This window comes from Haliotis asinina, chromosome 1, assembly GCF_037392515.1.
Source record: "Haliotis asinina isolate JCU_RB_2024 chromosome 1, JCU_Hal_asi_v2, whole genome shotgun sequence".
Lineage (NCBI taxonomy): Eukaryota > Metazoa > Mollusca > Gastropoda > Lepetellida > Haliotidae > Haliotis > Haliotis asinina.
The window spans coordinates 11,227,670-11,331,331 of record NC_090280.1 but is presented as its reverse complement, the minus strand read 5'-3'; the positions used below and the strand labels follow the sequence as shown (position 1 = coordinate 11,331,331).

The window sequence follows — 103,662 nt, the reverse complement described above, 5'->3', positions numbered from 1 at the left end:
CATATTATTCTGGCATTGAAGTCTCCCATCAATGTAACATGTTCACTCAGGCAGCAAAAATAAAGTAAGGAATTTTCAGTGTGAATAAATGTCTCATCTATGAAATATTTTGAGCTATACATACAATACCAATGCAACCATCATTTTGAACTTCAAGCAGAGATTTACATATTTTTATCCACAATATGGATTCGCAAAATTCTTCTGTAATAACTGTCACACATGTTTCGTGTCTATGTCCAAACGCAAGGCCAGTACCACCAGATTTCCTTAATGATGTCTTTCTGCTTTGGAGAAATAGCTTATAACCTGAGATATCAATGTCGTCCACGGTATCAGTTTCAGGTTCTTGAAATCCAGTGTCAATGTTTGTTATCATTTCTTGTTATTCTGTATAGTCTTCAGACCACATACATTTAAGGAGAGTGTTTCAGACTGTTATTTGAATTTTTAGTATCATTGTCATCACCATCATCTTCTGTACAATATTGATAAAATATTATCTGTACGCAGTTCGTTTCGAATATCTTATGTGTGGCATGTATAATGTGGTAATATACCCGTTTCAGAGTGTAGAGGTTAAAACGTGTCGGTCGTTCGATTCCGCATATGGGTACATAGTGTGAAACCGATGTCTAGCGTCGTGCTATTCCCGGAATACTGCTTGAAGCGGCGTAAAACTAAACTCAATCACTTGCCAATGTCATGTTCATTTATAGCAGTCATGGTGGAGGTTGTCTAGCATTTCAATGTTTTATGTAATGAGTTAAGAGAACGCGATCATTCACTGGAAATGCTGTGTTGCTATATGTGTAAATGCATTAAAACGTGTGCAGATCTTGTGCAATTTGATTGATAATACTTAAAACACTGTATTGTAAATATTTTGCCAAGTTTTATAATACTTTTCATAATACTTGAGGCGGCCCCTGCCACGTCCTTTCGTTCTTCCAAACAACACGCATGGCTGCTTCGCCACCCTTAACAATAGGGTGATGGCAAAACGAGGAGTGCGGGTTCGAATCCCAAATGGGACACCTCAATGCCATAGAATTCATACTTCACTCACCCTACATGTAGCATTTGTTTCAGCTAAGGCCACTTTCTCAAGTGATATTATATATTGATAACGGGGACTCTTGTAGTATTTCTATACTTATTACCCTTGATGGGTATATTTCAAATACATATCACGGATATTGTTTTCAATGTTTCCCATTGGATATGAAATCAACTGTTTCATTGTCTTGATTCTTTGTGACGAGGTGCACAGCGACACTGACACATCGCAATTCTTGAGTGAGTGAGTTTAGTTATACGCCGCTTTAAAGTTGGTTGGTTGTTGTTTAACGCCGCGCTCAGCAGTATTCAGGCTTTATGGCAGCGGTCTGTATAAGGTCTGTAATAACCATTCAATCCTGTGATAAACGACGCCATGGATCTACGCAGCTGGGATGTCAACCACGTCAGCGAGCTTGACCACCCGATCCTGTTAGTCGCCTTTTACGACAAGCATGGGTTGGGAAGATCGATCAGTTCTAACGGGCCTAACATTTAACAACATTTAGAGAAGTATGGGCAATTAATGTGTTCATTATTTGACTATACCGACGTAACACACGCAGGAGACAGACAGCATTTGAATCTGCTGGGCGCATTGCTTGACTGCCCGAGATTCTCCGTGCCTCAATGAAATAAAGACCAAGGTTCTAGATTGAGCTGTTTAATGAATTGTGGTTATTAATCGCGGTTGGTGTAAATGTCAGACGATGTGAGCGCTGTGTGGAGACATCTGTGATGTATTTTACTGTTCTATGTTCCAGTCAGATGTCTGGATTGTGCAACAGTCTACAGTTACCGAGTTAATTATCGCCGTCCACTGAAAGACGACTGCCAATGCCGCACCTTTTCAGATGCTGGAAGCGAGACAGTTCTGATGTGTTTAATTTCTGTCAAAGATACCCGATCAAAGCTGTGCATAAACCACTGAACACAATTATCACATGATCCCCCAAACAAGTGATTAGGTTAATGATAGGACAGGAGGTTCGAGTAGGAGTACCAAGATGATCTGAAAAATGTTCCAAACCTCTTTTGTTTAGATTTATGAAAATAGTTCGTTACTTTTAAGAGGAATTATACAACGAATATTGAACATTAGAGAAGTTAAAATATATTCAACTGTGTAAACTGGAGGCGGTAAAGTAACATGGCGTTTGACGCCAAAGAGTAACAACACGTTCAGTCTCTTAACAACTTCCGGTATGACGCGGTTGGGATCGAACCACGACTCGCTCTCTGGGGGACACTCTACTGACATAGCCTCATGGGGCAGCAGTGGGACGTAATGTTCCAAATTTCACTTTCTAATGTCATTTTTATTTCTATCCCTTGTATGAAAACTCCATGCTCCTAACAAAAATAACAACGGACATTTTGAAGAAAGTTAGGAAAACGATGTTTCTAAAAGCGGAACATCTCAAAATCGAACTTAATCCAGCAAATATATTGTGAAATGTGTAATGTTTTAGTCCTTATTAGTATGTAAGCTATAGTTTCAAATGTAAAAAAACTATTTAGGCATGATTTTCTACAAAACAATTATCATTGATCATTTAATTATTGACACTGCTAGTGTCTTAACATCTCCAGACATTTCCGTCACCGTGAGGGATGTACCTTGTTTCTTCCTGTACATATGTTGACAATTTTACCCAACCATTTCATGCGGAACGCTCCCGGCAACACATGTACATATGTACAGATGGGAAAAACAATAATCTTTTAGAGGGTTTGGATACATGCAGATCTGAAATTCACCCAAATCATATAGATCTGGCACACGACTTCAGCTGACGCCCCAGGCTGGTCGTCAGTATATATAATTTTCCTACAGCCGATTTGACCTGATATACACCACGACATCCTGTGCATTAACGGGAGGATTAAGGACAAATCACCAAACTGTCTTACAGAAGTCTCCCCATGCGTTGGTGGGTACTTGGGTCTGGTTAGGAAATGTCAGGGATTAGCGGCATATCACTTATAAATATGTATTGAGGCCTGGGCCCAGGACGGATAGAGAATCCGTGGTGACTGTGACCGCCTCGTCACATGTGCTGCATACTTTGAAATAGACAGAGATTGTAGAAATACGGACAAAGTTTTACAAATATTTAATCACGGTACCAGGAACATTTTAAGATTGGAAATTGTGAAATGTGGGCATTGACGAGGGCAAACTTGATAACTTAGACAAGACCAATATCTCTTATTGTGCTTTTCAAATCTAGACAAAAAGATTAAAGACCATAGGGTCTATTCCTTATTAACGGGTATGATCTTCACCAATTCTTGTCAAGTCCCAGTGACCATGTACAGAAAGGAAGGTACACAAATCTAGGCCGCATTCAGCTGACTAATAGGCGGATCCAGGGTTGGTGGTGGTAGGGATGGATGTGTGGGCACGGGTGCGTAGGGTCTACGAGACCTATACCCGGAGCTAATGACTACCCAGGGTCGAAAAGACATATAAACACCTAGTGGTTAAGATCACTCTTTAAGATCAGAGTGGTATTTTGTTCTGGATTTCCTCACCAGATAAAGATGCATCACAAGACATCAGCTGAGCAAGGATAATCTGCCTCAAATTGATTCCTTGCCATCCCAGGGTTTGGGGAGCCTCACGCAGCAAGTGTCACAATATCTCCCAAAGAGATCTGCGTCATATACACTTCATCATGCTCTTATGGTGGTTTGATTGGGTCAATTTCTTCATGTCAATTCACTCAAAATATACCTGACTTTTCATCAAATTCTATTATTGGCTCAGATGCCCAGAATACTATGTAATTTAGGAGACCGCAGATGGATGTCCCGCATTATACTCAGCTGGCAAAAATAATGCCTTACATATTGAAATATACGCTTTCGTTTCCTCAATTATATTTTACTCAGTCGACATTATACACGGATTGCTTCAAACATCTGAGGACACATGTACCCCACACATATCAATTTCACTTTGTAAGGGCGACTGCATCAGGCACAACCATTTGTGTGTAGGGAGTCTTTACACGGGGTACACCACTCCATACGTGTATGTAAGAGTGTGTGTACCCGGAGTACACTTCTGTTTGTAAGAGCATCTGTACCAAGGGTACACTTCCGTATGTAAAGGTGTATGTACCCAGGGTACCCCTAAGTCTGTATGAAAGAGCATATGTACCCAGGGTACCCCTTTGTCTGTATGAAAGAGCGTATGTACCTAGGGTACCCCTATGTCTGCATGAAAGAGCATATGAACCCAGGGTACACTTCCGTATGTAAAGGTGTATGTACCCAGGGTACCCATATGTCTGTATGAAAGAGCATATGTACCCAGAGTACCCCTATGTCTGTATGAAAGAGGGGTACCCTGGGTACATACGCTATGTCTGTATGAAAGAGCATATGTACCCAGGGTACCCATATGTCTGTATGAAAGAGCGTATGTACCCAGGGTACCCCTATGTCCGTATGAAAGAGCGTATATACCCAGGGTACCCCTAAGTCTGTATGAAAGAGTGTATGTACCCAGGACACACCTGGATAAAATATGTTAAGAGTTATATGAATATATGAAGTTACCATTATAACATGCAGAGTATAGTTGTCAAGCTATAGAAAACAAGTAGTGTTTGCATACATGTGGGTCTACAATGCTTCTTGAATATCTATTCAGTGATACTTAAGTGTGGTCTTGTAAAGTTTTCGATCTGGAACAACCTCTAGATCTATGACAGAGCACATCTTTGGCTGTCTGGTTATACATTCACATACATTCATAATCTGATGGTCTGTGTGTAATGGTAAGCTGAAAGATTATGATGGGAAATTCTCTCAAAACCTGATCCTTGAAAATGTACAGGAGTAAACTGTATCCAGTCAGTCAACATTCTCTCCAACTGTCAGGAAAACTGCACACACAAGGTTCTTGTAACACAATTACCAATGATTCTTATTTTCAGAGAGTAACCTGGGTTCCATCACACTTGGACCAGCATACCAGTTATATCACGGAGTGTCCACTTTGGTGGAGCTCACACAGTGCTGACACATCTAGAAACTAAATTAGTTTGAACTGCCTACTTTAAGTGGCATTTTAGAAGTTGGTATGATGAGGATGAAGACTTTATGGATGGACAACTTCTTTCTTGCAATGGATGCGACGTTTCAGTGAGGACTCCAAATCAGTCAATTCTCACCACATCCAAGCCCACCTAAACTATGCCATACTTTGGAACAACGTCAGCATCCTAGAAACCAACTGGTCAGATTACAAGACAAGGAAACTCATAGACACAATCAACATCAAATGACTTAGCCCGACAATCAACAGAGATCACGGTTATTACATCCCTATCACTTACGATCAACTAATCAAACCTAATCAAGAATAACCCACCCTTGCTCACTGGCTTTGTCATCTCTTATCACAACCAAGCCTCATGTCAACACACTACACATCAACCGCCTCTGCTGTATAAACTCACATCCCTGCCATCTACATATTTCTCCCTGTGCATATGATTTGCATCCGTTGCTTGATAATGGTCTTAGAATCTACACTGAAATGTCGCATCCACTGCACAAAGTTGTTTATCCATAAATGTCATCATCTTCATACTCCTGGTTCGAAATGGTATTCCAATTTGCAAAGCTACTTGAGGCACTTTGGAGGACTGGGCTTCTCCTCCTATTTCAAGGAGAAAAAAAGCAAAGTTTTGTTCTTCACTATAACATCTTCCTTTGTTAATCCCCAATGGACACTTACCAGAAAACCAGAAGAAACTAAGGCATAATCATTACAGAATTTTATCTAAGACCAAACTATCAATTTATTGATGTCAAACTTCAGTCAAATGAAAATAACCCAAACCACTCATCATGTAAATACTTCTTTATTTACACATTATCTGGCAGTTCAGATGAGTTCTAATGATGCAGGTGGTCAAAGAGATAGTGTTGAGTCATAGTAAACTTGTTAGTGGGAGACAGTGTACAGAAATTTACATTCTGCGATCGATTTCTCCACAGGTGAACTCCAATATCAGTTATTTAAGTGGGAGTTCAATTCGCAGGAAAGGCTCCATGAAAGTCGCTCCTCCATCCAAATGAGCATGGTGAAATCTTCTACATTGATGAGGTACAGCCCATGATTAAAATCTCTGTAATAGTTGGTGCCAATCACCTATGTACCAATACCAGTCATACTTTACATATGTGTTACATGAAAGAAAAGGTTAACATGAAGAACTATCTGTTAGACAGATGCAACAATCAAAATTCCACACAATGATAAGTTTCTAACAAACATATTTCAACAATGACACAGGGAGAGCCACTGTGGTACAACAGTGAATTTGTGGTGTCAATTAGGCCACAGACTTGTTTCACTGCAATATGAGATCCTTTTCCTATCATCCTGCATCCAACAGGTGAAGATGTGCTACTCACATGGCACAAACTTCCCAAACTAGCCATTACTTGCTTCACAAGCCTAAATTACTGTACATAAGCTGCCTATCAATAAGATCTCATTGTTCATAACATCAACACCTGAAGTCAAATGTGATGTAGCAAGTCCAGTAGTTTCCACGAATAATTTAAGAAACTGAGTTTGCATGCGATGTATATAGATGCGTATCACACCTGAAAGAAATATTTCATAGTCACATCAAATTTATATGTTAGGTTCAAGTAAAATAGACTTTGTTTTTTAAGCATCAGGACTGAAAATCCCGCGTAAGCACCACGGATCAGCAGTACCCACTACTGGAAACAAAGTGACTTACTCTCTGAAGTGGTCATATCTAACCTTCTTGTCAACATATTATTAACTGATCTAACATTAAGATAAAACATCTGTTTGTTCTTTTTATACCTAGAATAAAACCTTACTCCTGTGAAATGACTATCTCAACTACACTCAGTGTGTCTCAACACAGCCACCTGTGTAGAAGCATGGCCCTGTAATGCACAGACAAAGTCTCAAGAATGGTATTCATGACAATGTCAGTGATGTCCAATGTCTCCTTGAACAAGGACCCCATGTCATTTTCATGAAGTATGGCTAAAGTTCCACTGAATGGCACTAATGTCCTGGGGCAGCTGCTATCTCTTCCTCTTGGTATGTCCATGTCTGACTGACATGACTGTCCCTTCCCATCCATTATGTCCATTAAAAACTGCCCCACCCCTGAATAACACAAATGTCCACCCTGAATGATGTCCAGTATAACTCATCTGAGTCCTAACCTCTTCTTCTCTTTGTCCTTCTTCCTCACCACATCGATCTGTCTGTCCTTCCATGAGCTCTTCCTCAACTTGATTGGACGGTTCCCCACATACTTGCCTACAAGAACAAAAACATACACGCTACTGTCACACCGATCAAGGTTCAAGCAATTCATTGTGGGTGATAGCACTGGATTAAACTTTATCACACTTATTGCAATGTAATACACACTCATAAAGTAATACATACTCATCAAGAAAGACATATAACATTTAAATCAAAACATTGCTCACCACTTTATTGCAACACAGTTTAGTATTTTGGTGGATTGTCCACACCTATAAAGTTAGGTGGGAATTTCCCAAATGTTTGTACTACAATATAACCTAACCAAGTGATGTATCACAATAACAAAGGACTGCTGACCCACTGACAACATGAACCTGCAACAGTAACTACATATATTTCAAAACAAGTGAAACATTCTGGATATGGTGCAGTTGTAGACTAAGACATGGGAGCTGTGTTTTTCTTTCAAACATTCTAAGTACATGTATTTTACAGTAGAAATGTCCTCAGTTTTGCTGAACACTTATCAATTCATATTTCACAATTTTCAATTTATATCATACTTTTCTGCATTTACTCAAGAGTACAAAATGTCATGTATATCCTGATTTTCTTAAGTCTGTCCCCTACATTACCAGAAGTGGTTGAGTCCAACTACTGTAAATAACATGTCCTTTAAATTATTCACTAATATATCATGTTAGAAGTCAGAGAGGTATTCATCACATTTCTGGTCAATTTCCTGTACAATAGACTTAACTACTCCCACACATTACTGTGACAATCATGGGGTCAGTCACTCTCACCATCTGAATAGCTGTTGATTTTACCCATATTGCCAAAAGCAAGTTGACTGTAATACATGCAAATTGATTATAGCTGGCCAGGACTGTCATTCTTTCTGTCAAACTGCCATACGCAGAATACTAACTCTCATATACTGGTACAAGTCAATGTTGCAGCTACCTTCAATCGACAATTACACAGTTGGAGTTTGTTTCAGTAAATCTGCTTGAAAGTACTGTTTGTAACGAAAAAACGACAGACAATTGTAATCACTGTGCATGTTTCAGTCACTATAGAAACATCATCAAAAGCGAAAATAAGCCAAGGAATCAGAATAAAAAATGCAAATAAACATTAGCCTAATGAGGAATAACATATATAAATACGTTCTGAGTGACTTCATTTAGTAAGTCATGTGGAAGTTTCAAACTTCATTAAATCACTCATGCTAAATAATCCGTAATTCAACATAACTCATAAATAATTCTTGATGTTACTGAGTACACTTTCCTCTGGGCATCTGTAGCAGGGAGGAGAACCACGCCATTTTCTCATTTTTATCCAGTAATTGATAACGACACTTGTATGTTCTTAATTTCTATTTCATGTTAAAGTGAGGTAATATAACTGTGTTCTTTGAGCCTTTAACAAACACGGGCATGAGTAACTTGACACTATACTTGGACATCTGTCTTTGCATGCCCTTTTTGGAACAGGGGTGCGCCTTTTGCCATTCTGTCGGGTTGCCCTTTTTAGATTCTAGGAGAAACACTACTGAGTCACTGCATGGTAGTTCACTTGGACATGCCATTATCGTAAAACAGCAATATATAGAGCTCTTTATCACTGGGGAAATTCTACATAAGATTTTTCTCCACTTGTCATACATAATTATTCAAAAGATGAAACTACTACGTGTACAACACTCACAAAAAAAACTGTGTCACAAATTTTATTTTAACAAGTATTATCTTTTATAAAACTAAAGCCTCTGGTCCACTTCACATTTGTACAGAGCAGTCTAAGTAAACTTGGTCTCAGTGCATTTCGTTACACTCCACCACTGAGTCTAACAAAACCTAGTAGAAGGTCGCGTCAGGTAACCTTTGAGGGGCCAATCAAACGCGAGACGGTTAAACAAATTTAACCAATTAGACAACAGCTACTATTTACGGATCGGACGGACTTTCAAAATACTCAGGTCACTGACACAGATCTCTCCACAAACATATCCGCATATAACAGTTATTTGACCTGCAGTATATACGCTTTGGGGTTTCTGTTGACATGGTTACTATTAGCTAATATTTTCGCAAGATAACATCCTTGAGTATTGCCAAAAACACTATTTTCAGCGACTGTTTACTCACCGTTGTCATGGTTGTACGTATGCCGTGTGCATTACCCAGAAGCTAAATAGCATTTGGAATCGTTTGGGTACGAACCTTTTCGAAGTTCAAAAGGTATGTGCGAATGTGCACTTTCGCGATTTGGTAAGCTGTGTTCTGATTGGTCAATCTCAAAGGTTACCTGACGCAACCTCCCATAAGGTTTTGTTAGACTCAGTGGTGGAGTGTAACTAAAAGTACTGAGGATAAGTTTACTTAGACTGTTGTACAGAGATATGTTAGATACTGTTATGGAAATTTAGACTATTTCATATGCTGTGATCCATGCTTAACAGTAGTGATTGTTTAACACCTGTTTAATATTGCTGTTTTCATTATGATGTTTACAGCATCAACTGATCAGTAATTATCTCCTGGCCATGTCTGTCATTACATCAAGAAGTCGCCACTCCGTCCAACCGATGAAGATTAGAAATAGCATTGATCTTTAGCAACCCATGCTTGTCATGAGAGGCGACTAATGAGATCAGATGGTCAGGCCCACTGACTTGGTTGACACATGTCATCGCATCCCAGTTGTGTAGATAGATACTCATGGTGTTGATCACTGGATTGGCTTGTCCTGACTTGATTATCTATGAACTGTCACCATACTGGTGGAATATTGCTTAGAGTGGCGTAAAACTGAACTCACTATTCACTCACTCTTTGTCTGTCCAGTGTTGTTGCTCCATATGCCTTTGACTTAGGCCTTACATATGTCATTCACAACTTTACTAGCCCCTAACCCAAGACATAACTTGTATCCAGCTTCATGGAACTACAATAAATCCTCCCCAAGTTTGATGGTAAAGAAAACAAAATTGTAATTCACCCAAAGCAGGTCACAGTGACCTACTTCTGAAATCAAAAGAATGTTGTCATTTGATATAGACAAGTATTCAAACACTATTACCACTAGATGAATAAAACTAGAAAAATGTCTGCAGAAAAATGAAAATGGCAAACTATCTGATCCTCAGAGACTGATCTTCAATGAGATCTTGATTGAATACATAGGTCACTCATGATTCAGAAAGAGATCCTGCTGCAAGGTGACTTGTAACAAGTCAGGCAACACTGTCATCACTGTCCAATTTACCGCTCTTCAGAAATCAGCAAATTCAATGACATCAATAAAATTCATTTTATAAATCAGAATTACAAAAATTAGAAAGACTGAATAGTTCTTGTAAATATTCACACATGTGATTCAATGTTTCAGAGAGATGATCACCTCTAATGCAGCAAAACAAATGAATCACAATTGACCAAAATAGCAGCTGGTGTCCCCTTGATTCCAGACACCTACTTCAAATTACACTGCTTTTATCCTTCAATAATCCTCCCTCCACAACCCCCACTCTATCCCATCATACCCTTTGATAGTGAATTATGAACCTCACAGGTTGACTGCCATGATTGTACAATAGTTCACGGGGCTGATTGTGCGTGTGTTGTCGGCCAGTGCTGTCCATTTCCTCAGGAAGTGGTTCTCCCCGAGTGTGCATTTACTCCAACAATGGCTAGTGTAAGAGCCCTTGGCTGTTAAGTGTGGGTGGGATGTTAGCTACAATATTACTCATAACATCTCAGACCCTAAACACACATTTGGGACTTAGAATAGCTATTTGGGCTAAAACCCCCTAAATGTCAAGGTTTAATTTGCCCAAATATGCATTTGCTTCAAAAGTGTTCAAAGAATGAACAGTCCTTATGAATAAAAACTTGCTTGCTTTTACATGAAGTAAAGAATGCATACCAGAAAACACTCTTATGAAGCAAATACTATCATGACCAGGAAAGTATCTACTTTTCCCTAATTGCTTAGTCTGTCATCAGAAGAAAGCTGACTTCATTGCTGACCTCGTGCATCTTTATCCTGCATCCACATTGACAGTAATTAACAAAACGCCTTTCCTATATATTCAACTACAATCAAAATGCCCTCAACAAAGATAAACTTCGATTGACCAACTATAAGATGATTTCACCAGATGTATTTTACCCAGTTGGTATGAATTCTTAAAACTTTTAGTAGAACTTTTCCATATCTGTTCATCATGTTATTCAGTCAGTCAAGAAATTTATGAGAAAGTTCATTACATTAATTCATTGCCATATATTTTTCGATGGAGGTAATATGAAGGTTTACATCTGTGATTATCGATAAGAGACGTACTGATATTCATAAAAAATGGAACATCAAATTAAATTTAGAAATAGTGTTTTTTATTGCTGTTTGTTAAACAAAGATCTTATACAACCGTGGTTGATACCTGACTTGTAAAACACCAATGGTAACAACACACTCACATGCTTGTCTCAACAGTGAGTATCCTCAATCATCTTGATCACAGTATTAGTTGGTGCCTTTTTTGTCTGTACATTGTTAAGATGATGTGGTCAGATGATGTGAGAGGTCACCCTGTACAGGTAGAGTGATCCAGCCAACTTCCCATATCTACCATATCACACTGCAAGAATTTTCTGACTATTATGAATGTAGGTGAGATCAAAGACAGCTTACTGACTAACTAGTCTTCTACACATCTTGGTTTCATCACTATTCATATCCTTAATTGATGAAAATGTTTGTTGACATTTCTTGAGATGTTACGTATTTACAGAATCACTTTAATATTCTTTGCTCAATTAAGAACAATCATTCTTTGGTCAAAATTGACATATTAGGGTGTCATCATTGATGTGACCAAACCTGTGAAGTTTCAGATATATTGTCCCATGGAGTCTGAGGAGATTATGTGATGCAGACAGCAAATGAACAACCAGGACAGTATTCAGCTGACTAAATTATCATGAGATGCCCCTCTGGTAATTTCATCATGTATAGTATTGTAACATGTAAATTTCAGATGACTTGTCATCAGGATCCTTGTTCAGCCACAACCTGCTTATTTAACCTTTCCACAATAATCATTCTTATAACGCTAAGTCTCTGATGTAATGATATTGTTTGTGATAAGAGTGAGTGATTGAGTTTAGTGTAATGCCACTAGCGATGGTCCATCAATATCACAGCAGGAACACCAGAAATAGGCTACACACTCTGTGGGGAATCAAACCTGGATCTTCACTGTGATGAGTGAACACATTAACCACTAGGCTAGACCACCACACATATTTGTACAAAGAAATGAACACTGAACAGAACTTTTCTTTCACTGACCAGTATGAAAGGGTTTGCAGAGTTACAGAAATAGATTTCTACTTCAAGTGGGCCTAGAGGTTAAAGCATTCACTAATCACATGAAGACCGGGGTTCGATTTTCCATAAAGGTCCTCTGCTGTGATGTTATGGGAATATTGCTAAGAATGGCATAAAACCAAACTCACTCACTCAGCACTTTCAATTGTCCCACTTGGCAATTCCAAAAATGTCTAGGTGTACCCAATATTTTATCCAACATTTAACAACAGATCATTTCAACGAGGCTAGATTGCCCCTCTCCCTTTCATTGAGACAAATCATGTCATAAGATATTTTGCAAATCATACCGAGCATTAAGGGTGTTCAAACTTTCTGAATGTTCCCATTGTGAAAGACATTCAACATGTTCCTCTTCCCTTGTCACTACAGTTTTGGCATACACACCTACAGCATCCATAAATGTTTCAGAGTTGTGATCAAAGTAAAGAGGAGGATGTTCACGCTATTTTCATCATCGATTTCTGGCAGCTATACCAAATATATTGCAGCTCTGCTCATCTCAATTATTTGTAAAAGTATAATTACTTCTACTTTCATGTAGCAAAACTGTCAGAAAGGATGATGCTAACAAAATGATTTCTAAGAGTGCAAAATACATAATTATTTTCGGGTCACCATAGCACTCTTTAGCATCAGGAGCATGGTGAGCATGCCAAGATTAGATGGAGTCAGAGTTCCAGTAACACATCTTGTCAGCCAATTCAAACTTCTAAGGGGCTTTATTTTTCACCCTGTTGGTGTATGTGGTGATTGTGATTGACAAAAAACAAAGGTCAGAAACTTGCAATCTCAATTTCATTGAAATGGCTGTTAAATGTTGCCTACCAACAGGGAATGTTCTCAAGTCCATTAACCTCATTTCAAACACAGCAGCAGTAGCCAAGAAAACCAAGATGATATTTTAATGAAGCTTAAGGTCCCTGGTACTGCTCCCCCAACACAAGGATGACCGACAGAAGAAGACACATTCCCCTTGACACACATGCAAGGACAAGCCCTCCTCCAAATTGCTGCCATCTGGTCTCCACAAACCTATCTTCCAACTCCTCACGCCCTAATGTTATCATTTCTTTCAGATGCACTCTTGTTTCTAATGATACCTGTAAAAGGGATCCCCGTAAAAAGCTGGCAAGCATTCAGTCATTCCGCCTCCACTACCCCAATATAGGGGCCATCCTACATTCCCCCTGATTCCATTTTCCAGATAAAGAGCCTCCATTAACACGCACTCACTAATCATACCCCATGTACATGTGGGACTTTGGAGGTAGATTGCTTGCATAAATGTAGAAAATTAAACTTGATTATTGATCATAATAATTGTCAGCATAAATGTAGAGGTGACCTGCTCTATATATCTGGTGCCTTTACCATGACTCTAGTGAAGGCAACAGTGATCAGATTTCATTACATTTCTGTTCTGTTGTGTTTAGTGGACAATGTATTTAACTTTCAGGTATCTGTATAGTTCTTCATTGATCCACCATTTGATCCCAACAAGATTCCATTGATAATACAGATATAATTATGGAATCAAACAAAACATATATAAGAGAAGTGAATTAAATATTATACACACTATGTTCATGGGCTGGCTTTACTAAAGCTACAACACATTGATATTTTGTGTATCTTACCTAACTATGAACTCAGTCAGGGAGCAGGTTTATCTGTACTAATGTACCAGCTTAAATCCTTCAGTAACTTCAAATATTTAACAACATGATCGTGACAAGTTCACACACTGAAATGAGACTAAAATGAGTGAAAATGTAAGGATCATGAAGCCTGTGATCTAAGAGTCCTGTGGACTGACAGACATCCATGTCAGACCTTCCCGACATGCCATGCAGGCACAGAAGTTTGTTTGTCATCAGAATCTCTGATTACTTTCAAACTAACCATTCTTACAGTGAAACAAGATTGCAGTAAACAAGAGTTGTTGTCATTCATTGTTTTTTAACTGCATTATCTGGGCAAGTACAGATTTTGTTTCAAGTTAAACTATTTCCCTCTCCCTATTCAGACCCCCAACATCACTGACTGACAGAAATTGAAGGCTGCACAGACCAGTGGGTCCACTTTGAGGGCATAATGGCAATAATAACATCATTTAAAAAGATCGATCCGCATAGCTACAAAAACGCAAAGTGCAAATGATCAAGTTAGCTTTGCATGTTTGAATGGAAATTATTCAGTAAATGTGAATTTTGTTTTTTTCTTGAAAGGAACATATCTAATCAGTTAAATCTAAATTAATGAATAATGTCATCAACCCCATCTAACAAAAACAAAAAACCCACACAAACAAATAAAAAAAACCCCACAGCAATTAAAACAAACATCTTACACTAAACTGTTTGAATAAAGGCAATCTAGCTTTTACAATTCAATAAATATTGATTTTATTGGACATATACAAACACTATCCTTTCTTAACACTGAACAACAATAATTGTTATGGACAGTGAAGTAAGCAGTTCAAGACTGACAGTGTTTGTTTGTCAGTGCTCTTCAGTCAGTCCAGGGATGTTATCCCGCCTAAAGGGTATGGTGAAATGTTCATTTGGTGGCAGTAGCTCTATGTCCTGATAAGGAAACTATCAAGGTGCCACAGATACATTACAAATCATTAGCTGGACAATATCATTGGAAAAAAATGTCATTTTCAGTAATTCTTTGCATAGTGTTATAGATCATTAACTACTTAATATATTGTCTACTGAATACTGAGTGCTGAATACTGAGTTGAGGTAGGTACATGGTGAGAACTAATGTACAGGCAATGCTTAAATTTAATCACTGACAGGAGATAGTAACTTTTGTCTCCAACTCATTCAAATACCACAAATTTTATGAAAGGAATTATCAGATCAATGAAAAAGTATTTTCACATATGAATGAAACTGGAGGTATCTGAGGGGGCACTTGAATGTCTTTCTAAACTGACTAATGCTTAATTACAGGAAGAATGCTATCCATAGCAGTGACATTCTTTTCAATTTGAGAAAACAACATGAAAACATGTTTGTTTCAGAAATAGATAAGTATAACAATAATACATATATATCAGATGATCCATATTTGTGATAAGTCGACCTTCAAATCATGCAGCTTTGATGTCTTTTAAAAGACTTTTTTTTCCACAGGAACAGCCTCATAAAAATCGGAAGCTGTAAATACATGGGTTTTTTTTCAGACACATCTGAAAAGTACAAACAAGTCCAGTTTATTCTTGAGGTCATGAATTAAACACAACATTTTACTTTGAGAGTTAAATGAATAAGGAGAGAGATGTGAATCCAGGAAATACTGACAGTGTGGTCCACTGGGGGGAGTGTGGGAGGGACGCACAAGCTAATTACCTCCCACCACGCTGTTATCAAACCAGTCAAGAGGACCCACATTCACCAATCAAACTTTTAATTAGATGACCTAGCTTAATAAGCTCCCTCATGAGAAGTACAATATATAAATAGAGACAATGCTCTTTTAAGCAGTGCAAGTACTCTTGGTCACAAGTTAAACTTTGAGTATGTCATCTTGCCTCATTAACTGAAATCTACAGTATTAAGTTTCTGAAAGAACAAAACCCATGAACAGGTGGATGTGATGGGATGTAATTCTGGGTTTGCTTTTCTCAACTGCTCGTCCCTAAAAATTCTGGCAACATATCTTATCATTAATACTCAGATCTATAACACAGGACAATAAATTCCACAATGTCTCAAGCTGATTTGGGAGTTCAAAGTATCTCAATTAAGCGAAATGCTCCATTACTGTTTCCAAAAATTTGCACAACTTTAATAATGTGCCCACATCCAGACTTGCCAAACTTTCACCTCACTTCTCGCCAGTTCAACCAATCTCATTATGTTTTTTGCTTTGCAGCCAGGATGGTTTCTTACAACATAATAATGTAACATCACAAATGTAACACTGCTTCTAGTGTGTAAGATTGCCGACTGTGTTTGCTGGCGATTGTGGTTTACTCTGTGGGGCTGAGTGCAAATCCTGGATGGAAATCAACCCAAAATAGTACTCAAATATGGACTGTAAGGCATATAGTGTCTATAACCTGTGTTACATTTGACCGCCTCTAAAACGTATCGTGTATTCATGGCTTTCAGCCAAATGAATTTACACTTGTCAGATGGGTACACAAAATATGTCATCTAGGTTACTGGCTGTCATACTTCCATTTCTATAACTCAGTTTACGTGCTGGCAAATAGGCGTGTCACTCTGAGTGTCAATCAAGAATGTGTACTTTACTGAGAAAGTGCAATCCCAAATAAATTGTTGTGCTATAAATATATATATACATACCCATTGGCATCAACGTTACTTAAGTGTACTCAAGTGAATACTGAAGGAATATTGAAATAGAGAATTCATTGAAATGGTGAAGAATTTGAATTAGAAATTATCTACAATAACAATAATTCTTACAATTGTACCTAAAACACTTGATTGCCTTTTTCCTTAAATCCTGTTTCAAAATCCACAGATTTTAAACTTTCCCATTTAATCCCCTACCAATTTCAGTCATAGTTTACTGTCTGAGGTGAGGTGAGGCAGCAAGAAAACAATCTACCTCAGCCACAGTATAGACTCTTTTATCAGTAGTTTGTAGAAATCAAGATGACAATCCATAATTTAACATTAAAGTCTATAAAATCATGGTATCTCTATCAGGCTATACATGTATTTTTAGGTTCCCCCAGGGCATCAACAAGAGACCCATGGTTTTCAAGACGTCCTATCAATGACTTTGAATCTTGGTGAGGAATTCTACTTGCCACTGCAGACGTATCTTTCAAAAATGCAACTGAGTGCACGTCCATGGAATGCAGTTCTGAAACCCTTGAAGCTGTAGTAAAGGCAATAAGGAAAGTTGCATGAAAAATGTGACATGGATACTAACATATGGTAGAGAATCTGCAAAAATCATCACTTTTACTCGGTCATTGACTATTCAAGATCTGACTCCCAACCGCTTCAGTTAGTTGCACTTGAAGTCACATAAGGCAAATGACTTCATAACAGCTACAAAATTCATTGTGAAAGTCTCTAGAGGATCACTGGATAATTTTCCTAAGTGAAAGGGAAGCTGTTCCAGGCTGTACTGGAATGTCTTCTGCTGTCTGAGAAACGCTGGTCAGAGAAGCAGATGGAATGGCTGATCCACCAGCAGCAAGAGGAAATCTGGACAACAGAAGTGAGTCAGCCATGCTGATGCCACCAGATAGAGTCATCTGATCATTCCTTCCTTCCTGTGGTTAGGACTTGAAGGATTAGTGCTGTGTTGGAAATGAATATGTGACCATGCCTTCCTAAGAGCCAAGACTAGTAACATTCAAAGATGTTGAGTGTGATGTTGTCTCTGCTATGGTGTATTTCAGCAGGACCAGCCAACCTCTGAGGGGATCTGTGGACAATGTAGACTGTGACTTCTACTTCAAAAACACTAGCAGAACTATCAGGCATATATGGCCTGGAATATCAAAGTGGTGGTCCATGCATTGTCACATTGTATACCCAAGCTGTGGTGACAGTAAAGATGCTTCTTTCATGAGATTGTCGCTTCATCTATGATCATCTTGGTGTCAGCACGTACTTGGCAGTTTCTTTGTGATCTTTTTGGCTTGACAGTTTTTAACAACCAGAGCATACTTCTCAAAAGATGACAAGCCTCACAATGGGCAACAAAGAACCAGCAGTGTAAACACCTTCTGGGCTCCATGCAGATCCTGATGGGACATTAACATCCTGCAGGCTGTGCAACTTTTCTTACTCAAACAGGAGGATAAAGAGTTCTTAGCGCCCTTAGATTTACCCATGATAATGAAATAACATCTTTCTTTTTTAGGAATTTTTTCAGAAAACAAACAAAAACACATATGTGCATTATGTGTAACAGAAATAGATTAGTGGTTTCCCTCGCTTCTGTTCAGTGACATAACTATTGAGGATAAACTCGGAAGGACAATAGGAAGAATGACAACACATTATTATACACTGATATAGTCTCGTAACATATCTTACGATTTCAAAAATTTACTTTGCTGGTTGTCTCAAATATCTGATAACCCAAACTTTACTCCAAGTCCCCAGTCAACTTTATCAGAAAAGAAGTACATAATGCATTTCCCCATCAATGTTCTTGACTGTTAGAAATCCTCTTCATGGCTTGAAGCAATAAACTGTCCATAGTTCTAAGAAAAAATAAACTAAAAAAGGTTTTCACCATATCATTGGGAATTGCTTATCAAAAGTAAACCCTTCAAATTCAATTATACTTCCAAAAGATGTCAGTCATAATAATTAACATATGAGAACAGTTAAAAGCATACTTTGGACAAGACACTGAAATATTATTGACTTGTATAGGGCTAATGGGCAGTTGTAATGTTAAAACAGCACACACAACTTTGGAGACAACATTCTAGCCAATGTCAACCATTTGAGCTGCTCAATATTAATCCTGCTGAGATAAACCAGGAGTCTGATGCTGGATGCAGCCATCCCAGCAGTGGTCAGTGACTGCCCCCTTTATCCCCTCATCTCATCTAGGTCTGACTGACTACTATGACGTGCATGACCAGCCCCCACCACTAACGGCAAGCCTCATCAGGCGTGGATGTACTGTAGCTTCACGATGCCTTGTGGCCCAGTCTCCTGGCTCGCCATCAAGTGACATAATAACTTGGATTGTCTATAAATTGGTGGCTCTAACACTGGTACTCTGTTGCGAGTAGCCCAGTCGCAGCCAGTAGATTAGGACCACTTCAGTGGGGCTCTCTCATTACATACAGGGACATATCACAGGTAAGGTTTCATCTAAGTTTATAATATTCTCATGTGGGGCTTTCATGTTTATTTAACTTAAGTTTGCAATCATTTAAATGGATTGAATAAAACCAATTATCTGAATCAGATTTTAATCTGTTTTGCACATATTACCCTCAAAGTAATTAAAAGAAATATTTATGTATGTAAAGAAAAAGAAGAAATGCTAGAATCATTTTTTATATTTTAACCATAATATTTCAATCAATATTATTACAATGTCATTTAAGCATATTTGTCTTGCTGCACATTACATAATTGTCTTCAGTAAACACGGTGCAACTTTTATGTTGGCGCAAATTTCATTTTCCAAACTATACATATTACTCTCTGGTCATCCATCATATCTTAAAAAGCCTGTCTCCACTTTCAGTTTCACAATCTGAAATATACTTCCAAGAGTTCACTTTATAAATCATAAATATTTTAATTCAAGTTATAATGGAACTTGAAATTGTATTAAAAAATCTTGTCGCAATCTTTAGGGAGGCACCTTTGTGAAGGTATTTTATTGCCCATTCAAAAAGCTCACTTATCGTAAACATGATGTTCACCATGACAATACCAAGTAATCTCAAGTCAAACAAGGAGAAAACTTACTTTTCTTCATTAGTTTGATTCATTTATTAACTGAACAATCACACAGCAGGCACAAATTACCTTGCATTATTCTTTTTCATATAACGGGTTGGTCATTCACTTTATCTGCCCTAAGTGTTACACCAGTCAAAGCCTCAGACTCATAGTGCTTCATCAGCACAAGCTGACAGCAAACCTCACATCTCAACATGCAGCAGAATTTCAGCCACTTAGGAACAGGTTAAAGTCATTCTTGTTAACATTCTATTAGGAAGGTATCTTCTTATTTCTTTAAACTTTTTGATCACTTTTACTCTTTGGACTTGTGATACCATTGATTAGTATATTTATGAAGCAAGTTCATACTATAATGGAAAGACACACCTGTTATTTCATGTTCACACCATTTAACAAGTTCCTTTCTGGTCATTCTACATACAGGAGCTCTTGTTTGGGTTTTAACTACTGAACTGCACACTAAACATGTTATCCTGTGAGTTTGAAGCTCTAGTTTTCATTTTAACTACTAGGCCTCACTCTAAAATGTTCTCCTGTGAGGAGGAGCTCTAGTTTCGGTTTTAACTACTTTGCCACATACTAAACATGTTATCCAGTGAGGTGTAGATTTAGTGTTGGTTTTAACTACTGGGCCTCACTCTAAACATGTTATCCTGTGAGGTGGAGAGCTAGTTCTAGTTTTAACTGCTTTGCCACACACTAAACATGTTATCCAGTGAGGTGGACATATTGTTTTGGTAATCACTGCTACAGGGCCTCACTCTGAGGATATATTGAATATCTGTGTATGCTGAGTGTTGTGGTATACTGTCTGTATTGAACATTTGAGTATGACGTATTTGGTACTCTTTCAGAAGTTGTGAAAAGAGATATACATGCTTTTCTCACAAAGAATGTTCTAGAGCCACAAAACTTCTTTTCCTACTTTAAATGTATACTAAACTAAGCTGCTCCCTGTCTTTCAAATATTTTTGTCACTTTGTGAACACGTTTTCATCAAACACATATAGAAGGATTCACCAAAGCTTCAAGTATGCAGATGTTTCAAAGCATCCCTCAGATGATGTACAGGGTGCAGAACCTCAAGCTTGTTATTAGAAATGGGTATACAAACTGGGTGGTCAGACTTATCACTGCCCAGTTAAGTTGATCAATGTCTTGTGATGTCATTCATTGGACTGTCTTGACAAGTCTTGATTAATTGTGAACTGATGTCAAATAGCTGGAATGTCAGTGAGTGTAACAGTAACAAGAAAACAATGTAATGATTATATGGTACCATAACATCATGACACTGTAAAATAAGTCATGTCCTATTCTAAACATAGGGGAATGGCTTCCTGTCATATTGTAAACATAGGGGAATGGCTTCCTGTCCTATTCTAAACATAGGGGAATGGCTTCCTGTCATATTGTAAACATAGGGGAATGGCTTCCTGTCATATTGTAAACATTTATTGTCATACTTCACATGAATATTCATCAGAGACTCAGTGAATCAGTTCAGTCACTCATCCAGTGTTTCTGGGCAATACACTTCTTCTGCGCTCCTACATACTGCACAACACATGGCAATCCGATACTGATACCACACCATGACTCATTAACCCACATTTACCAAAGGAGATTCATCACCATTCCCTTACTATAGTCCAACAAGATAGTCAAGGTAACGCAGACAGGTCCTACACAAAGACTCTTCACCCCATAAGGAAGTCAAGGCAACACAGACAGGTCCCACACTAGGATTCTCCACCATACTTTTACACTTGTCCTACAAGTGAGGCAATGCCACACAGACAGGTCCTACACCAGTACTCTCCACCATACTTTTACACTTGTCCTACAAGGGAAGCAATGCCACATAGACAGGTCCTACACCAACACTCTCCACCATACTTTTACACTTGTCCTACAAGGGAAGCAAGGCAACACAGACAGGTCCTACACCAACACTCTCCACCATACTTTTACACTTGTCCTACAAGGGAAGCAAGGCAACACAGACAGGTCCTTCACCAACACTCTCCACCATACTTTCACTCTTGTCCTAGAAGGGAAGCAATTGTAAGGCAACACAGACAGGTCCTACATCAACGCTCCCCACCATACTTTTACTCTTTTCCTACAAGGGATGCAATGCAACACAGACAGGTCCTACACCAACACTCTCCACCCAAATTTTACTCTTGTCCTACAAAGGAGGCAAGGCAACACAGACAGGTCCCACACCAAGACTTTTCACCAAACCTTTACTCTTGTCCTAAAAGGGAGGCAAGGCAACATAGACAGGTCCTACACTAACAATCTCCACCCCGCCCTTACCCTAGACTTACAAGGATGTCAAGGTAAGACAGACAAGTCCTACACCGAGACACTCCACCCAACCTTTACTCTAGTCTGACACAGGTGTTGAGTCAACATGGACAGGTCCTACATTAGCAATCTCCATCCCACCCTTACCCTAGACTTACAAGGTGTCACGATGAGACAGACAAGTCCTACACCAAGACACGCCATCTCACCTTTACTCTAGTCTGACACAGGTGTTGAGTCAACATAGACAGGTCCTACATTAGCAATCTCCACCCCACCCTTACCCTAGACTTACAAGGTGTCACGATGAGACAGACAAGTCCTACACCGAGACACTCCACCCAACCTTTACTCTAGTCTGACACAGGTGTTGAGTCAACATGGACAGGTCCTACATTAGCAATCTCCACCCCACCCTTACCCTAGACTTACAAGGATGTCACGATGAGACAGACAAGTCCTACACCAAGACTCTCCACCTCACCTTTACTTTTGTCCCACAAAGGAAAGGAATAAACACAGAAAGGTCTTACGCTAGGACTCTTTGCCTCACCCTTGCTGTAGATCCACAAGGGACTCATGGTAACACCAACAGTCAATACAAGACTCTTTTTTGTTACTGTGATCTAATAAATGAGGTGAGAGAGTTGAGATTAGAAGGTCATTATACAGTATTTCAGTTACATTAAGCTGTGTAAGCTTGAAGTGGGATGGGATGGAGAGTACAAGTGATGATATTTACCACACAGATGACTATAATCAGCATGAATCCCAGTGTCAGGTTCTGACATGACCAAAGAGTACTGATTGGTTCCTGAGGCGCTTAAGCCATGGGTACCCCTGCTATATGGTATGCATGTTATCCAACACATGACAGTAACTAAACCAAGATAACACAAACCAGTCAATACCCAGTTTCCTCACCCCATCTTTGCTCTTGTCCCAGACTTGTCTAACTTCTAGTTTGTAAAGTCTCCAAAACTACTGCACTGATGCATTGCACAAAGACTTGGTCATGATCCCTGAAATCGATAGTCATTAGAGATGACTCACAACTGTAGATGGATGCTCACATCTCTATGAACTTTAATCGTACAGAGATCCAACAGCTCCCATATCCCCATCCCTCCATCACAACTACCACCATGAACATGATTATTCAGACACAGGGACATGCTCTCCTGTCACCATGTTGCGGATTTCTTTCATCATGGTAGGTCTACATATCTGACACCATAAATTTTACATCTCACAAAAAATAACAACAATTGTAAGCACAGTCATGTACTATTCAAAGAAAGTCCCAGATATCATTTGAATACTTAACTGAAAAAATCAATAGCCTGGCAAACTTATGCACACTCCTTGGGCCGATTGTGTTGCTGTCGGCACTTCAGTTTAATACAGTCAAGGCTAGTTTAGTAGTTAATCCAACATCAACCGTTACACAATACATTGTTGGATTAACAAGGATGTTGGACTAAACAAATGAGACTAAATAACGTTTATTCAATTTGTTAACAACAAAAGTGTCAGATAAAGCTGACTGTCAGAAAAAAGGGAGGTTAGATTAACGAGACTTGACTGAATCCGTAGAACAGTTTTGTGTTGCTGCATTTCTTATCCTGCCAGTTACCAATTATTTCATCAAGGATTCAAACCACAGATCCTTTAGTTTTGAACATCTGTAAACCAAGTGACAAAAACAATAAAGGCTCTAAGTAATGTCACCATGAGCAGACATGTTAGATATCCACATGGTTCATGAACACACCTCTAGACACAAAAACATTTATCACTCTGTAATTACAAACACAGCACTTGGTTACCATCAGATTGAATAACAACTGCAATCTCAACATTCTCATTACAAATGAACCACTGGCTTTGTTTTGTGACATTTGTAAATTACTCCATCATCCTGGGAAACGTTAAGCATGTTAAGAGATTATTACATTGGCCTATTACAAACATGTGTATTGATTGCCCGGGAAGACTGGGTTTGGCTGATGGGACTTAAATAACACTCCAGTAATATTTTAGTAATATATTTGAACCAAGACAGGAAACATTACATAATCCACTGCTTCCCTGCTGAAAGTAACATTACATAATCCACTGCTTCCCTGCTGGAAGTAACATTACATGCCAATCCTGATGAAAGCCATGTGCCTGCTGTGATCCAAATAGTTCTATACACTGCATGCAATTTGTCCTACCGAAGGGAAAAAGGGAACAATTCATTCATCTACATCAGAAAACTCACAATCAATGAAGTATATTACTCCAGTTTTTCCCTGCCCATTCACTAACAAAGATGCCACAATTATATTATTTTATTGTCTTTAATACACACAAAGAAATTGTCATGTGTGTTGACCTGTTTCTTTCCTTGATGGAATACATATTTACAGTCATACATCAAAGGAATTGTTCATGGGTTGTTCATCAATGAATTGTGAATATGCACACACCCTATCTCACCAATAAAACCATGTAACTTACTGTGATTGCGAAATATCTCTTTGATATTTTTTAAGGCTAAGATTTTGCCGTGACAAACGATATGAGAAACCCCCTGTGAACCAGCAAAACAGAACAAAGACAAGTCTAAAACATTCAAATTTTGCATTATTATTAACAAAGAGAGCAAGTTATACAAAGTCACAAGTCAATTTCACATCCCACAACAATTAACTCACAGAGATAACACTCACGGTCTACTAGGGGCATGTTCAGCCATGGACTGGTTTAAATGGGTGTAAGATCATTTGCTCTGAATTCCAACTTACAGCTTGTGGATAACGCAAGGATAAATACCAGCAAACTTTTATTTATAGTACCATGTCCTTTTAAGTGACCCTTTGGTCACTGGTATCAATTACATGTACCAGTATGTCTTCGGGGATGCTGTTCAGTGCCCATACCATATAGCGTTGAGGACCGAGGTCCTGCCTGTTTACAGGGTTTTCTAATCATTTCCTCTCCAAAATTCATCCATGTTGTAAGTGGCAATTATGGGATTGGGTAGTCGGGTTTGCTGACTAGATTGACACAAGTCATTGTATCTCAGTTGCGTGGATTGATGCTCATGCTGCTGATCTCTGGATTATTTACAGACCTTGGGCACCTGTTTGTCAAATCAAACCAGTCTACTACTCTAATATGTAAGCACCTGTACCCACTGGTAAAACTGTGGTGACCTAAGAATCGATTATACCCAAAGAAGTTAAAAGCAACAAAATTTAAAACCATAATAAGTTGCATTCCTACTTGAAGCAAGAATCTCTAAACAGCGTTTAGTTAATGAACAGGACCTTCCATGGTGTGACATCATTGTATTAGCATGACAAAATGCCCATTTAGTACTGTCATAGTTCTTCATTGAAAGAAATGGAAGCAGTCCTTATCCAGAAAGTCAATGGTCAAACACAAAGTCTGAATTGTTTCCATGGAAACCCAGAAAATGATAAATCACAAACACCTGTAAACAGCAATAGGCACCACTTTGGGGTTTGCTACACATATCTTCCAAGTTTTGCTGACAGATATTAGGAAGGTTATGCTCCGGAAACGTCAAAGGTCAAACACAAAGTCTGAAATGTTTCCATGGAAACCGAGAAAATCATAAATTACAAAAACCTGTAAATAGCAAAAGGCACCGCTTTAGGTTCAGACTGATATATCTACAAAGTTTTGCAGGAATACATTCAATGGTTTTTGAGTTCTGCTCCAGAAACGAAGCCCATCCCTTCATAACGAAACATTTCCATGGAATCCACGAACATAAGAAATCACAAAAACCTGTAAAGAGCAAAAAGGCATCACTTTAGGCTTTGACTGATATATCTACCAAGTTCTGCAAAAAATATTGAACGTTTTTTTTAATTCTGCTCCGGAAACGAAGCTCATCCACTAAGTCCTAAACGTTTCCATGGAAACCAAGAAAATTATAAATCACAAAAAACTATATCTATCAGTTTTGGTCTAAAAATATTGAACGGTTTCTGAGTAATGCTCCGGAAACAAAATGATTACAGAGGGACGGACAAGGCATCTACTATATCCCTCGCATTACATGCCGGGGGGATAAAAAGCTGTGTAAGAGTGTCAATCCTACAAAAGTACTTCCGAGAACATGAACAATGTTTATTATAACTGGAAATGAAGAACAACACAGTATGACACATAGAAGTCTAAAAGCTAATTAAGCAAAACAAATACATGATAACGAAGAGCATCATCTGATCAGCTAGACACAAGGCTGTCCCCTCATCCACCCCCACTAAACACAACACAAAGATGACGAACTGCTATAAATAAACAACTTCATTAGTTGCATGCTGGGACGCCATCAGAAACCCACTGGTTCCAATAACTGTAATTTTGTAACTGTTTAATGGTGTCAAACTAAACAAATATGATTCTTTCAAACAACCATCACTCCTTTTCTATCCTTGCTTATAACTGTAAATTACTAATAATGAACACCGCAGCATTAAAGGGAATTCGTGCTTCATCAAATAACGTAGAAAACAATGAAGAACATAATGTAGTGGTATATAGTGCACAAGGCACAACAACAAGATTAAAAAACTAAACATTAACATTTCTTGTGGCATATGGTTTGCGTCAAAAGTTGGCATTAGTGCCATTTTTAGCAATAATCAGCAATAAAACAGAGGCCACGTGAAAATGTTACACACAGCGAACCCATATGTAGAATCAAACATGGACCTTTAATATGATGAGGAAAGCTTTAACCACAAGGCTATCCTACTGCCCACAGTACAATAAACCAGGTCTTTGTTCAGTGTCTAGGTAAGTAGTATATACAATGGGGGTTTTAAAACACTTTCAAGAAAAGTCTCTACAAAGCCTTATTTAGTAAATAAGGCTTTGGTTGGGTCCTTAGCTCTTGCTACTATTACCCCTACTACTTAACGTGTGTTGGAGGTAACACTGTGCCGTACGGTACGATCAATAATTCTTCTCTTACAAACCCCCTACCCGGCCCATCCCTCAAGTAGTATAAGTTAGGTTCGTCGGCTTTCATATCCACTTTATCTATGTTGTAAGTTTTGACTGACCATATAGGATCGGTGGCCCGCTTACGGCTATCACCCTCGTGTTCCCCCGGCTGGTATAGATACCTCACTAGGACCCTATCTGGTATCTGTTTCTCCTTCCCACGCAATGGAGCGGCCGACTCTGCAACTATTGATTTTAGTTTGATAGCGTCTGCCGGTTTCTTACCGGTGAGACGGGTGACTTCATGGTTGATTGCCGACACCACCTTGGGTAACCTCGTGACCCATTCAGTCGATCGTTTTCCAGGGGTGGCCATCTCCCTAGCATACTGATGGCCGAACAAGCGCTCAGCCAAAGTCCTATTAAATCTCTCAACTATGACTTGGCTGCGATGGGCTCCGGCCGTGCCACGCCTGACCTTTGTATCGTGTTTGGCTAGCAGTTGTGACACGGCACCCATGAACTCCCGTCCGGGGTCAACTTGCAGCTCTGTTGGCCACGTCAGCGGACTGCGTTTGTATATGCGTTCGAATCCTCTGGCTACCTGGGCCGAATCTTTCGTGGTCAAGGGTTCGGCTTCCTTGTAACGACTGGCTACGTCCACTACGGTTAAGGTATACTTGTACCTCTTGTCGTGGGGTAGGAACAGTAGGTCTGCCTGGTGAACGCTATTAGGTATGTTAATACCGAACCTCCTTCTAGGCACGTAGCGTGGTGCCGGCAAATAGATCTGCCACAGGGCTTGTTTTTCAAGCCACGCTTTGGCTTCCTCCGGGGGTACTCGCGCTATTTTAGCTAGCTTATCTACTGCGCTAGCTCCTTTCCAGTACCCACGCGGGCTGTAGTAAATAGCCTCAAATTTTTTCATGTCCATACGCGTATGTGTTTATCCCATCAATAGCTATCCAACGTTTCGTGTCCATAGGCGACAGGGACGTCTTGTTTATAGTCAGTCCGTATATCTTATGTCCATCACTTCTAAGTGTGTTCATTTTATGTCTAAAGGTACGGGTCTTGAACAGGGCTTCCTTGAATCTGGCGTGTTTGATGTGTTGTTTCACCACATACTTCTTAACCCCCTTAGCCTTCCGGATCTCACTATTGTCGGCTTTCAGTATGGAGTACATCTTAGGTCTCAAACCTATGTACTCGGCTATGGGCGTGCCAGCACACTCGTCCTTCATCTTACCTAGGACCTTTTTATTTACCGTACTGTGTATGGTATGGGTCTTAGGGTAGTCGCTGGTGTCGTATAAATCGAGGTGTTTTTTCATGTCCTCGTACACGTCCTCGGTTCGAATCTCCATCAGCAGGGAATCCGTGTCAGTGTACAGCACTTCACACCTGTCACCGTGTGATGCTCATCCCCACGTAAACAGGCCGGTTGAATTTTATGTGGCTTTTCTTCATGTGTAGGGCAACCAGGTTGTCTGTGAATATCTTACTACGGTTGAATGCCGGACTGGCTATCAATCTCCTGAGCTTGTCTTCCTCACTCGACCGAACCAGCTTCACGGTCACGCGTTTCCTCAGGTTCTCCATAGTCTTACCAAACACCGAGTTGTTCATGAGCTTGTAGAGATTTTTCTCAAAATCACTGGTGGCTTTTTTTCGTAGGTCTGTGTTCATTCTGATGTAGGGCTCCATCCATGGGCTCTGGTCGAACATGAGCACCCTGTGTATTTTGGTCAGCCTCATACCCAACGACAGGTACAGCTGTAGGTTGCGATAGTGAACGATGTACTTGGTCTTATTCATTAAGTTAGGCACGAGTTTTTCAACGTCTGTCACACGCCCACCTAACAAGTTATGTTGGTACTCAGACATCCAGTCTGGGTTAACCCTCATACGTTCGGGGGCCAGGGGGTAGCTGTTGTGCGATGTGTGTAATTCCTTGGTATACTCTAAGTCAACCTCGAGGATATAACCTTTGTTCGAATCTGGTGCAACCCCCATAACATCAACGTGGGGTACCCATTCGAATCCCCCTGTAGGTAGATACTGGCTCATGGCCCAGCCGTACAGGTTGTTTGCGTCGAGGTAGAGAATGTGATTGGTTGGCTTGTTAGGATCGTAACCTTTCACGTATTGATTATTTGCTTTCGCGTATCGTTTGGATGCCATGGAAATCCCACCTCGCAAGCCTTTCTCAATGAATAGGTGCATGTCGTAATCTGTGAGCAATTCCAAATTAACTCCGGTCTTTTTAAGCAAGGCGTCCCACGACAGACCTGGGCTGGTGTAATACCATGCGGGGTCGAGTTTATACTGCTTGAAACACGTCCGCCTAAACGTCTCAAACACGTCGGCTAACAGCAGTACATCTGTCCTCAAGTACAGGTCGTGATAATCACCCAGGTTCTTACAACCCAGTTTATTCCATACGTTAGTCGCGTGCGAGTAATCATCTCGTGAGACGGACGCCTCATTCAGCTTGCTATAAAAGCAGTCAATAGGGGGTAGTCTGGTCTCGGTGAACTTGACCCAACTATCCATGTACTCATAGGGGTACACACCCTTCCTCATAAGCAGGGGTCTAGTCTCGGCGTCTGTGTATCGATCGGTGATAGGGAAGGTATTGTTGGCCTTGACCAGACTGTCGAGTGACGACAGGAGGAACTGAAACGAGTCAATGAACCTAAGTCCGTTTAAGCTGAAGGAGATGTATCTCTCCATGTTGTTGGGGATGCACGTTATATTACCATCGATTTTCGCGATGGGCTGCATGATCAAGTGTGAGTCGTACCCTCTCAAGTTGTGAAAGACAACGGGGATGTTTATTGTCTTAGGGTTGATTTTAAGCTTGAGGCTGCACGCGCTGTGAGCGGCGCCTCTATACTTACCAGTTATGTGGCAGTGATCTCTCACCGAATCACCGTTAAGTGGTGAGTCACACACGTGACAGTTAGTGCTACTAGCGTGAGCTAGCCTGTCGACTCGGGTCAAACGCATGGGAGCGATTCTATACAATGCATTCCTAATAATTTTTTCTTCCTCCTGCAAACACTTTAGAAACCTTTCAGCCGCGTCAGGCCCCCTATACACTACCGGAGCTTTCGTTTCCCCGTCACAACGGACGACAATGTATCCAAACCCACAGGCTTTATGCTCTTGTGTTTTGTGGGTGATGGGGGCCTCGCCGGCGGCACCACTGGGGGAATCCCCCACCACCAAGGCTTCGAAGTCGGCGTATATGATATAAGGCACAGACATTTGGTTCTTGTGGTTACCGAATTTTAGGATATTATCACCTTCCTTAGGCATGTCGACTCGTATGGCCGTCTGCCCCACACCTTGGCAATCCTCCCGGTGGGATTCTAATAAATCAGCTCGGGTGAAGCCATGTAGGCATCGTTCACAGAAGTGGGTCTTTTCTCTGTGTGCCGATTGGTCATACAACAGCCTGCTAAAGTGTTTTATCCATGTGTAGTGATACTTGTCACCTCGCTGGATCATGAATATATTGATAACTTGGCGATCCTTCACTTCGCTGACCCTGTGTACTATTGTTGTGTTACCTTCGTGCCCAAAGACATTTATAGCCATATTATTCTGTTTTTCTACTTTAGTGATCTGGGATATGGGGGTGGGTTCATCTATACCATCCCAGTTGAGCCCATCATCCTGAGGATAATTAGAAGGCCTGTTCGGATTAGTGTCAGCTGGAAATAAGGCTGACCTGATAGCTAACCTCAGGCAATCGTTTCCTCTATTCTTAACGTTTACTATGGCATGTTTGTTCCTATAGTAGGGGGGCAAGGCTAGGTATGACCCGCCTCTGAATGGCACGTAGTTAGCTATGTCTAGATAGACATTATCGATTTTATCTACAGCCCACCCGGACCCCAAGTGTGTGTAGCATTCTAGGTATTCTCGTATCTGCTGAAAACTGGTATCGATTGATGCGTCAATGGTCTCTGTATGTGTGACAACCTCTTGTTTACCTCGGAAGTAAGGCTGAACATACTCAGTGGCCCCTGTGGGGCCCCCAACCTGCTTATCGAGCGACATTTTCACTGTGATCTGAAACTTGATACTTCCTAGGTTATTTAGTTCCTGGTTGACCTTATCAGCTATCAGAGGCTTGATATCTGTAATGTCTATGTTTCTATCAACGTGCATGCGCCAACCTCTCAAATAGTTGCCTACAGCGCGCTCAGTGCGCACGAACTGTAGGTCAATAGCTCTATTCTGTCGTAATAATTCTAAAAGTTGTGGTTTTCTCATACGGGAATACCCGCCTAAACCCAAATCGTGTGCCTCAGCTTTCAGTTGTTTTACTGTAGGCACCACCACTGGGGTATGTGATAACAATTCGACTAACCCGGCTCTCCCCAGGTTTGAATAACCCGTGTATCCAAGCTGTTTTGCTTGAGCTTTTAATTGTTTTACTGTAGGAGGGGCTTCTAAACCTAGTAATCTCAACAATGCTGACTTCCGCATTCGAGAATACCCGATCACACCTCTCTGTTTTGCGACCCGCTTAAGCTCGCGTACATGTAGTCATAGTGTTTACACCTAACATAACCAATGTCTAATTGGGTCACAGTAAAGGGAGGTAACCCTTGATAAAAATATGTGGCTGTTCCTTGTGCATGAGTAAACATTTATTTGGTGTCTATCTTGAGCAGTCGCCTACGTTCTTTTATGTAGTCCTTTTTATTCTCGTAGATGAGTTGATGTCTGACTACGTTCGCTCCGTGAGCTTTACATAGACAGTAGTGCCCTTTAACCCCGATACCACACACAGAACACGTGTAGTTAGGACTTCCCATATGGAAACAACAGAACCCCTGATTCCTGCATTTCCTACCACAGGCCTCGGTCTTCCCCATAAGTATGTATTCGCATCGGTATGGAGCGGGTCTCATGTTTACTTATATAGGTATTTAATTTAATTGCTTCGCAACCAACGCAGTAGCTGCTATACCCAACACTATGAAGCCCAGTTCACGATTCATTTGCCCCTTGGATGGTGTGTAGTACTGAGCGAGTGTGGGTTTATTGAGCGGTTCCAATCGTTTACCAGTTAGTAGGTAGTATTCTTTCATTGCTTCATCGACATCGTTGAATGTTTGAACGGCATGGTTTTCACGCTTGAGTTGTTCGTTAATAAAATCGATCCTCTGGAGGCGTTTTTTAGCGTACTCGGCCTGTGCCTTTTGTAAGTTCTCAGTAGCGAGATCGTGCCGCTTCCTTTCTTCCTGTATTTCAGCCGCGTGATCATCTCGTAGTTTCGAGAAGAGGAAATTACTCCCGGAAAATGCCAGGGCATTCACTAACGCCCCACCGACCATCATAGCTATCGTGGCCATCCTATATTTATTTCATTATATTATCAGGTATTATCCCTTGTTTTACTAGGATGTCTTTTGTGGCCATCGCCATACCAAGGTTCATTATGAGCATACCCATATCCTGCAGGTTGAAATCTAGCTTGATAGTTGGTTGTTTAAGCACCATTTTAGTCAACCGAGCGTACCCTACTGCTAGACTGGCGACCACTGTGGCGTGGTATGCATCGTTGACGAACGTTTTCCCCTCAGACATTATGTATATATAAAAATATTTTAAATTATAACATGATATGCGGGTCGACCTCTAATTGTGTTGGGGTGGGGGGTACCACCTCACGGTGAGGGTTTCCCTCACGTGTATATAACCACGAGATAGCCAAGGCAGCAGTTACGCCTACAACCAACAACAGTCGGGTTGGGTTGGTCACTGTAATAATTTTATGTTGGTTACACCACCGTTTTTTACCGGCAGCTACTCTCTTAGGATTCTTCTGTCTGGTTACTGTTGGAGGTTCCTGTGAAGGGGTCACTTCCCTCACTGTGGGGGTTTCCTCCAGTGGAGTTTCCCTCACTGTTGGGGGTGTGGGGGGTACCCCCACTGGGGTTTCCCTCACTGTGGGGGGTATCACCTCGGGAGCAGCATCCATCTATACTATTATTATTATTTTTTCTCTCAAATTGACAATGCTTTGCCGTGATAATCGCCGCCGTCACTGGAGCCAACAACATACCATATTTGTGGTACAGCCCGCAGCTGATAGAACTCACGGCGTGTTCGATAAAAGGGTCTTTCTCGAGGTCCTCCCACAGGTAAAGTCGGCGCTCTGGTGGAATGGGAAGGAAGTATGATACAATACCGGTGTATATCTGGGTCATAGCCGATCCTATTGTCTTTGTCATTTCTGCTCCGAGCCGGGACTCGTATCTAGCGTACAGCTTATCGATTTCTTCGGCTGACATTTTGTGAATTTTATCCGGAGTGTAGTCTCCAAAGTAATGTTTGGCTTTGCCGCCAACAGTCAACGCCACCAGTTTCTCTCGCTTATCATCAGTGGGGGAACCCTCCACCAACAATTGTTCGAGCAATTCCTCACACTCCATCTTATAATATAACAAGTAAGATTTAGTTTTAACTATATAATACCCGATGCAGACAAAACACAGAGAAATGAAGGTTAAGTTGCACACGACAAACACTTCAAATATCATAGCTATACTTAGCATTTGCTTAGCTTTGCTTAGCTTTGCTTAGCTTTGCTTAGCTTTGCTTAGCTTTAGCACACCCTATATACTACTGGTTGGTCGGTCTTGAGCACGAGCTTAGCATGTTTAGTTTCAGCGAGCTGTTTCTTCACCCGTTCCCGTTCTAATTTGCTCATCACATCGTTCTCTCTCAAACACTCCTCGAACGAATCCCTGTCCTTGCAGTGAAATAAGGCCACCCATCGCGTCTGCTCCCTGAGGTCTTTCAACACCGAGTTGAACTTCTGCGTTAGCACCCAGACGCTGTGATTTGCATGCCGGCCGGAGAAGGCCAGGTACGATAGCATGTCTCTCTTTTTTGTTATCTCGCGATTAGCGCTGCAGTCGTCCAGTATGAACAGCGTCGGTTCCCCTTTAAATTTCTCGTGAAGAGCTTTCAACCAGTCCTGCAGGCGTGTTCCAGGGTCGATTTTGTGTACGTCCGGGTCCGTCATCACCCAAGGTCGCGCGTACGTTTTATTCATGCTCAGAGTAGGGCACATGATAACGATGTTATCGAACACATCCTTGTAGTAACCCTCCAACATATCCAAGACGAAAACGGTCTTCCCACAGCCAGTCTGCCCGCACACTATGGCGCAGTGTGGGTCAGTGGGGAGGTGGGGCAGTGGGGACTGTTTATTGTTGGGGGGTGTGGGGGGGTACCCCCCATCAGTAGATGGCTTGCACGAATCTCCCATTGTCTGTATTAAGTTGCGCGTCCATAATAACGTACAGATATAATTTCAACTTACCAGCGGGTTGAGCCTTCTTAGTAATCTGGATGGTTATCCCTTCGCTGCCGTTATCTATACGGCGCCCGCTACCATGCAGTTTATCATCATCCGTGGATCGCATGTCCAACCATAGGGCGTACTTGGTGGTCAGGTATTCACCGATCTGCACGGAGCCGAGGTCCAGGTCCTTTGTTATATAATGTGGGGCTCCCCCCACTGTCCCTGGTAGCTTTTTTATCTCATCCCACTGCTGGTGTGGTCTCATACCATGACTGAACAGCTGGTTGGGCACGCCCTCGATGGTCACTTCCACCTTTTCAATCTCGGGGTTGAAAAACTTCTCGCTGTCCCTCCGGAATGGCTCGTAATCCTCCACGGGGACGACCAGGATACCTTTCATCGATCGCGCCGGCACGTTCAGGTTGATATTCCACACAGTGTCGCTCTTATCTCGCACGACTGATCTATGCCTCAGTACGCGATCGTACAGGATAGCCATCTTCCCAGAGTACTGGCTTCGAACCTGCCTGGCCAGCTCCGGGCTAGTGACCATGTCGAACTCCAGAGAGATGTTGTCTGGCCTCATCACCGTTCGGCGTACGCACTACTTTGCTATAGTCGTTAAACGTGAGCTCGTATTCGAGCCTATCACCCAGCGCGGCCTGGTAAAACGGCGCGTGTCCCGTGAGCAACTCGAAGTCGAGCGGCACGCAGAATCGATTCCCGTATGCTCGAGCGATGGCCTTTTCACCGTCCGATAGCTTGTCTAGCTGGTCTGTCGTGAAGGCATACCCTATGCGCGACCGGGTTGATTTGCTGATACCCTGGTACACATCATTGACTCGTTCTCCCTCGCTTTTCCAGAGATCCCCGTAGCAGTGAAACACGTCGCTGTCGTCGATACTCAGCACCTCGTTACCGCTGATCTTGACGGTCGTTTTCTTGATGATAGCTCGACCCACGTTCCGCACTAGCTCGCGTTTGTCGTTGTCGGAGGTCAACGTGATATTGAACGCCAGTCGAACAGTGCCTGGTACAATGAGGTCATTCTCACCAAGGTTTGGAAATCTAACCAGCAGAGTTTGATTCTGGTCTATCTTGCTGGGATTGTTGGTGATGGTCAACGACTGGCGCACGGCTCTGGCGCCTAGTGGCTCTCTCAATCTTCTGAAAGGATCTAATTTACTGCCGTACATTGTTATATAAAGGAAATATATTTTTAATACTAATGGATGAAGACATACCTATGGATGATATGTGGGACGATAGTGCCCAGGCATTCAATGATGACCAGGAGACCTCATTCTCGCTAAGTGACAAAATCATTAATGACGCCGTCGACGCTTATTACAACGCAGTTGAAAATAGAGACAACATCAAGCCGTCGGGAAGGGAATATTCCAAGTTTATCATCGATAGGAAGGGCACGCTGCGTTTGAAGGCTCACCCGGAGATTGATCTCATGCATAAACACAAGAGAGAACCGCTTGCCTTATCAACATTGGTCGGTAAATATAAGAGTAACTTTGTCCGCGATGAACTAGGCTTCAAAGATTACGGTGGCGCGCGACCTAAGATTCCTCCGAAGTTAGTTCAAAGTCTGGAAGGCATCAGGGACGCCCCATCGGATCAAAACATGACTTATGATATTAAAAAGGTGTTGGCCGACTACGAGAACAAGCCCTTCCCGGGTCTCGAAATTACCTTTCGGGAACTGAAGGGGTTGGACCTGTTGATGCAAACCATTCGTGGTCAGCTCTGGAAAAGCACGGCCAAAATGAGTGAGATAGACGACCACATCGCCTATGAAAAGAAAAAACTCGGTGAAACTGAGGACGAGTCTATGAAAGCCACCATCGAGGAACGAATACGTAATTTGGAAGAGGAAAGGCAGACCTGGCTGGAGACAGCGTCCGGCTTCAAAGAAAAGCTTAGATCCCAGACCAACCGTGTGCGGGAAACCATCAATCAAGTCCTCCACCGAGACACCACGTTAGCAGACAGGATTCGGATATTATTCCGGGAGCAAGGGATCACCATCGCCAGCATTCTGACTGCATTGGGTTTCATCATATCAACCTTGGTGGTGTCACTGACAGGGGGTACCCCTGTGGGGCCTGCCGGCGGCGGAACCCCAAGTGGCGGTGGTGTTAAAGACTGGATAAAAAAACTCGGGGAACGCCTAGCTAAACTAGCTGGTAAAGCCGCCAAAGCCCTTCCCGGCATCCTGGGTAGCATCGTCTCGTGGTTGTTGGGCGCTCTGGCTAAAACTGCCACGTGGCTCAGTCAAAACCTGTGGGCAGCCATCGTCACCGTGGCGGGTCTGGTGTACGTAGCGGCTAAGAAATTTTTAACCAAATAAGTCCCAAAGCTACCCCACCAACCACCAGGGCCGTTTTATTATGAATATGATTGGAGGCTTGAATATTGGGGTGTGTGGGGGGTACCCCCACATGAACTTTAGACTCCGGGGGTGGCGCCACTATACCCGTTTCACGTGGTGGGATGTGTGGGATATAGGGGGTGTTAATATCGGGGTTGATACCCAACTTTTGATCCGCCGTGGCTATGACTATTTTGTTGTTATAACCCACCACTTTTTTTACTCTCAGTTGCATATCACTCGGAGCCATGTACAGCCCCACGCCGAACACGTAATTGACTTTCGATCTGGCGTATTCTAACACGTTTTGGTAACGGTCGATGGCCCGCGGGAGATCAACTGGAGAATTGATAGCATCCTCAACGTTGGCAACGAACTGTTTCTGAGCGTCGTAAGCAGTTCCCTTACCGAGGATGTTGGAATGCGTCATCGACTGCGCACCCAACAGCGCCCACACGTACGTTCGAATCGAGTCGTTTAAGCGTATTGTACCAGCACGAGTGAATTCTTTCGATGTTTTTGAGATCATTTTAGTCCAGGCTGTGGCTGCATCAGGATTGGTTTGCTTTATACAGCTGACATGGATCTTTTCATTCGTTGTGGGGCCTGTAAATGTATGACGGTTTGGGTTGTATGAACCATCTTTAGAACCGGCCTGATATGTTCCGGACCTGTAGAAGTACACGAGAACTATACTGAGACCATGGTTCACACCAGGAAGGCGAAAGTCTTTATTCGTTGGAATCTCAAACTCCCCACAAACACGTTCATAAGCGCGTTTATCATAGGGGTTATTCGTCATACTCCACGCTTTATCTTGGGGAAGAGGAGCACTTATTTCCTTCAATATTCGTCTCGTTTGATAATAAATATGAAACAAAATGACTGCCTTACTCAGTTCGTCTATACCGTAGTCTAGTGTCACATCCGACCCTGTCGTCGCACACCACACAGCAAAGTTGAGTTGGTTCTGCCAAAACTGCATTGGGTTTTGATTCCAGTTTACCACCGCCTGCGCGTTATTAACGGACACGATATAGTTTTCAAAGATATTAATAAAGGTTGCTTTAAACCCCGTACTACCTACCACCACGATTTTCAAGTGTGCTAAGTCCATATTATAATATATAAATTATATATTATAATATGTACATAACACTTCCAGGAATAACGAGCGGTGAGGCCGTTCAGCTGACGCACGCGATCGATAACACGTCAGGTCAACTCGAAGTCGCACTCTGTGATATCACCTACCTATCGCAATGGACTAACATCAACGCCAGCAACAATAAGCTGTTCGTCAGTGGAACGTCAGTCAGATAACTGACGGCTACTACAGCGTGTGCTCTCTAAACGACGAGGTCTTCAAACCCCTGGGAGCCGAACTCAAGATGAACGACTCAAACGGCACAGTGGTGTTAATCAACAACGGAAGAACCTCATTGAGACTCGGCCGACCATTAGCGAGGATACTCGGTATGTCTCCTGACGAGATAAAACCAACAACAACCGTCACAGGCACGAAGTTACCCGACCTAGTACCGTACCGAGAGCTGTACATTCATCTCGGTCAGGTGAGCACAACGTACAACATTCAAGGAGGTCACCCTTCCACTATACTGAGAGCAGTGCCGGTGAAAACTGAGAAATACAACGACGGTAGAACCGAGTCGTTTTCACCACGGCAGTATAAGAGATTAACCCAGGGCAACATACCTGAGCTGATAATATCGGTGTTAGATATAAATCATAATCCTGTAAATATAGGATACCTCAGCTTAACGCTTCATGTAAAATGACCAGCGCACAAGGGCCCGGAGTGAAAAAATGCGTTAATATCGGGATCTCCGACCTCGGAGACACGCGCGGTTTCGATGCTCCCGGAGTAGATGGTAAATCGTATGCCTTGCAACTGCAAAACAACATTTACAAACGCGTTGAAGTCCCCTCCGGTGGAACCCTAAGTGATATAGTAGATACCACAAGAGCAAAAATCAACACTAAGTACGCCCTTGTCAACACCGGTAATAATAATTGGATAATATACCCATCGTTCGGGGGTAAACTGTTCGACTTAGACGATGTTGAGAGCACTACCATCGCCCGAAACAAGCCATATATGCTCGTCTTCACCGAAGATGATAAGTGGGTGTTGTTACCCGATAACGACTGGTTTCTCAATATTAGGCTCGGCTCCCCCTACGTGTTCACGGATAACAAAGACAACCACCTAAACAAAGTCGTGAACAATGGAACCCTGCTCGTGGCTTACGTCCCAACTCAGAGACGTAGCGTAGTCGTCAGCCCACTCAACACTATGGCAGCCCACATGCTATCTAGTAAACCGGCCATACCAAACGTGACATTACAGTTGGTGTCTGAATTAGAAGGCGTGGTAAGTATACTAGAGAGTCTACCGGCAAACTCAACACTGATCATCAAAGTCTACCTAGGGGAACCATCGGGGAATGATATCGAGATCGTGAAGGGGATCAAACTCGGGTGGGTGAAACGACACCAGTATCAAGTTTGCAACGTTTACGTGCGGGTGAATGTCGGCTCCAACACCAGTCTGGAGGGGGTCAACGTGATCGTGGAAAACAAGATATCACTAACCAAGATCTTCCTGCCTGACAACATACACTTCATGGGTATGAAGTTCACCCCTGAACTATTATCAGAAAACCAGTTGGAAATTATATCGTAATAGTATAATAATGACCAGTCATCCCAACACTACGCTTAACGACCTAGGAGATACGGAGGGATTCGATCAGCCTGGTGAGGAAGACACCTTATATATCCTGCACTTCAAAGACAACGTGTACAGACGGGTGTCGTTATCAGATTTTAAAGAGCCCAAATGGCTGATCAACTTAACACCCACCTCACCTTATATCACAATAGGCGCAGATACGTGGTTTATCTCTAAGATTAGGAACAACGGTATCTGGGTCGGGGATTTCATTCCGGAGAATCACTTAGCATCTCCGGTAAGTTTGTATACCGAAACAAATGGGTTAAGTTCTGGATTAGAGAATAAATTAACATTTAGCAGTAATCGTGCTAGAATATCCTCCCCCTACACACTCATCATAGAAGTCGTCTTTACGTATTTTGACCAGGTAAACTCCTCGAAAGGACGCCAAATTTTACCCGGGTTGGTAATACACTGGTATACCGAACACTTAGACCAATATTGTCGTATTGTTATACAACGGGATTCCCCCACGGGTTCTATAAACCGCTTAATAAGCCTCAGTGGGGTTTTTATTACAACAGAAAAGTCTATTAGCCTCTCACCTATTATCATTGGTAATGATCTATCCCTTGTAGGCTTCAAATACATTGATAGACTTTTAACTGAAACCCAATTAAAATATCTTTCAAAATATATATTATAGGATGGGTCTGTACCCAGTCGTAGAGGAAGTAGCGAAGACTCTGGAAACCGTAGATGGGTTCCGCTTGAGGCAGTTATGTGATGTGAAACGCCAACTAGAACAAGACCGTGACACACGGAAAGCACTATGTAAAAAGTACCATAGAGCTTTCAATATCATGGACGGGGCTGACACTACCCTTATGGCAACCAGCATGGGACTAGGGGCGGCAGGTGTTGGGTTGTTAGCTACCATCGTGGCTGCACCTATAGTACTAGGTATTGAAATAACGGCAGGGGTGGTAGGGTTGGCAGGGTCGGCGCTTAAGTTAGTATCACGCAGACTGCATCGTAAGGCATTGAAACACGACGAGATCAGGGTTCTGGCTGAAGCAAAGCTCAACACAGTGAGTGAGCGTATTTCCACGGCACTCTCTGATAGTAAGATCTCAGAAGAGGAGTTTCGTTCAATCCTCTCTGAACTCACAAAATATAACGGAATGAAACAAGATATTCGGTCCAAATCTCGTAAGTCTGCTATCAGTGAGGACGAGAAAAAAAAGTACATAGAACAGGGGATACAAAAAGCCCAACAAGCCTTTATTATGAACACCAAAGAGATCATAGGCGGTTCACGTTAAACTGTTTCATCGATATAAACGTGACATAGGCACAGTGTTACCTCCAACACACGTTAAGTAGTAGGGGTAATAGTAGCAAGAGCTAAGGACCCAACCAAAGCCTTATTTACTAAATAAGGCTTTGTAGAGACTTTTCTTGAAAGTGTTTTAAAACCGCCATTGTATATACTACTAGGTATTACTGATGTGATCAGCGTTGGTGAAGATGGACTATGGATGAATTCTGTGTTTGATAATCGTGATACTTTATCAGACGATAAATATATCAAAACTTTTTTTATTGTGATACGCATCGTTGACCTTAAAATTGTTAATTTTTACTACAAACTGATAGTTTATGTGAAAATTTGCACTCCTACTTGATATAAAATATCGTATAAAAAATATGTGAATTGAATCATATTGTTCCAAGATATTGCAATGCATATCACACCTCTACTGATTTGGTTTGACATGGTGAAGATGGACCATGGATGAGGTCTGTGTTCAGTAGTGAGGTATTTCTGATGTGGTCAAGAGTTGGTGAAGATGGACCATGGGTGAGGTCTGTGTTCAGTAGTGAGGTATTTCTGATGTGGTCAGACATGGTGAAGATGGACCATGGATGAGGTCTGTGTTCAGTAGTGAGGTATTTCTGATGTGGTCAAGAGTTGGTGAAGATGGACCATGGGTGAGGTCTGTGTTCAGTGGTGAGGTATTTCTGACGTGGTCAAGAGTTGGTGAAGATGGACCATGGATGACGTCTGTGTTCAGTAGTGAGGTACAGTCGAACCCCATTGTCTCGAACTCGGTTGAGACGAATTCTCGGATGTGTCGAACTGACATCTCGGTCCCTGCCGATTTCCTTATATTTATCATTATTTTTACCCTGATGTGTCGAACTAGATGTGTCGAATTCCCGGTTGTGTCGAACTCATTTTAGGGTCCCCAAAGGCTCTAACAAGTACAAATTTACCCTTTTGTCTCGAACTGTCAAAGCTGGTTGTTGCAACTGAAAACTTCAGTCGCGCAATCGGAAGTCATCCTCATAAACGTGCTACCTAAAGATCAAAAGTAACGAGTAACGGACTCAACAATCAAGTGACATGTTTAACTACGCATCTATACACACATTGTCAGCACACTTACCAACTGAACTTTACTCAAACAATTAACGATAATTAAGTTGTTACCAGTGACACATTGATCACGGACCAACAGGATATCTCTAAACAAACAATGGCGCATGTTGTTGTCATGTGACAGTCTATGTTAGCGGTCATGTGATTTCCTTGAAAATACAAAATGAGAAGTGAGGAAAACAGAGTTGGATTATCTAAATTGATGTTTTGTTTTTGGTATAGTATTTAAGGTGTAGGATCAATTTTTTTAACCAGTACGGTTAGTAACATGGCAGAGCAATTCAGCGAAGGACCCGATCAGCCCAGGGTGATAACTGATCGCATGTTACACCTAAAAAGCGAAAATTATCTGTGAAGACAATAGAGACAAAATACGAGGCTGTCATAGCTGTGGAGTCGGTTAGAAAATCCAAAGCAGAAATTGCAACTGAATTTGGCATATACATGGATTAAAAATGCTTAATACATTAAGAAACTTTTTTGAGCAATTCTGCTGTGATGCCATGCCCGAACGCCAAACAGACTGTAATTTCGGATTTTTTTTAAGAGATAAATTCCCCACATGTACGCGTATGTACATTCCGATTCCGTTTGTATGAACTATACAACTTTTTATACTGACTGAAAATGAATTAGTGCTGTCAACTAAATGGGATCGCTTGTGAGTTTGTTAAATTATTCTTGTTCTTATCTTTTTGTATGCATATTTATTTGCCATGACGAATAAAGTGATTGAATTGATTTACATTTGTAGATGTTGCAATTTAAAGATCAATACTGCCGTAAACGTTTATTGCAAAGATATATTGTTCGTATGTGTATCCTACTGCAAAATAACGATGTGTTAAGCACCGTGGTCGTGTTGGTTCTTGGTCTTTTCAATGCTGACGGATGTGTCGAACACTCGGATAAGTCGAACTTTCCCCTTGGACCCGACGAGTTCGACACAACGGGGTTTGACTGTATTTCTGATGTGGTCAGACATGGTGAAGATGGACCATGGATGACGTCTGTGTTCAGTAGTGAGGTATTTCTGATGTGGTCAGACATGGTGAAGATGGACCATGGATGAGGTCTGTGTTCAGTAGTGAGGTATTTCTGATGTGGTCAGACTTGGTGAAGATGGACCATGGATGACGTCTGTGTTCAGTAGTGAGGTATTTCTGATGTGGTCAGACATGGTGAAGATGGACCATGGATGAGGTCTGTGTTCAGTGGTGAGGTATTTCTGATGTGGTCAAGAGTTGGTGAAGATGGACCATGGGTGAGGTCTGTGTTCAGTGGTGAGGTATTTCTGATGTGGTCAAGAGTTGGTGAAGATGGACCATGGATGAGGTCTGTGTTCAGTGGTGAGGTATTTCTGATGTGGTCAAGAGTTGGTGAAGATGGACCATGGGTGAGGTCTGTGTTCAGTGGTGAGGTATTTCTGACGTGGTCAAGGTTGATGGAGATAGACCATGGATGAGGTCTGTGTTCAGTGGTGAGGTATTTCTGATGTGGTCAGACATGAAGATATATTAGTTGACAACTGAAATCAATACATTTCCACCCTTTGTCACTTTTATTGAGCTGAAAGATGGTAATCAGAGAAAACAAATGAAATACACAGACAAATTGTTTTGCAAGAATAATTACATGAAGTATTTGCTGTTTTAACAAGTATAATAAGTCTAATATTGTGATCACCCACGCATCTCCCACTAACTCGCCAAAAGTCAATGGAGGGAAAACATTTACTGATGTGGCTAATTGAGATATGAATTGATGATTATGACACAAAGAAGTATGGGGTTTCAACACGAAATCTATTTTCAGTCTTGTTAGGTCACAATCTCAATTACCAAAACACAGATTATTGACATGTCTCCAAATATTGCTGAAAATCTGCAGAAAATATACCAAATATTAACTATGACAAATAAGGAATTGATTCTAGTATATATAAAGGTCTACATGCGCACCACACCCAACCTACCTGGCAATGAGTAAGGTAGCAAGTGCACTGATGTCCTGACTGTTGCTATCATCGTTCTGATGACAGGAAGCAGACACATTTCACCGACATGCATGATAAAGGTGCTGGACCCCGCCCATAAACCAATCTTCCAAGTACTACAGTCACAATCACCAGATAGGCAATGTGTCCATGCACCAGTCACGCAAAAGTCTACATGGCTGTTTCAGGGTGGGCCATTCAAAAGGTTCTCAAAGGCAATTCTTTGTAACCCTGTTCTGAGGCAATTGTTGATGGGATATCCTAAAATAACAGGTCCCAGTTCAGTTCATTGTATAATGTATATGTACTCAATATGTCATATCTCCATCTTTGATATTTACAGTATTGAATGCTCAGGTAGAAAAGTATTGGAATTATCAAACTTCGATGAACAATTTCTTTTTCTAATATGCATATGATCAGTATTTAATTAAAAATATTACATAAATCCCCGAGCTCGAGTGTTTTTGATAAGTCAGACATAAACAATAAATTGTGAGCACATTTGGAAAAACGTCATACTCATGCAACAGATAGTGACTGTTCAGTAAAAGACTTTTATCTGCAAGCCCATCAGTTGTGTAGGACAAAAGAGAAAACCCCAGAGTGGTCCTCTGCTTCAACACAACTGACATCAGCATATTACAACTGCAAATAATATTTTATCATCTTACCTCACATAGGAATGTCGCTTTGATTGGCTAAGCGCTATTCTATTATTTTCAATGTACCCCGCTTACAGATGATGTATTATTTTCAATGTACACCACCGGAAATTCCAAACTCTTTTGGTGCTTCATGGTAGTACTTCTTTGTCTCAAATAACACTGAATCACGCATGAAGCATGGAAATTACCGATGTTTTGCTATTGAAAATCGATGGATGGGAGATAACTCTAAATCTGTTTACCTTGTGTCATCTGCAAAATGGCAATTCGCCTCGCATTCAACAGAAGTGCTTCAGACAGTTCAAAATTAAAACTGAGGTGTTCGGTAAGAAAAATATGTTGTTCAATGGTCAATCGGGGCCCATGGGCTCATGTATCCTTGAGGTTTGTTTATGTTTGTATCTGTCTTACATGATACACATAATATACAGACTCTTTACAGAACACTCTGAAAAAGAAACAACTTGACAGACATGTAAATTGCACTGTTACTGTGTGAAATTCTCAAAGTACCAAGAGGTCCCAAGAGGTATGAGCTATCCTGAGGTTATGCTGAATGTGGGATTGCTTCTATAGAATCATGCTATCAGAAAAAGCATTATATCCTCTAATGAGTGGAAAGGTAAAGCTAGTACATGTCAATATTGCAATACTTTGAAAAGGTCACTTTGTCAATAACAGTGAATTAGAATGTGAATAGATCCATAACTTGGTCTGTGAAACTATAAACTTGAATCCAAAATTACAAATTGTGCCAACATAAAGAGCTACAACTTTGTGCAGTCTTCTGTGCTTCAATTACTTGCCACAGGAACAATGGTTGGATTGACACATTGTTTGACTGGCATGTTTTAGAAGCTGAGAACTGAGAAAATGGAAACATTTCTGTAGGTTTCTCAACTCATGAATACACAGTATTCTTTAGAGAGTGGTCAAATATAGCAGGGTTTGAACTGAACTTTTCAAAAAACTGCTTGTGACTTTTTAAGCTACAAGCCAAATGAAATTTCAAGAAGCAACACCATAAAAATAATTCCAAAATCAATAACCTTTAGTTTTCGCCAGCTTAAATAAACATTTTAAACAATGATACAAGTCTACTAACTATTAACATTTGACATATCTGTGAGTACATGTCTCACTCTTTCTCTGTACTGAAAAACTGTAACACTGTCTGACTAGTCAGTTTTCATAGGTAAAGTCACTGTGCACTGCAGGTATCATATGGTAGTAACTACAACTTGTAACTGACAATGTTTTTATCAAATTTATCAGGGTTGGTGATCAAGAGTCAAACTCAAACTCTTTCTCTACCTGGTCGAAAAACCACAAGCTCACTTCCATGCCATTGTCAACATTATATTGTAGCATGATGTCACATTATATTGAGGGCCTTTGAAACAGTGAGTGAGTGAGTGAGCTTGGTTTTACACCGCTTTTAGCATTATTCCAGCAATATCATGGCTGGGCACACCACACATGGGCTTCACACATTGTATCCATGTCGGCAATTGAACCAGTGTCTACAGCATGACAAGCGAATACTTTAACCACTAGGCTACCCCACCGCCCCTTGTTTGAAATAAAGCACTGGTTTTATATACTGACAATATCAGACTCTGTGAATTCTATCTAGATTATTAGGTTTCAATCTCATTGCTGCTTAAATGTCATGATAATCTGGCCAATACTTGCATCAATACCACCAACACAGTTTTACGTGATCCATCAGAACCCAAAAGCTGACCTGTGATGATCTTTGTTGAATTAGTCTATATTAAACCATGCTTGTTGTGAGACACGTGTGTAGAATGATACTCATGTTGTTGATCACTGGATTTTCTGGTCCATATTTGATTATTTACAGCCCACCGCCATATAAATAGAATATTGTTGAGTGTAGCGTTAAACAACCAACCAACCAACCAACCTAAAGTTCAAGAATGACTTCTATCACATGCACATTTCTACTTCTGTTTTTACAGGATGAGCGTGACCTTGAACTTGTTTGTGGTGACAGTAGCGTGCTGTGTGTTGACACTGTGCATGGGTTTTCCCCGCGCTGCCCGCCAGAGCTTCTTCCGTTGCAGCGGGTGGGGTGCGGGATGCACCAACATGGACTACAGCCAGACAGCTGATGAGGATACCAGCGACGCAAGTGACAGTAGGGAGAAAGACGAGGGCGGACAGAAGCTGAGCTACAGCATGCCCTACCTCTTTACATCAGGTGAGGTCTTATGTACACCTGTACTCTGTAGCTCTGCTCTAGTACTACACACTGCAAAACTTACTAAGGAAGAGCTCATAAGAAAGGTTACTGCAAAAATGAGACGAAGGGCATTTGCAGAAACTACTACACTGACTATGTAAGATGGATTTTGCATGGGATGCTGCAACGTTTGTCTGCATTTCACATACAACAGGCTTAACCCAGGATTTAAACCACTGTCATTTGATCAGAGGATGGAGCACTGAGCACATATCTGTCTGTCACAGATGTCTATGAATATTTTTGAAAGTTTCAATTATTTCAGTTAAAGCCATCATCAAAATACATCTCAAACTATAAATTATTTGTATTCGTTCATTGTCATATCACATCTCCCTGCAGTAATGGCTGATACACCTGACAGTGTATTACATAAACCACACCTGGATGATACAGCCATGCCAGCATTATCATGGCTCCACTTAATTAAACCACTTGTGTAGATCTGTAATATGCTGAAGTATTTGAGATGTTGGCAAGGGGATAAAAAGAACATTGTCCAATGTGAGTATTGCAGCCATGTCATCAGTGTACTGGTGTTGCAGGTCGGTCCTGGGGTGCTATAGGTAAACGATGGGGCCCAGCCAGCTGGCACTCGGACCCCTATCTGAGGCGCATACTTCTCCCGTACATGCTGTCTGCCAACAGTGAGTATAACACAGACACAAAAGGCTCTATATATGTTTTGTCAGGATGTATTGTTCTCTGTCTCTGTATGTGATGTCAGTGGAAGTCAGATTAACTGAAATAATCTGAGATTAGTCACAGTGACTAAACAACCAAGCAGTCAATCATGTTTTCTATTAATCGAACACAAACAATTTTGGAAGACATACTTTTCGCAAGGTTGGTTTTGTCTATGTCAGTATATGTACATTTCATTAGCACTATAAGCTTGTTTCAAGTTACGATTGAATTTATTTGAAAGACTCCAGGAAATTTATGTTTCTGACATACCAGTAAAGTAATCCTTTCAAGATGAGAAATTTGCAAATGCATTTTGTGCAATTTGCCAAAAAAAAACCTAAAACCTTTGCACATTAACACAAGTAACATGAAAATTCAATTAATGACACTAACCGATAATTTCCTATGAATGGTTGCAATGAAGCACTAAACACTTTAGCCCCTTTAACCAATTCCCAACACTACTGACAACACCACAATCACATACAGTCGAACCCCATCTATCTGGATGTTTTGGTTTCACTTGAAAATCGTCCGGATAGAGAGACGTCCGGTTAACTGGATCAAACTAGCATAACCTGTAAATTAAGTGAAAGAAAGAACATTCATGTATGTATATCAACAAATCAACCATCGTCTGGAAGGTGGGGTGTCCGGATATGTGGGGTCCGAGTAAACGGGTTTCGACTGTAGATGTAACAATGTGTTGTTGATGACACCAAACCAAATCATAATGATGGCATCTGCATCATATCTTATTTTGTTAGGAGTGCTAAGTCAGCAGAAACTGCAATAATCTGCTGTGGAACAGACCCCCATTTACTTATCTGGAAATAATCTTCTCAACTGTATGCCTCTAATTCAAGTATAATGTATATCTTTGTCTGCAGACAATGTGTGGGTGCGACACTACTTCCCTGACGAGTACCTTGCCTTCAAACAACAGTTTGGACGGTCTGCCAGTGTCCAAGCCAGCAAACAGAAGCGGGATGCAGGGGCACAATAGGCATAGCAACAAGTGTTGACACACACTGCTCATCGTGGAGACCAGAGACTCCCTACCGTCCTTCCACCTTGACCTATAGTATCACCATGTCTCACCATATACCCCTGGACCAAAGCCCCTGTCTGGACAATCAGTCAGCAGTCAGTAATATAACAACAGGACAAAATGATAAGTAACCTGAACATGTCGCAATCACTAATTCACAATAACTTCCTTTTGATAAAATTGGAAGAAACTTTCTCCCATTCCCCACCACCCAAAGACACTGCGAACAGTGTAGAATAAACTTTAAACAGCAGTTTGCATTCGAAAAGATTCCAGCCTGTACACCAGTGTATAATGTGATCCCTTATAATAATGTTATAATTCTGAATCAGTGTTCCATATTTCATACTGCTGAGAAGACTTGCTAATGCAAAACAGATAATGTTCTGAGTACACCTTGACAGCAGCCTGTAAGTTTATCACCATCTGACATCACTGACCGACTGACTGACTGAACCTGGTTTGGTGTAGTGGTGACTGTGTCACCCACATGTATCTCCCCTAGTGAGGCAATCACAGGTTCTACTGGTACTGTGGATAGTCACATTCCGATAGTTCATGTGTGTGTGTGCACATGCTCTGCAGCCGCTCAATGTGTCTCCTGCCTTACACAGTCACATCTCTGTACATCCAGTCCATCTGTCTGTCTGTCTGTCTACCTGCTTCTCAATGTTACACATATGACCACCGTATCTGTAAACTCACATTGGACAATAAATAATCTGTACGATCATACCGTTGCAATATTTTTTAAGGTGTCAGTCCTTCTTTTCCCAGGGACAAGTGTTATCAGGTGTTAATAAGTTGGTTTCTTCATTGTCTGATCATTACAATCAGGCAGCATGTGTACATGACACACCACCAACTATGACAGTATGAGTCATGAGCAGCACAACAACTGTTCCCTGGCAGACACAACCATCATGAACAACAATAAATCTGCTCAGGCCACCATGATGGATTCAGTGAAGAGACTCCGGTCTGAAGCAGGTATGCTGTGAATCAACTACACTGGAGTGTGAGAATCAGTTTGGCTTGGGGTTGTCAAGGTTTGCTCCTATGGTATCTAAATCTGGCAATTACCTAACTCTTTAACTAATAATCTAGGTTGCTTCGCTAAGGTGAACGAGTATAGTTTTAGGCTGTTTTACGAGTTTTAGCAATATTCCAGCAATGCCATCAACTCATGGTGGGGACACCACAAATGGGCTTCACACATTGTACCTGTGTGGAAAATCTTCAGTGGGTCTTCAGCGTGATGATCAAACTCTTCAACCGCAAGTCCAGATCACTGTCTCACTTGGCTAAAAGGCCAAAGGCACTAACAGTACTTTATCAGATTTTAAAATAAACTTTTTGCATCACGCCACACTGTGTTGACTTCATTATGCCCGTCTGGTCTGCCTCTTGTAATCAAACGTAGCCATGATAGCAGACGTCACTGTGGATGTCAGTGGTCAGTGCCATGAACAGTTTCCCACAGAACAACTAACTCCTTCGCACCCGGTTTCTGGGTTTGTAGTTGGTTCACTCAGCTAACATCACTGCTGGAAACATTACCTTTATCTTTTCTGAATGAAGAAATGTCTAAGCTCAACTCACAAGCAAACACTGCCATTGCAACATTTTGCATCTGTGGAATGTCACAGCTTTATCTGGATGTACTTATCTAATCATATGCTGACAGTAGAAATGTAATATTCATATTGCAATATACTGGTTAACGATGTTCATAGATGTAACTGAAGTAATATATAGAGGCAACATCATCAAACTGTTTCTCGTTTGTTTTCCTGGTTATGGGAGTCTTGACATATTGGGCAGACACATCAATAGAACAGCACACCAGTATCCCTGAATGAGGATTTTTTTATTAAGTCACCAATAACATTGCTTTTTGATTGTTTCCAATCAAATATTCACTAATACATAAATGACAAAAGTGCAGTTTGAATGGCTGTCTCTGAATGTTATGTAATTAGATTCAGACTCAAGCCATAACTTTGTTGATAATGGGCAGTTACAGTTGATATGCAAGAATGCTACAGTCACACAATTTCCCACTGTCACTTACCATTTGAAGGAAGTACTGACTGATATTCCATACATTATGAGTAGAGAAAAAAAATACATCATCACACTTACCATTCATCTCTCTCATTGCCCTGGCAAAATCATTGGGGTCCTTGAAACTAACAAATCCATATCCCTTGGTTTTGTTGCTGCGACGATCTCGTACAACTTTTGCCTTCACAAATGTCGGATACTTGGAAAAAGCCCGAGCTAAATGTTCGTCTGTTACTTCATTCCCAAGATCACCACAAAACATTCGGAAGTCATCTGAAATAAAGTATATATGATGCAAACTGTGAATGACCACAAGTTTTATGGGTGAAATGATTGTAGTTAGATATGAGGGGTTTACTATATGACCTGGGCAATCTTGGCGATACGTTTTGGGGATCGAAGGCATGGAGTGAGTGAGTGAGTTTAGTTTTATGCCAATCTCAGCAATATTCTTCCTATATGGCGGTAGTCTGTAAATAATCGAGTCTGGAACAGACAATCCAGTGATCAACAGCATGTGCATTAATCTGTGCATTTGGGAACTGATGACGTGTCAACCAAGTCAGCGAGCCTGATCACCCGATCCCGTTAGTCGCCTCTTTGTGGAGATAATGAGAACATAAGAGGACTGACATTTACAATTTCCTGTGAAAGCTGGATTTCTACCCAGGACTGGCTTGAAGTACAGTACTGCTCTCTCTCTCTCTCTCTCTCTTTCTGCCTGCGTGTGTGTGTGTGAGAGAAAGAAAGAAAGAGAGAGAGAGAGAAAAGCGTCACATCAATCACCACAGGAAATGTTCATTCAAGACAGTCCCCAACCAAGCCAAGGTTGACAGACATAATAAAAATGGTTACGGAAAGATAAAATTGGTATGTGACAGAGTTAGATATAACTAAAGTTTTGGATTTGTCTGAGCAGTGGTCACTACAGTCTGTAGCGGAAATGGATCACCAGAATCCATGTGTCAAGACTTGGTATTTACATGAGTGGACGTCCTGTTGAAGGGTGATCAGCAGCTTCATATATTATATAGAAGAAACTTCATGGATAACTACTTCTTTCATTTTGTGAGTGTTACGTTTAGATAAAGATTGTCCTGCTTGACAACAGAGCAAGAATTTCTATCAAAACATAACACTTTTGAAATAAAGAAGTTGTTTTCCATAAACTTTACTGAATATTGTGTGCCCCAACTTGTAAAATGCCAATCAAAGAAATTCCATATATGCTCTTTTAACATCTCAAGAGTTGAAATGGTGTGTTGCTGGCAATGGCCCCTGATGTTGAAACATTCTCCCACAGACCATCCTTGAGTCATGGCATGATGTGAAGTTACAAACAGTTTTCTTTATTTTAAAGTGTCAAAAAATTGAGCCAGGGTTGCCATCCCCGTACTGGAAGGCCGTGAGTGACATTTGGGCCACTGATCTAAGGAACCAAACTCATCCAGCCACTCTAGATATAGCTCCTGCTGAACATTCTGGGACAAAATTGGAAATAAGATTGCTGCAGGTAGACAGTAACTCACACTTTCCCATTTGGAACAGAGACTGGTGTCTGAGTAGAACCACTTGCCGAAGGCACTCTTTCAGACTCTTGTGAGCTCAATGAGGCAACATTGAATGGCCTGTGTGCGAGCTCAAGGGGGCCATATGCACCACTAAGGAGATTGTCCCTTTTTGTGTTTAGGGGTATCTCCAATTTATGAACTGTTATTAGTTTGAACTTATTGTAATTAAACATCAACATAAATTTTCAGCTGTTAAATTGTTAGTGTTTTCCATAGAATAAACGATTGGACATAATTTCAGTTATGTCCTACTATAAGCCAGATATATTCTGCGCCGTGAAAATATTGTGCCAACATAACCCCAGCCTGTTCTGTGACATATTACTTTTGCAAGAGTAGTATTTCCATCTTTTTTGTGAGATTGTTTAATGTAATTCAAGTAACATCTCAGCTCTCCTCGCCTCAAATTTCCCACTCAGACATGATGGTTAATGCTAAAATATACGCAAGAAGCATTTTTTTCAAAGGTCATAAATTAGCACGACACATGCACTTTCTTCCATAATATACCATGGGTAGTGATTTTTTTCACGCAAAACGTTCAGAAAAAGCATGATGTTACACAACACATTCACCTGAATCTAATGTTTTTTGTTTACGAGGACGGTATCCATTGTTGTAATATGACTGGCTGTCTAAGGCACATGCATGATTCTGACCAATGACAGTCTTCAGAGCAGACTAAGGCAGAAAAGCATCATTAGAAACCAATCTTTATCCAATAAAATCGCTTCATATATATGCAAAACTACTCTTGGCAAACTGATACTGTTGATGTCTATAACTTTCAAACGACACTCGCCATAAAATAATGCCTTGCATGTTATTGGTACGAAGCTTCCAGAACGGAGGTATTTTTGCCTTATGTCTCCCATTTTGTGAGCGGAAAGCCACTCATATCGGGAATAGATAACCATACATGTTATTTGAGAAATCATTTTATAATTAGTACATGCATCTGGTTGACTGGCATTGAAAGAGTTAATATTACTGCGCTGAGTATTTTTTGAGAAGAGAAGGGAAGGAAAGAGAAATGCAAAATTCATGAAATACAAACTGACACAGAACATTCCGGTTTACAGTATTTAAAAACTTGGCAAACAAACAGACTTGCAACCAAATAATATGAGACTAAATAATTGTTATAAGTAAATTAAATCCTCAACAGCCTTTGCTATTGTAACTTCTCATGTAAAACTGTTCCATCTTATGAATTCCACCCACCTTGATCCCATTCTGCAAGAGTTGGATCTTCCCATACTGTCCCTGCTGCTGTCCGAATAAACTTCTTCTTTTTCTCCTTCTTCTCCTTTTTTGAGCCCTGCACCATGTCGGCCTCCTGTTCCATCAGTTCCATGCCTTGCATGCCCATCCCTGTCCCCGCCTCCTCATACTCCATGTGGAGCCTCTCTCCCATGCTCTCCATTACCGGCATCACAGGCCCACTCTCACCTACAACAGTTGTAGTCTCTGTCACAGAAGTCTCACTTTTCTTATCAGGCTTGGGGAACTTCCTTACTGGAGGTGCCGAATACACTACTTTAGGTTTTTCTATTGTTGCCTCTGATCCAGGTGGTCTCATCATTGGATGTCCGTGACCTTGGTAACCATATGGACCATGACCCATTGGTGGACCTTGCATCGGATGTCTGATGGCGGGTCCCTTCATCATCACTGATGGGTGTCCGTAGTTGTGAGGCATTGGTGGTCTTTGTGGCAGAGGGGGTCTGTTTCCTGGAGGTGGGGCTAAGGGGCGGCTTCTCAGCTGTGGAGGGACAAATGCTGGTGAGGCATTTGGGAGAGGGGGAGGAGGTGGTGGTGGGAGAAAAAGGCCTGAATCTGATGATCCTGAGTTTCCTGTGGGTGGAGGAGGCGGAGGAGCCTGTAACACTGAAACAGAACACATCACATGATATACCAGTATTAACGGGAACTGTCAGAGAAACATGTAGCTTTACCATCTGGTTGTTTGTAAAACTTGATGCAACATCATCATACAATTAGTGCATACATCATACATTTAACGCCAAGAGCACGTTTTAGAGCATAGCAATGTAAATATGCACTATTATTATTGCTTAGTACAATCAACTAGTGAGAGAATGCCAATCTCAAAAAAAAAAAAAAACGCTCCTAAAAATTAGAAATGGAAGGCTAAAAGACACTAAAAAATAACATAAGCTTTTTCAGAGATTACTCCATTTCTTTTAGAGCTTACTTGACTAACAGAAACATTTTGAGGTGAAATCTGAAGCTTTCTTTTTCAGAGCAAATGAGCTAATCAAGGGGAGATAACTTATTATCAGTCCTGAATGTGTGCTATCTCCACCCTCCCTAGCCAATTATTTGTTATTATTTACATGTAAGCAGAGAAAAGAATACATTATATATATGTACTATTGTTCCAAATAAAAGTCAGAAAATAACATTACCCTGCTAACCATCACAGTATTACACATGATGATAAAATTTGATAAAACAATGGATTCTGATTTGATGCTAGATGTTTCTTGACAAAATAAGAAATGAATGTAAAATTACTGGTACATGGTCACAATACACGTTTGAATATGACATGTAAAAGTTGAAAGGTGACACTGCTAACTATTGGAAGAAGGAATGAATATTATTTTTATTAATAATAATATACAACTTTGATCTTTGAAATGGAGAAGGTAATGCTGTTGGTCTTTTCATATGTATTGCTTTACAAACTATGCTGCATGTGTAGTTTGAAAAAACATGCAGTCAATACTAGTTGCTCAAGGAAGATCACAACATATGCTGACCACTGAACATGCGAATATGTAAATGAATTGTCCAAGTTTCATTGTTAGTCTGGCCTAAAGTCCTTGAACCACAATATTTCCCCATCTTCCATGCCCTCTCTGCAGTGCTAAAGTCTAAATTACGCAAGTCTAGATTTCCTCCAGTTTTGAATCTCTGGTTCCCTGGGTCTCCTTTTCAATTTATATGGGTTAGTTTGTTACTTTCAAAATTATGTATATTCAGAGACTAAGCATTAGTGTAGCTTATTGGTATGCAGTAGATGTGTCTTGATGAGTAGAAATGTTGCAAAAACAAGAATAAGCAGACACATAGATTCTGAGGGGTGCTCAGTTACGTATTTATAAACAGACTGAATATTATCTGTTGAAGTGACTCTGAAAGTTTTTCAACCATCATAAACTAATTTAGGCAATGTTGTTGCAATTGCCATACAATTAATCTTGTTGCATGTATCCACATGAACAGCGACACATGTACAACAATGATATACAGAATAGTGTCTCAGTTGACAGAGGCATCATCACAAGTAACAAGAGTCATCAGAAGATGACATATTCCCCCAGCCCCCACATATTTGAAAGGACAAATCATCTGACAGTTACTTGATGTTTTTTGAGACTGAGTTTGAATTGTTTCAATGGAATTCATGAAGCATAAATGCCATATATCTGTAAACAGCAAAAGGCACCACTTCAATATCTGTCTCATATATCTGCCAAGACCTGCTGAAAGATATCGAATGCTTTTCAAGTTGTGCTCCAGAAACGAAGCCCATCCCTCCCTTTTGAGACTAAGTCTGAATTGTTTCCATGGAAACTGAGAAATAATAAATAACAAAAACCTGTAAGTAGCAAAAAGCACCAATTTAAGTTCTGACTGATATATATGTAAACCAAGTTTTGAAAATAGATATTGAACAGTTTTGAAGGTATGCTCCAGAAACAAAGCCCATCCCTCACATTTGAGACGAAGTCCTAATTGCTTCCATGGAAACCAAAAAAATGATAAATCACCAAAATCTGTAAATAGCAAAAGGCACTACTTTGCGGTCTGCCACATATATCTACCAAGTTTTGCTGACGATACTAAGAATTCTTCGAGTAGTGCTCCGGAAACGAAACATACCACTCACTTTTGAGCCCAAGTCCGAAACGTTTCCGTGGAAATTGAGAGAATAATAAATCACAAAAACCTGTAAATAGCAAAAGGCAGCACTTCAGGCTCTGATTGATATATCTACCAAGTTCTGCAGAAAAATATTGAACAGTTATTGAGTTATGCTCCAGCAACAAAGCCCACCCTCCATTTATACTAGGACCAAAACGTTTCCATGGAAACCAAGAAAAATAGAAAATGCCAAAAATCTGTAAATAGAAAAAGGCACAACCTTAGCTTAAGTTTATTATGTCTGCCTATTTTGGTGTAAAAATATTGAATGGTTCTCGAGTTATGCCCCGGAAATAAAATGATTATGGACAGACAGATGAGGCATGAACTATATCACCTCTCATGATATGCCAAGAGGATAAAAATCTACTGCTCGTTTCAGCAAATCAGAATAGAACAGAATTTTATTTCAGTAACAGGCCTCCAGCCTAGCATACATATTCTGTCAAGCCCTGTTTATCCGGACACTTTGGTTATGCTCGGGAATCGTCTGGACAGCGAGACGTCCGTTTAACTGGATCAAACTAGCAAAACAAGAAAATTATCTGAAAGCAAATAGCAAATATTTATTCATGTCTGTATATCAATGAATCAATAGTCCATAGTAACAACAGTGTTTCATCATACCATACAAGTGCACTGGTCAAACAAGGAAGGAAGAATGCATGTTGCAAGTTGTCAGGTTGTCTCAGATGTATTCATTTAGCATGAAAAGCCTCAGGTGGTAAGTGCAATAAAAGACGTAAATATATCACAAAAAGTCACTGTTTTGCCAACAGCATATTCTTTTTAGCATGTACAATTATTGAATGCAAGTTTTGTTTCACATACAAATCGTCTGTAGGGCAGGGTTTCTAGATAAGCAGGGTCCTGTCAAATGGGGTTCAACTGTACATAAATTGATGGATAATCTCTCCTCAATAAATGCCTTTGTCAACATTTCTTGTTGAGACTGTAGTTGGGCCACACTTCGCTACACAGATATTTCAGTGCCACACTTTCACATATCAACTACATAATATGTAGAGATAAATGTGAAAAAAAAACACAACTGTTTTTATCTATTTCTGACAGTGCTTTAGTCATCAGTTCCACATAAGGTGTACATGAAACCAGGACTTCTTAATTCACTTTGATATAGTACACATGTTACACTGATGCATGGAACTTCCCATTGCCCAGTATTATGGTGAGTGGCAAGAGGATTCAAACAGTAGTTCTTGACCAACCAGTAAACTTGTATGATATAGAATGGAAAGTGTGATTTGAGACATACTTGCTAGTGGTATGGAGGGGTCCCCCTCCCCTGGTCCAGAGCCTGATAACTGGGCCTGTACCTTGTTGAAGGTGTTCGAACCAATGATCATACGGGGTGGACCACCCTTGGGAGGCATGCCTGGAGTCAGGATCTCCAGTTCGAAGCTGAAACACAGTTAGGTTAAATAAGAAAAGTGAAATGTTTCTCAGGCATCAGCGCGTCACTTTCATTTGTGCATGTAACATTTTTTAATTGCCATTTGAAAAAATCATTTTGACATTGCCGCGTCCCAATCATCCGTTTGTCCACTATAAGAATCAGTGTCTATAAGAATGAGTGACAGAATTTACAACTCACTAACATGCTCTAAATTTCCCAAACTGTACTTCTGAGAGAGAAAACAAAAAATGTGTTCCTCCCTCATCACTTTTTTCCTATCAAAAATTCAAAAACAAAGTCCTGCCTGTAACATATTTGTTTCAGCCATGATCCTACATTTGCCAACAACACTTCGTAAGTATTACCCGGGACAACTTTTCTGGAACCATGCATGCTCAGTGGGTGTTACCTGTATCGAGCCATGTGGTTGCATTGCCAAAACCAGAATATACAGTTGGAGCTCAATATGACTGAGTCATTGTTATTACTCCATAAAACACAAAACACTGCCGCCCTCGTCACTTTTGAAAAAAATGAGCCCGAGAAACATTTAATTATATTTATGCAGCCATAGTAGCATTTGTCACAGCGTTAAAACGGAATTAAAATAAAATTGTACCACTGCATATTGATAAAAAAATGAAGGAATTGGTGCTCTTGAAAAGTTATACAACTAGACACAAAGACAATATGACTAGTGGAGATGAAAACCAGTTAAACTAAAGGGACACTGATACAGAGCAATTCCATGGAACTGGTTGTTGCTTTTGTAATTGTTTTCCCCTTAACTGCCCGCATGATATCCCAGAATTCTTGAATGGGCTGTGATCTCTTCAACACCACTAGGAAGATCATTTGCAGAGTACAAGTTTACATTAGATTGGCTCATTCCACACCACTCGGCATCTTGCATATTACAGAATGGGATCAGTGTACCAAATGGCATTGAGATCATTTGTCGATCACAAGACAATGGGTTTAACTACATAACTGTCAGTGGCCTATTCAGCTCTTTCTGTTTATTTCTGTAAGGTCTGAAAGTGAAAAATGACTACATATATTTACACAGATTGTAACAGTTTGGGTGTAGCTCAGTTAGCTGTCACACGAGAAGCTATGGATTCTAAAGGTGCTCCAAAAAATTATGTTTCATTTTAAACCCTTGAACAGTACTATGGATAACGTTTATTTTTACATTGCGACACTAACAAGTGGCTATCTCTTGCAGCTTCCAAAAGGGGAATGACCTCACGATGTTTGTGACTTTCTACCGATATGTGTGCATAAGGAATGCTAGTGTTGTGTTTGTGATACCTTAAATAGAGAATGGTATGCCAAATACACACTCCCTATACCTATAGCTGTTGTCATCACGAAATAAAGAGACGAGTCTATAACGAAATTAGGTGACACGGATACAACTCCTGCGTGTGAACAGCGTGTTTTCAGAGCTACGCGGTTCAAACCAACTGAGGGTGAAATGCGAGCTTATGTGAAGATTTTCAAGCGATTTTTACGTAATTACCGATTCATTTCCGCCTCCATTTCTTTTAACTTCTCTGTGGTAAGGGACGCCATCGTAACGTTTTAGATGGTTGTTACTGTAAGAAGAAATGTGACGTGTGAAAAGAACAAACGTAGTTAAACCGAATCAAGACTCGGTAAATGTGAAGAATGTCAGATTTAAAATATAAATAGGAAAGAGTTCCATATATATAATCAATATGTAATTAATCAAATGAATATGATTAATGAAATTAAGACTTAGGGCAAATATGGGACTTAATGTTTGTAAGGAGAAGAGGAGGAAGTTATGAAAAATGTTACACTGTGTTCAGACTAAAATGGCAGCATGACAAACCGGCACTTGAAGAAAACGGAACTTCGACTTGGCGAAAACGGCTACAAATCTTGTACATTATGGCGTAAACGGAAACAACAAGTTAGTAATTAGCTGATAGTTGGATTGCATGATATTTACACAACAAATGTGTCTACTGAGTGTGCGACATAATTTCCAAATATTGCCAACCAGTCGGGCAAGCTATGCCTGAAACTTACTGCCTGAAATAATTCTTTAGCCCGAAACTTGTATGTAGACACTGAGCAAAGATTTCAAAAAGGTAATTACCATACCATCAAAATCAAATAAAAAAACAAATGTCTGAATTCATGACAATTCACTAGCCCCTCGGACCAGTGACTGTGGAGATTTACTAGCCCGACTTGATGTTTACAAGCCAAGGTCTGTTTCGCACTCTCAGTCTACTCTAATAAATTCACGATTTATGGAGAATTTGGACGATTTCCCCTTAGGATGACAAAAGTCAAGAAAATGGTAAGCTGCTGGCATAAACTACAATGTAACGACTAACTAATTAAACTGTCTAAAATGATCCAGAACTATGTGAAACTAAATTATGACAGAATCCTATCTCACAACACTTGGCTAATGTTTATTATAGATATTCTAAACAACTGTGGATGAACACATGAATTAAACAACTACAATCGAAAGAATACTTGAAGGCCAATTTATACAACCCCGGCGTAGCTAAATTGAAAACAGTACAAAAACTAACTTCAAAACTTCTCCATCTTTTGATAAGTAACTGTTACTCCAAACTTCACTCTCATACCATTTATTGACATTTAGAACCTCAAACCATTACCTTCAGTAGAGACATGCATGCCCCTTTTGTAATTCATCTGTTCTTGCTGACGAATTTCATTACCTCTTCCGATGTTCAGAAAAAAAAAAACATCGCCACCTTTTATGTTTTAAGTACCTTTACTTACCTGGAATCTCCGCACCTCAACGTCAAACTGAAACTGTTTGTAACGTAGGGATGTATCCATTTGTATGTCATTCTTCACAATGTTTGTGGCAACTGTGAACTATGAACTCATTCTGTTTGTGATGTTGTGTAAGATACAGTACAGTAATTATACTACTCAAAATTTGATAAGGATCACTAGGTTATGTGTGTGTAATTTACCACTAACATAACAAAAGACATAAATGTGACTCAGAAACGTGTTTACTCAGGTTATGAATGAAAATTCATGAACGGCATGAACTTACCAATACGGAATGCTTGAAATCTGGCAACAACTCCAAAAGGCATTTTTCAATGTTAACAGCAAACCAGAGAAAGAATTACACAGTTTTGGGGGATAGTCCATCATTACACTTAGCAGATGAAGTGTCAAGACCGGGAATGGCCACCCCTTGCATCAATGACGGCTTGACAACGTCGAGCCATGCTGTCAATAACTATCCGGATGTTTCCAATGGGAAGGTTGTTCCACTCTTCCACGGGGGCGTTTCCGGGGTTGTGCTCTACGGAGTGAAAGGGCAACCTGCAGCATGTTCCAGACATGCTCAATCGGGTTCAAGTCCGGGGAGCGCGTTCGCCAGTCCATGCGGACAATTGTCTCCTGCTGAAGGTACTGCTCCACCACCCTGGCTCGATGAGGACGGACGTTTTCATCCATCAGGATGAACTCATTGTGAAGACGATTCTGTATCGTCTCAGCGTACACATTCACCCCCGAGGCGTTCAGGAGGTCGTTACGCAGACTGGTTGCTGTCCAGAAGGGATGGCGTCGTGCCTGAAGCCACAAAATGGTCTTGGCGTTTGGTTGTCGACCTCTGACGACCACCCTCATGTCAGTGTGCTGCTGTACCAAAAGATTACTGTCGGTTCCAGGCCCTGTTTACAACGCTCTGGCTGACGGTTAGTGCATTTGCAACGTCAGGCATTCCAATACATCTGCCCAGTTGTTCTGTCGTCAGGCGACGCCTTACACGTTGAGGGGGGCATTATGTTGATTAACGTAGTGTAAACACTCAAGTGAGTTTGAAATTTGAGAAAGAATGAGACACCGATGCCTGAGTGAAAATAGTGCAATGGTAGCAAAAGCATAAACTGTGATGAAAGACGCATTTCCCATGGCATGAAATGCACGTGCAAGTTTGTTGAAGACGTTTTTGATTTCACTTGAACACAATATTGCCAGTTATGCAGTTATTAATTTTTAAAAAAGAAAAATATCTAAGATCCTTATCAAATTTTGAGTAGTATATTTAAATATATAGTTGAATTGAATTTTAAACTAAGAAAGAAACTATAAATGTGTACAGGTCCTCTTTTCTACTTTCAGGTGAATGAAAACTTCAAGCATGAAGAGTTCTTTCGTTGTGACACAGGAAACAAAGGTGAGAGGCAACTCGTGTCAGCCTGGTTAACTCGTGTTTGCTACTGACGGCGACAGTTAAAACACTTAACTACGCTTAGGCTGTGGTTCATGGACGGTACTTGTAATATTGCTAAAAGCCGTCCCATCAACTGCCGACTAGTCATGCTTTTGTGTGTGCCGGAAGGAACTTTTAAATCTCATGCCTCTTTCTTTGTGATTATGCCAAGGCGAAGGACATACGAATTACGTGAATCTTAAAGATCACATATACACTAGTAGGGTACAAAAACAAATGACTTGCTGACATCGCTATAAATGAAACCCCGCCATTAAAACTACTCATTTCGACCTTTAATTAACTTAAATCGACCTTTTTGTCAACAGTGCACAATTCTCAGCCGCAAACGAAATTTCAACCAATCAGACCGGCTCGTCTCCGTGGCGTAATTGTAGGTATAGAAATGAGGGTCTGTGCAGTATTCATCTACATTTCAAGGGTTAAACTATTTCGTTTACAGGTTTGTACAAACCTGAAATCGCGAAAGCTGTTGTGAAAAATGAAAGTTATATGTTCTCACAATCTACTATCATTTAGTTTTGTCTCCTGCTTTGCCTAGTTTTCGAGTTACAACCCTTGTTTTCATAGACAATTCTGTCAACATCACTTGGTGTCGCTAGGTTGCAATCCGTGTTAGGTGGTATAAACCTACATGTTACTTGTCATTATTTACTTGATGCCCAGATAATGAATTCATAACAGGTATAATTAGTGGTCAATTTAGAAATCAGCAAAATGACGATCTTCCTACACATTTTCTATACAACTAACTGAAAATCGTTCCTTCTATGACGTCACTGTAGGGCGCTGGCGACAGAGTTACGTAACCAGTCTGCGGTTTCATTTGCGGGCGAGAGAGAAGCAGACGGCTTTTTAGCAACTTTTAAGCGCTTGGGATTAATTAACAAGACTTTTTTTTTTTTTTAAAAAAATGGTGTTCCGTTTATGACTAACCAGAAGTCTTTCATATGCAGTGATAAAAAGAGTACCCAAACATTCAGTTTAGTTATCCTTTGAAGCGAACCCCTGAGGTTATTCCAAACACACAACAACAGACTGTCATCCCTGACTTCAAGCTGGCTGCCTAAAAGTTCCTGAAGAAGACAATGCCTGACATCCGTTCCTCCTCACGATGAGACGATTTCTGAGAGAATTTCTTACACCCTTTGTCACGGCAAATTATTAACCGTAACAAGACACGGCCACATGAACAACAAGGTGGGGGAGCATCCACTGAGAATCTACCGGCTCATAAATGGGGTTAAGATCAACGTGCCTGGTCAAGATGGTTAAAGTCTGTCCTGTAGCTGGGGTTGACGTCAGCCGCCATATCACAGCACGGAACACAGATAGAAACCCTAACCAGTAAATACAGAACCCGGATTCATCAAATATGTACGTTTACTTATCATTTATATGTTGTTTATCAAAATGTGGAAGTTGTATACATGACAGATAATATGAATAGGTAATATTCTACGGAATACCTTTGGTGAATAGTCTCTGGAAGAGCATCTGGAAAGTTTTAGTATATTGTTATGCCCATGGCGTGCGATGAAAGTGAGTGACTTGGGTATTACGCCGCTTTTGGTAAAGTTTAAGCAGCTACACTTTGGAAATCACCACCCTTCACACGTTGCATTCATAAGGGAATCGAACTCGTACCTTCTGTGAAACGAGATAACACTTTGACCATTGACCTACCAGAAGGGCGATGATGCAAGAACACTCGGTAACGTCAATATTGATCATGACACGTATCCTGATATAATGTGAGTGATATATCTGCTTCATCCCAGTCCCACTCAGTCGCTTTATCTTCTATACTGGATGCTACTGTAAGAATTGAAGGTCACCCGAAGGACAACGCTAAACATGAATGAACTTTACAGCGAGTTTTTGGACATGTTGCACAGTGAGATGGGCAGTAAATTAAGTTACCACAGTTTCAAAATGACGTCAAACCCCAGTAAGTAGAGGTTCCATAAATCATATTGGAGTGACGACCTCCAGCTGATGAGGGATCAAGTGTATCAAGTGAACGTGATTTCGACGCAAAGAAATCTATTGTGCCGAGAGGTCTGCTATTGAAAGGCAGAAAACTGAAGAGACAGTATCAGCTGAAGAAATAGTACAATCGACTAGAAGAACGGGAAAATACAGATCATGATCTTTGAAGATTATCGGGAATGAAAGAAGAAGGTGATTTCAGAAGACGGCAGTGTTCGCTGAGAGATGCCACTAGTTTGGGGAAGTGGAGGTCAAACTTTGAAAATATTTATTCAAATGAGAATGAACACCAGAAGTTTGATGACAACAATTACGCACAATTTCAGTTAGATTTAGAGAGATTAGATCTTGCGGGCAGTCCAACAGACACCGTTCCTAATCTACCTATCACCGGGGAGGAGGTTGTTAAAGCTGTAGACTGAGGAGGGCAGCAGGTCTGGACAATATTCCCACCGATGCTCTCAAGAATGACAAGTGTGAACATGTTCTTTTTAAACTTTATTAAGTGTGTTTCAGAGGAATAATCCCTGAGATCTGGAAGACAAGTATCATTCACTACTATAAATACCGCGTTTAGTTTACTATCTGTACCCTGCAATATTTATTGCAGTATACTGTATAAACACTTGACATCCTGGCTTGAGTTGTCTCATTTTCTTGTGGAAGAGCAGAACAGTTTTCGAATGAATATAAGCTGTTTTGACAACTTGTTTAAGTTGTACTCAGTTGTCAAGAACAGACTGGACACCAAACAACAAACATTTGATTGATTCATGAACGTAAAAACCCCTCCAATAATGCAGATAGATCTTGCCTTTTGCTGAAACTTAATTCGAACTGAATTCTAAAACGTCTTACTTCAATCGGAATGCATTCCAGCTAATCGGGTCAATTCTTGTAACATGCCCGAATATTTTGAACATGCTCAAAACGTTCGAGGTAGAGTGGAATAATATCGGACGGCGTTTGGGGTACATTCGAACTGCGGTCTAAATATTCTTACTGCATTCTGATACACCCGAAAATAATCAGACCGTCCTAAATGCTCTTCAAATGAGGCGTCATCAGAACACCGCCGAATTACATAGGAACGTGACTACCTGTCAAAGCATTTGCCAAAGCTTGAAAAACACGTTTATTTTGACATTCTCTCTCGAATGCAGTTCGAATTTGGGAATTATTTTTTCAGGCTAATTCTAGTCGATTCCTGTCAATTCGAAATAGTGTGAACGAGCCTTAAATATTATATATTGATGTGGGGACATGTCTTATGATTCAGTCTAAGTAAACGTAGCCCCTATGTTAGTCGTTATGCTCCTACACTGTTTACTTAGACTGCTTATGACGTTTCCACCAGACTTTATGAAACTACTGTACAGCCCATTTTATTCTATGGAGCTCCAATTTATGGTCTTTACAACCACTGAGAAATATTCAAAATAGAGATTGCAGATTCTTCATGTGAGCTGCACGTTGTACATCATACTGGCCTGTTCAAGGAGAAATGGGAGGGCAACTCTGCCTCAGTACACAGAGACTGGCAGTTTCTAGATGGTTTCTGAAAATGAGCTGAACAGAAATGAGACTAACGGATTACCACGCAGAAGTTTTGAAGTTGCAAAAAGAAAAATAATCGTTTTTCGACACTGTTTGGAAAATCAGCAAGCAACTTGATGCCGTCAGCATACTTAATATGCCAGAATCCAAACGTTGGTTATGTCAAAACTAAAGAAAGAAATGAAATTCTAAGATGAATTTTTATGGTTTTAGGAGGTTTGGGACGATAAATCATATCTTACTAATAGAAACAACTCCTATGTTTTATAAACATGTTTTGATGATAGTCTCTCACAGGCCAGGATATGGCCGGATGTATAACATTATTGTAATTGCTTAATTGTTGTATGTTTAACATGTGACACTATAATAAACTAATTCTGTCTGTCACTGTTGTGTGCGATGGGATCGTCAAGCAATCATGTGGGCTTATGTTGGACTGAAAGCAATTGATTGAATAAATCCGCCTTATATAGGACAGTCACGACATCGTCGACGTCAGATGGATGTATTTGGATGATTTACAGGGGTCGTATGAGGAAAAGAAAAAAATATATATATTATTCGGGATGTTTGACTGATTAGACTGAATATAAAGATAAAACGCTTTAATGTGTGTTCAGTCCTTTCTACTAGGACATAACATGGGATAATTACATTCACTGACAAAACCGGATGTAGGATGGATGTTTTTCCTCTTTGTAAAATACCAACGTATTGTATTTCGTTTGCCAGATACTGAAATACAATACTGTAATATCTAGAAGTACAATTGTGTTTCATGAATGGAACAATAATAATAGTACGAATTTGCTTGCGTTTGGTGTAAAGGGTTGTTCGTCTGTCGTGTCCTTAAAGTTTTGAAAAAACATACTTTTAATGGAGACAAATGATTTTAAAATCGGTATGTTTGACATCTAATTGCAGGAGACATCACAAATAACTAAAATTTCGAGATAACGTTTAAGACAGTAACTGGTGACTCCTCCTGTTTAATATTGAATCTTTGGGGTGCAATAATGTCACAGCTTGAACGCGGGTCGTGTCAACGCTCGATACAGTGATTAACCACGCTGATGCAGGCTTAAAGTAAACAGAATCAATAGACTGAATTAATCCCTTGTTTGCACAGTGGACGTCTATGCATCTTCTGATGTGATGGTTGTCCGTGGTTGTGGTGGTGCATGTAGTGGCTGAGTGTGTGAGTGAGGATGCATATGTGTTGATAGGTTTGAAACATCCACAGAAGAGCTATCACACATATATCCTCCAAAACTCATAAACGCATAAGTCGTAACAATATTTTCAACAGCAAATTACCTTAATATTACATGAACTTAATGCTACGTCCCACAGTTACTCCAAGACAATGAAGACTTTATTTGCACTGGTAACATCAACACTTTATGTCCTATGTTCTTCTAGGGGTTAGTTCACGGAAGTATGTCCTTCGGAATGTCTGGCGTGTTCTGATGAGCCGATACCCATTCCAATCTGTCGTCATGACCGCATGCTCCAGACCGTTCAGGGCGGACACTCTGTAATAAGCGACTTGGGGCCTTTTGAGCTGAGCACGATTCATATACAGCTTCAGTGAACGTTGAAGCGACGCTATATACAAGTGTCCTCCGCGAACTGATGTTGAGTCTTTGAGATTGGCAGATTCCATTGAATAAACATAAGAGCCCTTGACGCATGTCCAAACCTCCCCATTATCGGCGTCACAAGGGGTGGACTGACATTTCTTTTTAAATCTAGATGTGTGAATGAAGTTTTTTTCTCTCTCTAGAGAATGTGTATGTTTCAATTTCGTTTGTAGCTTCGAGGAAAGCATCGTTTTTTGTAATATGAACTGGTAAACTGGCTGTTTTATTGGATGGAATGATATTATCTTGTGCAGGTAGTGTGATAGCAACTTTACGGCCCATGCTCCCGATGCGTCTTTGTAGTTTTGGAAAAACGTGTATTTGAGCTGGAAAAAAAGACGTGAAGTGTTACGTCCAATGTATAGAAAATACGTTCAGTGTAAACTTATGCCAGGAGTGACACTGGCAAAAGGTCACATTCAGACGATAGTTAATGCCAGGGAGTCCATACCAGTGAAAATATTTGTTGGCCACTTCACCTCAACAATATCTACAATGTTATATCAGCAGCCATGATGGGTTTACGTTCATTGATCAAAAACAACAACAACAACAACGACAACAACAAGAAATTTGACGAATAGCTAAAGAGGTCAACCTGTTTGCATCCTGTGCAGGAAAGACCAGTCACTTTGTATACGCATCTTCCTAGTTCTGTGTCCTCATGAGGTGTCGCTGGATTCTTCAGACAGTTCGAGAGATGAGGTGCCACTTGTCGGAGAATGGGCCCACTCAGTATAACACCAGGGCCTCCCAAACAATAAGGTGTCTTTCCATGCAGACCTAAATGTCCTTTTTCTTTCCTAGCTCCAATGCCCGGATGTCCTATGTACTCATGCAGAGAACTGTTTACAGACGTTAGGAATGTTTTCAGAAGGTTCGTGTTTACATAGACGTCGTCATCAAGACGCAGAAACCAGTGGAAGTCATTTCCGTGGTGTTTAGCCATGTAGCGGAGCATCTCAAAACTCTTTCGTTGTGGCGGGTAGGCCTCATCAGTGACATTAGTCAAGACTACTACAGGTAGTGATGTGTTTAAATCTTCACCAGTCCCAATGAAAAACACCAACTCACCTGGGAAATCTTTACCCCATGTTTTATAGATAGCGTCAGCACGTGTTTGCAGATGTTTACGTGAGGTCATGACACCCGCAAAGATATGCCTGTCTGAGATCTCCGGTAACTGTATCTTCCCAGGGCTTTGTCCACTGTTCTCCTTAGGAAACCTGCACAAGGATCTACGAGGCCAGGCTAAGACCTTAAAGAATGTCTGACTTGTGAAAAAGCCTATCAGCAGGCCCAGGATTAGCTGCAGAAGGACGCAATGCGCTTTCGTGCACGATGTCCCTTTACCCATTCTCTCCCTGTGGTTATAGTGCTCCTTGCGATGTCAGTGTGAAAGCTAACTAGTGAACCAGGTGTGATCCTACATATTTATATCTACATCTAACATAGGCGTGGTACTGTCCATCTGTTGCTGGCAGATTTACATTACGTCAAAATGTCAGTGTGAATCTTCCACACTGAAAGTGAAAGAACGTATACAATCAGTTATTGATAAAGACATGTACGATACACTAGACTGTAAGATATATTGAAATGACAATGGATGGTTTATACTGATAAGGGAATAATGCTTATGGAACGTATGTTCATTTACATAAGATCGAATAGTGCTCATATGATATACCTGTCACACTCCACCTGGATGCACATTCACAAACATACATTCAATGTACAGTCCCAAAAAGAATCTGGACTTACGATCTTGTGAATTTCGTGTGTAGATTAGATTTTTAAGACCTTTATGGCTTTGTAAAGATTTGATTCTTAAGACACTTACAATGTTGTACTTGAGATATTTCCAAAATTGCATTGTTTTTGTAAATATTGGCAAAAGAAGATTATTGGTATGTAATGTTACAAGTATTTTCCTGCATGGGCTAAATGAAGTTTGTTGGTATCTTGTGGTCGGACACAACTGACATACAGAGATGACGTCAGTGGACATCATGAGATCAGTGGGTGTCTTTGCCCGTGTTCATTCAAGGACAGAGACGAAACTTCGCGCTTCAGCAAGATTATGCCCGTACACATGTCACTCGCTTTGTGAGAAACTTCCAGAGACAGTACATAATTCCGGTACTCGAATGGCCTACTGTTTCTCCGGACCTGCCCACTATCGAGCTTGCTTGGGATGAAATCCCACCATCAAACCCAGCATCAGGCACTGACGTTAGCCAATGTTAAATCCAGCATCAGCCATTGACGTTAGCCAATGTTAAATCCAGCATCAGCCATTGACGTTAGCCAATGTTAAATCCAGCATCAGCCATTGACGTTAGCCAATGTTAAACCCAGCATCAGCCACTGACGTTAGCCAATGTTAAATCCAGCATCAGCCATTGACGTTAGCCAGTGCCAAGCATCAGGCATTTAGCTGAATTGTGACAAGAGTCGGTTCAGACGTGGAACAACATTCATCATTCTAACGATAAAGGTGTCTTGTACATTTTCTCGCCAGATGGAAAGTGTGTAAGTAAACATTTATGATCGAATGCATATGGCAGATTAGCAGACAAGGGTGATTGCGCAGTTGGTGAGATGTATGTTACAGTTACAATCGCTTGAAAGTGTTGAAGTTGGTTTGTGCTGATCTGTCGGTTTGACCAGCGTTTGACTGCATTATACTTTCAGCTTTGGTCAAACAAATGTTTGTCTGCATTCTTTGTATAGCTTAGATTAGACGAAACGTTAATAACATCTGATTATCATCTTTATTAAGACGAGTTTGGGTTGTAGTATGTTTTCAGATTTGATCCTGCTGTAAGCTTAAATTGGACGAGAGCTTGACTGTAGTTACAGTGAGGTACCGAGGTGCAAGTTTCATTTGTTTGGAAGGTTGTAATGTGGCTAACCATTCGATGACGTTCTATATGGCGTCACACAACTATCCGCAATGAACCCGAAACTTGAATAGTGACAATGCAGTTTACCCTATTTAGTGGTTGAAGTCATTACAACATTCACACTATGACTGGGCACTTGCACGGTGTAACTAGACAGGGAGGATATTTAACTATTACAACAAGACTTGAACCATGAAGTCATGAAATATGTTCTGTCTATCTATCGGTACAACATCTGTATCCATGGTCAGCCAAGAAGCAGCAAGTAAATCAAGTGTAGCATCTGCAGACACTTTTAGAGAACTTCTCAGTGGCGTCCGGCTACCATCTTTGTCACTGTGTCCACATGTTTGTACAGCTTCAACTCTTCAGCTTCAGTTACTGCACCAGAACACCGCACAGTTAGATACAGGTGGGGTCTTGATAGCCCACCATATTGCCAAAGTGACTTTAAATTTTAACTCACTCACTCACTCACTCACTCACAGATAGCCCACCTTGTTCCTAAGGTACATTACGAAATTTTTCATTACTTTTTCATATCAATCCAGTAGCTTTCTTTCAAATCGCCAATTCGATTTCACAGAGACCTGATATCCGTTCATGTACACTCATTTTTCGCTCTGTGAAAGCAATATTTATCCTATAAATATATCGACGGTACGGGTGAGGATGATCCACATGTTTTGTTATTGAACATGGCAAGGTTATGACATGAGCGGATGTGGTATAGTGTTGCGGTGATTGTGTAATACGTGTATGATGATGGATGATGTGTGGTGTGGTTGATTATTGTAAGGTGTTAGATTGTTTTAGTGCCAGCCACTCATGATGGAAATCGCCTGACATCTAAACAATATCATAATTTGATTTGTTGGTATCATTAATTAAAAGAAGACACTTCGTATTCAGTCATACTTGTGGATTAGATTCTGAGGTCTATCCATGGAATGTTTCAGCCGTCAATAAAAATATTCTTCTAAACAAGATCCATATACAGCCAAGCCCAATTCCCGCCAACAAACATGATCTTGCCCCTTTTAAAATAAAACCAATGGATTTTTTCTATCACTGCATTGACAAGAATCAGGAAAAGTATTATAATAATGTAGAACCGTTTTGAAATATGTACATCCCAAGTACACTGTAGAGCGTCAGTCTCCCCGTTGTTCATGGTAACCTTTATTTCGCAACTTCTGCTCTCAGATCCCCCGGGTGCTCAGTCCTCAGTGAATTTGTTTCTGACAGGTGCCACGGGTGATACAGGATACACTCACCTTTGGCACAGACCTGGTTTCATCAATATCTAATTTCATTTTTACAGTTTCATAATATAGTCAGATTATTGCACAACTGATTCAGATTTCATGAGAATGTGGAAATGGTCACTTACATTCATGATACAGAGAAAAGTGCAGGTGAGTTAAGCTTTTCGCTGTCAACACTGAATATCCTTGACTGTTTTATGTCTGTAAACATGTTCAAATACGATGCTTATTATACATACCCAGTCAATGATTACTGCAATGGCACTGACAGTTAGCAAGCATCTTGCTTACCATTAGTGACTGTAGTTGGAATCTCTGCTCCGCACCATTATTATTCTAAATTTCCCGTTCTAAGACGATAATGTTCTAGTACTGTACGACCCTATCTTTTCGGGAGAGGGCTTTTCTAAGTTGGATAACCTGTGCCCAATCATTTTCTTAAAGAATAAAATATGTTAAAATCAAATCAGTCAATCAACCCTATCTTTTTCTAGATTTTAGTTCACGAAAATAGATGTGACGAAAGTTTTGCCGGGTTCTGAAGGTCCAATAGTTATTCTTCCGATCAGTCGTGACCAGCACGTGCTCAAGACCATTTGGCGCAGACACTCTCTGATAGGCTATTTGTGAGACTCGGAGTTTCTTTTTCTTCAAAAACGGCTCTAGCGCTTTTCGAACAGACACTAAACCTAAGTGCCTTCCACGATGCAATGTTGAGTCTTTGAGATGGCCGGCCTCCAATGAGTAAACGTTAGATGCATTGATGCATGTCCACTGGGTGGATTCAGCAGCCTTGACTGAACTGGATGTAATAATTGGGGATGCCTCTCGTTCTAAAAGTAGCTTATACGAATGTTTCTCTTCCAAGGTCTTTAACAGAATCATTTTGTGCAATAAAAACTGGTAGGCCGGATGTTTTACAGGATGGAATGATAGCGTCTTCAAAGCTTGATGTGGATTCATTCTAACGGCCCATTCCCCTGCTGTATGTCTGGTGTCTGCTCGGAACAGCCAAACAAACTGGGAAGAAAAAGGAATACATATATAGCATTTGTAGAACTGTATTATGGTTTCATTTGAAAACAACCTGCACGTATTTCAGAATGTGTAAAACTTGAGATGGCCGAGAATATGGCAAACATAGTTTCGATGATTGAGACTTTTATATAGAGTCGGGTCATAAAAAAAGTATTGATTTTAGATTTTTAGAAAGAACAACCCCGTGTGATTATTTCCATATACCCGATGGCCTTCCAATATTTACCATACCTTGTTCTGCCGTGTGCAGGAAAGACCAGTCACTTTGTATACGCATCTTCCTAGTTCTGTGTCCTCATGGGGTGTCACTGGATTCTTCAGACAGTTCGAGAGATGAGGTGCCACTTGTCGGAGGATGGGCCCACTCAGTATAACACCAGGGCCTCCCAAACAATAAGGTGTCTTTCCATGCAGACCTAAATGTCCTTTTTCTTTCTTAGTCCCAAGGCCCGGATGTCCCATGTACTCATGCAGAGAACTGTTTACAGACGTTAGGAATGTTTTCAGAAGGTTCGTGTTTACATAGATGTCGTCATCAAGACGCAGAAACCAGTGGAAGTCATTTCCGTGGTGTTTAGCCATGTAGCGGAGCATCTCAAAACTCTTTCGTTGTGGCGGGTAGGCCTCATCAGTGACATTAGTCAAGACTACTACAGGTAGTGATGTGTTTAAATCTTCACCAGTCCCAATGAAAAACACCAACTCACCTGGGAAATCTTTACCCCATGTTTTGTAGATAGTGTCAGCACGTGTTTGCAGATACTTACGTGTGGTCATGACTCCAGCGAAAACAAGCTTTTCCGAGTCAGTTTTACAACAAGTCTTATCATGTTCTTTCTCATTCTTGTGCATCCTGCATCCTGAATACCTCCATGTCTCGAAGAGAGCCTGACTAGCAACGAAACCAATGAGGAAACCAATGGTGAGTTTTAGAGGACAGCGGGCACATCGGCTCATGCTTAATGTTCTGCAAAAGAGGATACAAAAGATACTAAACGATGTCGGTCTTGAGATACATATGTATACTCCTCACACAAAAGTAATTAACAAGTCTCTGTGTAATCTTTGCGGTCATATTACTGAAAGGTAAATATTCAAAGGATACATAATCTTTAAATCGATGCATCGGACAACACTGATTACATCACCTGAAGAAAGTCACAATCAGAAACACATCCGGTACAACACGCGGGTCCTAATATCATGTCTATGGATGGTAATGCCCGCCAATGCATGGAGAGTTGTTAATGATGTTTAGATCAACAACATCACACATACAGACTGACCTGCAAGGTCACCTGATCTTAATCCCCCCGAACGTGCTTGGGACATTATTAGAAGTCGTGTTTACGGTCTCCGTGTTCATCCCTAGACCCGGAATGAATTTGAATAGGTGTTCAAAACATTCCGCAACAGCAACTGTAATGGCTCATTTGGCAAATGCAAAGTCGTGTAAAAGCTTGCATTTTAGTCCCATACTAAACATTGTTTCATTGTCCAAAATTGACTAGAACATGTTAACGTTTTGCTCCACCAATCCAGCACATTTGGAAAGACTGTAGATGTTTCTGATGATTGATAAGTCCGTTGTTGCTCAATACCATTTCATTTCGTGAATCGTGTGTTTCACGTTTCTGTAGCATCATTCCAATAAATGAAAATGTAACGAGACTAAAAAGGTTTGTTGCTTAACTTTTTGTGAGGAGTATACAGTTGTTAAGTAACGGATAACCAATATGATTTCACCGTTTAAGGCTTGTAATTAGATATTCCAAAACGAAAACACAGTCTGTGAAAAAGAAAGATAACCGAGGTATACTAGAGGTTGTAATAATTTCTTGATTTGGATGTGTAAACATTCGTACTATGGTGATTTACAACAGCAATGTTTCTTCTTCTGAACACAAGAGCCGAATGCTTAGGACTTAGTGGGTGCCTTTATGGTCTTTTGAAAATAGTTAAACGATTGCAAGGAGTGTTATTTTCTTGTATTAGTACTAGCTGTATGATGATTAAGGAGTTGGGAATACAATACGATACGCCCAGATTATGACTGTAGATGTTCCAACAATTTGGAAGGAAGATAGAGGTAAGATGGGAAATTTCCACCTTCTTGGATCAATTGTAAGTGATATGGCCGCGATTGGCAGTCGTTCATTCATATGATCAGTCAGTCACTGGCGATTGAAGGAGTCTGTCACACTCCTCATGCACCATCTGGCCAAGGTCAGGAAACGTGGTATGTCGCCTATGACACTGACACAGGAACCCCGTCGTATCTGACACTTTTTAAGTTCTTGGCAAGTTGCTCATCATTTCATTCTATGAATAGTGCAGCGCTGAAGGCGCACATTGCATACGGTACACGCATGGTAAGCAAGTCCTGAAAGGCAAAACGTCGGACCAGATGCCTTTCAAACGGGATAACGAAGGTTGTCAGTATGATGTCTGATAATCGTTGCACAATATGGAGTCGGGCTCTCACTGTCTTACAGCTTGTTCATCTTGGCCTGATCGAGGTAATACTAATGCACTGCGTCGCAGTGTCACATTTGGCTGGGTCTATTGTTATGAAGGGGTGCACCTTTGTCAGCTGATTGTCAACACGTCAATACAGCAGAGACAAGATCGCATTTGAGATCTCACTGTCAAGAAATCGTCAGCAATGTCCTAACTTTCTTTAAACAATGAGCTACAACTAGTTTAATGCTTTCAGACAGCGAGCAGCAGTAACTGGGTGTAGAGAATGATAGCGAGAGTGAATCAGATTGTGAAAGTGACCGACGTCTGTACGTTGTAAAGTTTGCAAACCAAACTAGATAGCATTTGACTATATAAACAGTTCAGTCAAGACATGAAATGCTTGGGTTTTTTATGTTGTTTTCTGCCACGATTCTATGTATGCATGGTTTAGACGAACGCAAAATTTAAAGAAGTTTACGCGATTTCCAGTTTGTGTCATTTGACCTCCCGGGCCATGCATATGTAGTGTAGCTCCGGTCAAGCTGAACAAGCTGTAGACTGACGTCCGTACGACATCGCCAGATACAACGCCTTTCTGAAAACATGCCACGGGACCAGCGAAGATCATCCCCAGTTTCGAAATCGCTACACAATGTTTAGGCCATATTGGCAATATGGCGACTTTTGTAAGCGGCGGCACAAGTGGTCGTCGAGCATGGAGGGGAGTTGCACAAAGACAAATTCTGATCACTTGACTCGTGCTGCGTACTCAAATAGCAGAATGAATGTTTGCAGCGATTTCATTCGTCCACAGGCAAACTGTAGCGTAAATACGGTTGCGCAGCATAGAAAATACGACAAGTCTTCTTATATGAAGGTTGGCAACGTAGATACCTCGCTTCAGATCGAAAAATATTGTTTATGTCAAAATAAAATATCGCCACCATCAAAGGTACACTCCCATTTCCTCACTTGGTTGTGTTCTCAGATTTTCTGCCCCATGGTTAATAACTACATGAAATATGTTTTATTTAACATTTTAAGCGCCACTAGTGGTATTCAGATCGTTCTTCGCCTCCATTGCCAGCTTATGGTTCAACGGAGTGACGAAACAAGAAAAAACAGAAATCAAAAAGAAATACCAGCTGCAGATTGCCTAATTTTATCATGAACCTATCTTATCTGTCGTCGCTATTGTTAGAATTTTCGTAACATTTATTCTACATAAAACACTTCTGTCGTAATGGGCGAATGAAGCAGGGGAGGTAACTGTAAGTATTCCATATAGAATAATACCATCCTGTTCCTTCATTCCGTTCAAGCTGGCAGGGGTAATGGAGGCGAAGAACGGTCTCAAATACCACGAGTTGCGCGTAAAATGTTGAGTAAAAAATATTTCACGTGAGTAGTTGTTCAACATGGGGTTGGAAATGTGAGAGCACAACCCAGTGAAGAAATGGGTGTATACCTTTGATGGTGGCGATATTTTAGTTTGACATGAAAAATAATTTCAATATAGGATCACGGTTTGACTATCTTGATCATGATAATTAAAATTGTGATGAAAACCCCACGTGCTATTACAAATGAGCTCATTTCTAATACACTGATTCAATAGTATTACACGTTCTCCAATGTAAAATTATTACAAATGTCCTGATTTAATGAAATTACGAAAAATATACAATATTTTAAATATTAAGTATCGCAAATGACTTCGTTTTATCAATGCATGAATATTCATGAATATGTATATGTTTGCAAAGGACCACCACATCATTATTATTAATAATACTGACAGTGTAGTTCGCTTATATGGCTCTCATATACAGGCACATTACTTGCTCACGGCGCAACGTACATTACTATCTTCGGTCACAGGACACCATCGTACCATCCGATGCTTTTTTAACTCCCTGGGGAGTACACAGCCATGGTACCTGTTAGGCGCAGTGAACTAATCATTCACATTGCCAGCACATCCTTGGGGGAACCCAGATTACAGCTGGCTGAACTGAGACCAAGGATATTAAAGTACTGTCGGAAATAGATTGGATATTGTGTGTAAATTGTTATGTACTTCAACAGTTTAATTCCACAGAGTGGTTATCATATATTAGCTGATTTCTCTATCCCCGAGCCCGACCCTAGCCATCGTCTGCTTCACCCGGCCTGGTTTTGGTTTTGAGACGACCTCTCATACCTGTTTCTTTTTATAGTGATGGTGAAACTCCATGATAGCTACATCCTTAATAGTTTCAGCATAAAGGTTATAAGGTTTTTACGACAATTATAGTCTATAATGAAGTTAAGTCTAATTCCAAAATGGGCATTTAAAAAGTGTCCTTTATAACACAATATCATCGCACACTAATTTGCATAAAGCCATGGTATGTTCCAGAGAAGTCACTTTGGACTGTATAAAAAAAACCCTCATTGATCATATCTGCACTAATCTCTCCTCAGTAATGTCCTTTTATTACGTTTCCTATCTCCCTACCACTGGTTAGGTCGAACCTAGTTTAACAGACATTCACGCTTTCACACATCAGCAACAAAAATTTTAGACATAAATGGGGAAAAAAACTCATTTCGCTCCTTTTTCCGATAATACTTGACCCAAATGTGCCTTTCATAGCATGTATTTCTCTCAGTCTTTGCTTATATTTCGATGGTCACAGTCCGATGTGATGAGCATCGATCCTCGCGAGTGGAATACGATGTCATGCATCAAACAAGTCAGTGAGGCTGACAACAAAGCAGTCAGAGATGTTGTAAATGACCACGCCCCTCTCAAGAACTGCACGATCACTGCCCACAATGATGCTCCGTGGTATAATGATATCATCCGTCATGCTAAACGCAAACGTCAAAAGTTGAAGCAGCTTATGGTCAAGTCTGGTCCCCAGATCCACAAAGAAATGCACAATGCAGAGAGGAACAATGTCACCAGAAAAAAGCATTATCCCAGAAAGACATCTTTCTTATCTTCACCTATCTCCTCTTCAAAGACAGAAAAAAGCTATGCCTTCACATTCATCCGTAGATGAACTCTTCAAACTATTCCTGAAATACTTTGGTGACAAGATCCGATGCCGACATGGCTACTGAAACAATGCCATACTGCAGTGATCCTTTCTTACACACCTTGTAAACTTTTCATTATCAGTGGCAAGGACATGCTTATGAACTATCGCCCAGTGTCCAATCTCTCAAAGTTGACTGAACGTGTTATCGCTAAAAGATTGAAACAACTCATGACAAGCAGTGGGTGTTATGAAGAAATGCTGTCAGCACAGCACAGGGACAGCACTCACCAAGGTGCAGAGTGACATCCTGCAGACAGTAGACAGACAGTGCAGCTATCCTGGTCCTGCTAGACCTATCTGTAGCATTTGACACCATCGACCATGACATCCTGCTCAGTACCCTGTAACAGAGGACAGGCTCTTCAGTGGATCAACTCCCACATGACATAGAGGCATCAGCAGGTCAGCATAGATAGCTCCACATCCAATAACGCAGTTCTTTGCTTTGGAATTCCGCAGGCATCGGTACTTGGCCCAGTTCTATTCACTATCTACACTTCTCCACTGAAATAGCCAGAGCTCACAACGTCTGCTTCCATTTCTATGCGGATGATTCACAGTTGTGTCTGTCCTTTAAACATTTTGATCAACTATCTGTTGAAAACACCTTCTGTTCAGCTACTACCATATTAGAAATATTGGAAAGACCCGACGATATCTAGATGAGAGAACAGCAGCAACATTAATCAGGCTTACATCACATCGATTACTGTGGTCTGACATCTCATCTTGTCAAGAAACTGCACCAGGCCCGGAATGCGGTCACTCACACAAGTTATAGCATATCACCCCTGTCTTGAAGAAACTTGACCCGTGAAGGTCCTGGGGTAGAGCAGGCCTTCAGCAACCCACGCTTGCCATAAAAGGCGACTGTGCTTGTAGTAAAAGGCGACTAACGGGATCGGGTGGTCAGCTTTGCTGACTTGGTTGACACATGATGTCGGTTCTCAGTTGCGCAGATCGATGCGCATGTTGTTTATTACTGGATTGTCTGGTCCAGACTCGATTATTTACAGACTGCCGCCATATAGCTGGAATATTGCTGAGTGCGGCGTAAAACTAAACTCTCTCACTCACTTGAAGACACTTGATCGGTTACCTGTTCACTTCCGACCCATCTACAAGATTGTGCTCCTCAGTTTCAAATCCTGACTGCATTTCAAGTCTTATCCAGCCATGCCAACCTCGGCGCAATCTGCGGTCAGCTGACAACCATCTCCTGGTGGTACCAAACACCTCAACTAAGTCTTACTGCGGACGGTCTTCTGCATCAGCAGCACGTTTCTCATAGAACAAACTTCCAGTCAACATACTGGCCTCACAAGGACTCTCACTCTTCAAAACGAAACTAAGAACGCATCTATTTAGCAAAGTCTACTGAATTTCACTGTATAGATGTGGAACTCAAAGAGCTTTAGAGCAGTGCTTATCTGATATAAGTGCTATATAAATGTATGTATGTATGAATGCGCATCACCGTACTCTACCTTGCCAATTGTGGTAGCGTCAATGTTTTGCCATGAACTTCCCGATCACCAGATCTAAACCAGACAGACGTGTATTTTCACCTTTTTACTATCGAAATTTTTAATTTGCAAACAGAGATGATGACGACCACGCACCACCGATCGCGAATAAACGACGCATACATTTCCAGCAGGTCTACTGTTGTAATAATCGTCATGGGAATTTAATCACAATGACATCAAATATAACTCGTGCATAATGTGGTTCGTTGTGTTATTACTTGTTCATATATAATAGAAAGAAGACATTGTCCGTCCCAAACACAAACATTCTCAACATGTACTTGATTATCGGTCACTGATGCATCAACATTGGAAACTCGATAACACGCGCAGACTCGACTGTACCTCATCAAAAGTCTTGAAATGTAAAGAAATACTGGAGCTGTTGGAATATTGCACGACATGAAAGGAAAGTTGACCGTTGGAAAGTTGAGTCAATGCTTTTGTCACACCACCTTATGGAGAGTAGTGTGTCACTCTGAATCATTCTACATAGATCTACATTGAATGACTTCTTAGGGTTTACTGACACAATCTCGACCACAGCACTTAGTGGGACAGAGTCAAAGCCCAAACAATCGTTTCTCCAAGCCGTAAAGAAGATATCGACTTTCTCAGAGAACGCAATTAGCTCTGAAAACTCTAAACTCATTGCTAATATTTTGACGAAAAGGCAACGTAAGAACGCAAGTCTTTCGTTAGATCTGAGGGGGGCGGTAATTTGCTGTCACGATGGAAGACTACAATGACACCAGTGAACTAATGAGACGACCAGGGCTGCTGTACAGGTGGAACCATCAACATCTGTATTATATGAAACGCGGTCATATGTGGTAGCGGGGGATCAGGAGAATATTGTGGTCAGACGCTTTGATTAATTTTGCAATCCATCAAAGAAATGTTTTTAGTTTTGCTAATCAGTAGACATTTCTTGAAACTATGCCTGCCAAACATTTTTTCTTCAAAGTTTCTGATTAAAAAATAGCAACAATACATTTATCCGGGGCAGAAATTAGACGGAGAACCGTTAGAAAAAATTATGTTGGTTGTTGCAACATAAAGCCATCAGTTTAAAATAATGGATTGTGTAACAAGTATTGTAGACATCCTGCTCAGAATCACGTTTATCCCTTCCTGCATGCGCACCTTACCTTTGTACGACGAACATGAAACTTGTGTAGATGTTTACATGTTTTTTTTACACTTTACGTCTGGCTCTTACCAACATCTGCTAAGAAAACTTCTATAGTTATATTTGAACATGTTACGTCAGCGCTTAAAAGACAGCTTTTTTTCAGATTTGGCAACACTGCAATGTATCCGAAAGTCTCCAAATCCCCTTCACCAAAGCCTTCTGCCAAAACAATACAACAGTGTACTTATATCATATCAACGCTGATAGGAAACACTACTACAGCATTGATCATATGTTCTGTTATAACTGTTATTGTTCAAAAGCAAAAATATTTATGTCGTATTTTATACTGTTTGTACTTCAACTGTACTTGTGTTTGTACAAAGGCGCGCGCGTCCACAAGTACTTTAAACACGTCTATATAAACAATGACAATACCAAATAGAATAGCCGTACACATTCAATGGAAATATAATATAAACAAGGGAATACAGCATTAAAGAAAGTGATCATGATATTATTGTAGCTGCGTCAGTGGGAAAGCTTCCATAAGTCTGCGAATCATGGTATGTGTGAAGCGCATGCCTTTCATCAGTGACAAGAGACCAACCTCACAATCTCAATCATGCATAAAACCATTTGCGTTCCGCAGGACATGTGTCAGTGTGGAAACAGCTACGAGATGATCATGTCCCGCTTCAGACAGGAGAAACCTGTTTGTTGTGTGGCGGAACGCTGTTGGCCATTGACATATCGCTGGGTATCTGGTCAGGCCTTGCACTACATGTCACACTAAACAACATCAAAACCTGTTAACATAAGACACATTTGATGACGCAGAATACTCGTGTGTTCTTACCTATGTGTCGCATTGGTCACTATATATATACTCTGTTTTAAGGGCGCCTTCGGTGAGCAAGTACTGCGCATAGTAGATGCAGTCCGTATACTTACCTTGTGTATGCTATAGATAGAATACACAACGCTGAGCCTCAACGGACCTCAATGTTATATATGATGTTATAGTTCAGAGTAAGACCAGAAATATTGATGTGTGCTGGTGTCACAGTGGGACATTGATTAGAAGTATCATGCATCAACTACCTATATACTCCCCACTCATGTTACCACAACCTTGTTATCCCTGGCAGGGCGACAGTTCAACACATTGATTTTCTACAAATATCTGCTCTACAACTATCTGCTATGTTGAACACGCGTTCATTTCCACATGTGTACAGAAAAAAATGAAACTCCATGCGATATTATGTAAGATGACTTTGTCTGTCTCTTTTGAAGTCTCATTCTTTTGTCAAGAATTTCCCCAATATGACAGAATGCACATAGGCAAGTAATATATCACATCAGTCCCACCTACCGAACAGACAATGACTAACGACACACCACCCGGCCTAACTCGCCTCTTTCAGCCTTGTAGTCCTGTAGTCCAACCTTTAAACTCGCGGTTAAAGTTGAACCCATTTTTTTCTTTAACAGATCCTTACATATTTATCAGCTACAGCTTAACTACGACATGGTGGAGTTTGAGAGTTTTTGTTCGTTGTTTCTCTTATGGACGGTCCCAGATTTTCAAACAGAGCAATGTTTTCTAGTTGTTCCAAATGTTCAATCTCCAATGATTTCAGACTTAAATTTCTTGATACGTCAAAAGGCATTCATGAATTTTCAGTCTTAGACTTTGGCTATCCAAATGATAGAACAGCTGATCCAATACGTTACTCTGTTGCTCCTCTTGCTGCTTAAAACCCACGAAGACAGATCAAATTCCTGCCCGCTGGCGGAAAAAGGCCTAGGTTTCACAGTTCAGTATCGATCTGGCAAACGTTGACAAAGCACATACATTCTGTAATGCCTTCCATACCCAGAATGTTCACCTAATTCAGACACTGATCTCTTGTTTAACTGTATCACTTTGAAACCATATTGCAACAGTATTGAAATAGGCATGCACGTTTTTATTTCTTTAATTCCAGACATGTATGAAAGAATTCACATTAAATGCATTGCTTCCTTTATACTCAAGCACCATTATCAATACATCGAAATGCATAGCTACCACTACATCTAACCCTTTTTAGAATGGACATAATCTCATGCAGCGCTTATAGGATAGCAGCACGAAACATTAACTGAAACGCTTCTCCGAAAGAGTTGAAAAGTTGATGATCTACACTATTAAAAAATGTGACTAATTTGCATATGAAAATGCAGTTAGCGTATGAACCACTGGGGGAAATGGACTTTCTTATTGAACGTCTCATTAGCTCTAGATAGTCAACCCGAATTTCGTTTTCGGAATGCAGACTGGCATTCCCATTGTGGTGGCAGGGATATCAGGTGTGATAGTTTTGATGTACCTGGATCAACTGTTTTGGATGTTCTTGTGGCACATTCTTTGGCAACAACCTTTCTGCCATATTGTGACAATCCGTGTGTACAATTTCACTTATCTTTCATCTTTAACTTTCGTGTAGAAGACGTAAATGTCGTCTTTTGAAGTGTCAAGCCTAGGGGGTGTGAAATTCATGGCAAGGGAGTTTTGATAAACATTCAGACGACATCTTTGACATCAAGATTTCAGTTGGACAGTTGACTTAATGGTTCCAACTGCTCATTCAACTTCCCCGGGTAAGGCAAGTCATCCTGCTTGCTGCAGCATATTGTGGTCAATTACCCAAGACCATCACTTCCGGAACACCATGTTCGGCAAAACACTCTTCAAACTGCTGAGCACAGCTTTTGATGTAGTAGATTAAAGATCTTTTACAGTCCTGAATGATAATCAGCAAAACGAATGTTGTGTGATTTGTGCAACACAAACAAAGCGGGTGCAAATCTGCCACTGTCTTGTCGGGGGCTCTGCTGCAATAAGAGGTTTTGAGAGACTGATCATCTAAAACAACAAAGTTTTGTTGAGGTTAGGTCAGCAAGCACACTGCTTGGCACACTGCTTGAAGCCTTGTATTCCTGCTATACTGAGACTGGGTGCTCCAGTGTTCTACTAAGGTGCTCCAGTGCTCTGCTGAGACTGGGTGCTCCAGTGTTCTACTAAGGTGCTCCAGTGCTCTGCTGAGACTGGGTGCTCCAGTGTTCTACTAAGGTGCTCCAGTGCTCTGCTGAGACTGGGTGCTCCAGTGCCCTGCTGAGACTCTGTGATCCAGTGTTCTACTAAGGTGCTACAGTGCTCTGCTGAGACTGGGTGCTCCAGTGCTCTGCTGAGACTGGGTGCTCCTGTGCTCTACTGTGACTGGGTGCTCCAGTGGTCTACTGTGGCTGGGTGCTCTAGTGCTCTATCGAGACTGGGTGCTCCAGTGCCCTGCTGAGACAAGGGGCGCTTCTCATGGTATCGGCCTCTGTTTCGGCAGATTCAGGTATCTGACATGATATCAGAATATATCTGACACAAGAAAGAGCGTCATCACAATACCCCGCCATAACGCTGTCCTCCTTAGATTCCCCCTTGAAGTCGTTGCGGCTAAAGCAATATTCACTCGTTCACAAGTATTTCAAAAGCACCTGGCGTGATCTAGTGGGATTTATGTTTTTCTTGTACAAAATATAATACACCATATTTACATAGTCTCAGGTTACATTGTATATGTAAAGAAGTGTTGTGATCCTGGAGGGTGGCCATTTGTATTTTGAATCCTGTGGTGATCCTGGGGGCCTTTAGTGTGGTGATCCTGTGGTGATCCTGGTTTGGGTATCGTGGAGAGATGGCCTATTGAGTGGTGGACAAAACGGGAAGCGTATTGTCCGGTTATAGTGGAGGGTGTCTTTCTAAGGTTCTGTTCTTGGAATTCCTGGAGCGTGTTATCTACAGTGCAGTGTCCAGCTTGGAGTTGTTAGTGGTCGCAGACAACTGATCCGGGTTTTCATGGGACTGTTCGGGTGGCACGATGTTCAACTGTCAATAAAATGATACACTTATAATAGCAATCCTACGGTAAGTATGTGAAAATCTAGTATCCCCAAGGTTACAATACACAGGGGAATTTCACTGTGATCAAACACACGAAGTGATCTTTAAGACAGCAAACAGAGTTGCTAAATACATCATGGACCAGGTACGTTAGGAGGTTTACATGTATTTTCACACACGTAACGCATCCATGAACAGGTTAACGCCCTTTCATGCCACATATTGGCAATATTTCACTGCACCAAAAGAACACGCTGAACATATACAGATCGTCAAAGATGAAGTTAACTAGCCACACTTATTCAAGAGATAAAGATAACTAACCAGAGTAATGCAAAGAGAGGGTAACTGGCCAGGTTGAAGCAAAGAAAAGGTGACTAACCAGGTTGAAGCAGGGAAAGGGTAACTAGCCAGGCTGAAGCAGGGAAAGGGTAACTAGTCAGGCTGATACAGGGAAAGGGTAGCTAGCCAGGATGAAGCAAAGAAAGGGTAACTAGCCAAGTTGATGCAGGGAAAGGGTAACTAGCCAGGCTGAAGCAAAGAAAGGATAACTAGCCAGGTTGAAGCAGGGAAAGGGTAACTAGCCAGGCTGAAGCAGGGAAAGGATAACTAGCCAGGCTGAAGGAAAGAAAGGGTAACTAGCCAGGATGAAGCAAAGAATGGGTGACTAGCCAGGTTGAAGCAGGGAAAGGGTGACTAGCCAGGTTGAAGCAGAGAAAGGGTAACTAGCCAGGTTGAAGGAAAGAAAGGGTAACTAGCCAGGCTGATGCAGGGAAAGGGTAACTAGCCAGGCTGAAGGAAAGAAAGGGTAACTAGCCAGGGTGAAGCAAAGAAAGGGTAACTAGCCAGGTTGAAGCAAAGAAACGGTAACTAACCAGGCTGAAGCAAAGAAAGGGTAACTAGCCAGGTTGAAGCAAAGAAAGGGTAACTAGCCAAGCTGAAGCAGGGAAAGGGTAACTAGCCAGGTTGAAGCAAAGAAAGGGTAACTAGCCAGGTTGAAGCAGGGAAAGGGTAACTAGCCAAGCTGAAGCAAAGAAAGGGTAACTAGCCAGGTCGAAACAGGGAATGGGTAACTAGCCAGGTTGAAGCAAAGAAAGGGTAAATAGCCAAACTGAAGCAAAGAAAAGGTAACGAGACAGACTGCTGCAGTCAGACATACTGAATTTAAGGATAACCAGTTAGAATGGTGCAAGAAAAGGGTAAGTAGCCAGACTAGTGCACGGAGAGGACAACAAGCCAGACTAGTGCACGAAAAAGGTAACTACTCAAACTGATGGAAAGAAAAGGCTTACAAGCCAGAGTAGTGCAAGTAACGGTAGCTAGCCAGACTACTGTAAGGAAACGGTAACTAGCCGGACTAGTGCACGGAAAAGGTTACTGGCCACACAAGTGCAATGAAACAGTAACTAGCCAGACTAGTGAAAGAAAACGGTAACTAGCCAGACTAGTGCAAGGAAAATGCAAGTAGCCAGACTGGTGCAAGGAAAAGGCAACTCAATAGATTGATGAAGTGAAGGGATAACTAGCGACACCGATGCGAGGACAAGATAACCAGTCAGGATGATGCAAGGGAACGGTAATAAGCTAGACAGGTGCAAGTAAAAGGTCTCGAACCAGACAGATGCAAAACCACTACGTTCTGATGCCTGCTTGGTACAGGAGTAAACAGAGGAGAGCTACAGAACTGAATTCGTTCTGATGATCAGCCCTGTTGGTATAAAGTCACCGGCAGTCCTTGGAGAACCCATTGGAAAGTTCATTAAAGCATCAGCACATGGCTGAGAAATATACCCCTGTTACAAACATTTCATCCGTCCACTGTTGACATACCACGTGATCTGATGTTGTGCAGATACTGAAGTGACTAGAATTCATATACATTTCTAGTATTTGTATGAGCAGTTCTTGAGAAAGACGTTTCTTTTCATTTTACTAAGAGATGTTGTACAATATATTTACTAAAAGCAAACAGATGGAAATAGCTATCATCCGATGACCGATGTTTTGTCTAAAACATCCACAGGAAAGGTTACAATATGGCTAAAAATGAATTTTACAAGAATAGTAAAATGAGCTTGGAGATTAAAATTCTGTTTAAATGGAACATATATGTGTTACGCCACATTTTATTATTAAATTTCTGTGTTATGGTCAAGCCACTAATAACCAATACTTTTCACGTGGCAGAGTGACATCATAGCTAATCTCATGAGACAGCAGTGGAAACAAGAAAGTACCCTGACTCTATCCTAAAGAACAAAGGCTCTGCTCAGCAGGTCGGCAACTCTGCAGGGGAAGCAGCATGCAGAAGCAGTACAGAAATCTTGCAGTGCTGTTTCAAGTGTTTATTTCAATTTTCAATTTAAATACAACTGGAAGATAGGCTCACATCAGCTGCCTTAAGACCACATAAAATAATCGTAAGTTACACACAGAAGTCACAGCATAAACATTCCTACAACAGAGTATATGGGAGAAATACAATAAGCTCATCAAACTCTGACAATGCAGGTTCCCACGTTACATAGCTGTCAACTCCTAGGTTCTCGGACACAAACATTAGATCCCGTACATTTAAACGGAACTTCTACTGATGAGGCTTGGGTTTAATAATGGTCCTAAGTCTTTACTGTGACTTCAAGGAAAGAAGTAACAATGGTAATGATTTCCTCGACATAATCGTCATTTAGTTACAGTGAATATTATTATATGTTTAGCTTCTTTGTTACATTATAATTTCATTTCAAAGGTCAGCAAACAAAGCAACATCCAACTAGCTTTATGCACAAGAAATAGTTAAGGCTCGAGAAATAGTTGTACCAGATGTACGGATGTACCAGCAGGACCAGTTGGACATTGACTTTTCTCTTGACGACATTAACACATTTATGTCAGTGGTGACAGAGAAGGAAAATGAAAGGCAATATGGGTGTAGGAACAAAGGAAAACCTTTCAGGAGCTTAGCATGCTTAACGAAACGAAGCGATAATTTATGGACAAAAATAGTTGTGTAAAGCTAAGGGTGGTTTCAAACGCATATACATGTTCTTGCATCGTATTCATAAGAAATCCTAATGACATCCTTACACAAATATCAGATAATCTATAGACAAAGAGCACCAAGTGCATGAGAAATGGCAACTCGGTACCAAGTCCGTCATATACCAAAGATTCTCCAAAGCACAAACGCCTGTTACAACAATTTGCAAGTAACTCTTTCTGTTCAAATCTTCATCATCAGTATAAACACCAGAGCTTAATGCAATTGAAAACTTCCCCGTCTAAGATTTATATAACGTCTGGGTAACAAAAGCTGCAAATGTGGGCACAATGTACAGCAAAAACATCTTTTATGATATAATGTCACACAGTATAGTGTATGCCCTTCAGTTGACACAATCACTCCTTACAGTGTTCCTGTTGTTCCCAGATTTCCATGCAATACAGGCCACAAGAATACGCAAAAATGACACATGAAGGAATAAGCAGCAGTCAGTATTTGAACCCATGGGGAGCAGGTTTTGATACTTCCCCTACCGATGTACTCAAAGCAATGCTCATTTCATGTGCTAACTCCCGCCATTTTGACATTTTTACTTCTAAATCTGAGGCCTCGGAGATAACCACCATCTGAAATTGATTTAAATCTTCCGTTAATTCAGACCGAGGGGTAAGAAATGATCAGTTGGGTTTTTTTATACATGACTCGTACTAGAGGCCACTGGGATGGTTGGTAAAGGGGAATTAATTAGCCGTACACCATGAAGGCACATATTTGCCAAAACAGTAGTAGAGTGCTTAATTTGGATATTGTGCTTTCAGTTTAATCCAAAATTGTTTCTCAGATATTGACATGAATAGGTCAAGCAGCATGTTGAAATTCAAAACGTGGTCCAAGTGTTTCAAATGGCTGACTAAATGCACAATAATATATACATTGCCCGTTTATCTGGACATTTAAGGTTGAGTTTAATCAGTGCCATTTGCAATGCCTGTATATGTACATGTCACAATTTGAGACAAGTTTGTTCCACATGGACTTGTTGCCAGGGTGCAGAAAGCGAGAAAGGCTGGGGCAGAACGTGTAAGCAATACATAGGAATAATCACTAACAAAAGAAAACCGTGGAAATATCTAAACTCCAACTAACTTGGCATTTGAAAACCGTTGTTCTGGTTAACCTGCTGTTTAACCTGTAAACAATAACAAGATCTCTTATTGTCCCACCGAAAGTATTCGTACTTGTAATTACAAAATACATACATGAATTTGTATGAGTGGATTACTAAGGACGTGTACTTGCGATTGTCAAGGTCATTCTGTCGGTGCATTAAAAATACTCCTCTTTTCTCTCCATATTTTACAATCTGCTAACATTATCACATCATGGCCACAGGTGTCTATGTCTAGTTTTACAATATTATACGATGGCAGTGAAATCTATACTTTTTCAATATATTGATCAACTGCAACTTCTTGCGTTTCAAAATAATTGAGCTGGGACACGTACAGTATTGCACAAACAATATGCTATGAATCTTTCCCTCTTGGTTACTGCTAAGTCAATATTTATCGTCATTTCCAATAAAATTATGTTCTAATAATATAGCTTGAAGTGTTTTGTTACCACAGCCACGTGGACGCTACACACATCTAGGTTGAACATTGTTTCTCGTACTCAGATAATTCTTCAGCTGTACATGCGCAGATGGTACGTACCATCTAAGTGATTTATGACAGCGTATATTCAAATGTTTAATAGCATGCTGGCCGTCTTTTTAAATTTGTCTTTTTCTGTGTTTACACAAATAAGTGAAATCATTTCAAATTATCTATTTTATATATAGGCGTTAAAACCAAAACTAAAATTCAATAAAATAAAACAAATAAACAAAAATAAATATTTGTTTAATAAAACCTCGACATACTTAAAGACTTCTTTCTTTGATAGTACTGACAGTATCTCGGTAAGGACCTGGCAAGATATGGGAGCGACTGACTGGATTTGGCCTGGTACATGTAATATTTACTTGTCACGATGCAGATCTCGTTACACAAAACAGACCCGAGACTATTGTTAGAAGTATGAATCTTACCACCTTGATTTGTGAGGTAAACGTATTCCTTTCTGTTCCCGAGCTACTTTAGTCTGAATATGTTCACATAAAATACTAAAATACTTCCATCTACATGAGAAACTCGCGAATACATGTACTACACGTGCATCGACACTATATCTTTAATACTATCAGAGCATAAGAGCGAGGTAAGGTCACATTGAAGATCGAAATTACTGCATTGTTTCTTCTACACATCATTGACAGACGTTAACTGAGATGCATTAATTAAAACAAATTATCAGAATGTCAACATAACATGCTAACGGCGAACAGTATGTAGGCGGTTTAATGTTCATTTTGCGTGTAGATTTATTACTTCAAGTAAAAAGGTGCAATAGAATCTTGATCTCCAAATCATTAATAATAAAATACCTTGCGTTAATGTTTTTCAGCCGGAACTGCAGTATGCAGCGATGTGTATACCGTGTCATATATTCTGAATATTCCGATACAGAAATCGTATATATCTCTTGGTAATGTGGTATATTTTGCCACAGATTTAATCAGTGGTAAGCGACAAACTAAAAGTACTTCTACATGACACTTAAAACACCAAACACAAAAGGCGACTATGCTTGCCTATGCTAACGGGATCCGGTGATCAGGCTTGCTGACTTGGTTGACACATGTCATTGGTTCCCAAATGCGCAGATCAATCCTCATGTTGTTGATCACTGGATTGTCTGGGCCAGACTCGATTATTTACAGACCGCCACCATATAGCTGGAATATTGCTGAGTGCGGCGTGTAACTAAACTCACTCACTCACTCACTCACTAAAACACCAAACATGGTTCATGTCATCTGGACAGAGCTGAGTGTGAGACAGAGAGCCATGCGTAGTAAGCGGAACAAGGAAAATCGTCTCTATGTTGTGCGTTGAATTGTCATTCCTGAGATTACCATTTATCATATCAACCTTGTTTATTAAAGAACCAGTATCCGTATTTCACACATTATTGTTGAACGAAACCATTGTTTACATTGTTTACCGTCTTGGAAAGAATGCACAGCTCTTTCAAGCAGTTCGATTATTCGTGTAATAAATATGTTTTTGAAAATATAACTAACGAAAGTTATTTCATAAGGTTATCAGCTATTAACCCGGATGATCTGCACGCAACAGAATCAACGCAACTAAAGATATTCGTGTGACCTAACTAAGGAAACATGACAGTGTGACAGACAACCATGCGGTAATGGGGCAGCGTAGTGACTAAACCGTTAGCTCGTCACTTTGAAGACCCAGCTACAGAACAGTGCCAAATGTATTCGTCACTTGACGTTACTGCCATAGACTTACATATTTTACGTTAGTGTAGCATAAATAATTTTCCTGCATTTGATTTTCGTAAAATCCAATTTAAATTTTGCACATGTGTGAGGATTCATCTTACCTGTAATCACATAATTTCTGTCTAATTTTCCGTTGTTTATTTATCGAATGGCAACGATTTAATCAACATGTGTACAGTGTCGTGAACTCGTTCACAGTGGCGGTCAATGGGATTGTGTATTATGAAATCATACGTAAGCTGGTAGATGCGAAGTCATCAGTTAAACAGTGGTCGGAGAAATGAACTGAAATTGTGTCCGCAGAACAGAATAATATCACATTTGCCTGTCAAATTTGACCAGGATCCATCCTAAACTCACGTCATTAAATTATATATGCTACACTGAAATAACGTGCAGATTTATGGAAATGATGTCAAGTGACGAATGCGTTTGGTACGGGTCTGTAGGATTCTCAGCATGGGTACAATGTGTGCAGCCCAATTCTGTGTGTCCCCTGCCGTGACATTGCTGGAATATTAAGAAAAAAAGGGCCAAAAAAGCTAATTCACTCACATGTGGCACTAAACCTTGTCACATAGGTAGACAACAACGAACATGAGATGATAAACTACAGATATTACTAAGGTAACTATTCTAATACACTCATTATATCAACCAGTGTGTAGGTCCATCCCAATAATCTTTAGAAACACGAATTAATGCGGGACTATGCGCCACGAAATGATATGTATTTTCGGTCCAGGCAGAAGTTGATGTAAGAAACTTTTGGCTAGACAATGTGGGTATTTGTATAGTTATCAACAGCTGTGTTGTATCTGAATGGAGTTTACTCAGTTGACAAATACGGATAAGCGTCCTAAAAATTAAGAATTTAAGAAATGAGCAGAACCTTTAGAACAATCACGAATGTTATCGGATATGTTTATATGAATACGACTAGGCTTCGTTCTATTCAATAATTGCATGTAATAACAACATCAAATATATCGGGTGTTGTAAACCAGTGTCAAAAGACTACTGTACTTTTCAGGAAACATTTGATCATTAATTGAAAAATACACATTTTCTCCTCGAAAAACCCCAAACAATTAAGAAATATGCACGTACTTGCAGCTGTCGCTTTGCTTTTGCAAAGTCAAAACAATAACAAGCATTTTGATAGGTGTATTTTGTTTTGATTATTGATGGACGTTTAGTTACTTGAGTGTATGGCTTGAGAACGATCATGTTTGTTCACTGACATCATAAACCGATGAAACATTGCGATCTCCCTCAAAGAACCAACGGCGATATCTGTCGGTGAATAATACCATGACCAGTCCCAAGATTTATCAGAATTCTTCGATACCTTAAACCAAATTATTGTTATCTTATTTCTACAATCACATCGATATGGAACATAAATACTATTAGTCCAAAACTGGGTTTTTTCTGTATCAAATAATAGGCATGTCAAGCCGGTACCGTTGTTTCCACTAGACGTAAAGAACACTAAATGAGAAACTTGGTGAGCCAAATAACTGATGTATAATGTTGATGACAAGGGAACATGCAGTCCTCACTGAGTGCAAGTAATTCTATCGTGAGTACATTGATCAGCCTTTCCTATAATTAGGCCCCAAATCGTCTACTATGACAACCTGTGATGAATCAGTGTCATCACTAGCATCAATGTCACTCGCCTCGCTCTTCATCACGCCGTTTTCTTGGAGTGGCTTGGAGAACAGGAGGGAGCGTATCTGCTGACTGCCGATCATGTGCCCCAGAAACAACCAGAAGCCCTGCAAAACAAACACGGGGGAATTAACACAAGGTCCCATCAGTATTGGAGTAAGTACGCAATCACTGCTGAGTCCGTCCACGTGGCATTAACACGTGGCTGAGGGGTATCTTAGAAAAATACGAAATTCAAAACTGTCCATTCCGGGTACGACACCTAATTCGTCCAAGTTGGATATTTCGCTTGTGTGTTTAATGCCGCACTCAGCAGTAGCAAAGCTATATGGCGGCGGTTTGTACGAAATCCATTATGGACCAGGCAATGAAATGATCAACAGCATGAGCATCGATCTAAGCAACTGGGATACGATGACGTGAGTCAGCCGTCAGTGAACCTGACCACCCGATCTCGTTAGTCGTATCTTACGACAAGCATAGTCGCCTTTTGTGGCAAGCATGGGCTGCTGAGCATCTATTCTACCTAGGATCTTCACGGGTCGATTACATCGTGCACAGAACGTGTCTACTGACAAACAATAACAGGCTGACGACTGAAAAACCCACCCTATTTGTGTAGGTAAATATGTTGTGACGTTGAACAAAATTTGATTTCTCACAATGCGCTATACACTTGAATTCCTATGCCCTGTATTGGCTGCCTTAATGAATGTGGTAAGTGAAGCACCTGTGAGGAGTTGAAGATGACGAACATGTAGATGAAGCCGGTGTTGAGGGCGGCTGAGGGGACACCGAACACCCAGGTCAGGCTCAACACGGGGATTAGGGACGCCGCCGTCAGGAACTGGTGTCTGCAACATCACAGTCAGCCATACAGTGGGGATAGGTCGACGTATGGACATCCACTAAAAGCATTTGCTGTGCGGTATCAACTTATGACTAACGCGGGTTGGAGAGGGTCTAAATTTTCTAACCAGGTAACTCCATCCCTACTCTACCCGGATACCCTATGCGTTCATTCCTGAACATATATGTTCATACCCTATATGTTCATTCAAATTTGTAAGAAATGGGAATCGAGTTATTAAATGTCTAAACCACTTATATTATTCAAAACAGGTGAATGTAATTATATCTAAATCTTCAAAGACAATGCAACTTTTTAATCATGAAAGAATAACATATTATATAGTGTGATCTAATAGTCACATGATCATAACATGTCTGGGTATTGAGTCGGGTATTGGGGTAACCCGTCCCAGCCCTCGTTATAAGTAAATGTATAGTGCTTACGACTGTCTTTGCGCGAAGAGAACTTCGAAAATCTAGGCCCAAATCTGGCAAACACGCGCCCGCTTCCCATTTACAAGTCATGCAATGAGTATAAACCTCTATCCAGTCCGCAAAGACAGACAATACTGCGCCTACTTTGCTCTCTTGATATTCTTTGGTGGGTTTATTTCACTAATGAAGTCAGTAAAAATTAGCTGGGCGCATGATGAACATGTTCTAAAATTATATCATAACAATTGGTTAAGCAGATTTCTGTGGTGTATGTTTTTACGACTGTAGCTATTGTTTTGCATTACGACATGTGCGCGTGCATGTGGAACATGTTACATTTATAGTAAACATAACATCCATTGCACTATGTACAAGTCAACTCACTTGATCTTTTTGAGGAGAGAGACGCCCTTGTTGACATCAAGAACAAGGCGAGTGAGCATCATAGCGATCATGATGGCAAAGTTGACCTGAAACACGAGAAGATATTCATCAACCATTTGGGGGCGGAGGAGAGTATACGCCAATGTACTGGACAAGAAAAATAGACATTATCAGTGCGTTTCTGTGAGCAGCACCCCAAACACTGCAAACGTAGGGTTTAACAACAACAATGATACCCGTATACCAACATCGGCTCATTCAAGGATGGACTGAGTCTACTTACATCAGTAATTTATTGTTTGTCGTGTAACGCCACAATCATCACTATTCCAGTTACATGGTCTGTAAATAATCGAGTCTAGACCAGACAATCCAATGATTAATAGCATGAACATCGATCTACGCAGTTGGGGGGCAAGACATCTGACAACCAAGTCAGATCACATTAGTCGCCGCTTACGACAAGCATGGGTTCCTGAAGACCCATTCTTACTAGGGTCACATTGGAGTAACACAACTCTCCACGCTACTATATTCAGGTTGATCCTCTTGTAATGAGATATTTCCAAAGGAAGAAACCGTGCACTATACATGTGGCATTATTAGGAAGTACAGTGGAAACATGTCTGGTACTCACGAAGAGAATAACGACGACGGGACCAACGAACGCCCATCTGGTCATCTTGTGTCGACTCAACCAACATCTGCAATTAGGGAATTACACAGTTTCATAATGAGAAGTACTACATAAAATTCTAACATTGTCATTTACAAATAAAAATAATGATAGACAAAAACATATACAGAAGTCTCTAAAGTAGCGTAGTATGAAGCAGGTTGAGAAGTTGCAGTCAAATACATGTAGTCGAAAGTACTTACAGTGAGTCGTTGCCGTACGTGTCGCCCCTGATGACAGCAGTGACGGCCACGATGAAGGCAGGTGCGAGCCATCCTACGACCATGAACAAGGTGCGGACACGGTACGCCTGTGTGATGTTCCATCTCTTCGCCTGAAAACAAGGTTTAATATAAAGTCTACCATCACTTCAGTAAATACTGGGTTGTTAATATAGGAAATTCAGAGGTAAGATATAACGTTTATAACGTGGACTTGGTAGAAAGGAGATAAAATACCGTGTTGGAAAATCAGAGGTGTATATCGAAATCACAATAGCTCTAAAATTTAAAAAATTACAAAATTAATTTAAGCTATTACTATTTCGTTATATACCTTTGAGTTCCCAACATACTATGTTTATGTCCTAAATAGTGACGACTGCTATGAAGACAGGAGGGAGCCATCCTGCGATCGCAATGACTGTGCAGACACGGTACACTTTCGTATTGTTAAATCGCTTTGCCGAAGGCGTACATTTTCGAAACATCCGTATCCCAGTCAGGTGGTGTTACTAATGTTGATCAGTTGCATGACGCGCCGCGTGTAGACTACGACATGCAGTGCCCATCTTACTCTGACCACAGGCAAATTGTAGCGCAAATGGGGTTGCGCAGCATAGAGAATATGACAAGTCCCCTTATAGGCGAGCGAAGCGAGCAACGTATTTTCTTCGCTTCGGATCGAAAATGCTTTTCATGTCAAAATAAAATATTGCCACCATCAAAGGTACACTTCCATTTCCTCACTTGGCTGTGCTCTCATATGTGCTCTTACCCCATGTTTAGTAATTACTCAAGTGAAATATGTTTTATTCAACATTTTAAGCGTCACTCGTGGTATTCGGGTCGTTCTTCGCCTCCATTACCTCTGTCAGCTTCCGGTTGAACGGAGTGACGGAACAAGAATAAGCAGAAATTAGAAAGTAATACCATATTGCCTAATTTTATCATGAACCTGTTGGAGTTTATTTGTCTTATCTGTCGTCGCTAATGGTAACATCTTCGTAACATATATTCTACATAAAAACACTTCTGGCGCAATTGGCGAATGAAGCAGGGGGTAACTGCAAGTATTTCAAATAGAAATACCCTCCTGTTCCTTCACTCCATTCAACCGGACGTTGGAAGGGGGAAAGGAGCCGAAGAACGGTCTGATATACCGCGAGCTAAATGTTGGATAAAAAAAATTCACGTCAGTAATTGTTCAACATGGGGTTGGAAATGTGAGAGCACAACCCAGTGAAGAAATGGGTGTTTACTTTTGATGGTGGCGATATTTTATTTTTACATGAAAAATATTTTTAAACCGAAGCGAGGAAAGTACGTTGACAAAATTTGCTCGCTTCGCTCGTATGTCAGATGATCTCTATGCTGCGCAACCCATTTGCGCTACAGTTTACCCGCGCTTCGACAACAGACACAGCTGCCGCTCTTGATGCAAAAATCGTTGTGTCCAGATGAATAATAGGGTGCTACTTATATCAGAGATTATTGAAAATTGTTGATTTAATCAATGGTGACATGAATATTTGACACTTGGATTTACCCAAGTTGAAATTAGCTGAATTCATTTTATGTTCTAGTCATGATGGGTGGGAGTGGGTGGGTTGGAGAGTAGTGGGCTTGTGGGATAGATAGAGTACGTTTCCAAATCTAAGACCATCTACTGTATTTAATTTATCAAACGCTGACAATGTTTCAACGCGTTGACATATTGCGTATATTTGCAAACTGAGGTGCCCTTGACTGGACTCCCTGTTTCGATGTACCTGGCGCACGCTATACCCAGACATGTGGTCATCCGTGCCTCTCACACAAAAGATATGAGCGAAATAGTGTGTCCGCCAAAGGGAAGACTGGCTGGAAGTGAGAAATGCTATTGTGTATTGCTTGTCTCTCAAGACGTTGTTTATGAAAAGCCCCATAACAGGAATTCACGTTGGTACATTCACCATCGCAAGGTTTAGCTCAAAAGACTGAATGGGACCAACTCCATGCGGGGGTACTGCCGTGTCCTACTTACCTTGATGATGAGGTAAAGAGAGTACGCGAGTGACCAGAAGTGTATAGTGAGGAAGAAGTAGTGAAGAACTGATGTAGACAGCTTGCACATAACCTGTAAACACATAACTTAAGGTAGTCAGTCAGGCAACGATGTCACGATTGCTATACGTAGACAGTCAGGCAATGATGTCACGACTGCTTTTCTCATGGTGCCTGTAGATCAGACAAACCAGAGGTTGATATCATCTTCGGTGGAGCGAAACCCTCAGTGATGAGGTTATGCCTGACCCACATGGATCGGGACATTCACGTGATCGTTTCAAGGGCAAGCTCCTACAAGTACATTTTAGTAATATTCTGTTGGTTGGTGTACACAAAAACAAGAAGGTTGTGACGATTTGTGCACGATTTCAGACTTGAATTAAATAGAAGAGAATCAAGTAATCAAGCCGAAGAATTTGTTGTTGGTTTCTTAACGCAATACTGTGCATCGTTTCATCTGACAGCTAAATAACCAGGCCTGGACTAGATAATCCAGTGATTGATATAATGAACATCGATCAACGAAACCCAGATCACCGTATGCAGTTAATGAATGAGTGAGTCTAGTTTTACGCCGCACTCAGCAATATTCCAGCTATATGGTGGTGGTTTGAAAATAATCGAGTTTGGAAGAGACAGCCAAGTGATCAACAACATGAGGATCGATCTGCGCAATTGGGACCAGATGACGTGTCAATCAAGTCAGCGAGCCTGACCACCCGATCCTGTTAGTCGCCTCTTACAACAAGCATAGTCGCCTTTAATGGCAAGCATGGGTTGCTGAAGGCCTATTCTACCCCGGGACCTTCACGGGTCCGTATCCAGTAAAGGGGCGATGGGTTAACGTAGTGGTTAAGGCGTCCGCTCGTCACGCTGAAGACCCGGGCTCGATTCCCCATATGGACACATTGTGTGAAGCCCATTTCTGAAACACTGCTAAAGGCGTCGTAAATCCCAACTTACTAGTCACTGTATTACGAAAACCACAGTCGTCTTGGACAACAAGCATGGTCGTCTATTACTACAACAATGGGGTGTTGAACATACCAACCAAGATGTTCTATAGGGTCTATAATGTAACTATAAGTCTCACGCCTGCCTGCTAAACTAGTCGGTGCCTAAGTAACTGGTGACTGAAAGAATGTATACATGAGAGACAACTTACTTTCATTGGGAATGAGTTTTCAGCGGCGATGAATGAGAGTTGAGCGATGAGCAGGGCGAAGCACTGGTTCCCTACCACAAACAGTCCGTCACTCTTCAGTCTGAAAGAGTGCATAGTATATCTACTCTCAGTAGCAACATTACCATGTAACATTAATCCATTAACGACATAATACTAACGGGTGCGACCTCAAAATAAGTTATTGCCTTGATAATGATTCTTGTTTGGTAGCTCACAGCTTAGCCATATTCAGTATGTACACGACGGGAGGAAGGGGATGAAGATGGAGGAGAGGGTGTGTGTACCCACGGAATGAGCGAGTTGGCTGGATTTAACGCCGCTACACCAACTATATCCTAGCTCGTCATGCAGCTTCATATGATAGTAAACCAGAGGTGTGGAAGGCCAGACACGTTTATGAAACCCAACAGGGCTATTATAAGATGCAGACAATCCTAGAAAAATAGTCGAGACAAACCAGGATTCGAGACTACTGTGGTGGTTGAGTGAGCACGGGCAAAAAGCATACGAGGAGGAAGAGTGTGTGTTTACTCACGGGAGAAAGCAGATAAGGAACAGAGACAGCATTGTTCCCACCATGGACAATCCGCACCCCGTCAACGTGATCCGCACTAAGTTGTAGTCGATGCTGTCTGTCGACTGGTACAAATGTGTTAAAAATAATATCAATAATCTATCTATTCGTCGAAAATATCTTAGAAATATGTATTATAGTATTTTTAGTTTATATATTTTAGCTTTAAGTGTAGTGGTTCTAGAAACTACTGCACCATGTCAAGCGCTGTACATTATGACAGGTTGTTGGATGACAGGTGTGTAACCATAAGTACACTACGACATGTACATGCATCTGTTCCCACGGTAAAAGAGTACTCCGGCATGGAGGGATGTCAGTACGGCCACTGGTGTCATTAAACGTTGTGTGATCTAGATATGTCATCACACTGGGATTCAAACCCACAACCAGCAGCCTTACAGGTCACGAGATCACGGTTATACCCCTCGCACCTGAATTTGTAAATTTTCTGAGATAAACACTTTAACAACTTATTTCAGAGATCTCTTTCCGAGCAGGATACAGACAGGCGGATTATATTGAATCAACGCCATGTAAACTGAAACATGGCCGACCCTGGCGGACTCCCCACACTTCAGGACTTACAGTGTCAGAGGTCTACGATGGATAAATTAGGAATTGTGTTTAACACAGCGGTTTCATTGAAACAGCCCTGTCGGGGTTAACAAGGTTTCTGTGTGACTATTAACGCAACATAGTGACATACCGAGTAGTTCCCTACTTGCATCAGGAAGAAGTAGTTGGCTTTGTTCGACTGGTTCACCCAGCTTAGGGAATGCTGCAACAAACACTACATGATACAATGACACCAGGAACTAATATAAAATATACCATTAAAAAGGAGCCAATATTCCAGTTTGCAAGCATACCACTAGCCAATGCCAGTGCAAATGAGGGAAGATAATATATATCCATATAGACGAAACATTTTTGAAGGAATGGAATAAATTGTCACACGTCCGCTTAATTTCTCTTCATCACCTCTTTCATCTTTGACTTCATCATTTGTATTTTATCTGTCTCGTAAATCCAACACCCCCTACCTATTTTGAATGGAGTTTATAAACAATACATATGAGTACGCCATCTACTTTGTAGACACGGGATAACACATTGATACATGGACGAATCCTGGACTTTACAGAACATAAACATGGTGCAAATAAATCATTAAGTCCTAAGGTCAGCGAGAATTGCTCCACCTGGAAATATTTCTGGAGATGGGGGATCCGCCTCTCCGACATCTGGACGTGTTCAGAAACCTACTTCGGCCGATCCTTCAACTACACGGCGAGCAGACAGTTTATCTTTGCTGAGAGAAAGCTTACCCCCTCACCCCTCACAACAAGTAGTCTATACATAATGTTTTCTACAGCGCCATTTGATAAGCTCTGGGCAGTTATCATGTCTCCAGGTTCGAGTCTATGGAATCATACCATTACCCACGCTATCAACCACCTTTCTCTACCCCACAAACTCGATTATTAGTATGTCGTGATGATAACGTTATTCTATTGCTGGCGTAAAACAGAATTCGTCCATACTGGTTTACGCTACCTGTTTTCATAAAGTCTAATGACAACTGTGCTTCACTTCCTTAACATTAGAAAAGGTTGGTGATAAAGTATTACCGAACATGTTAACGAGCATCGTTTACACAGAATGTCTACGACAGCCTGGACCACATATCCCGGAATGTCTGACGTCAGTGGAAACATAATCTCGACTCGCACTCTCTGACGCTGTTCGAATCAAACTACACATTTCCCACGAGTTACACTTGTCCATGGTAATACAGATTGTTCGCGAGGTGGTTTAGCTACACATGTTACTGAAACGGCCTGTCAGATGTAAGTGTAACGAAAGTGCATGACAACGAAGCCCAACCAGCACAAGAGACAAGCAGATCCTGGAAGATACAGTAGAGGGTTGCAACTCTGCGCAACAAACTCGATGGGCAAAAGGAACTCACAGTGAGCATTCAGTCCCAAGTGAACTGCTATATATGTTAGGACTGATCTGACTGAGACAAGAATACTTCTACATGCTATATACCACAATGGATAGGTATACACATTGCTCTTCGGGGAATGTTACTGCAAATACAATCAAATCTTACAACACACGGACCCAGAAATGAAACTGAATAGTGTGTATGTATCCAACATAACAGCTGGTGGATTTCATATTGTGCAGTTTGTAGAGTGATATAGTGCTTGATGTGATCTTTAGGCTCTAACAATCTCTGTGGAATTCGAGAGATGGAGCTGATGTTTACATTTAAACTATCCAAGATGCAATAAACTGCCTTCAAGTGGGTCTATGACTTCAGGACTGTCCTTGCAGACCTAGTGGTGGATTAATGGGCAACGGTTGGATGCATCGGTATACAGGGACAAACTGTCTGGTCCATTCTGTGTGTTCCACTCCCCATTTGTCTGGGAGAAATGCTTCACGTGGTGTAAAATAATACTCAATCACATAATCACCCATTACAGAACCACCAAAAAGGTCCTACTAATTCAACTTACACTTTAGCAATCTGTTTGGCACACGCTAGTCGCCTGCTTGCGAACTTAAACAGCATATTGGTAAACACTTTAACAACTTATTTCAGAGATCTTTTTCCGAGCAGAATACAGATAGGCGGATTATATTGAATCAACGCCATACATTTTAGGAATACACTCAGGAATACAGGGATCCTGAGGGTAAAGCGATACGTATTTCTTCCTACCGTATTATTAAGGGGGTCACTTACATGCATTCGAGGTTCCATCCCGTGTGTTCTATAGACCTAGAGACGGATATTATTCCAGTTATCCAACAGTTCTTAGATGGTACAATAAATGTCCGCAGTACACCAGCACAGATTTGACACGGATTCCCAAAGGTAGATTGTCGTGCCGATGAGTTTCACTTAAATCGTGTAAGTTCCAAACGTCCCGTTTACCGTCCAGGTCGGAGTTTTATACACTTGATTCTGACACACCCGAGCAGACCTTAATTATTGCACCGACACTTATCTTCTTGTAACCATGGTAACCTATTTCTGTAATACATGATGCACGTGGAATCCGATTGCCTTTGGGCAGGCCTGTCTAGGGATGTCACGATGTCCATAGACCGTCGAAACAAGCTCTTCCAGCACGCGAGCCAGGGCAACTGGCCTCACTGACTCTCAACCTCATCAATACAAAATATGAATAACAGAGACATATTTTGCAGAATATCTGCCGGCATTTTTCACCGATAATTATAAGATACATGTCACCTTAGTTTTATGTCTATGTAACATTACGTACGCTACATGTTTAATTTAATAGTAGAATTTAAATATTAGATATTGATTAACACACTATCACTCCCTGGCACACTCACAAGAGATAGTATTTTGCAGATCAAATCGTGCTTTAGCCTATCGCGTAGTCTCTCTCTCTCACTCACTCACTCACACTCACTCTCTCTCTCTCTCTCTCTCTCTCTCTCTCTCTCTGTGTGTGTGTGTGTATTACTGTTAAATTGAACAAATTGAAAAGGAGCCCCAGTAAGAGATGACATTCATAGCCTTAACCTGCACAGGGAATCTAGACCTGCTTCGTTTAGGATTTTAGCATTGCAGAAAGGACTATTTAGAAGGGAAAAATAAAGCGAATGAGGGACTGTGAGACAGACTAGTCGTGCTTCAATACAATACGATAAAGTATATTTTTGTGACTGTTGGAATCATGTCAGCAGAATTTCATTTAGGGCGGAGCAAAACATTCCTCAACCACGCCCACACGTGAATGGAGTAATTGTTTGCCATCTGTGTACACTGATTATTTGCTAATTAGTTTCGTTTAGAAAGAGACACATATTGTGGTTACCTTGAAGTCAAGCACACAATTTCTCACCTGATCTAATCGCATTAGCTGTCTAATTCCAGCAGGTCGAAGTCGACAACCTGCTACTACGCCTTCGATCAATGGGTCCGCATTAAAGGAAACATCCACTTACTGCGGTGATACACGGATGTCTTGTTTAGTTTCTAAATACATGTATGTGAATATGGTCAAAAAGTTTCTGGGTAACTGTGTCATTTAGCCATTTAGCTCCATCTGTCAATTACATTTGTGTATACTCAAACGCAAAATATCTTGTGACTCACAAACAGAATAAGTGCTTAACGTTTACAGCCGCGAATGACATGCTGTCATACGTGAAAGAAAAATGTTTCAAGGAATGATAATCTATAAGAATATCGCAAATGAGTCACAACATAAGAGTGGGTTCACAAGTAAATTCAGCAGCGGGTGTGTACACCTTG

General features: G+C 40.8%; 5 protein-coding genes across 8 annotated transcripts; 1 reads left to right on the top strand and 4 right to left on the bottom strand.

Annotated features, from left to right (window-relative positions):
- Positions 1–5,926: 5,926 nt before the first annotated feature.
- On the bottom strand, positions 5,927–60,869 carry LOC137287157 (RNA-binding protein 42-like). Its single transcript, XM_067819323.1, has 6 exons — positions 60,835–60,869; positions 59,561–59,636; positions 57,895–58,040; positions 53,886–54,551; positions 51,169–51,363; positions 5,927–7,396 (listed from the first exon to the last, which is right to left on the bottom strand). The coding sequence occupies exons 2-6, from the start codon at positions 59,611–59,613 to the stop codon at positions 7,284–7,286; spliced, it is 1,173 nt and encodes a 390-aa protein (XP_067675424.1). The 5' UTR covers positions 59,614–59,636; positions 60,835–60,869; the 3' UTR covers positions 5,927–7,283.
- Positions 19,342–49,756, top strand: LOC137287166 (uncharacterized). The gene is made up of 4 exons (XM_067819335.1): positions 19,342–19,584; positions 47,002–47,243; positions 47,831–47,932; positions 48,863–49,756. Exons 2-4 carry the CDS (start codon positions 47,003–47,005, stop codon positions 48,976–48,978), a joined length of 459 nt encoding a protein of 152 aa, XP_067675436.1. The 5' UTR covers positions 19,342–19,584; position 47,002; the 3' UTR covers positions 48,979–49,756.
- Positions 60,870–67,274: 6,405 nt separating the features above from the next.
- On the bottom strand, positions 67,275–68,866 carry LOC137290919 (chondroitin sulfate synthase 1-like). Its single transcript, XM_067822165.1, has 2 exons — positions 68,108–68,866; positions 67,275–67,835 (listed from the first exon to the last, which is right to left on the bottom strand). The coding sequence occupies exons 1-2, from the start codon at positions 68,864–68,866 to the stop codon at positions 67,275–67,277; spliced, it is 1,320 nt and encodes a 439-aa protein (XP_067678266.1).
- Positions 68,867–71,522: 2,656 nt separating this feature from the next.
- Positions 71,523–82,396, bottom strand: LOC137287057 (chondroitin sulfate synthase 1-like). 3 transcript variants are annotated; one of them, XM_067819175.1, is made up of 3 exons: positions 81,800–81,956; positions 72,956–73,691; positions 71,523–72,706 (listed from the first exon to the last, which is right to left on the bottom strand). In XM_067819175.1, the coding sequence occupies exons 1-3, from the start codon at positions 81,868–81,870 to the stop codon at positions 72,167–72,169; spliced, it is 1,347 nt and encodes a 448-aa protein (XP_067675276.1). In that variant the 5' UTR covers positions 81,871–81,956; the 3' UTR covers positions 71,523–72,166. The 3 variants fall into 3 exon arrangements, with proteins under 3 accessions (XP_067675276.1, XP_067675292.1, XP_067675284.1); XM_067819191.1 differs by lacking the exon at positions 81,800–81,956 and adding an exon at positions 82,319–82,396 and having other exon boundaries at positions 71,585–72,706; XM_067819183.1 differs by having other exon boundaries at positions 71,585–72,706; positions 81,895–81,994.
- Positions 82,397–82,895: 499 nt separating this feature from the next.
- On the bottom strand, positions 82,896–102,488 carry LOC137287079 (adhesion G-protein coupled receptor D1-like). 2 transcript variants are annotated; one of them, XM_067819213.1, is made up of 11 exons: positions 102,115–102,488; positions 100,060–100,131; positions 99,312–99,415; positions 98,756–98,855; positions 97,568–97,660; positions 95,527–95,657; positions 95,285–95,351; positions 94,648–94,733; positions 93,707–93,830; positions 92,985–93,083; positions 82,896–84,868 (listed from the first exon to the last, which is right to left on the bottom strand). In XM_067819213.1, exons 1-11 carry the CDS (start codon positions 102,130–102,132, stop codon positions 84,779–84,781), a joined length of 984 nt encoding a protein of 327 aa, XP_067675314.1. In that variant the 5' UTR covers positions 102,133–102,488; the 3' UTR covers positions 82,896–84,778. The 2 variants fall into 2 exon arrangements, with proteins under 2 accessions (XP_067675314.1, XP_067675305.1); XM_067819204.1 differs by lacking the exon at positions 82,896–84,868 and adding an exon at positions 87,214–88,513.
- Positions 102,489–103,662: the final 1,174 nt, after the last annotated feature.

Excerpts from the sequence above, each read along its gene's own strand:
- LOC137287166 (XM_067819335.1), top strand. The coding sequence starts at position 47,003 with ATGAGCGTGACCTTGAACTTGTTTGTGGTGACAGTAGCGTGCTGTGTG. Across the intron at positions 47,244-47,830 it reads GCCCTACCTCTTTACATCAG|GTCGGTCCTGGGGTGCTATA; the intron begins GTGAGGTCTTAT and ends CTGGTGTTGCAG. Across the intron at positions 47,933-48,862 it reads GTACATGCTGTCTGCCAACA|ACAATGTGTGGGTGCGACAC; the intron begins GTGAGTATAACA and ends CTTTGTCTGCAG.
- LOC137287157 (XM_067819323.1), bottom strand. The coding sequence starts at position 59,613 with ATGGCGTCCCTTACCACAGAGAAGTTAAAAGAAATGGAGGCGGAAATG. Across the intron at positions 54,552-57,894 it reads CCCCTCCATACCACTAGCAA|TGTTACAGGCTCCTCCGCCT; the intron begins GTATGTCTCAAA and ends GTTCTGTTTCAG. Across the intron at positions 51,364-53,885 it reads TCTTGCAGAATGGGATCAAG|ATGACTTCCGAATGTTTTGT; the intron begins GTGGGTGGAATT and ends ACTTTATTTCAG.
- LOC137290919 (XM_067822165.1), bottom strand. The coding sequence starts at position 68,866 with ATGGGTAAAGGGACATCGTGCACGAAAGCGCATTGCGTCCTTCTGCAG. Across the intron at positions 67,836-68,107 it reads CCTGCACAGGATGCAAACAG|CTCAAATACACGTTTTTCCA; the intron begins GTTGACCTCTTT and ends CTTTTTTTCCAG.
- LOC137287057 (XM_067819175.1), bottom strand. The coding sequence starts at position 81,870 with ATGCGCAGTACTTGCTCACCGAAGGCGCCCTTAAAACAGAGTATATAT. Across the intron at positions 73,692-81,799 it reads GTGACCAATGCGACACATAG|AACATTAAGCATGAGCCGAT; the intron begins GTAAGAACACAC and ends CCTCTTTTGCAG. Across the intron at positions 72,707-72,955 it reads CCTGCACACGGCAGAACAAG|TTTGTTTGGCTGTTCCGAGC; the intron begins GTATGGTAAATA and ends TTTTCTTCCCAG.
- LOC137287079 (XM_067819204.1), bottom strand. Across the intron at positions 98,856-99,311 it reads TTCCTTATCTGCTTTCTCCC|ACTGAAGAGTGACGGACTGT; the intron begins GTGAGTAAACAC and ends GCACTCTTTCAG. Across the intron at positions 88,514-92,984 it reads ACGGCGTGATGAAGAGCGAG|ATGGTGGTTATCTCCGAGGC; the intron begins GCGAGTGACATT and ends AATCAATTTCAG.